We start from the raw sequence: 144,005 nt of genomic DNA on the forward strand, positions 1-144,005 counted from the left end.
GCTCTTAATGTAAGAAACTTCACAAACACACAATAACAAGGAAAACATGTGCACTATTTTTTCTGGATGAAGACGTCTTTGTCTTTGATCAATAAATTGAATACTACATTCAGAAATATACTGACTAGGATGTCCACAAGTAATCTTATGTATTAAATATGATTTTATCTTCTTTATATTAAATTACAATGAAATGCTAATATGATTTATAATCATGTATTTATTGGTGTCCTCTTTCCAACACATTTTCTTTTTAATATCATATTTTAAATTTCAGGGGATTGGGATCAGATTCAAAATTTTGGAAACTGCAAATGCCTCAGAATGCTACACTCTATTATAAAAAGAGCTATAAAGATATAAAGCTATATAGCTTTTATTAGTGACATTGCTAATAACAAATCACTTGTTGAAATACCCAGACAGAAAATTTCCTCAAGTACAGAAGTAATTTGTGTAGGGATAAGAGACAGGCGAAAGTTGCGAGCAGAAAACTGTCCTACCAACACTTGTGCCTTTGTTTATGCATCTTCTTCTTCCCCCCCCCCACATCACCATGGTGACGTGACGCAGGTCTATCTGACCTTGCCAATTTGATAAGGCTAAATTGGTGAACAACAAGTTTTCCTGTTTATGGCCTCTAACTTTTTACTCTTGAGGATTGGTAAAGGATTTTAGCCAATGAAATGCTTTTGCCATGCTGTATCTATTGCTATTTGAAAAACTCTATAAAAACAATAAACGGCTGCGTAGTAGGTGGCCATTTCTTTGCACCCTTCAATGACTAAGGAGTGATTACTACAGCTGGTGCCCTCAGCAGGGACATTTTGTTTTGGGACCCCTATGGGAAGAAGCAGCTGCCAACATACTTACCATCGTCTGGAACAGACCCCTAGGTGCACTTTCGTCTTACGAGACCTCTCAGTGAGTAAGTATGGGCTGTAAATTATCTCACCCTCAGCAAAAGCATGTACAGGAGTTCAGACTCCTGCTACAGAAATCAGGCTTGGCAACGCTTGAAACGAACATAAGGAAGCTGATTGGGGAGATAAGAAAACAGTGTTCTTCGAATCTTAAGCATCTGACGCTTAGGCTAAAAGATAGAGCATAAATTACATCTTGAACCTTGGGCTTCAGTACTATAGTGTTCACTCCTGTCAAAAGGAAAAAAAAATGGACCCAAATACTTCAGAACGGCAATTAACTATCAGCCCGCTTCTGCTTGCAACTAAGTAAAATTTATTCCTTCTAAAAACATCTTTAATTGGATTTTCAGCTTCTTCTGAAGAGGCTAATTCTTTGCTTATTAGTTGAGACATAAATCAAAATTTACTCCCTCAGAACAAAGTCTTTTGAGCAATCGGAATGCTCTGCAATATATTAAGTTAGCCGTCAGACAAATGTCTGGTTGTGTTTTGTTTTGTGTTATGTGTGTGTGTGTGGCCACTCAGAACATTATGCTTGGGCTTGGAATGGTGAGAAAAATGGGAGATTATTAGGGCCCTCAAAACCACTTTTGGTTGAAATCACCTTGTCATTTTTCTCGCTTCTTGCAGGACAAGTTATATGTCTAAATAAATGTTGCTGTAACAGTATCTGTGCATATACGTTTGTCTGTGTTGTTCTGTGTTATTCCAAGACTTGGAAGAGGCTCAAAGCCCTCTCTGATATGAACAGTACAAAAAGGCCTTGCTAAGAATATATGGTTTGCCTGGAGAAAGTATGAAATGAAATAATGGTATGTGGAATGGTTTTATGCAAACAGTCAGTATGAAACTGAATGAGTTAATTTGTTGAAGTGTGTGTGAGCTTTCAAAACCCACCCATTTTTTCCCTAACTGTGAAAATAATAATAAATATTTGTATGAGAAGAATTTCATGGAGAATGTATGAAAGAATTTATTGCAAAATGCATAGGAAGGAGGTGAAACTATTTTTTGGTGGTGAGATTTCTCCCCCCTGTCTCTTTCGGCTGGCTGCGTTGCTTAAAGAGCCAGAGACAGAAAGGAAGGGGGGGGAAACTGTTCGTTTAAAATTTTTTTTTTCCTCTGCTTGGAATTGTATCTGAAGAGTGATGAGAGGGAAGAAATGAGAGGAGAGAGAAAAGAGTAAAGGAGGGGAGAAGGAAGTAGGAAGGTTGGAGGAAGAGGAAAGGGGAGCAGAGTGATTAAGGAGAGGAGAGGAAGAAGAGGGAAGTAGGAAGAGAAGAAAAGGAGAAAGAAGGTAGAGAAGAGTGAGTGTGGAGGGAATGTATCTTAATATCTGATAAGTATTACCGTATATGTATGGGGGAGAGTTTGGAAAAATAAAAAATAATTGTAATCTGAGAAGAGTGGAGTGAATCTGAAACTTGACATTCACCTATGCAGTTTCGGCAAATAAATTTTTTTTACTCAAAAGAGAAACAGCAATGTTGGACAATATTTTTTATATCCAACAACCAAAAGAACTAACTGAATTACATTGTTATAGATTTATAAATGTTTAACCTATTTATATACAAATTGTTTCCATCTGAATGGACTTTGCTTAAATTGAAGCACCAAAGATACAATTTAATTGGCTTTCAGAAAATATAAAATGAGTTAGGATTGCAATAAGTCCCAGAAAAAATATAGTTGCACAAATTGATGACATCATGAATACTCAATTTGTGGACAGAATTTCACACTTTTGATTTTTTCCTACTAGTAAATTACCTAATGGAGCATTAACTGTAATAAAAGTGCAGAAAGTATATTGAATTGAATAATATTTACTTATCCCATATCCCATCCCAAAATGTTTTATTTTTTATCCAGGTGGTTGTTAAAATGATAACCTTAGGACGCACAAGAGCTTGCCCTCGAAAAGGAACTGATTAATTAATATTGTTTTCAAAAATAACTTATCTCTTTAATGTGCTTTAACTGACTTTCATATCATTTGCCTAATGATCTTTGACTTGCTTGTTTCCTTTCCAGTCCAGCCACTATTTTCTTTCTCTTTCTCCCTTGCCACAAGTTATTGCTTTTTCTGATGGAGGGTGAATGAGAGGAGCAATTGCTTACAAGGATGATACCTGGAAAGTGTCCTACACTGCAATGCAACCCTTATCACAATGCTCAGAATTATTTTAGCTTTTCAAACCTTTTCTGAACAGTCTTTTAACTTAATTTCTGACTCTCATTAAGTGTGCCAACTTACTTTTATTTTTTCAGGTGCTTACATCATGCCCAGGATTGGCCCCAATCTTATGACCTTGTTTTTAACTTTGCAGCAGCTGCTCCATAACTGAAAGCATTTATAATTTTGTTTCTCATAAACACAATCACTCCTCCCTTCCTGGGCCTATTTTTTTTTGTATGTCTTTTATGTGGTTTTGCCTCTAATCAACTATGACAAATGGACGTTATCCATGTTCTCTCTTTTTGGCTTCTTACAAATGTATATTCATAAATAGGTATTTAGGAACAATTTCCCCCACCTCTATGAGGGGAAACAGGTTCACATGTTATTTTTTATCTTTTTTTGGACAATTTTATACAACCTGAAATATTGTTTTTTACTCATGGTCTTCTCTATAATTCCACGGGTCAAGCTATCATGCTAATTGGTCTTTCAAAGACTGCCTTCACAAACAAATAAAAAAGGACGGATTATCTAGGATACCCAATTTGTCGTGGGTAATACAACAGGTTCAAAAAGTATTATTTACATTACACCAATTGAATATTTCTATTCCAAATTTGACTGCTTATCAGAGGCACTTTCAACAGAAAACAAGCTTGCCTCCACCTCTGGCATATCGGGCATTACCAGACAAAGCATGGTTGGGACCACTCCCTCTGATCACTTGGGGGTGGGGCTACGCTGCTGTGCTTGCTCCAACAGGACCTTTGCGGATTCCAGCGCGTTGTGATCACCCAGCCAGGGATGTCGTGGCACCAGTCCCTGGACCCAGTCCCAGAAATGGCAAGGGTGACTCTACAGATGGCACAGCAAGTAATCCAATCCTGACATGCCAGGCAGCCAGTGACGTGGGGAGATGTAAAGAACTTGATCCCCAAGAACCTGTGTGCTGCCATTTTTGCGGTTTTAACTGCAAATTTCTTATCCATCATTTGTTTATGTCTGATCGTTAACATCTGCCCTTTGACAACTGCAACTGTCATCCCACTCAAACAATCATTCGAACAACAAATGAAGCAAAAACTAACATCACACAAAATGACTTCTTTTGTTTATCTGAAATGTATTACATGTAATTTGCTTTCTATATGTTTAGTCTTTGTTTGCACCATTCTGCAGTAATTCAAAACTTTACTGATTCTGGGAGGTTATTGCTTAAAAAACCTCACTGTCATCGCATTGACTCACCTGCCTTAAATTGCACAGCTTCAATAGAGACTTCCTTTCTTTTTGGACATGCTTGGCTACTGCAAGGAGGGTTTTTTTACGTGTGGTCAAGAAACTTTAAATTATATTCCTGCTAATATTAGTGAAGCGCAATGTGGCCTCAGCCAGCTGATTCCTGTTTTGCTTTCCAAACAACAAGTTCACATGAACCATTCTCCACGTGATGTCACACTAGACAACACTTGTGACTCTGAGACAACCTTACTTTGTAGCATTGGCTATATCTCCAGTGGGCGTGCCAGGACTTGCTGTTCGTGCCCACCTCAACATTAATGCTATTATATGAAATTTGGCAAAGACAATTAATACTACTTCTTCAACTATTTCAGCGATCAACCATGAACTGAAAAATTTGAGAACTATTTTGCAAAATCACGCTGCAATTGATTATTTGCTTCTGCACCAGCATTTGGGTTGTAAACGTTTTGAGGAAATGTATTGTTTCAATATTTCTGATAATTCATGAACCATCCAGCACCAGATTTAAATTTTACACAATTTGGCCTTTGATTTGAAAATTGGTACTTTAGGATTTTTATAGATGCTGTTTATGTAATGTATTTCTTTCATTTTGCAATATATGTATTAGAGCTTTAAATCCCAGTAGATCCTCTCTCACATTGCCTCAGGGTCAAGTTTTGGCCCTATATTAACAACTGCAAGGATGCTCCTCTCCTGATTATAATCTTTTTATTAACCCCGCTTATGGCAATATTTCGTCTAACAAAACAAAAAGGAGTGAGATGTAGGGATAAGAGACAGGCGAAAGTTGCGAGCAGAAAACTGTCCTACCAACGCTTGTGCCTTTGTTTATGCATCTTCTTCTCCCCCCCCCACATCACCATGGTGACGTGACGCAGGTCTATCTGACCTTGCCAATTTGATAAGGCTAAATTGGTGAACAACAAGTTTTCCTGTTTATGACCTCTAACTTTTTACTCTTGAGGATTGGTAAAGGATTTTAGCCAATGAAATGCTGTTGCCATGCTGTATCTATTGCTATTTGAAAAACTCTATAAAAACAATAAACGGCTGCGTAGTAGGTGGCCATTTCTTTGCACCTTCAATGACTAAGGAGTGATTACTACAAATTTGGATGGCCTGACTTTATGGCTTCATAGCTTGATAGCTATATTTTATTCAGGAATAGATGTCTTCTTCCATTTTTGAACGCAACAACATTTAAACTTGTATACAGCTCCATAGCAATTTCAGCACTCTCTGCACAGTTTACCATGTAAGCATTACTTGCATATTGCCCCCAATAATCTGGGTCTCCATTTGCCACTAATTTGAGACTCCTTGAGTTTCACTACAAATATAAACATGAAGCTGGAGAAAAAACATCTTAAAATCAGTTAATATATTTTTCCTCTATATCAGCAATGTCAAACTCACAACATCACGTGATGTGTCATGACATATTGTGACTTTTTTTCCATTGCCGGCAATGGGGTGGGTGTGGTTTTGCAAGGATGCATCTGGCCCGGGGGCCAGAAGTCTGACATCCCTGCTCTATATAATGACATTACCTAATTTTTTTTAACAACTTTGCAATCCCTTGCATCACTGTGGAGTTGGGGCAACTGAATGGAGCTCAAGTGTTTACTGGCCAGATGCCCTTCCTGATGTATATGCAGAGTTCGCAGCAGACAATTACTCATTGTGCCCAGAGAGAGAAATATCTGCCACTACACATAGGATCAAACCCACAGCCTCCTGATTATGAGAAGAGAGCTCTACCTCTAGATCACTTCACCCCTCAATGACATTAGCTATTTAGTTGTAGAACATCTAAAATTGTACAACATCTTTATATCTCTCTCCTGTGCTTCTACTTTATCTTTTAGTAAGATCTGAAATCTTCCATTCTAACATGTTAAAGACAAAATGAGTGTTTAAGTGATAAAGTGACAAAGTGGAAATATGTGTCAGTATAGTTGCATTCTCCAAAAATGAAAAGAACAGAAGAAGAGATAATTATTCTTTATACTTCTTCAAAAAAAATCAAACTAACAACTGACAAATACAGTGGTACCCTAGAACTCATTGTTAATTTGTTCAGGGAAGCATGATGAGGACTAAAAACGATGAGTACCAAATATTTTTTTCTCATAAGGAATAATGGCAGCCAATGCCAAGAAGTTCAAGCTTGTGCATAAAACAAACAATGAATACCAGCACAAAATTTTCATGTTGAAATGTATTCACTACCAAATTTGATGAGTTTGAAAGTAGTTGAGTACCAAGGTACCACTATATACTTTACTTCATTCATGGATACTAATTCCTAAGAGAAGGGTGTGGTCAAGCTAGCACTTTGCTGCTATGCAAAAAATTATACAACTATATCTGCATGGTCACTAAGCTTTTGAGTGATAAAACTATGCTGTGTTATTTTAATGTTATTATTTCTATTGTATTTAATGCATGATTTATTACATATATGCCATTTTTTAAAGCCTCTGAAATTTCTGGGTTTCTTTTTTCAATTAAAGCAATGTAAGAGTTTGGAATAATAAAAAGCAAGGTGCCCACCTAATATATCTCTTTGGTTGCCATTTTAAGAAGTTTTTTTTTTTTTTAGAAAAGCAAAAACAATAAGACCAACCTGATAGACCTATTGAAATATGGTTTAGTCATAGTGAACCTAATTTCAAGAATTAGGTTCACTATGAAGAATTGCCGTTCCTCATCCTTCACAGAGGATGGTGAGTTTTGATAGAGGGCCAAGCCTCTTCTTTTCCACTGCTTCAGGCAGCGATGCATGAGATCCCTCTCTCAAAACTCACCACCTCTTTCAAAGTGCATCAAGATCAAAGCCCTCCAGACAACTATTCAGCCACCATGATAGAGCAGTAGTCAGCAGCTGTATCTGTCTCTTGCAGCAATGAACAGGAAAAAATGGAGACAGGAAGTGCCCAGGAGTCCAGGGGGAGGGAACATCCACAACCAATTTTAATGAGTTAAGTAGCTGGTGCCTACAAAGTCATCTCCATTCTCCATAGTTCATCCAATTGGCCTTTTATTAGAAGAGTTTTCTAATAAAACTACAGAGTTTCTTTTTCCAATATGACCATTTCAGCAAAGCGATGGGCAGAAGAAATAAGTATTTGTTATGAATTAGGAGGTTGTGATAGGAGAAGGGAGAATTCATCTGGCTATTAAACTATTTCTTCCTCCTTTTAACCAGCATTGCTTTATTTGGATACGGAAAGCAAGACTCGGTTCCCCAAATCTGTTATGATCCCAAGATCATTTCTTTCTTCCTTGATGAGCAGTAGCCAAGAGATGGATTTGGACCATACAATTTCTTCAACTGGAAAAATACTTGAGTAGCTTTGGGAAAGGGTTTGCCTACCTCATAATTGTCAGAATTAATTAATTAAACTTCTTTTTTGGGGAAAGCACAGAACACTTAAACACTTAACAATTTAATTTTACTATTTACAACAACTTCATGAGGCTCAGTAGGTTGCATTATGAATCACTCAGATGATAATTATTGTAATCTACAACTTTAGTTATGCATAAAACCAACAGAGACTCTCTTTCATTGTTGCAGGCAAAGTGCTGTGATGAAGATGTGCCTGCACTGCTGTGATTGGAGCCAAATTCCTTTGGCATTCAAAAGGACTCAGATACTTTGCCATGTGTTTCTACTCTCTGTCCTTTTCCTCCAGGCTTCTTTCAGCAAGATCTTTAACCCCATGTGTGGTGACAAAGGACATTTTAAGCTTAATTTCCCTGCCCTCTCCAATGATATAATCATTGGAGAATTTGTGTCTACTATATATCCTGAATTGCCTTTACTCCACTTTATGGAACACCCGGAAGGATCCTTGCGTGGAAAGCAAGTACTCTTTTGAAAGAAACCTTTCAATTTTTTTTTAATGTGATTGAATTCAAGAGATTCACATTAAAAATTTTCCACTGTAGATGAGAATCAAAACCGGTTTAGGCATGATTCTTATTTATACATCTCTCTTAGTCAGGTGCTGGAATATAGTTGTTGAATGTAGCCTTGTAGATTCCTGGTTTTTCATGTGGCTGTTGCTACACAAAAATTAATCTGATCATAAAAAAAACTCCTAAGTTTAATTTTAACAATATTGTTCCTCTATCTTTTTATTTTGTATGCAAAAAGAGAAAGAATCCTTGTTAAAAATATCTAGCATGATATTTTAATAAAATTTATAAATATATATCTATGATTCTCATAATATATAATGACGTCATTAGGATTTTATCATTTATTCCTTATTTGCAAACACTTCTATATACCAAGATTTTTATTTTAAATAGATTATGGTTGCTTGAGATTTCTATTTATCATGCTGTATGTCTCCTTAGTACTTTAAGGCATAGAAAGGAGGGTCATTTTTAAATATATGAGTGTGATCAAATGTTACAGTACATTTTAAGTATTTGGATTGTCTTAACAGTTGGCACAATTCATCAGTTTCTGCCCTCCAATTTCATTGCTATGCTACACATAAGAAATAATCCTTTCAATTGCATTAAAGCCCTGTTTCAAACTTCTCAAAGTATGATGCATAGATGACCACATGATCCTCAAGTGACACTCAGACATTCCACCTCATTCCATGCTTTCCTCAGCTCTGGAATATCTTAACTACTGAAATTTAAGAATGAAGGTTTTATTTTTTTTCAAAGAAATCCTTCAGAATATGAGTGCACTCTTCACTTCTCTAATACTCATTAAAGCAGACAAATACATCATTTTGGGCAAAGAGAAAAGCATTATCAAAGAAGTCTATCTAAATCCAATCTTGGTCACATTCTAAGATTGTAGAACTAACTGAAACTCTTCTTGCAGGCCGTTGCCTAAAAACCTACAGCATATCCTAGCCTTCAGTTTTGCCATTCAGGAGATCAACATGAATGAGAACTTGTTACCCAACATCACTTTGGTCTCCAAGGTCTATGACAATGGTTTTCAAGCACTGAAAGCCTCTGAGAACCTTTTGACTCTTTTCTTTGTTCAAGGCCATTGTCCCCTCAATTACAGGAGGGGAAAGGAGCAAAACATCATGGCTATCATTGGTGATCTCCCTTCCCAGAACACCATACAGATGGCCAACATATTAAATGCCTACAAAATTCCACAGGTAGGTATCTGGGCTCACATCAATGCACAAGAAAGGAAAGAGTGGTGGTTAAAAGTGGAGAGAACCCCTCAAAAACAGCTGCAATATTGGGGAACTGATTTGGGGTAGTTTTTATTTATTTATTTATCTTTCCAGAGAAATGTAATGCATCAATTACTATTACAACCACAGTAATTCTTAATAAACACAGACATCATATTTAGTTTGTAAGAAATGGTGTAGGTATCATTGTTTCTGTCTTCTTCTTCTTCTTCGGGTTTTGAGAGAGATACAAAATTCTGGTTCTTGCTCTTCTGGTGGACTCAACCATTGCTAATTGATGCTGTAATAATGTGTCTGATGTTGTCTCTCCATCTTCTGGGTATGCCTCAACTTCTTTGACTTTCTCCTCTTTCTATAAATGCCACAACAATGTTAAATACATTTATCAGTAAAGCACTAGTTATCGTATTCTTATAATATAAAATGCCAGATGAATACTCTCAGATACTGTCAGGTCCATAATGAATAAGGCTCCTCTCTTGTTACTCATTCCTCTCTCCTCTCTATTTCTGGTTAGCACAATCAAAGACTGAGATGATTTTTGTCTAAAAAGTGTTGAATGGAATGCTAATGATGGTCTGGTTGCAAAAGCTCTGAGGAAAGATTTGTTGAGCCCCAGGTCTAGTATTTGTCTTTCCCATCAAGATTTTCTATGGAAAAACAGTATCCAAAAGAAATGTACTTACTTTCATTTTTGGATGTGTCTGCAAAAGCAATACTTAGTCTAAAAGTACATCATTATTATTCCCTCTCTGCAGCTCAGTTATGGCTCTTTTGACCTTGCATTGAGTGATAAAATGCAGTTTCCTTCTTTCTTCTGGATGACTCCTAACGAAAACCTTCACTATGTTGGGATTATTCAGCTCTTGAAACATTTTGGATGGAATTGGATTGGCCTTCTCATCCCAGAAGACACCACTGGAGAGAGATTTTTCAGAATTCTGAGGCCAAAATTAATTCAGAGAGATATTTGCATTTCTTTCATTCAATTTATTCCAAGACTGATAAATCATGAGCCCAGTACCTTCCGGAAGAATAATCTAAATAACATAGCATTTTTCCTATGGTATAGTAAAACCAATGTAATAGTTGTTTATGGGACATGCAATCTATTGAAGGCTTACGAGTAATTCTTGAATGCTATGAAATTAATAGCAGGCTCCCCACAGAGAGGGTTTGGATCATAAGTGCTCTGTGGGATGTGACTTCCACCTTTGAGCCCCAGAAATTCAGACCATTGTCCTTCAATGGCAGTTTGTCTTTTGTCCTGCACACAAATATGGTACCAGGTTTTCAAGAGTTCATTGAGAACCTAAATCCATTTCACTCTGAAATATATTTTCTACATCAGTTCTGGGGTGCTGCATTTACCTGTTCATTTCCAATGTACAAAATGTATGCATCAGGCAAAGGAAACCGCACTGGGAAAGAGGATCTGCGGAGTCTCCCTGGAACTGTCTTTGAAATGGAGATGTCTGGCCAGAGCTACAATATTTACAATGCTGTGTATGCTGTAGCACATAGTCTCCATGCTATGTATTCATCCAGAGCCAGGCAGAAGAGAACGGGAAATGGTGAGAAGTGCAATTTGCTGAAAGTCCAACCTTGGCAAGTGAGTTATAGTGCCTTCTATTTTAATGGGAATGTAGCCATAACAACATATTAATTTCAATTTTTACAAAATTCACTTATATTTTTACTCCAATCCCATCTGCATTTACCTGAAAGTGTCTTTATTGAACAAAACATGGTTTCGTTTAGTTAATCTAGGAGATTACCAGGCTGAGCCTGAGGGTAGATCAAATGCTTCATGAGTCTGGCATCAGTCTACCCCTATAAGAGACCTAAGTCCAGCCCTCTTTAAAATCCATTCACTCTTGTCTGGCACCAATTCATGTTGGCCATTAATAGTTCAGAGTCTCGTGTATAGATAGCAGGAAATAAAATTGTAGTACTGTTCTGGTTGCTGATCGCTTGCATCTCACAGGTAGGCATACAACAAGTAACATTATCAGGTTCTTCATTAAGCTATTCCTCTAGAGTAGAAGAATTACATATCTAAAAATTTAAAATTGCTGTTTATAATTTTTAGTTGTCTAGACCCTTGGTGGTAATCTCTGAAATTGCTTATTGCTTATTTCTTGTTGTCACATTGTTATATTTTTAGGTATTGTTCTATATTTTAGGTATCACATTAGATATATGGAAGTAATTTTTCTCCCACGGGCCTTCTGCTCCCTTTCCAATCTTCAGTTCCCAAAATTCTCAAATCCAGAAAAAGACTACCTATTTTGTAGCACTTTCTGGTTGAGTAGCAGAAGAAATATTCATTAAAGTAGAGAGAAGGAGGAATTTCTATATAATAATAATAATAATAATAATAATAATAATAATAATAATAATAATAATAATAGTAATAATAATAATAATCCCCCAGTGAGGCACTACCTTGACGTGGTTGTGGGGCTTGTGTACTCTGAGGAAGATGAGAGCTATGCCAGAGGTTCAACCATACTGGACAGGTCTCATCAGAGGAGTCAGACAAAGAGTGTCTCTCCCATAAAAAATATGGTGAGACGTAAATTTCAGAATGCTATACCGACTCTGATGTTGCCCGGGTTAACAAGGTCCGCGCTAGATATTGGAGTTCTTGGATATCTGGTGAAAAATCGGTTACAGGACTCAAGATTGTTGGCTGAGCAACCAGGGCCAGCAGCTGCAGAACTACTGGAAGAAAAGATGTTTACCCGTCGCAGATACACAGTGATTGAAAACAAAGAAATAATGATCTGTTACTACAGATCAAGTCCAACAAGAAGAGGATATCTAAAACAAATGCACCAGTTCTGGAAAGAACAACATCCAGAATCAGAAATAACAGAACAGAGACTAGCAGATCAATGCCGATTTATAATACGAAATAAAGTATTCACAGAAACAGAATTGGACGAATTGCAAAGGTTTACCCAGGGCAAAGAAATCAAAGCCTTACCAGAAGTAATTCAGAATGTAGAGGCAAACCAGGGGGAGTTGGCAGTGAAGGAATCCAGCAGAGATATACAACTGTTCTCATTTGGAAACCAGGCACCTCTTCCTCAGGAAGAACAAAACCCTCTAACTAAAGAAATAAAAGAATTGAAACAAAGAATAACTGAGCATCTAGAACAGCACAAAAACAACAGAATAAGGCTACCTGCACTGAAGCTTGTTCCAAAGAAACAGCTAGCACAAGCATTAAAAGATGCAAATACTGCAATATCAAGTATAAGCACCAATTCACTGCAAGAAACAAACCAACTAATGTACAGCACAGCTGCAGTTATAACAGAATACCTGGGATGCAAAATCAACAAAGAAGAAAAACAAACAAACAGTGCACCAGAAAAATGGAAGGTTAGACTAGAAAATAAGATCAGCAAGTTAAGATCACATGCAAGCAAGCTAGAACAGATGAAAGAAAAGAAGCTGAAGAACAAGAAGACCAAAGAATACCTAATCAAGAAATACCACTTAGAAACAAGGAAGATCAAGGAAGCACTGGAAATAATAAAGCAACAAATAACAGCTATAGCCAGGAAAATCAGTAGATATGAAGCTCGAATTGCAAACTATAGGCAGAACCTCCAATTTCAATCCAATCAGAAACGTTTCTACCAATCCATCAATGGAGAAACTGCAAGGAATCAGTCAGTACCTGACAAGGAAGAAACAGTGCAGTTCTGGAAGCAGATATGGGATAACCCAAAGAAATACAACAAGGATGCGGCTTGGTTAAAAGAGGTGGATGCAAATAAAACAGAAGTTGAAATGAAAGAACTAGTAATAACAACAAAAATGGTAGAAAAAAGAGCAAAGAAAATCAAAAATTGGTCAGCACCAGGTGAAGATGAACTGCATGGGTTTTGGTTGAAACATCTAACTGTTATACACCCACTCATTGCCAAACAGTTCAACAATATACTACAAGGAGGAGAAATTGAAAAGTGGCTAACAACTGGGAAAACCTACCTAATAATGAAAAATCCAGCAAAAGGGGCAACACCAGGTAACTACAGGCCAATTACCTGCTTACCAACAACTTTCAAATTACTAACTGGTGTGGTAGCTGATGCAGTACAACAGCATCTAGTTGAAAACAATCTCTTTCCACCTGAGCAGAAAGGAAACCGCCCCAATAGCAGAGGAACAAAAGATCAACTCCTAATAGACAAAATGATCTTGGAAAACTGCAAGAGAAGGAAGACCAACCTGAATGTGGCATGGATTGACTACAAAAAGGCATTTGACTCTCTGCCACATGATTGGATAATAAAGTGCCTAGAAATAACAGGAGTCAGTAGAAACATCAGAAAATTTGTGCAAAGATCGATGGCACAATGGAAGACACAGTTGCAGATCAATGGTGAGAGGCTGGGAGAGGTTAATATCAAGAGAGGAATATTTCAAGGAGATTCATTATCACCATTACTATTTGTTATTGCACTGTTTCCTCTGTCAACAATACTGAATAACTCAGGACATGGCTATCAAACATCAAAAACATCTGCCAGACTATCCCACCTCCTTTATATGGATGATCTGAAGCTGTATGGAAAAACATCATCTGAAATAGAATCGCTGCTCAACACTGTCCGTATATATAGCCAAGATATTGTAATGGAGTTTGGCTTGGACAAATGTGCCACACTTACTATCAAACAAGGAAAAATAGTGAAAACTGAAGGAATCAAGATGCCCCACGAAAATAACATTAAGAGTCTGGATGAGGAAGAGTACTACAAATACTTGGGTATCCTTCAAGCTGACAACATCAAGCACACTGAAGTCAAGAAAAAGATTAGAGGTGAATACATCAAGAGACCCCTTTATGGATTACTGCCTTGTCGTGGCGAAGGGGCTTGCGTAACTCAATGAAGCTATAAGCTATGCCGTGCAGGGCCACCCAAGACAGACAGGTTATAGCAGAGAGTTCTGACAAAATGTGATCCACTGGAGAAGGAAATGGCAAACCACTCCAGTATCTTTGCCATGAAAACCCCATGGACAGTACTAAAAGGAAAAAAGATATGACGCTGGAAGATGAGCCCCTCAGGTCGGAAGGTGTCCAATATGCTACTGGGGAAGAGCAGAGGGCTAGTACTAGTAGCGCCAGAAAGAATGAAGCGACTGGGCCAAAGCCGAAAGGACGCTCAGCTGTGGATATATCTGGTGGTGAAAGGAAAGTCCGATGCTGTAAAGATTTTTTCTCCATAGGAACCTGGAATGTAAGATCCATGAATCAAGGCAAGCTAGACGTAGTCAAAAAAGAGATGACAAGACTGAACATCGACATCTTAGGAATCAGCGAACTAAAATGGACAGGAATGGGTGAATTTAACTCAGATGACCATCAGGTATACTACTGTGGGCAAGAATCCCTCAGAAGAAATGGAGTAGCCTTCATAGTCAATAAAAGAATAGGAAAAGCAATACTGGGATACAATCCCCAAAATGACAGAATGATCTCAATTCGAATCCAAGGCAAACCATTCAATATCACAGTAGTCCAAATCTATGCCCCAACCACTGGTGCTGAAGAGGATGAAATTGACCGGTTCTATGAAGCCCTACAGCACCTTATAGAATTAACACCAAAAAATGATGTCCTTATCATCATGGGGGATTGGAATGCTAAGGTAGGAAGCCAAAAGATAACCGGAATAACAGGCAAGTTTGGCCTTGGAGTACAAAATGAAGCAGGGCACAGGCTAATAGAATTTTGTCAAGAGAATACGATGGTCATAACAAACACTCTTTTCCAACAACCCAAGAGACGCTCTACACATGGACATCACCAGACGGTCAATATAGAAATCAGATTGACTATGTGCTCTGCAGCCAAAGATGGAGAAGCTCTATACAGTCAGTAAAAACAAGACCAGGAGCTGACTGTGGCTCAGATCATGAGCTTCTCGTTGCAAAATTTAGGCTTAAATTGAAAAAAGTAGGGAAAAGCACTAGGCCACTCAGGTATGAACTAAATCATATTCCTGATGAATATACAGTAGAGGTGACAAATAGATTTAAGGAACTGGATCTGATAGACAGAGTGCCTGAAGAACTATGGATGGAAGTTCGCAACATTGTACAAGAGGTAGCAACTAAAACCATCCCAAAGAAAAAGAAATGCAAGAAAGCAAAATGGCTGTCTGAGGAAGCTTTGCAAATAGCTGAGGAAAGAAGGGAAGCAAAAGGCAAAGGAGAAAGAGAAAGATACACCCAATTGAATGCAGAATTCCAGAGAGTAGCTAGAAGAGATAAGAATGCCTTCTTAAATGAACAGTGCAAAGAAATAGAAGAAAACAACAGAATAGGGAGGACCAGAGATCTCTTCAAGAAAATTGGAGATATGAAGGGAACGTTTCATGCAAAGATGGGCATGATAAAGGACCAAAATGGCAGAGACCTAACAGAGGCAGAAGAGATTAAGAAGAGATGGCAAAACTACACAGAAGAACTATACAAGAATGAGCTTAACATCCCAGATAACCACAATGAGATGGTCACTGACCTCGAACCAGACATCCTAGAATGTGAAGTGAAATGGGCCTTAGAAAATCTGAGCAACAACAAAGCTAGTGGAGGTGACAGTATTCCAGCTGAGCTATTCAAAATCTTAAAAGACGATGCAGTAAAAGTGCTACACTCAATTTGCCAGCAAATTTGGAAAACTCAACAGTGGCCACAGGATTGGAAAAGGTCAGTTTACATTCCAATTCCAAAGAAAGGCAATGCCAAAGAATGTTCAAACTATCGCACCATTGCACTCATTTCACATGCTAGTAAAGTTATGCTTAAAATCCTACAAGCTAGACTCCAGCAGTATGTGGATCGAGAACTACCAGAAGTACAGGCAGGATTTCGAAGAGGCAGAGGAACTAGAGATCAAATTGCCAACATACGCTGGATCATGGAGAAAGCTAGGGAGTTCCAGAAAAACATCTACTTCTGCTTCATTGACTATGCAAAAGCCTTTGATTGTGTGGATCACAACAAATTGTGGCAAGTTCTTAAAGAGATGGGAGTACCAGACCATCTCATTTGTCTCTTGAGAAACCTATATGCGGGTCAAGAAGCAACAGTGAGAACCGAACACGGAACCACTGATTGGTTCAAAATTGGAAAAGGAGTCCGGCAAGGCTGTATACTGTCGCCCTGCCTATTTAACTTATATGCAGAGCACATCATGAGAAAGGCAGGGCTAGATGAATCAAAAGTTGGAATTAAGATTGCCGGGAGAAATATCAACAACCTAAGATATGCAGATGATACCACTCTAATGGCAGAAAGTGAAGAGGAACTAAAGAGCCTCTTGATGCGGGTGAAGAAGGAGAGTGCAAAAGTTGGCTTGAAACTCAACATTAAGAAAACCAAAATCATGGCATCCGGCCCTCTCAATTCCTGGCAAATAGATGGGGAAGAAATGGAGGTAGTGACAGATTTTATTTTTCTGGGCTCCAAGATCACCTCAGATGGGGACTGCAGCCAAGAAATTAAAAGACGCTTGCTCCTGGGGAGGAAAGCTATGGCAAATCTAGACAGCATACTAAAAAGCAGAGATATCACCCTGCCAACAAAAGTGCGTATAGTCCAGGCCATGGTTTTCCCAGTTGCAATGTATGGCTGTGAAAGTTGGACCATAAGAAAGGCTGAGCGCCAAAGAATTGAGGCCTTTGAACTATGGTGCTGGAGAAGACTCCTGCGAGTCCCTTGGACTGCAAGGCGTTCAAACCGGTCAGTCCTAGAAGAGATCAACCCCGACTGCTCTTTAGAAGGCCAGATCCTGAAGTTGAAACTCAAGTACTTTGGCCACCTAATGAGAAGGAAGGACTCACTGGAGAAGGGCCTAATGCTGGGAAAGATTGAGGGCAATAGAAGAAGGGGACGACAGAGAATGAGATGGCTGGATGGAGTCACTGAAGCAGTAGGTGTGAATTTGAATGGACTCCAGAAGATGGTAGAGGACAGGAAGACTTGGAGGAATGTTGTCCATGGGGTCACGATGGGTCGGACACGACTTCGCAAGTAACAACAACAACATCAAGAGAGTGAAGAAGATCTTAAAATCCAAACTCAATGGAGGAAATACCATAAAGGCAATCAACACCTGGGCAATCCCAGTTATTAGGTACACAGCTGGAATAGTGGACTGGACTCAAGCAGAACTAAAAGCAATGGATAGGCAGACCAGAAAAATAATGACAATGAATCATGCCCTTCATCCACGCAGTGACATTGATAGACTTTATCTACCAAGGCAAATAGGTGGGCGTGGAATGCTACAAGTACATCAGATGGTTGAAGAAGAAAAAATGGCTTTGGAAGAATATCTGAAGAACAATGATGAAGATGCACTGAAATTAGTATATCAGGAAGGCTTACTAACTACTGGAGAGACCAAACTGGCCTACAAGAAAGACCAAATGAAGAACAGAATAGAGGCATGGGAAGACAAAGCACTACATGGCCAATACATGAAAAAAATAGCTGGGAAAGCAGATAATAATAAAACCTGGCAATGGCTAAGAGCAGGAAAATTGAAGAAAGAGACCGAGGGACTAATTCTGGCTGCACAAGACCAAGCCTTAAGGACAAATGCATACAAAGTCAAAATTGAGAAGACAGCAACAGACAGTAAGTGCCGCCTATGCAAAGAAGCTGAAGAAACAGTGGACCACTTGGTAAGCTGTTGCAAGAAGATTGCACAGACTGATTACAAGCAGCGGCATGACAAAGTAGCAACAATGGTGCATTGGAAGATCTGCAAAAAATATCATTTGCCTGTAAGCAAAAACTGGTGGGATCATAAAATAGAGAAAGTCATAGAAAATGATAAAATTAAACTGCTCTGGGACTTCAGAATTCAAACAGACAAGCACCTGCAACATAACACCCCAGACTTAACAATTGTCGATAAGAAAGACAAAAAAGTCTGGATAGTGGACGTGGCAGTGCCTGGAGATAGCAGAATAGAAGAAAAAGAACTGGAGAAGATAACAAAATACAAAGACCTACAAATAGAAATAGAAAACTGTGGCAAAAGCAAGCAAGGGTAGTACCAATAGTAATAGGCTCCTTGGGTGCAATCCCAAAACAACTGGAGCACCACTTGAATACCATTGGCATTGACAAATTCGCTATTAGTCAATTGCAAAAGGCGGCCTTATTAGGAACTGCTTCCATCCTGCGACGATACCTGTAATACCATCAAACATCCACATCTGCCTATCCCAGGTCCTGGGTAAGTACTCGATAGGTAGACAAAATGCCAAATCCAGTCTGAACATCTGGCTGACTGTGCGATGATCGATAATAATAATAATAATAATAATAATAATAATAATAATAATAACATCCACATCTGCACCATCAAACATCCACATCTGCACCATCAAACATCCACATCTGCCTATCCCAGGTCCTGGGTAAGGACTCGATAGGTAGACAAAATGCCAAATCCAGTCTGAACATCTGGCTGACTGTGCGATGATCGATAATAATAATAATAATAGAATAAAGTTGGAGTCAGGGGTAGGATAGGATGACAATATTTGTCTTTCTCTAAGATATGCTTGGTGTAGATATTTTCAGTCCCACAATGGAACTTCTTCTTTTATTATTATTAAAAGTTTTTTATTTTTTCCATGTAAACATTATAAAAAAGAGTACAATACAATTTTGAAATAAAATAAATTCATAACCATTGGTACGACCTGCCCACTCCCTTCAGGCCGCGTCCACCCTCTCTTAAAACATTCCCTACTTCCCTCCGCTTTCTCACCTCCCATCCTACTCTCTTCCCCTCCCCCTCTCCTCTCACTGCCCTACTTCCTCTCTACACTTTCTCACCTCTCATCCATATCAAACCCATGAACGCAGCATAAGGGGAGTGCCCAGGCCACACCCCTATAAGCAACCATTATCTATATTACACTTACCCCCCCACACATTTCCTCCCTCCCATCCCCAACCCCCCTCCCTTCACTTCCCAGAGCAGAATACAGGTTTAATAATAAGAAAATTTATAATAATAAGAAAAAAGAAAAAAAAAGAAAATATCATACTTAACCTTTAACTCCAATAACCTATAAGACAATTCTCTATAATATTTACTATAATATTCATTCATAAAATAAATGAAACTTTTTAGTTCCATACTTTTTCTGAATATAATCTATCCATCTTCTCCATACAGTAATGTATCTTTCTTGTGTATGATCCTTTAAATAAGCAGAAATTTTTGCCATTTCTGCAAAACTAGATACTTTAAATACCCATTCTTCTAAAGTAGGCAAAGAATCTTTCTTCCAATATAAACCTATTAATAACCTTGCCGTAGTTAATAAATTCAACATCAAAATAGTTTCTTTATCATTTAAGTCCACAAAAATACCCAATAAAAATAGGTGAGGAGTGAGCTTTATCTTCCTTCTAAAAATCTTTTGAATGTTCCACCAAATCATAATCCAAAAAGCCTTTACCTTTTTACAATTCCACCAAACATGGAAATATGTCGCATCTTTATTGCCACATCTCCAACATTTGGGCTGTATATTAGGATACATACAAGATAATTTTTTAGGATCTAAATGCCATCTATAAAACATTTTATAAAAATTTTCTCTCAAATTTTGAGCTTGTGTAAATTTAACATTTCTAGTCCAAATTATCTTCCATAAATCCAATGAAATCGGTTCCTATATATTTTGAGCCCATTTAATCATACAGTTTTTAACCAATTCTGTTTCCGAGTCTAACTCTAGTAAAACATTATAAATTCTTTTTATATGAGCCTGACTCTGATTTTTAATCTGGATAACCAATTGTTTGTCTTCTAATGTTATTCCCTCTTTCTTATCTACAGTCCATCTATTCACTATTTGTAAATATTGAAACCATGACTGTAGGATATTTTCCTGCCTTAATACATCTAGGGAATTCAAATGCCAATTCGAACCAGACCAAATTAACAATTCTTTATACGAGATTTTATCAAAATTTGTCCCCTTAGAAGTTCCCTCAATTGCATGTCTGGGAATCCCCCAGATAGGTATTTTATAATTTAATTTGTAATAATACTTTTTCCAAACACGAAGTAGGGCATTCCTCAAAATATGTGATTTAAAAGTCCGATCAACTTTCTTATTGAAAATCAGGTATGCATGCCAACCATATATTAAGTCCCAACCTTCCAAAGAAAGAATATCCTTATTTGTTAAATTAAGCCAATCACTTAACCAAGTTAAGGCGGCTGCATCATAATATAATTTCAAGTTAGGTGCCCTAAGCCCTCCTCTTTCTCGAGCATCCTGTAAAATCTTAAACTTAACCCTTGGTTTCTTTCCGGCCCATATAAAATTGTTGATGCCCTTTTGCCATTCATCCAAATTTGCCTCTTTTTTAAAAAATAGGTATCACCTGAAACAAAAAAAAGGAACTTTGGTAGAACATTCATTTTTACAGCTGAAATTCTCCCCAACAATGACAATTGCAATTTTTCCAGTCTTTTAAGTCCTTTTGTACTTTTACCCATAATGGTTCATAATTATTCTTATACAGTTTTCCATTTGAAGCAGTTAAATATACTCCCAAATATTTAACCTTTTTTACCATCTGGAAACCTGTAGCTTTGACCAAACTTTCCCTATCCTTAACTGACATATTCTTAAATAATATCTTAGTCTTATAATTGTTGACTTTAAAACCAGAAACATTCCCATACTGTGTTATAAGTTCTAATAAACAATCAATCGCTTGATTCGGTTGTTCCAAAATTAAAACCAAATCATCCGCAAAAGCCCGCAATTTGTACTCATTCTTCCTTATCTTTACGCCCTTGACTACCTTTCATTCTCGAATCTGAATCAATAAAATTTCCAACGTTAAAACAAATAACAATGGGGATAATGGGCATCCTTGTCTTGTCCCTTTTTCAATATTAAAATTCTCAGTCAGTCCCCCATTTACAACAATTTGTGCAGATTGTTGCTGATATATAGCTTTAAGTGCATGTAAGAAATTATCCCCCAAATTCATTTTCTCTACCAATGAGAATAAAAATTGCCATTCTAATTGATCAAAGGCTTTTTCAGCGTCCAAAAAAATAAAAGCCACAGGAATCTGATTATTCTTATCCAAATACTCAATTAAATTTATAATTTGTCTAACATTATATTTCATGTATCGCCCTGTTATAAATCCTGCTTGGTCACTATGAATCAAGTCCTTCATAACCTGCATTAATCTGTTTGCCAAAATTTTTGTAAAAATCTTATAATCAACATTTAATAATGAAATTGGCCTATAATTCTTAGGCTCTGTAAGATCCTGATCTTCCTCTGGAATCAGTGATATAAAAGCTCTTTTCCCAGAAGGAGGAACTTGTGTACCCAACAAAATACTATTAAAAAGTTCCTTTAATGGCTCCATCATTTCTTCAGATAAAGTCTTATAATACCTCGAGGTCAGTCCATCTGTTCCCGGAGACTTTCCAACCTTTAACTGCTTAATAGCTAAACCAATTTCCTCCACAGTAATTAATCTATTCATCCCATTTTGTTGTTCCTCTGAAAGTTTAGGAAAATGCACTGATTGTAGATATTTATTTATATCCACACCCTTTATGTTATCACTTGAATATAATTTTGTATAAAAATCTAAAAAACTCTTTTTGATCAAATTTTGCTGAAAAACCTCAGTACCTTTATATTTTACTTTCTCTATAATTCTAGCTTTCTGTTTCTTTCATAACTGGTAAGCCAACCACCTCCCAGGCTTATTCACATTACAGAAAGTATTATGTCTCATATACGACAGATTGGTAGCCACCTGATCTGCCATCAGCATATTAAATTGTTCCTTAAGCATCTTTATAGATACCTTTAAATTATTATCAGTTGGATTAAGAACAAACTCTTGTTCTTTTAATTTAATCTCTTCTTCTATTTCTCTACGTTTTTGTAACCCTTTTTCCCTAAAAATTTTATTCAATTGAATCAAAATTCCCCTCATATATGCCTTACTGCCATCCCAAACCATGGACATCGATGTTCCCTTATTCATATTTATAGCAAAAAAGTCCTTTAAATGCTCTTTACATTTTTGTACAAACTCTTCCCGAGTAAACAAATTCTCATTCAATCTCCAGGGTCTTCTATTCCCATCTTCCAGATGTAGTTCCATCCACACCGGACTGTGATCTTACAAAGTTCTGGGGAAAATTTTCACCTTCCTCACTCTAGAGAGGAAGTCACTAGTAATAAAAAAAAAGTCAATTCTTGAAAATGACTGATGTCTATCCGAATAGAAAGTGAAATCTCTATCACTTATATTCCTTTCTCGCCAAATGTCAATGAGCTCCAATTCTTCTTTCAAATCAAAAAAAGTTTTAGGTAACCTAGTTTGGGTAAAAGTTTTAGAGGAGCTCCTTTTGTCTATAGTTGAATCTAAAACCCCATTCCAATCGCCCATCAAAATTACAGATTTATAATCCAACTGAGATATCTTCCCATGCAAAAACTTATAAAATTGTTTCTGTTGCTGATTAGGAGCATATAATCCAACAATAAGAACTTTTTTACCTTGTAATGATAATTCCACAAAAAGATATCTTCCTTCAGAATCAGTCTCAATTAATTTAGATGAAAAATTTTTCTTCACATAAATTACCACTCCCCCTTTTTTCCCTGGAGCTGGAGCAATAAAATGTGAACCCAAACGAGGATTCATCAAAAGTTTGGAGTCCTTTAAAGTTATATGAGTCTCTTGCAAACATATCAAATCATTGTTATGTTGTTTCAAACAGTGAAAAAACTTTCTTTGTTTCTGTGGCACATTTAAGCCATTAACATTCCAGGTCAGGAACCTGGCCATCTCCACCGGCCTGAAGCCTCTGGAGCATGGCCTGCAGATCCACTGTCAAAGATCTTTTTGGTCTTGCCCCTCCCATAGGCTCTGTAATAACCATGCCTTCAACTTTATCATCACTCTTCTGCTGCTGCTCTTTTTCTTTATGTTTATGGGCAGCTCGTGTCATCCTTTGCTCTTTTATCTCAAGATTCTGTACAGCTTGTTCCATGACCATCATTGATGAGGCTCCTGCCATAACAGGCTCTTCCATTATCCTTGTTTGTGGGGGTGAGGACGATCTTGCCTTTAAGATAGAGTGATAAAAATCTCTTGCCTTCGAGACTGTAGTTAATCTGTGATGTATCCCCTCATAATTCACTATTATTCCTCTTGGAATTTCCCATCTAAACTGAATTTGACGATGCTTTAACTCATCAGACAGAAAAGCAAAATCTTTTCTGCCTCTTAAAATTTTGGGAGGTATTTCTTTTAAAATTATCACATCTTGATCTGCAATTTGAAACTTTTGTTTATAAAAAGCCTGTATAATTTCATTACGAGTAAATCTTCTGGAGAAATAAATGACCACGTCTCTTGGTAAGTTTCTCTGTCTAGCAACCCATGAGTTGACTCTAAAAAATTTTTCTATCTCATTCCCAATTATTTCAGGCCTCCAACCCAGATTACGAGCAATATCTTTCACAATAAGCATCTTTAAATCCTCCTGAAGATTTTCTCTCAACTCCCTGATTCGCAATGCATATTCCATCTCTCTATATTGTGAAATAATTTGTTCATCCTGTGTAATTTCTATCTTATTCTCTACCTCCTCCATCCTAGATTCCATTCTTGTTGCATTTTCAGTAATCACCTCGATTCTGTCGTCAATTCTCTCTATATGCAGAGCAAGGCCCTGGAAAGCAAAAAGTATGTCCTTCCTTACTTGCTTATTTTTTTTCTCCAATAGTTCTTCTGTGACAGCCCTCTCTGTAATTATAAGATCTTTTACTTCCTCCTTAATATCCAAAGCATGCTTTTTTAAAGCTTCTTGTAAATCTTTAAGAGAAATTGCAGGAGGAGGAGAGGGTGGGGGTGATTTTGGTTTCTGAGAAACAGGCTGGGTCATTGGGGAAGAGATAGTGGCTTTAGGAGGAGGAGGCAAGCGTTTTGAAGCCATTTTCTTAAGTTCCAAGAAAAAAGATTCTTGTTTGAAAAAAAAATCACAGTTCTTTTGAATATCCTTTAAAAAAAATTACAGAGAAAAAAGAAAGGAAAAAGAATAAAAAGACAAATTCTTGCTTCTATATTTAAAACATTAATCTGTATCCAGATTTTAGCTTTATAATGCAAATCAAGCAAGAAAGACAATCGCCAGTTTGCCTTTCACTTTCACTTTCTTCAAAACTTAACCATCAAACTCAAGCGCAATTTCTCCTGGTCTGCTCCATCTGCTTTTAAGTACTCACAAGCGGCTAAAAGAAGCAGATGTGGAAGCAGCAGCTTCCTTCATCCCAGAACTTCGGGACGAAGGCTCCCTGGAACGCGGAGATTACTCAGGCTCCGAGGGAGCTCTACCCTCTGATCCCCAAAATTATACGGATCCAGGGGAGCTCTTACCTCTACGTGAGAGCTCTCCTCCTCCCTTTTGCCCAGGGAGGAGATTCAAGCCATGGGACAGCTGATTGTCAAAGTCCCGCGGCTTTTACATGGACCAGGAACGGGCGGCTTTATAAAAAGCCGCCATCGTCGTCGCTGAAACCACTGGAAGCCCCCACAATGGAACTTCTTAATCATGTTTTCTGGGACAGAATTCCCAAAAATGTGGTGACGTCCATTATATATAAAGGGCTGCCACAAACCTATTCTCCAAAGCATCTGAAGGCAGAATAAGAAGTAATGGATATAAACTAATCAAGGAGAAAAGTAACCTAAAACTAAAGAGTAATTTCCTGACATTTAGAACAATTAATCAGTGAAATGATTTGCTTCCAGAGGTTGTGGATGCTCCAACATTGGAGGTTTTTAAAAAGATATTGGACAACTATTTATCTGAAATAGTATAGGGCAGGGGTCTCCAACTTGTGGTCCGTGGCCCGGTACTGGCCTGTGGTCTGTGAGTCACCAAACTGCAGGAATGGTTGGTGAGTGTGGGAGCGCTATGATGCTGCCGGTGTCACGCAGGTGCTAGTGGCCTTTAGTGCATGCATACAAGAGTTAGCCACCCATTTGTGCATGTACATGGTCACTAGCAGCACATTTGCAGGCGCTAGCAGCCTTCTTGCACAGGCATGCAGGCGGCATGCACCAGCAAAGCCGCAGGTGTGTGGGTCCTAGTGCCACTGTCATGCACGCACTTGTTTGCCCATGCCTACGCGCATTGCACATTTCCCTGCTCCTCCCTTTCCCTCTTGGCTGCCAACCCGGAAAGGTTTGGGAGCTCTGGTATAGGACAGGCATTTGTCTGAAATGATCTAGGGCAGTGCTGACGAACCTATGGCACATGTGCCAGAGTTGGCACTCAGAACCCTCTTGGTTGGCAAGCACGCTGCCACTACCACCAGCAGGTTGATCAGACCGCCACCACTGCCCAGAGCAGAAGCCCTGCCCAGCACAAAGGAGGAGAAGAAGCCGACTAGCAAGCTGAAGTAGAAGTGGTAGAACAGAGGTCACCAACCATTGTCAATTGGTGGACTGGAAGAAAAGGGAGGGGGAAGTATTTTACATGCATGTGTGCACGCATGGGGCCACGAGCATGCATCTGTTACAAATGGGTGAGGCTAGTGCCTGCATGATATTCATTAGCCCTGCCCCATTCTTGCATGGTGCAGCGCCTTGTATCTCTACCCCATGGTGCAGCAGAAGCCATTTTTGCACCTTGCACCACGGTGACCCATTTTTGCGCCCCTGGTTTTTGCATCCCAGAAGCGACACTCAGAGGCATCTCCCTGCCCCCCCCAAGGGCACCACAATGCTGATGCGCCCCTGGCACTTTGCAATAAATAAGTGGGCTTGGGGTTGCGGTTTGGCCACTTGGTCTCTAAAAGATTCGCCATCATTGATCTAGGGTCTCCTGCTTGAGCAAGGGATCGGAGAAGAAGACCTCCAAGATCCTTTCCAATTCTGTTATTCTAATATTCTGTTTTTCTCTTATATTTCTTAGCAATAATTTTATCTCTCATGAAATGTAAAATTTGCAACAGCAATCTTTCTGACAAAATCTGTATTAATTACTTAAACTTAAAAAATATGAACATATTCCTGCAAAGTAGAATTATGCCTTTCAACATAAAAAAATATTAACTCAAATCTTTGGAAGTTCATTAAAAATCAAGCTCAGTACCCTTTGGTAAATCACAGCATGGAACTGTAAATCCTATTGCCTACTATTAGCATTAATTTCTCACTTATCTCTCTTATCTTTTAGCTTCGTTTATTTCTGAAAAACCTCCTTTTCAACAATAGTGCTGGGGAAGAAATAGCTTTCAATGAGAATGGAAACCTGGCAGAAGCATACGATATCATCAACTTCATTACTTTCCCCAAACGATCCTTTCAGAAGGTCCAAGTTGGACATATTGAACCTCAGAGTTCTCAGAAGGAAGACCTCACCATTAATACAATTGCTATTGTATGGAACCCCAAATTTAAGCAGGTGAATTTTAAAAAACCAACTAAAATGCTGATATTTTCTCAATTTCTGGAATTTTAAACAAGTAAACTCAGAGTGGTTCCAAGGTCATTTGAAATCTACCTAATGATGTTAGAACAATTTTGTATTCTGGAAAAATAAAACAATTCTCAATTCTACATTATAAATTCAGATTGTGGGGAAAGAGAGCTTTGCTGGCTGGGGTTATGGACCATCTGGGTCCAGAGGACTTTCCCACTAATGGATTTATCTGACTGTTTTCACAACCAAAGCATGAAAACGGTCAGCACATCTATTTACCACTTCAGCCTAACCTACACATCCCATCTCCCTGGCGTTTTGCAGGGCATGTTTCTCTTGCCACTCACAGTTTTTGCTTCCCATAGCCAGTTCAAAAATCTGGGGACAGCTGCTGGTCATTTTGATATAGTGGTTTTTTCAAGTGATGTGCTTTGAAAAAGTATAGTAAATTTACTACTTTAGAGAAGAGAAGTGAATAGCTTTTCAGCAGGCACTGATGCTTATGCATTTTGAAATACAGACAAGATGAAACTAATGTGCTATCCCATTGTATTGCTCATCACAGAATAGGAGAAATTAATTGGACATATACTAAAGCTGACCATCATCCCAAGACTTGTGCTCACCAGACCTGCATTTGCTTCCTTGATTGGCATAATTTGTTCTTGTATGTTAGCCTCTGCGATGGGAATGCCCCCTTGCACATCTCAGAAGCTGCATTCTACTGCTTGTGAAATGCTTTGGATATATGTCAGGATGTGCCATGTGGTTGGTCTTATACCTTCTTTCTTCCTTTCTCTCCCCACCATGTTGCATAGACATCTTATGACAAATGATTGTGGGCACCCATTCTGCTTGAATTGTTCATGTAGGTATCTGCTCTCCAGCTGTTTGTCTTGCTGGGTACTCCAGTGGCTTTTCACCTTGCCTTATAGTGTTATGATGCAACTCTTTTTGTGTGACAGTGGATGGTTGCTGTTGAAATTCAGAATTATGGAACGTTAGTGGCCTTGTGATAAACTGTGGTTTCTAGGTATCCCAAAGTTGCTTTTTCATGCAGCAACTGGACTTTCTTGTTTTTCTTTGAAGACATTTCACTTCTCATCCAAGAGCTGAAGAAGCTTCTTGGGTGAGAAATGAAACATCTTCAAAGAAAAATAGCAAAGTCCAGTTGCCTTGTAAAAAAGCATCTTTGGGATAACCATGACCTGGATAACTGAGAATCTCCATAGACATTTAACTGTGTTTTCTAGGTTTCCATCTTGTGTGTTTACAAGTACATCTAAAAATTGTAATTGCCTAGCTGTTTTTCCTTCATTGTGAACTGTATATTAGGGAGGATGGAGTTCAGTATGGTATGAAAATCTGTAAGTGTATTTCTCTTGACGATGACAAATATCTCATCCACATAGCGGCACCAGAATTTAGGTGTGTAGTTCTGAAATGAATGGTGTTCTAATTCACCCAGGACTGTTTCTGTAATGATTCTGTCATGGTTCTAACAGACAGAGACAAATAAAGCAGAACTTCAAGGCTTGAAACTTCCTCAAAGAACATGTTTATTAGTTCCAAAGTGTCAGCATGGTCAAGAGTGAAACCAAGTCTCATACATACATAACAATTCTCCAATAAAAAGTTAGAAATCCCACCCATAAAGCTATGCAAGCAACCATTGCTTTTTCTTGGATGAGAAGCAAAAGTTCTTCAAAGAAAAACAACAAATTCCTATTGTCTCATAAAAAAGTATTTGCGATAACAATGACCTGGATGACTGAGAATCTCCATAGATATTTAGCTGTGGTTTCTAGGCTTCCATCTTCTGTGTTTACAAATGGTAATTGCCTATCTGTTTCTTCCTCCATTGTGAACTGTATGTTGGGGAAGATGGAGTTCAGAATGGCACAAAAATCTTTAAGTGCATTTCTCTTGATGATGACAAAAATCTCACCCACATAGCGGCAACAGAACTTAGATATGTAGTTATGAAATATATGGTGTTCCAGTTCATGCAGGACTGTTTCTCCTGCATGAATTCCTGACATTCATTAGATTAGGAGCCCCAAACTCATTGATAGCCTCATACTGCAATAGACAAGGATACACATTCAATTTTCAACTTTTAAGATTTTTGGACAAACAGGCACAAAAACAGCCAGGGAAATGATTGAAGCCTGGTCCCCTGGTCAGTCATTAGGAATGATGATTTACATTTAGCCTAGTGCTTAAAAGGTGAGGGCTGGGCAGCACACGCTAATGACTTAAAAGCCAGCCATCAACATCTAAAAAGCCACTTACCACAGGCACTATAAATGCAACACACAGAACAGCACATACTGTGTTAGAGAGAAGTTCCTAGAAGATGGGCTCCAACACAAGTCCAAAAGCTTGGAATACAACCTCGGGTCCCAGAGACCGACCCAGATTGGATCCTGCAATATTATCCTGGGACACAAATATTGGCCTTCATTTGTGACTAAATTTATTATACATGGAGAATCAGGACACCATTCTCCAATGGCAGTTCAACACAGAGATAATTGAAAAAGGACAGCAAATGCTAGGCAGGAATATATTTGCCATCAGCTCAAGGAAGTGAGGAAGACTAAATATGGATTTCATTCCCAACCAAAATTCTTAGAAATTCATCATTTCTCATATACGTTTATTTCTTATTATTTGTCAAATTAAGACAGCTCATTAAGTTTATTATTTATTTATTTATTTATTAATAAAATTTATGTGCCGCCCAATCCCTAGGGACTCAGGGCGGCATACAAAATTAAAACAATAAATATAACAATAAAATCAGTGCATTCATACAGCATGTCCCAGTCGTGTCCCAGCCCCCCCAGGGACACCAACCCCAGGCCTGCCGGAATAGGAGAGTTTTAATGGCTTTCTTGAAGGCCGGCAACGTGGGAGTAGTTCGAATCTCGGAGGGAAGTTGATTCCACCACGTCGGAGCCACCACAGAAAAGGCCCTTCACCGAGGGTCCACCAGCTGACATTGTCTGGCCGACGGGACTTAAAGGAGGCCCAATCTGTGAGACCTCACCGGTCTCTGGGAAATATGCGGCAGTATGTAAGTAACCTGGTCCTAAGCCATGAAGGGCTTTAAAGGTGATAACCAACACCTTGAATTGCGTTCGGAGGCCCACAGAAAGCCAGTGCAGCTCGAGGAGGATAGTTGACACGTCAGTGTACCTTGGTGCACCGACAATCGCTCTCATGGCTGCATTGTGAACCAACTGCAGCCTCCGAACGCTCTTCAAGGGTAGCCACATATAGAGCGCATTATAATAATCCAGTCTTGAGGTGACAAGGGCATGAGTAACTGTGAGTAGAGCCTCCCGGTCCAAATCAGGCCGCAACCGGTGCACCAGGCGAACCTGGCCACAGCAGAGAGATGTTGTTCCAAATTTAGCTGTGAGTCCAGGAGGACACCCAAGTTGCGTGCCTGCACTGAGGGAGGTAAGTTTACCCCTCCCCCCAGGACCAATGATGGACCATCAGGATGACCCTTGGGGGGCAAGACCCAGAGCCACTCGGTCTTGTCAGGGTTGAGTCTAAGCCTGTTCACCCCCATCCAGACACTCACATCTTCCAGGCACCGGCACATCACGTTGACTGCTTCACTGAAAGGACACGGGGTGGAGATATACAATTGGATATCATCAGCATACTGATGATACCTCACCCCGTGTCGCCGAATGATCTCACCCAGCGGTTTCATGTAGATGTTAAAAAGGAGGGGGGACAGGACTGAGCCCTGAGGCACCCCGTAATCGAGAGAGATTGTGAGAGATTCTTCCATGACCCTCTTCAGGACATTTCAAATTGTTTTATGTATGATGTAAGAATTGTGAAGGGATTTTTATCCAAATTTTCAATAGCACTTAGAACACTCTTCAGATGTTTACCTCTATTCTGACTGAATCTAGCAATAAGTTCTCGGAATTCAAAATTTTGCATTAAAGAACTTACAAGAAAATGACTGCTTTCGCATTTATTTACAGAGAATGACTGCTGACAGATTGAGTAAAAACCAGATTATAATTCTTCTTAATTATTTCTTCTTTCCATTCCCATTAGACACCACCTTCTGCCACCTGTGTAGGCAGTTGTTATCCTGGGTACCGGAAATTAATTAAGGAGGGGAAACAGGTTTGCTGCTATGACTGTGTCCAATGTTCAGAGGGAAGCATTTCCATCATGGTTGGTAAGAAAAAGAGATCTACGGTAATACTGTATCTCTTTAAAAATACATTATTCTCTAATCAAGTTTGGGTTTTTTAATATAATTTTAAACACAAGAATAGATTGATTGGGATCTCTCACCTGCCTTGTTTTTTTCTTCTTTTTTTAAATAGAAGCTTTTCTTTATTTAGGGGTGTAATCTCTTCTTCAAGAAACATGGCATATTAAATAAACTTTTAAAAAGATTTTCCTAAGGCAAAATTTTTGAAACAGGTTTATTTTTTTTATATGAAGCCAATTCTACTTATCAGATTCAAGTGGTAATATGGAAACTTGCTCAGAATTGTTGTTGTTGTTAATTGTGAAGTCGTGTCCGACCCATCGCGACCCCATGGACAATGTTCCTCCAGGTCTTCCTGTCCTCTACCATTTTCTGGAGTCCATTTAAGTTCACACCTACTGCTTCAGTGACTCCATCCAGCCATCTCATTCTCTGTCGTCCCCTTCTTCTATTGGCCTCAATCTTTCCCAGCATTAGGCACTTCTCCAGTGAGTCCTTCCTTCTCATTAGGTGGCTAAAGTATTTGAGTTTCAACTTCAGGATTTGGCCTTCTAAAGAGCAGTCGGGGTTGATCTCTTCTAGGACTGATTGGTTTGAATGCCTTGCAGTCCAAGGGACTCGCAAGAGTCTTCTCCAGCACCATAGTTCAAAGGCCTCAATTCTTTGGTGCTCAGCCTTTCTTATGCTCCAAATTTCACAGCCATACATTGCAACTGGGAAAACTATGGCCTGGACTATACGCACTTTTGCTGACAGGGTTATGTCTCTGCTTTTTAGTATGCTGTCTAGATTTGCTCAGAATACAACCATACTTTTATGTGTGAAGATTCCAAAAACTGTTTCAGCAAAGAATAATTGTTAAAACCTAATATCAATTCAATGTGTAGAATTTTTAAAGATCTTATTTATGGTTTTTAGATTCCAAGCAATGTGAGAGGTGCCCAGAAGAACAATATCCAAATAAGAAGCACCACCAATGTATTCCCAAAATTATCGCCTACTTATCCTATGAAGAATTACTGGGAGAAATCCTGACTAGCTTTGCTATTTGTTTTGCTGTAATCACAATTGTAGTGATGGGGACATTTATCCGCTACCAAAACACTCCCATTGTCAAAGCCAACAATTGGGATATCACCTGCACTTTGCTTTTCTCACTCCTGCTGTGTTTTCTCTGCTCTTTCTTCTTCCTCGGATGCCCAGGGATAGTCACATGTCTCCTCCGGCAAGCAGTTTTTGGAGTTGTCTTCTCCATCACGGTATCTTGTGTGTTAGCCAAAACCATCACTGTGGTTGTGGCCTTCATAGCCACAAAGCCAGGGAACCGCATAAGGTGTTGGGTAGGGAAAAGGCTGTTTGTCTCAGTCATTGTTTTTTGCTCACTTATTCAAACAAGCATCTGTGCTGTGTGGTTGATCATTTCTCCTCCTTTCCCAGAGTTGGACATGCAGTCCCAATTGAATGAGATCTTAGCGCAATGCAACAAAGGCTCAGAGATCATGTTTTATGTTGTGCTGGGCTACATGTGGCTTTTGGCCCTCATCAGCTTCATAGTGGCCTTCTTTGCCCGGAAGTTGCCCGACAGTTTCAATGAAGCCAAACTCATCACCTTCAGCATGCTGGTCTTTTGCAGTGTTTGGGTCTCCTACTTTTGCCCACCTACTTAAGCACTAAGGGGAAATCCATGGTGGCTGTGGAGGTCTTCTCTATCTTGGCCTCAAGTGGTGGCTTATTAGGTTGCATTTTTATGCCCAAGTGCTATATTATCATGCTGAGACCAGAGCTGAATACCAGAGAGCAGCTAGTTAGGAAAAAGACTAGTGTGGTTTCAAGTGCAGTGTAAATGCTGCCCTAATTCCTAATTTGGCTGAAGAAAACATAACAGATGATTGGTCAAAGAATTTTATTCAGGAATAGATGTCTTCTTCCATTTTTGAAAGGAATAACATTTAGACTTGTATACAGCTCCATAGCAATTTCAGCACTCTCGGCATGGTTTATCATGTAAGCATTACTTGCATATTGCCCCCAACAATCTGGGTCCTCATTTACCAACCTCGGAAGGTTGGAAAGCTGAGCGAACCTGGAGCCTCATCAAGATCAAACTCCAGGCTGTAGGCAGACTTTGTATGTAATACTGTCTTCTAACACTATGCCATCAGGGCTCTTAATGTAAGAAACTTCACAAACACACAATAACAAGGAAAAAATGTGCACTATTTTTTCTGGATGAAGGCGTCTTTTTCTTTGATCCATAAATTGAAAACTACATTCAGAAATATAGTGGTTAGGATATCCACAATTAATCTTATTTATTAAATAAGATTTTGTCTTCTTTATATTGAATTACAATAAAATGCTAATATGATTTATAGTCATGTATTTATGTATCTTTCCAACACATTTTCATTTTAATATCATAATTTAAATTTCAGGGTATGGGGATCAGATTCAAAATTTTGGAAAATGCCAACACCTCAGAATGTTATGCTCTGCTATAAAACATGATGAGTCAGACCATCCAAATTACTTCTCTACTGGTGGAAACATTTTCTGCCTGGGTATTTCAACAAAATAGTGATTTGTTATTAGCAATTTTACTTCAGCTTACAATATTTACGCAATTTTATTATATTGTCAACACACTTTCTTTGCCATCTTGTCCCTTATTTTATTTATTTTTTATTGAATTTATAAAGCTACCCACCACACATGGAAGGGAAATCTCAATGATGCACAACAAAGAGGTAAAACCACAGATTAAAAACCACAGGTATAAATATATATACAAATCATATGAACAGTAAATATAAAAACAGAAATGCAAATCCTAGGTGAAGGGAGAGTAAAACTAGCCATCTCAGCAATAGAACCATCTACACATGTCTCCCATTCCCTGAGAGCCCCAGGTCCGATGACATAATCAACTCTTGAGGGCCTTCAGGAATTAAACAGGATAGAGCTCATCTAATTTTAGGGATGAAGAATGTTCCATAAGCCGGATAACACAGCAGAGAAGTTACATTTCATAGAAACCACTAAATACATGTCCCTATCTGATGGTCCCCACAGCATGCATCCTCTAGCACATCTGATGAGGTGATCTGATGTAATCAGGGAGAGGCGGTCCATAAAGTAGCCTGGCCCCATGTCATGAAGGAGTCATGTTTGTTGCTTATTCTTTTTTTTTATTGTATTCCTCCTAGCGTTACATTGTTTGAGTTGGGTGGCCTTATAAATCTAATAAACAAATACATCAACAAAGAAAAGATGCTGATAGAATCCTCACAGAGGATGTGGCTTTCTTTCATTTCAATAGAAAAATAGATATTGAGAATCAAAAGTACAATATGCTTCATGAGGAAAAAAGTGATAATTAAAACAAAAATACACCATTTGCACATCTCATCTTGAGGTAAGTAAATGAGGGATAAGGCCAACTGTGATTTCTCTATAATAGCCCTACATAGCACAGAAACTTACAAAGGTAGATTTCAGATGCCCAAATAAATGAGGTTCTGAATGTACACAATTGATTATGTGCCAACCTCACTGAAAAGAAAAGGAAATATAAGTCTATTGTTAAGTATATAATGGAAGGGGGAAGGGTTTTCCATTCACAGATTGGCATAACTTAACTTTATCAGGCAATGTCCATGCCAAGAAAGCCACCATGACATTGATGATCCCAATTAGACACTTCATCCCAGTATAATGATCTCTGAGACATCTCTTACCTAGTCGTATGAGCTATCTATCTGGGCATGGATATCAGTTGTGGAAAAGAGTGCAAGTTGACTCTTCAAAGCACAATTGTTGATGTGAAGGAATGAACAGATCATGAAGACTAAAATAGTTTTCTACTGACCTACTTCATTTGTGACCAAGGAAAAAGAAAGACTTAAGGAAGCCAAAAATGCACTCAAAAGGTCTTCAGAGGACAATCTTACCATTTCTTTGAAAATACAACAAACGCTGGCAGTTTTATTGAAGAAAAAAACTGACATGCTTCATTGCTCATCCTATCAGGTTACTCCAGAGGAACGGAAGTTGACTGGCAATTCTTGGCTACTTGACTAAATGCTTGTTTCAAACCCCAGGCCTCTGAGTCAATCTCCAATTCAAGAAATGTGTTAAGCCTATGTTCAAAAGCAGTTCCATCAGCAGAGGACTTGTGAGAAGGCAGGTGCATATGACAGTGCAGGATAAAGAGATCTGGCTTGTATAATCGCACCAATACCATACCTGTCCATTGTTTAGACAGTATGGATTTATCTGTGTCCTCCTCCATACTGGGGGAATGGTATGCAGGTTCAGAGATGGGAAGAGAGCACTTTCACTGAGCTGAGAAGGAGCATTCTCGGACCCTGTCACCACTGCACGCAAACAGGGATCTTGAACTTTCTACCAAAATATCCATCATTCTCCAGATTGTCCCATCCTGCTCTAAAAAATCTTTGCCCAACTTCAGGAGTCTTCCCTTGAAAAGTAGTAACCAAACACTCAATATAATTCTTAATGCTTTGTCACATGAATAGAACAAGGTATCTAATCTTGTTAGTATTTAAATCTGTATTCATTTAGCAAACTTATATAGCTTCCCATCCATACACAAATATATCTGAGCAGCTAATAAAGTATATATAAAAGAAAAATATAAACACCATTGGAAACATCATTTAAAGGTCAATTGAGTCTCTTACAAGACATATAAGAATTAAACAACTCCATTAAAGGACTCCACCAATATTCTAACCCCAATGACTGAAGAAGGAACCAAGTCTTCAAGATTTGGTTGGGACCATCTGAATTTTGGAAAGAAGCTTCACAGTACAGAAGACATATGTCCAGGATCCCACTCGGTATCATTCTTTCACAAAATGGATCCAGAATTTCCCAACCTGCCAGAACTGTGACACCACTGAAAACAGGCAGACCTACACATTACTATGTATCATGTAGCACTTTAAAAATGACAACCAACATTTGATCAAGAGCATCCTGTCACATTGCATTACAGTCTGGTTTGGAAGCATTACTGCTTCAGACTGGAAAGCTGTGCAGAGAATGGTGAAGATGGCAGAAAAGATTATTGGCAGTTCCCTTCCTTCAATCCAGGACATAGCATATAAGCATTGCTTGAGCAGGGTCCACAATATTGTCTGAGACACTACATATCCACTTCATAACCTGTTTTCCTTGTTACCTTCTGGGAGGAGGATTCTAGGTATCCAAAACAGAACATCCAGATTCAGTCTCACTTTTGTTCCATATAGTATCAACCTTGTGAACTCTCAATCTTCCTCCTTCCGCTATATGGGGAAAAAAGTGGGGCAAAAAAGTATTTAGTCAGCCACCAATTGTGCAAGTTCTCCCACTTAAAAAGATGAGAGAGGCCTGTAATTGTCATCATAGGTAGACCGCAAATATGAGAGACAAAATGAGAAAACAAATCCAGACAATCACATTATCTGATTTGGAAAGAATTTATTTGCAAATTATAGTGGAAAATAAGTATTTGGTCACCTACAAACAAGCAAGATTTCTGGCTGTCACAGACCTGTAACTTCTTCTTTAAAGAGGCTCCTCTGTCCTCTACTCATTACCTGTATTAATGGCACCTGTTTGAACTTGTTATCAGTATAAAAGACATCTGTCCACAACCTCAAATGGTCACACTCCAAACTCCACTATGGTGAAGACCGTCGAAGGACACCAGAAACAAAATTATAAAACTGCACCAGGCTGGGAAGACTGAACCTGAAATAGGCAAGCAGCTTGGTGTGAAGAAATCAACTGTGGGAGCAATAATTATAAAATGGAAGACATACAATACCACCGATAATCTCCCTCCCACGCAAGATCTCACCCCATGGGGTCAAGATGATCACAAGAACGGTGAGCAAAAATCCCAGAACCACACGGGGGGACCTAGTGAATGAGCTGCAGAGAGCTGGGACCAACGTAACAAAGGCAACCATCAGTAACACACTATGCCGCCAGGGACTCAGATTCTGCAGTGCCAGACGTGTCCCCCTGCTTAAGCCAGTACATGTCCGGGCCCTTGTGAAGTTTGCTAGAGAGCATTTGGATGATCCAGAAGAGGATTGGGAAAATGTCCTATGGTTCTCTGCAAAGGGACTAGGACGACTGATCCATGTACAGGAAAGAATGAATGGGGCCATGTATCGTGAGATTTTGAGTGCAAACCTCCTTCCATCAGCAAGGGCATTGAAGATGAAACATGTCTGGGTCTTTCATCATGACAATGATCCCAAACACACTGCCCGAGCAATGAAGGAGTGGCTTCATAAGAAGTATTTCAAGGTCCTGGAGTGGCCTAGCCAGTCTCCAGATCTCAACCCCATAGAAAACCTTTGGAGGGAGTTGAAAGTCTGTGTTGTCCAGCGACAGCCCCAAAACATCACTGCTCTAGAGGAGATCTGCATGAAGGAATGGGCCAAAAAACCAGCAACAGTGTGTGCCAAACTTGTGAAGACTTACAGAAAACGTTTGACCTCTGTCATTGCCAACAAAGGATATATAACAAAGTATTGAGATGAATTTTTGATATTGACCAAATACTTATTTTCCACCATAATTTGCAAATAAATTCTTTCCAAATCAGACAATGTGATTTGTCTGGATTTGTTTGCTCATTTTGTCTCATAGTTGATGTTATGCCCTGAGCCTGTGAAAGCAGGCTCGGGGCATTGCAAACGGTCCCGGGCAGGTGCAAGCTGCCCAGGACCAGACAGGCTGTCGCCAGTACTTGTGCGCATGCGCAGGTGCTGGCGTGCCAAAAGTTGCAGATTGACCCGGGAATGGCCTATAAAAGAGGCCGGGAATTTTGGGTGTTGTCGGCGTCTTGTAACCAGTATGCTGAACTGAAATAAAGAAGTTCCTGAGAACTACAACTGCTTCTCGTGTCATTGCCATTTCGCGAAGGACGCAACACTGGCGACGAAGGTGGGATACCTTACATCGAAAGAAGACAGGTGTAAGCTTACCCGAGTGAGTCTTGAGCGGCAGGAACGGCGTTGACTCGGCAGCTACCCGCCAATCCAGCAAGCATCGGGGGTAGGCTGGCTGATAGACCCTTCCTTTCTACAAAATGGCAAAAATTGGAAGGCTTTCGGAATTCGACGTCTCACATCTGGAGAGATGGGAGTCCTACGTAGCCAGGGTGGAAAACTATCTCAAAGTAAATCAAGTAAGAGAAGATAGTTTAAAAGCTGCCACCCTGCTGTGCGTTTGCGGTCAAGACGCATTCGAAATCGCTGAGAACATAGCAGCACCTGTACCTCTAGAAGCTGTCGGCTACGCAGATCTCAAAAAGCTACTAAAGGAGCACTTTCAGCCCAAGTTGTCCATCATCGCGTGGCGCCACACCTTCGAACAGAGGGATCAACGACCTGGAGAATCAGCCAAAGAATACATTGCCGCGCTGAGAAAAGCCACTAAACACTGCGAGTTCAAGGATCTCGAAGAACGGCTGAGAGATAGATTTGTATGCAGACTGAAGCATAGAGAGTTACAGCAGAGACTTTTTGCCAAAGAAGACTTATCATTCCAAGATGCCTTGAGAGAGGTTACTGCAGAAGAGGCAGCGGGCGGCGCCATCAAGAACATGCGGCCGATCAGAAGCACTCCAGATGCTGCGTCCGTGCACCAGGAAGGAGTCCAAAGGAACTCAGAGGAGGATCCTGACGATGAAGTAGACCGTCTCTACCCCACGAAGGAAGGGAAACAGAAAGGAAGCTCTTCAGCTCTCCCCAAGTGCCTCGGTTGTGGAGGTCGCCACAAGAGAACCGACTGTAGATTCTGCTCCGCTATCAGCAGGGCATGCGGAAAAAAAGGACACATTGCAGCTGTGTGTCTGGGCCATCAGAAGGTACAACCTCAGGAAGAATTGCGCCTGAAAGGTACCAGGGTTCCCAGCCAAAATAGGGTGGGGTTTTGCGCTTCGCGAAGAAGCATCTATAGGACAGGCACACACAAGCCCATTAAGAAAAAGCTGTCACTTAAGGTGAAGCTACAAGGGGTTCCATTGGCTATGAAACTGGATACGGGGTCTGCACTTTCGATCATTTCCATGCATACATTTAGGAAGATTTGGTCTGGCAGCGAAATTCAGGCCAAGCTGAGGCCTTCCGACATTGTGTTAACAGACTTTCAAAACTCCAAAGTGTGTGTTAAGGGGGAGGCCACCCTTAATGTACAGAATAAGGATTTTGAAGGTCCACTAGATGTAATAGTAGTAGGGGTGAACGAAGGAGTCTCATAGGACTTGATTGGTTTGAGGCCTTGGGAATACACGTCACAGGGCTCAATAGTCTGCAAACACTCGACCTACAAGAAGTCTGCAAAGAATTTGCAGATGCTTTCAGCCCCCAGCTGGGCACATACAAAGGACCCCCTGTGTCACTGAAGTTAGACCCCACTGTCACCCCTATTAGAATTAAAGCAAGAAGGGTCCCTTTTGCTTTAAAAGGTAAAATTGACACTGAGTTGGACAAATTGATTCAGCAAGGAGTTCTAGAACCTGTCGACTCCAGTCCCTGGGAAATCCCCATTGTCACGCCTCTCAAGGCAAAAGGGGACATTCACATCTGTGCTGATTACAAATGCACTCTGAATAAGGCATTGCAGCAACATGCCTATCCTGTTCCTGTGGTCAGTCATATTCTGACCTCCCTCAAGGGGGGGGGCGCGTTTTTGCAAAGCTTGACCTAGCTCAGGCGTATCAAGAGCTGCCTGTTGATGATGATGCTGCTGTAGCTCAGACCATTGTGACCCATAGGGGAGCATTCAAGGTAAAGTGGTTACAATTTGGAGTAAATGTCGCTCCTGGAATTTTCCAAAGCGTAATGGATAACACACTACGGGGTATACCGGGGGTTTGCCCCTATTTTGATGATTTCTTAATTGCAGGAGACTCTACACACAATTTTGCTGAGAGATTAAGGGCTGTTCTGCTAAGGTTCAGGAAAACGGGCCTCAAACTTAAGAAGGACAAATGTAAAATTGGGGTGCCTTCTATTGATTTTCTGGGATTCAAAATCGATGCTACTGGGATTCACCCTGCTGAATCCAAACTGAAAGCTATTATGCATGCCCCTAGGCCGAAGTCTAAGGCCGAACTACAGGCTTTTCTGGGCCTTCTGAATTTCTATAATTCCTTTCTCCCACATAAGGCTAGTGTAGCTGAGCCTCTTCACAGGCTCTTGGACAAACAGGCAGTCTGGCAGTGGTCACAAAAACACGAAGCAAGTTTCAATGAGGTCAAGGCCTTACTCACTTCTAACAGTGTACTTGCACATTTCAATGAATCCCTTCCTGTGTGCATCGCTTGTGATGCTTCTCCTTATGGGGTGGGAGCCGAACTAAGCCACCTCAGATCAGATGGAACTCAGGTTCCTGTTGCATATTACTCCAGAACCTTGTCTTCTGCTGAGCGAAATTATGCTCAAATAGACAAGGAGACTTTAGCTGTTGTTGCTGGAATTAAAAAAAATCAATGATTTTTTATATGGCAGGCATTTCACTGTCTTCACTGACCATAAGCCTTTGTTGGGACTGTTTACCACACGTAAGCAAACTCCCCAAATCATCTCCCCCAGAATGCTAAGATGGTCTATCTTTCTGTCTGCCTATGATTTCTCCTTACTTCACAAACCTGGGAAGGAAATGTGCCATGCTGATGGCCTCAGTAGGTTACCCCTGCCGGTAATAGAAGCTGACCCTGCACCAACTATCATTCTTCTCTCCATTCAGGCCTTGCCTGAGTCTCCTTTAGATTCCAGGGATGTGGCCGCTTAATCAGCCACAGATCTCACATTTTCACGTGTCTTTTCTTGGGTTTTATCTGGATGGCCAGAGAACTGTCCTGGCACTGAGTTTCAGAGTTTCTGGTCCAAAAGGAACGAGTTGTCCACCTTCCAGGGTTGTCTGCTTTGGGGAAGCAGAGTTGTCATTCTTACCTCAATGAGGACTAGGGTCTTAGGTTCCCTCCACGAGGGTCATCCTGGCATTGTACGCATGAAGGCGCTTGCGCGCAGCCATTTGTGGTGGCCTGGGTTAGATAGAGACATTGAAGCTAAGGTGCATGCATGCCACCTTTGTCAACACTCGCGCCCCGAAATGCCCCAAGCTCCTGTACATAGATGGGAGGAAACACAGTCTCCATGGTCTAGGGTTCACATTGACTACGCTGGGCCCTTTCAGGGTCAATTCTTCTTGGTCCTAGTTGATAGCCATTCAAAATGGCTTGAGGTTGTACTATCTCTTCCACCACCACTGCAAAGACTATTCAAGTACTGAAGGGGATTTTTGCTGCACACGGGCTTCCAGACGTCCTCGTGTCTGACAACGGCCCTCAATTCACTTCTTCCGAATTCCAAGCTTTCTTACAGGCTAACATGATTCGTCATGCCACCTCTGCACCTTTCCACCCGTCCACCAACGGTATGGCTGAACGCATGGTTCGCATCACCAAGGACGCCTTGAAGAAAATTACCTATGGAGACTGGCATCATAGGTTGGCTGACTTCCTCCTTTCTTATCGCACTACACCATCCACTTCTATGGGGAGGAGCCCAGCTGAACTTCGTTGGGGGTGCAAACTGACTACCAAGCTTGACCGGTTGCATCCGGACAGACTGCCTCCTTCTCTCACATACCCCAGGGCACCTAGACAACTGCTTGTGGGTGCCCCAGTTTGGACTCGTAATTATGGGTCCCCACTGCTGTATCCAGGGTCACAGGTCCTCTGTCTTACGAGGTGTCCCTGGACGATGGTCGTGTCCTGCGTAGACACATCGACCAACTTCGCCCTAGACGGGACCTTCCCGCTGAGACTCCTGGGTCTTTTCCAGTGGGGAGGGGGACCCCTTTGGGCAAAGGGAAGGGTATGGGCTGCTGCCCATCATTAATGAGGAAGCTACAGACAGCTCATCCCAAAATTCCACGAGTGCTCCAAACAGGAATTCATGGAGCTCAACTAGAAATCAGGCATCAATGCCTACTCCAGCCAGGGAGTCACCCCGGGGGCATAATCACTACTCACCCGCATCACTCAGTACTCCAGTCAGGGAGGATACCCGGGAGCATCCCAACAAACCATACCCTGCAAGAGAGCTGGCACACACTCCTTCTAGTTGGCCCGAAACTACCTCTGTCCCTAGAAGGGGGCAAACATACAGGGAAGTGGTCGAGGAACCAAATCCCGAATACAACACCTCTGATTTCACTCAGGGGACAACTGAGTTTTGGGACAGCACTGAAACCCCCACAAGCCGGGGGACAGAACAAGAACAAGGGGACAGACGACCTCCTGACAGGTCTTGGACAGACCTAGGAGGTTCTACAGAATCGCCCAACAGTGACAGTCACTTAGAGGGGCCAGAGAGCCTACAGCTAGGCAGGACAACCAGGTCAATCAGAGAAAGAAGCCCTGACCTGACGAGCCCGGTGGGCAAGCAAGCAGGCCAGGCATTGGAGCACAGTCCTTGGGAAACACCAGGGTGAAACAGGGGGGACAGGTATGCATCACCCCTCAGTCAAGGGGTACTTGGCAGATACCCAGAAGTTAGGAGGTCACAGAGAGCCAGAAGATCTCCTAAGTATTTAGAGGATTTTGTAACACTACTGGCAAAACAGAGTTAACAGAGAACATTCCTGTATACAGAGGAAATAGAACACTGAGACTGTTAGAAACAAGGGAAATACCTGGCATTAGGTAGTATGGCACTACGCTCGCAATGGGTTATGTGTTATTATTGCATGATCAATATTCTTAGCCGGGGGAGAAGGGGTGTTATGTCCTGAGCCTGTGAAAGCAGGCTCGGTGCATTCAAATGGTCCTGGGCAGGTGCAAGCTGCCCGGGACCAGACAGGCTGTCGCCAGTACTTGTGTGCATGCGCAGGTGCTGGCGTGCCAAAAGTTGCAGATTGACCTGGGAATGGCCTATAAAAGAGGCCGGGAGTTTGGGGTGTTGTCGGTGTCTTGTAACCAGTATGCTGAACTGAAATAAAGAAGTTCCTGAGAACTACAACTGCTTCTCGTGTCATTGCCATTTCACGAAGGACGCAACAGTTGAGGTCTACCTATGATGACAATTACAGGCCTCTCTCATCTTTTTAAGTGGGAGAACTTGCACAACTGCCCCACTGTATATCATGTGTATATATGATATACAGTAGGGCAATACATTTTTGCCCCACTGTATATCATGTGTATATATGTGTTATGCATATGTATGAATAGATATATACTTTCCTTTGAGAGCAGGCAACAGAATTTCAGTTTTAATGTGGGCCAGTATACTCATACTAAAAAATGACAAATACAATTGCACTCCAAACAAGACACAGCTTCCAAACGCTTTTGAAGGGCAGTTCCAAGTAAGTCCGTTGCAATAGACCAACTGATAATGGGCATTGGATCCCAAATCAGCAATAAGTATAAATGGCACACTAGAAATCTTTATGCAAAATTCTCCTGCCTCACCCGCCTTTTTCTCAAAAAGAAGACCTAAACCATATAAGCAACAGCCTCTTATCTTTCTGGAGTTTCTTTTATTTTTGTGGGATTAGATTAATTTTAATAGAAGTCACCTCTTAGTGTCATAGAAAGCAAAATATCTCAGTCAATAAACTTCCTGTACACAAGACTGAACTTATTTTTTTTAATAGAGCTACTAACTATCTGCTTTGCAAAGAATCTTGGCCAATTTCCATTATTATTAATTTGATCAATAATTTTCATTTAATCATTGAAAAAAAAAACTTGAAGCTCCTTTTTTAATTTATTTTTATTTTTTGTTTCTGCACTATTGTATTTTCTTTTCTTTTTTCTTAATGTTAGTTTTTATGTTAGTTTAAAGCTTTTAATAATATATGTATTAAACAAAATGAAGAACGTATCTTTATTCAGCAAAAAGCACACAATTAGCCTTCAACCATTCTCAATTTTTCAGCTAACAAATGAGCCAATCTCACCTTAGAATCTTTCAGAGATTGTCTGCATTACGTCTACCCTGGCATTGTGCCTTTATTTTGAAGTTACGAATCTTAGCTTCTTCTTATGCAGTATCAATCATTCCTTTTCCTTACCATTTGCTCCTTTTTATTTAATTCAGGATGTATTATAATAAAATAGCATTTGGGAAGGAAAATACAACTCAATAAACCAAAAGCAGAGGTTAAGATGGAGAAAATCTCCACGGCTACCATCAATTTGCCCTTGGTGCTCAAGTAGGTGGGGATGAAGGAAATCCAAACACTGCAAAACACCAACATGCTGAAAGTGATGAACTTGGCTTCATTGAAACTGTCAGGCAATTTCCTGGCAAAGAAAGCCACTGTGAAGCTGACAATGGCCAGAAGACCCATGTAGCCCAACACAATGTAAAACATCATCTCTGAGCCTTCGTTGCATTTCACTAAGATCTCACCCACTTGGGAATGCTTCTCTAATTCTGGAAAAGAGGGCTTGTTCACTAACCAAACAGCACAGATGGCAATCTGAATCAAAGAACAAGGCACAATAACCAAGATTGCTAGCCTCTTTCCCATCCATTTCCTCATCTTGTTCCCTGGTTTTGTAGCCACAAAAGCCAGAACCACAGTGATCGTTTTGGCCAGTACACAGGAAACAGCAACAGAGAAGGTGATACCAAACACAGCCTGCCTTAAAAGGCAGGTTTCCTTGCTAGGTCTTCCTATGAAGAAGAGGGAGCAAAGAAAACATAGCAGCAGAGAGGTGAGCAGGATACATGTGATGCTCCAATTGTTGGCTTTCACAATGGGAGTGTTCGAGTGTAACCTGAAGATTGCCATCACAATAAGTGTGGTCAGAGAAAGAAAAAGTGCCAAAGATGTCAGAGCTGTTCCCAGGCCATCTTTATAGGACAGGTAAGTCATTACTTTGGGAATGCATTCTTGTTGATTTGTGTTAGGATACTGTTCTTCTTGGCAAGACTCACATTCATCTGCATCTGAAGATCACAAGCATAAATTCATTATTTGAACTTTGTGCTAATATTTTTCATATTTCCTGCTCTTTATATATTATTTGATGTAAAAAAAGTTAGTACTGAACTCTACAAAAGTCTTTTAAAATGATGGTTCCCAATCTTTTCAGCTTTCTGGAACAGTAACAGCACCGGCAGTGGTGGGGAGAGGGAATAGTTTTGCACAAGCAATGGGTGAGCACACACAGCTCCATTTGCATGAGCAGCAGGTGCACAAAGCTCACACAAATTGAGCTTCACGTGTTCATACATTTATTTATTTATTTATTTTTAAAATTTATAAGCCGCCCCACTCCCAAAGGACTCTGGGTGGCTAACAATAAAAAACACATAAAACATAACAAACAACAATACAAAAACAATTATCCAGGGGTAAGGTTTTATAAACCCCAGGCCTGCTGGAAAAGCCAGGTCTTAAGTAGTTTACAGAGGACCAACAGGGTGGGAGCAGTCCTAATCTCCGGGGGGAGCTGATTCCAAAGCATGGGCGCCATCAAAGAGAAGGACCTCCTCCACGGCCCTGCCAAATGGCACTGCTTGGCCGATGAGGCCTGAAGGAGGCCCAGCCTGTGGGATCTAACCGGACGTAGGGAACTATGAGGTAGTAGGCGGTCTCGCAAATAGCCTGGCCCTGAGCCATATAGGGCTTTAAAGGTAATGACCAACATCTTGAATTGGACCCGGAGACCAATAGGCAACCAGTGCAGCTCACGGAGGATAGGTGTAACGTGGGTGTATCGAGGAGCAACCACTATCACTTGCGCGGCTGCATTCTGGACCAACTCTAGTCTCCGAATACTTTTCAAAGGTAGCCCCATGTAGAGCGCGTTGCAGTAGTCGAAACGTGAGGTGACAAGGGCGTGAGTGACTGTAAGGAGAGCCTCCCAGTCCAGTTAGAGTCGCAACTGGTGCAACAGACGAACTTGTGCAAAGGTCCTCCCAGCCACAGCCGTCAATTGATGTTCCAAATTCAGCTGTGGATCAAGGAGGACATCCAAGTTGCGAACCTGCTCTGAAGGGGGTATATTTTCCCCCGCAAGAGTCAACACTGGACAGTCAATATGATCTTTGGGAGGCAACATCCAAAGCCACTTGGTCTTGTCAGGATTGAGTCTGAGTCTGTTAACCCCCATCCAGACCCTCACGGCTTCAAGGCATCATCCCATCACATCGGCCGCTTCACTGAGAGAGCTCAGGGAGGAGATATATAACTGGGTATCATCAACATACTGATGAAACCTCACCCTGTGCTGTCTGATGATCTCACCCAGCGGCTTCATATAAATGTAAAATAGGAGGGGAGAGAGGACCGACCCCTGTGGCTTGCCGCATTCAAGGGGCCTCTGGGTTGACCTCTGCCCTCCCACCAATACCGATTGCGACCGGCCAGAGAGGTAGGAGGAGAACCACCGTAAAACGGTGTCTCCCACTCCCACCCCTTCGAGTCGTCGCAAAAGGATACCATGATCGATGGTATCAAAGGCCGCTGAGAGGTCAAGTAGCACCAAGACAGAGGAATAACCTCTGTCTCGGGCCTGCCAGAGATCATCCATCAGCGTGACCAAAGCGGTTTCTGTGCTGAAGCCGGGCCTGAAGCCAGATTGAAAAGGGTCTAGATAATACGCTTCATCCAGAGACCATCAGAGCTGGAGCGCCACCACTCTCTCTACAACCTTCCCTACAAAGGGGAGATTGGAGACTGGACGGAAGTTATTTAAATCAGCCGGGTCCAGGGTAGGCTTCTTGAGCAGGGGCCTCACAACCGCCTCCTTCAGGGATTGTGGAAAAGACCCCTCCCTCAACGAAGCGTTGATCAACACCTGGAGCCAGCTGCGTGTCACCTCCTTGGCAGCCGAGACCAACAAGGAAGGACACGGGTCCAATAAACAAATGGAGGCGCCCATTGCTCCCACCGCTCTGTCAACATCCTCAGCGGTCACAGACTCAAATTCATCCCATAAAACTGAGCTAAGACCTGCCCCAGTCATCTCGAAAGGCCCTGCCCAATCGGAGTCTAGGTCTGTCCGAATCCGACCGATTTTGTCTGATAAGAATTGCACAAATTCCTCTGCTCTACCCTGTAAGGGCTCCCCAGCTTCCCGAACATTAAGTAGGGAACGGGTCACCCTAAACAGGGCGGCAGGGCGAGATTCTGCAGACGCAATAAGTGTGGGAAAATGCGAACATTTTGCCACTCGTATCACCACTAAATAAGTCCTAATATAGGCTCTTAGAAGTGTCCGGTCAGATTCGGAGTTACTAGCCCTCCAGCGTCACTCTAGATGTCTCTTCTGCCTGCACACCACTTGCATGGCCCAGTTCTGAATAGGCACACCTTGGGGTTGGGGTCCCTGATTTAAAAGCACAAATCAATATAAGAATAGCCTTTGAATACACTATTGGAGATCATAAACCATAATAAAGTCATTAGATGTATGTGAGAGAGAAAGCACAAAATAGAAAATTTCTGGATGTTTTCCTAGATAGATCTGAATTCTACACTTACCCATTTGAGTTGAGATCCTCCCTGAAGGACACGGAATGCAATCATAACAACAGATTTGTTTCCCCTGCTGAATTAGTTTGCTTTGTCCAGGATGGCAGCTCTCAACACAGGTAGATTTTGGCACCATCTGTTCATATTGTTCAGAAAAAAAGAGTCTATAGAACAAGAAATAGTTTTCTCCTCTCGCTGATAATTCTGAATTACATATATTTGAAACAGATAGATTTTAAAAATTATGAATCAGGTTATTAAAATCTTAGAAAGATTCCTAATTTCACAACTATCTGACATTGGTAACTTTTTCTGCATTTTTCTTTTTCCCCAATATATTTTCTAAATTCAGCTCTCTCAAAAATTTCCTTGCTGTTCTCCAGATTACCACTCAAATGATACTGATATTAAGCGTAAGAAAATATAACAGTTCCAACCTGATGAAACGTGGGATTCCACATAACGGCACTTGCATTAATGATGAATTCTTTTCCAAGTTGAAAACTGGGATCGATTCTTCCAACTTGGACTCTCTGGAAAGATTCATTGGGGAATGTCACCAAATTGATGAGGTCATAGCCTATCGCTAAATCCCTCTCTTCATCAAGAAATATTTCATCTCCAACGTTATTGTTAAAGTGGACTTGTCTCAAAAATGAATTAAGCTAGAGGGAAGGAAAAATAGGTTACTGCTGTAAGGAAAAGTAATGGTCACTTGGAACATCAGTGATATGACATTTAAATTGAGATATGATGCAGTACTGAAAATTAGTGTACATCAAGAATCGAAAAGGTTTTATCCAGCCAGAACATGGATGGTTAAGCATAACAGCAATATTTTTCATCTGAATCTGAAACCAGGGACTCATTCCATTCCGTCTAAACTATGTAAGATGACAGGAAGGATTTTTTTTCCTTTTCCCTGAGAAACTACAAGTCTGCCTATCAAATTCATTCTCCAGAAACTCACTTCTCCCATTTTTGAATGACGTGGATAAATATTTTGTTTCAAAGAAATTAGGCTACAGTCCGTTCATCACTTTTTTATTTCTACCTAAATCATAACTAACTTACACCTTTTCTGGAGCACTCCAGCTACAAGCAATTTAGGCCTTTTTACTCATTTGGGAGAAGTAGCCAGTCCTTACTGTTTATTCCTCTTCTGATAATGGGATTAAATATCTGGTTGTTTTTGCTAATTTGAGAAGGAGCCAACCCAGAATGGATTAAATCAGGGCTTTTCAACCTTTTCACCCATTGTACCACTTTTAGGATATGTCAACATCCGAGTAGCACAAGTTGCCTAGCAAGGTGTCAAAAACTTGATGACCAAAAAAAAGGAAAAAAGTAATAAAGTACAGGTAGTCCTTGACTTACAACAGTTCACTTAGTGACTGTTCAAAGTTACAATGGCACTGAAAAAGTGCCCCCCAAGCCACAGCCAAGAAAGACACCTACCTGCCCGCCCGGTGGTGCTCTTCCTCCTGTCTGAGGTTTTCATTGTTGGGAGTATTTCTGTTGAGGATTGGCAGTGGAGGTGGGGGGGTGTTTGGTTTTTATTTCCCTGCCCCCTCTGCTGGGACACTGTGACTGCCATAAATATGAATCAGTTGCCAAACATCTGAATGTAAATCATAAGACCCTGGAGATGCTGCAACATTTCAGCTGATCAGTGCTTCTTCTGGGCTCAGCAGAAGTGCCAGGATCAGTGCTGCTTTCCAACTGATTGGTGCTTCTTCAGGGATCAATAGAAGCACCTGGATCAGCGCTGAGCTCCAGCTGGAGCCTGGCGCTGATCCTGTTGCTTCCACTGAGCCCTGACAGCCCCAAAGAAGTGTCAATCAGTTGGAAAGCGGCACTGATCCTGGCGCTTCCGCTGAGCCCTGACAGCCCTGTATCTCCAGCCATCTCTCACTTAGGCTTGTGCGGTGCTGCCACCGATTCAGCTCATTTCCCTCCCCCGTTATCACTTTTATAGGATGGTCATGTACCACCTGCCAGGTGCCAATTTATGACAGGTGGTACCCATATCACTGGTTGAAAAGCCCTGGATTAAATTATCCACTTTCCCCATGGTGTTAAATTTAGCATTAATTTTAAATCAGCATCTCATTGGTGCATCTGGACTCTCAATTTCTAATTCACTTTAAATATTTTATAAGGTATCTCCATTCTCTCAACATTCTTCTAAAAACATTCACTTGCTTTTCTTTGCAGTTTCAAATTCTGGTTGTGTTTACTAGTTTATCTCTGTTGTTACATCAGGTATGCTTCTGTTTTAGTTCTCTTTTGGTTTTCTAAATTATTTTGGTTTTAATGAATTGACCAATTTACTTGTGAGTACCTGCCAGGGAGGAACATTTTGGAGATTCCATTGGCCTTGATTCCTGCTTCCCCTCCTTTTGTTCCTCCAGGAACACAAAGCATGGAGAGAATGTGCCACAAGATAAACAGCATTGTAGATGCTATAACTCCAACCAGACATCCCCATTTCAAAGACAAAATCAGGAAGGCTCTCCAGCTTCTCTTCCCCAGTGCAATTCTTCATTTTCTGTCCACAAATTATATGGATGTTGAGTGAGCAGAAGAATGTTGATGTCCAGAATTCAGACAGGAAATAAAATGTAGACTTCAGAGGATTTATTTTCTCAAGAAAATTCTGAAATCCTGGCACATCTTTGGTATGGAGTGAGAACGATAGGGTTCCATTGAAGGATTTTTTGCTAAATTGTCTGGCAGGGTTCTGAGCAGTGAAATCCCATTCACATGTTGTGATCCACACCTTCTCCAGAGGCTTGTTACGGCCAATTTCCATTGAGTATAAAACCATCTGTAATCCTTCCAGAGACTGGCCATTTCCATATACAAGGAACACATTGATTTTACTTTGGGAGATAACAGATTGAATTTGAAGGATTTTTTTCTCAAGTATCTCTCTTAATAAAAATAGTGACATAATTGGGATCATCTGTATCCCAGCTATGCAAATATTATTCTGTAGAAGCTTGGGTCTCAAAGTTCGAAGAAAGTTTTCACCACTTTCATCATCTGAAACAATTAGACTAACCCAATTCCATCCAAAATATTTCAGAAGTTGAACTATCCCCATGTATTGCAAAGCTTCATTGGGAATCATTCGGTAGAAAGAAGAAAAACCAATTTTCTTTCTTAATATGGGGGCAGAGGAGCCATAACTAACCTGGGGAAAAACATTTTAAATCACAGAAAAACATTCAATTTTGTATACACTCTTTTTAAATGACTGCTAATATTAGATACAAATTTACTGGACATTCTTAAAAATCCACTTTAGTATATTGTTTGGTGAGTGGATGGAATCACTTACATTGCCCATGGGTGGTCCTTTTGAAGATGAGAAATACCAGTTAAGTAGCTTTCATATTTATGTGGTCACTAAGAATCAACATCAACTTGATGGCACATAGTCAGACAATCAATCAATCAATCAGTGTATTTAGTTTGAAATTCGTGAAAAGGATATGAAAGAAATTTGATTTCTCTAGTTTACATTTCAAGCTTGCAGTAAGCCAGGTCCTCAATTAGAAATAGATGTAAAATGACAGTTCAAACAATAGAAGAATTTACCTTTACCACTGAGACTTAACAGTTATTCTCCTTTTTCTTCTATATACCTATTTCCAAACATTTACCTGAGGAATCTTGTAAGTACTTAAGATGTTGGCCATGTGAATAGAATTTTCAGAGGTGAGTCCCCCAATGTTGGCCATGACTTCCTCTTCAGTGATACAGTAATAATTGAGTGGATCCCCTTTTCTTAGAAAGAGAAGATCCAAAGTGGTCCAAGTGGTTCTCCATGAATTGTACGCATTGTCATAAATCTGGGACCGTAATGTGTTGTTGGGTAATAGTGCGGGATTCTTATTGATTTCTTTGATGGCAAAAATAAAAGCAAGGACATGCTGGTAGTTTTTAGGGATTAGACTGCCAAGAGAATTTTGAATGTTAGATCTTAAGGGCTAATAATTAAGTGACTTGCAGCTTAGATCATCGCTTGCCCATAGAGCTCAACTGAATATCGTTCTCTATATGATGGGAAACTCTTTCTGAAATAAATGCTTCAGATATTCCCCTAAAGCAAAGTGAATAAGTTTCTTTCCTCTGTCATTAATGCACACAATATATATCTGTCTATATATTTTAGGTTTCTTTTTTAATATTGATACTCTTTTCTTTTGTACTTTATTATATATCTCAATGGTGTAATTCATACAAGTTATAGATGTCATAAAGAAACTACCGTATTTTCCGGCGTATAAGACGACTGGGCGTATAAGATGACCCCCAACTTTTCCAGTTAAAATATAGAGTTTGGGCTATACTCACCGTATAAGACTACCCCTCTTCCAACGCACACCAAATAAAAATTTAAAAACATCAGATTTGATTTCAATATGGTAATTTTAATTCAAATGCTTATGACATGCAGGTACTTAGCAGAAAAACTGTCATTTATAAACATAAGGCTGTCATCAAACATATAAACATAAAACAGTGCAAGTGGATTAAACTTTTCCTAATTCACTCTAAAGCTGAAAGGAAGGATAAGATAATAAAACCATGGGAGCTGCCATGCTGTTTGTTTTTTAAGCTGTCAACCAAACTGAACTGATGATGATAGGAGGAAGATAAAAAACAATAGAAAGAGCAAGTGCCGGGCACACACACACATGCCTCCTTTCCCTCCTCCCTCTCCCTCCAATCCTTCCCAGCTCAGAAAGCAGCGAGGAGAACACACACACACAACACACACACACACACGCATGCACACACGCCTCCTTTCTCCCTCCAATCCTTCCTTCCCACCCCGATTTCCAGCTCGGAAAATGCAATCCTTCCCAGCTCAGAAAGCAGCGAGGAGAAGCGTGCGCACACACACACACACACACACACACACACACATGCACACACGCCTCCTTTCTCCCTCCAATCCTTCCTTCCCACCCCGATTTCCAGCTCGGAAAATGCAATCCTTCCCAGCTCAGAAAGCAGCGAGGAGAAGCGTGCGCACACACACACACACACAACACACACACACACATGCACACACGCCTCCTTTCTCCCTCCAATCCTTCCTTCCCACCCGATTTCCAGCTCGGAAAATGCAATCCTTCCCAGCTCAGAAAGCAGTGAGGAGAAGCAGCTGCGTGCGCACACACACACAACACACACACGCCTCCTTTCCCTCCTCCCTCTCCCTCCAATCCTTCCCTCCCACCCTGATCTCCAGCTCGGAAAGATTGAGACCCACAGGCATTTACCAGCCTGTGACTTCAAGTTAGCAAAAAGCAGCTGCAAACCACAAGCCTGCTAGAGGTGAGCCGCGGGGACGGATTGCTGAAACAAACAGCTTAGAGTTTAATTGCTCTCCCCACTGCCACTCTACCAATCAAGGACTCTTTTTGAGTGAGGGGGGGGGAGAGAAAACTTGATGAGTAATATACCAAATCACATGTGTAAAGGAATAAAATAGAATACCCGTATTTTCCGGCGTATAAGACGACTCGGCGTATAAGATGACCCCCAACTTTTAAGAAGGTTTTTGTGGCCTAGAAAGTCGTCTTATACGCCGGGAAATACGGTATGCTCTTAAATCAGAGAGATGGGGGAGACAGACAGAGAGACAGAGAGGATCTAATTTTCCAGGTAAAGTATATAAGGATACACAAAATTTTGGATGTATACTTTGGATATACAAAATTGCTTCTCTCTTTACTCATCCAAAGTACATTATTAAATATAATATAGCCATAGACAAACTTTGTCAGGGTTTCTAATGAGAATTCTTAAAAGGAATTAGGGATGTAAGAATTCCTAATTACTCTCATTTAACTTTCCCAAGGTACTATACCCTACAAATGAAACAATATCTTAGAATTAACATTTTTTTAATTTATTATTTACTCCTTATCGTCTACCAGGGGATCTAAATTGTACAGAGAGAACTATTAGGGCTCTGAGCAAATCCATCTTCACACACAGGCTAGCTATGTGTTTTCAGTTAATAGCTGAAACCTGCCTCCCACCTCAATTTCTGCTATAAGTGTGCTTGGCATACAAAATGTCAAAACATGGAGAAAATTAGAAGACAGAATAAGAGATCTATCATTATTTAGAAATAGTCATTTAAGTGGGGAAAGTAAGAATGATCATCAGACCCAAACAGAATCTTCCAAGAATGAAAAACCACTGAAGGTTTTTTAAGGAAAGTATGTTATGGGGTCAGAGACACCTTAGATAAAAATGAAGAATTACTTACTAAGCTTGTGCTGGTGAAGAAATTGGATCTTCCCTAAACTTCTGTTCCCTATAATTACCAAGTATCATGGATACAAATTCTCCAATTATAATTTCATCTGAAAGATCTGAAGGATGTGTGGAAACGTTTCGCTGATAAGGATCTTTTATGTTCAAATGTTTTCTGAAGGAATGGTTGAGCTTAGAAGATTAGAAGATTAGAAAAGAAGATTAGAAAAAGAGCTAGGAGCTCTTGAGGGAAGCCCCACCCCAATCTTACCACCATGATAAACAAGCACCCAGCACCTTGATCAAAAATTCAGGAAATAAAAGTGAATAATTGTGCTGTTGTCAGATGCGGATCAAAGAGTGATATTAAAAAAAACCTTTTGGCAGGGCTTTTATGCAGTAAGCACAACTTGTCAGAGCTGAAGTGGCTTTGCAGTCATCAATATTCTACCTCTCACAATTTCCTTCAATTAATCACTATCATTATGGCAGTTGTAGGGCATCAAATCCCTGTTGACAAAGAAAATGATCTCAGCAGAAATTCTGTATTATATACCACCCAAAGTCACTTTGTTTGAGTTAGGTGATATTTATTTATTTGCACCACATATTTATAACTTTTCTCATAAACAGCTCAAGGGGCAAACATATACAACCTATCTTCCTCCTCCTATTTTCCCTAAACAGCAACCCTGTGAGGTGACAGGCTGATAGAGAGCAACTGCCCAAGATCATCCAGCTGGCTTTAATGGACTAGAACTCATGGTATCCTGATTTCTAGCCTGATGCCTTAACCACTAGACCAGGGGTCTTCAAACGTGGCCCTTTTATGACTTGTGGACTTCAACTCCCAGAATTCCTCAGCCAGGCACACTGACTGAGGAATTCTGGGAGTTGAAGTCCACAAGTCATAAAAGGGCCAAGTTTGAAGACCCCTAGATCATACTGGCTCTTATAAATTGAGTAAGTAAACAAATCAGCAATAAAATGCTTCTCTTCCCTCATTCTTCCACTGTGGGAATTGACAAGCCTTTCCTTTTTTGCCCATATAGGATTCTTATTGCTGTCAACATATGTAATAAATTTCCATTTTTTTTCCAAATTCTTCATCCAATAGTTCTAAAAGAAAATCTTCTGGTTTTAATTTTATACAGTGGTACCTTGGTATTTATTCTTAATTGGTTCCAGTGAATACCAAACAATGAGTACCAAACAAATTTGGAATAATATAGTGAGTCACAAAGGAGCTGACACCAACAAGTTTTACCTCAATGAGTACTGAGACAAGATTCTCACATCAAAATGTGTTGAGTATCAAATTCAATGAATTTCAAAGCAGTTGAGCTGGGTGCGGTTTTGATAGGATGCATCTGGCCCGGGGGCTGGCAGTTTGACATCCCTGCTCTATATAATGACATTAGCTAATTTTTTCTTTTAACAACCTTGCAATCCCTTGCATCAGGGTGGAGTTGGGGCAGCTGAATGGAGCTCAAGTTTTTACTGGCCAGATGCCCTTCCTGATGCCTATGCAGAGTTTGCAACAGACAATTACTCATTGTTCCCAGAGAGTGAAATATCTGCCACTACACATAGGATCAAACCCACAGCCTCCTGATTATGAGAAGAGAGCTCTACCTCTAGGTCACTTCACCCCTCAATGACATTAGCTATTTAGTTGTAGAACATCTAAAATTGTACAACATCTTTACATCTCTCCTGTGCTTCTACTTTATCTTTTAGTAAGATGCTGAAATCTTCCATTCTAACATGTTAAAGACAAAATGAGTGTTTAAGTGACAAAGTGGAAATATGTGTCAGTATAGTTGCATTCTCCAAATATGAAAAGAACAGAAGAAGATATAACTATTCCTTATACTTCTTCAAAAAAAATCAAACTAAAAACTGACAAATACAGTGGTACCCTAGTACTCATTGTTAATTTGTTCAGGGAAGCATGATGAGGACTCAAAACGATGAGTACCAAACAATGTTTTCTCATAAGAAATAATGGCAGCCAATGCCAAGAAGTTCAAGCTTATGCATCAAAAAAACAATGAATAGCAGCACAAAATTTTCATGTTGAAATGTATTGACTACCAAATTTGATGAGTTTGAAAGTAGTTGAGTACCAAGGTACCACTATATACTTTACTTCATTCATTCATTCATGGAAACTAATTCCTAAGAGAAGGGAGTGGTCAAACTAGCACTTTGCTGCTACCCCAAAAATTATACAACTATATATGCATGGTCAGTAAGCTTTTGAGTGATAAAATTATGCTGGTTTATTTTATTGTTATTATTTCTATTGTATTTAATGCATGATTTATTATGTATATGCCATTTTTAAAGCCACTGAAATTTCTGGGTTTCTTTTTTCAATTAAAGCAATGTAAGAGTTTGGAATAATATAAAGCAATGTGCCTACCTAATATACCTCTTTGGTTGCCATTTTAAGAAGTTTTTTTTGTGTTTTGTTTTAGAAAAGCAATGACTATAAGACCAACCTGATGGACCTATAGAAATATGGTTTAGTCATAGTGAACCTAATTTCAAGCTGAAAGAAGAATTGCCATTCCTCATCCTTCACAGAGGATGGTGAGTTTTGATAGAGGACCAAGCCTCTTCTTTTCCACTGCTTCAGGCAACGATGCATGAGATCCCTCTCTCAAAACTCACCACCTCTTTCAAAGTGCATCAAGATCAAAGCCTTCCAGACAACTGTTCAGCCACCATGATAGAGCAGTAGTCAGCAGCTCTATCTGTCTCTTTCAGCAATGAACAGGGAAAAAATGGAGACAGGAAGTTGCCCAGGAGTCCAGGGGGAGGGAACATCCACAACCAATTTTAATGAGTCAAGTAGCTGGTGCCTAAAAAGTGGTCTCCATTCTCCACAGTTCATCCAATTGCCCTTCTAATAAAACTACAGAGTTTCTTTTTCCAATATGACCATTTCAGCAAAGTGATGGGCAGAAGAAATAAGTATTCTTCTGAATTAGGAGGTTGTGAGATGAGAAGGGAGAATTTATCTGGCTATTAAATTATCTCTTCCTCCTTTTAACCAGCATTGCTTTCTTTGGATAGGGAAAGCAAGACTCGGTTCTCCAAATCTGTTATGATCCCAAGATCATTTCTTTCTTGCTTGATGAGGAGTAGCCAAGAGATAGGTTTGGACCATAAAATTTCTTCAACTGGAAAAATAGTTGAGTAGCTCTGGGAAAGGGGTTTGCCTACCTCATAATTGTCAGAGTTAATTAATTGATTTCTTTTTGGGGGAAACCACAGAACACTTAAACACTTAATAGTTTACCTTTACTATTAACAACAACTTCATGAGGCTCAGTAGGTTGCATTATGAATCACTCAGATGATAATTATTGTAATCTACAACTTTAGTTATGCATAAAACCAACAGATACTCTCGTTCATTGTTCCAGGCAAAGTGCTATGATGAAGATGTGGCTGCACTGCTGTAATTGGAGCCAAATTCCTTTGGCATTCAAAAGAGCTCACATACTTTGCCATGTGTTTCTACTCTCTCTCCTTGTCCTCCAGGCTTCTTTCAGCAAGACCTTTAACCCCATGTGTGGTGACAAACAACATTTTAAGCTTAATTTCCCTACCCTCTCCAGTGATATAATCATTGGAGAATTTGTGTCTACTATATATCCTGAATTGCCTTTACTCCACTTTGTGGAACACCCAGAAGAATTCTTGCGTGGATGGCAAGTACTCTTTTGAAAGAAACCATGACCTACCTTTCATGTTTTTGATTATATTCAATAGATTCTGGTTAAATTTGTTCACACTGTAGATGAGAATTAGAACTGGTTTAGGCATGATTCTTATTTAATATATCTCTTGTGGTTAATGATATTTCAGGTGCTGGAATGTAGCTGTTGAATGTACCCTTGTAGACATGATTTTTCATATGGCTACTGTTACACATGAATTAATCTTCTCATCAGAAAAACTCCCTGGGGTGATTTTAATAGCACTGGTCCTCTATTCTTTTATTTAGTATATAAAATGAAAAAAAAACCTGTCAAAAATATTTAGCATGTATATTTTAATACAATTTATATATATATGGTTCTCATACTATATCACACTGTATGACATTTGACCAATTATTCCTTATTTGCAAACCCTTCTATATACTAAGACTTTTATTTCAAATAGATTGTGGTGGCTTGAGATTTCTACTTATTATGCAGAACTTATTATGAGACATATTTAAATATATCAATGTGATAAAATTTTACATCTTGAGTATATGGATTCTCCTAACATTTGGCACAATCCATCAGTTTCTGCCCTCCAGTTGCTTTGCTGCCCTACATATATGAAATAATCCTTTTAATGGCATTAAAACCTTCTCAAAATGTGATGCACAGATGCCCACCTGATCCACAAGTGACATTCAGACACTCCACCTCAGCTCTTCATTCTATGCTTTCCTCACCTCTAGAATATCTTAACTAGTGAATTTTACAAATCATTTTTTTTCTTTTTCAAAGAACTGCTTCAGAACATAGGTGCACTGTTCACTTCTCTAATACACATTAAAGCAGACAAATACATCATTTTAGGCAAAGAGAAAAGCACTATCAAAGAAGTCTACCTAAATCTAATCCTTGTCACATTCTAAGATTGTAGAACTAACTGAAACTCTTCTTGCAGGCCATTGCCTAAAAACCTACAGCATATCCTAGCCTTCAGTTTTGCCATTCAGGAGATCAACAGGAATGAGAACTTGTTACCCAACATCACTTTGGTCTCCAAGGTCTATGACAATGGTTTTCAAGCACTGAAAGCCTCTGAGAACCTTTTGACACTTTTCTTTGTTGAAGGCCATTGTCCCCTCAATTATAGGAGGGGAAAGGAGCAAAACATCATGGCTGTCATTGGTGATCTCCCTTCCCAGAACACCATACAGTTGGCCAACATATTAAATGCTTACAAAATTCCACAGGTAGGTATCCGGGCTCACATAAATGCATAAGAATGGAAAGAGTGGTAGTTAAAAGTGGAGAGAACCCCTCAAAACAGCTGCAATATTGGGGAATTGATTTGGGGTAGTTTTTATTTATTTATTTATCTTTCCAGAGAAATGTAATGCATCAATTACTATTACAACCACAGTAATTCTTAATAAGCACAAACATCATATTTAGTTTGTAAGAAATTTTCTAGGTATCATTGTTTCTGTCTTCTTCTTCTTTTTCATCTTCTTCTTCTTTCTTCTTTGGGTGTTGAGATTCTGGTTCTTGCTCTTTTGTGGACTCAACCATTGCTAATTGATGCTGTAATAGTGTGTCTGATGTTGTCTCTCCATCTTCTGGGTGTGCCTCAAGTTCTTTGACTTTCTCCTCTTTCTGTAAATGCCACAACAATGTTAAATACATTTATCAGTAAAGCACTAGTTATCTTAACCTTATAATATAAAATGCCAGATGAATACTCTCAGATACTGTCAGGTCCTTAATGAATAAATCTCTCTTGTTACTCATTCCTCTCTCCTCTCTATTTCTGGTTAGCACAATCAAAGATTGAGATTATTTTTGTCTAAATGGAATGCTAATGATGGTCTGGTTGCAAAAGCTCTGAGGAAAGACTTGTTGAGCCCCAGGTTTAGTATTTGTCTTGCCCATCAAGATTTTCTATGGAAAAACTGTATCCAAAAGAAATGTACTTACTTCCATTTTTTGATGTGTCTGCAGAAGCAATACCTAGTCTAAAAGTACATCATTATTATTCCCTCCCTGCAGCTCAGTTATGGCTCTTTTGACCTTGCATTGAGTGATAAAATGCAGTTTCCTTCTTTCTTCTGGATGACTCCTAATGAAAACCTTCACTATGTTGGGATTATTCAGCTCTTGAAACATTTTGGATGGAATTGGATCGGCCTTCTCATCCCAGAAGACACCACTGGAGAGAGATTTTTCAGAATTCTGAGGCCACAATTAATTCAGAGAGATATTTGCATTTCTTTCATTCAATTTATTCCAAGACTGATAAATTATGAGCCCAGTAGCATCTGGAACAATAATCTAAATAGCATAGGACGTTCCTTATGGAATAGTAAAACCAATGTAATAGTTGTTTATGGAGACATGCAATCTATAGAAGGCTTACGAGTAATTCTTGAATGCTATGAAATTAGTAACAGTCTCCCATTAGAGAGGGTTTGGATCATAAGTGCTTTGTGGGATGTCACTTCCGTGTTTGAGCCCCAGAAATTCACAGCATTGTCCTTCAATGGCAGCTTGTCTTTCGCCCTTCACACAAATATGGTACCAGGTTTTCAAGAGTTCCTTGAGAACCTAAATCCATTTCACTCTAAAATGTATTTCCTACCTCAGTTCTGGAGTGCTGCATTTATCTGTTCATTTCCAGTGTACAACATATATGCACAAGGCAAAGGAAGCTGCACTGGGAAGGAGGATCTGGGGAGTCTCCCTGGAACTGTCTTTGAAATGGAGATGTCTGGTCAGAGCTACAATATTTACAATGCTGTGTATGCTATAGCACAAGGTCTCCATACCATGTATTCACCCAGAACCAGGAAGAAGACAATGGACAAAGGAGAAAAGTGGAATTTTTTGAAAGTCCAACCTTGGCAGGTAAATTATGGTGCCTCCTAATGTAATGGAAATGTAACTTTAATCGCATATTGATTTCAATTTTTACAACATTTATTAACAGTATATTTTTACTCCAATCCCATCTGCATTTATCTGAAAGTGTCTGGTTGAACAAAACATGATTTTGTTTAGATTACAGGAGATTACTTGCTGAGCCTGAGGGTGGGGTCAAATGCATCATTAGGTTCGTGTCTCTTTACCCCCATAAAAGACCTAAGTCCCGCTCCCTTGACTTTTCTCTGGTACCAATTCGCCTTGACCATTAGTAGTTCATATTCCTATTTATAGGTATAATGAAATAAACTTGTACGACTTATGAACTCAATTCTGGTTCCTGATTTCTTGCACCTGACAGGTAGGCAAGAAATAATAATTCTTCTACTCTATTCCATTAGAGTAGAAGAATTATATATCTAATATATATTTTAAATTGCTCTTTATTATTTTTAGTTGTATAGACACTTGGTGGTAACCTCTGAAAGTCCTTATTCCTTGTTGCAATTTTGATTTTACAGATATTATTTTAGCTATATGGAAGTAATTTTTTCCCCAGAGGCCTTTTGCTCTCTTTCCAATTTTCAATCCAAAAAATTCTCAAATCCAGTAAAAGATTACCTTTTTTGCAGCATTTTGTGGCTGAGTATAGAGAAAAAAATTTACTACAGTAGAGAGAAGAAAGAATTTCTGCAAAATAATAATAATAGAAAGAAGTTGGAGGCAGGGTTATGATAGAATGAGAATACTTACGTTTCTCTAAGATATGTTTCGTGTAAGCTGATTTAATCTGCAAAGGCCATAAAGGAACTTCTTAATCATGTTTTCTGGGACAGGATTCCAATAAATATGTTCTGTTATGATATCCATTAGATATAATGGGCAGCCACAAAGAGTCAAGCCATTTTCGAAAGCCCATGAAAGCAGAACAAAAAGCAATGGTTGGAAATTAATCAAAGAGAAAACCAACTAAACTTAAGGAGAAATTTCCTGACAGTTAGAATAATTGATCAGTGGAACGGCTTTCCTTCAGAAGTTGTGGGTGCTCCGACACTGGAGGTTTTTAAGAGATTGGACAGGCATTTGTCTGAACTGATCTAAGGTCTCCTGCTTGAGGAAGAGGTTGGACTAGAAGACCTTCAAGGTCCTTTCCAATTCTGTTATTCTAATATTCTGTTTTTCTGTTATATTTCTTAGCAATAATTTTTGTCTCTCATGAAATGCAAAATTTGGAAGAGCAGTCTATCTGACAAAATCTGTATTAATTACTTAAACTTAAAAAAATATGAACATATTCCTGTAGAATTATGCCTTTCAACATAAAAAATATTAACTCAAATGTTTGGAAGTTCATTAAAAATCAACTCAGCAACATTTGGTAAATCACAGCATGGAACTGTAAATCCTATTGCCTACTATCAGCACTAATTTCTCACTTACCTCTCTTATCTTTTAGCTTCGTTTATTTCTGAAAAAAGTCCATTTCAACAATAGTGCTGGGGAAGAAATAGCTTTCAATGAGAATGGAAACCTGGCAGCAGCATACGATATCATCAACTTGATTACTTTCCCCAATCGATCCTATCAGAAGGTCCAAGTTGGACATATTGAACCTCAGAGTTCTCAGAAGGAAGACCTCACCATTGATACAACTGCCATTGTATGGAATCCCAAATTTAAGCAGGTGGAATTTAAAAAAAACAACTAAAATGGTGATATTTTCTCAATTTCTGGAATTTTAAACAAGTAAACTCAGAGTGGTTCCAAGGTCATTTGAAATCTTCCTAATGATGTTAGAACAATTTTGTATCCTGGAAAAATGAAACAATTCTCAATTCTACATTATACTTTCAGATGGTGGGGAAAGAGAGCTTTGCTGGCTGGGGTTATGGACCTTCTGGGTCCAGAGAACCTTCCCACTAATGGGTTTATCTGACTGTTTAGTCGATGGTTGAATCAGTTTGAGAAACAAAGCATGAAAACGGTCAGCATATCTATTTACCACTTCAGCCTAACATACACATCCCATCTCCCTGGAGTTTTGCAGGGCATGTTTCTCTTCCCACTCACAGTTTTTCCTTCCCATAGCCAATTCAAAAATCTGGGGACAGCTGCTGGCCATTTTGATATAGTGGTTTTTTCAAGTGATGTGCTTTGAAAAACTATAGTAAATTTCCTGCTTTAGAGAAGTGAATAGCTTTTCAGCAGGCACTGATGCTTATGCATTTTGAAATACAGGCAAGATTGGACTAATGTGCTATCCCATTTTATTGCTCATCACAGAATAGGAGAAATTAATTGGACATCTACTAAAACTGACCATCACCCCAAGTCTTGCGCTCACCACACCTGCATTTACTTTCCTGATTGGCATAATTTGTTCTCATATGGTAGCCTCTGCGGTAGGAATGCCCCCTTGTACATCTCAGAATCTGCATTCTACTGCTTGTGAAATGCTTTGGATATATGTCAGCTTGTGCCATGTGGTTGGTCTTATATCTTCTTTCTTACCTTCTCTCCCCACCGTGTTGAACAGACATCTTATGACAAATGATTGTGGGCACCCATTCTGCTTGAATTGTTCATGTAGCTACCTGCTCTACAGCTGTTTGTCATGCTGGTTACTCCAGTGACTTTTCACCTTGCTTATAGTGTTATGATGCAACTCTTTTTGTGTGACAGTGGATGGTTGATGTTGAAATTCAGAATTGTGGAACGTTGGTGGCCTTGTGATAAAATGTGGTTTCTAGGTATCCCAAAGATGCTTTTTCATGCAGCAACTGGACTTTCTTGTTTTTCTTTGAAGATATTTCACTTCTCATCCAAGAGCTGAAGAAGCTTCTTGGATGAGAAGTGAAACGTCTTCAAAGAAAAATAGCAAAGTCCAGTTGCCTTGTATAAAAGCATATTTGGGATAACCATGACCTGGATAACTGAGAATCTCCATAGACATTTAGCTCTGGTTTCTAGGTTTCCATCTTCTGTGTTTACAAGTACATCTAAAAATTTAATTGCCTAGCTGTTTTTCCTTCATTACAAAATGTATATTAGGGAGGATGGAGTTCAGTATGGTATGAAAATCTGTAAGTGTATTTCTCTTGACGATGACAAATATCTCATCCACATAGCGGCACCAGAATTTAGGTGTGTAGTTCTGAAATGAATGGTTTTCTAGTTCACCAAGGACTGTTTCTGTAATGATTCTGTCATGGTTCCGACAGACAGAGACAAATAAAGCAGAACTCCAAGGCTTGAAACTTCTTCAAAGAACATGTTTATTAGTTACAAAGTGTCAGCATGGTCAAGAGTGAAACCAAGTCTGGATACATACAAAACAATTCCCCAATAAAAAGTTAGAAATCCCACCCATAAAGCTATGCAAGTAACTATTGCTTTTTCTTGGATGAGAAGCAAAACGTCTTCAAAGAAAAACAACAAAGTCCTATTGACTCATAAAAAAGCATTTGGGATAATAATGACCTGGATGACTGAGAATCTCCATAGCCATTTAGCTGTGGTTTCTAGGCTTCCACCTTCTGTGTTTACAGATGGTAATTGCCTAGCTGTTTCTTCCTCCATTGTGAATTGTATGTTGGGGAAGATGGAGTTCAGAATGGCACGAAAATCTTTAAGTGCTTTTCTCTTGATGATGACAAAAATCTCATCCACATAGCAGCACCAGAATTTAGATATGTAGTTATGAAATATATGGTGTTCTAGTTCATGCAGGACTGTTTCTCCTGCATGAAATCCTGACATTCATCAGATGAGGAGTCCCAAACTCATTGGTAGCCTCACACTGCAATGGACAAGGATACACATTCAATTTTCAACTTTTAAGATTGTTGGACAAGCAGACACAAAAACAGCCAGGGAAGTGATTGAAGCCTGGTGCCCTGGTCAGTCATTAGGAGTGATGATTTACATTTAGCCTAGTACTTAAAAGGTGAGGGCTGGGCAGCACACGCTAATGACTTAAAAGCCAGCCATCAACATCTAAAAAGCCACTTACCACAGGCACTATAAATGCAACACACAGAACAGCACATACTGTGTTAGAGAGAAGTTCCTAGAAGATGGGCTCCAACACAAGTCCAAAAGCTTGGATTACAACGTCGGGTCCCAGAGACCGACCTAGATTGGATCCTGCAATATTATCCTGGGACACACATTTTGGCCTTCATTTGTGACTACATTTATTATACATGGAGAATCAGGACACCATTCTCCAATGGCAATGCAACACAGAGATAATTGAAAAAGGACGGCAAATGCTAGGCAGGAATATATTTGCTATCAGCTCAAGGAAGTGAGGAAGACTAAATATGGATGTCATTCCCAACCAAAATTCTTAGAAATTCAACATTTCTCATAAAAGTTTATTTCTTATTATTTGTAAAATTAAGACAGCTCATTAAGTTTGTGAGAGATTCTTCTATGACCATCTTCAGGACTTTTCAAATTCTCTTATGTATGATGTAGGAATTGTGAAGGGACTGTTATACAAATTTTCAATAGCAGTTAGAAGATTGTTCAGATGTTTACCTCTATTCCGACTGAATCTAGCAATCAGTTCTAGGAATTCAAGAATTAAAGAACTTACAAGAACATGATTGCTTTAGGATTTATTTACAGAGAATGACTGCTGACTGATTGAGTAAAAACCAGATTATAATTCTTCTTAATTATTTATTCTTCCCTTTCCCATTAGACACCACCTTCTGCCACTTGTGTAGACAGTTGTTATCCTGGGTACCGGAAATTAATTAAGGAGGGGAAACAGGTTTGCTGCTATGACTGTGTCCAATGTTCAGAGGGAAGCATTTCCACCATGGTTGGTAAGAAAAAGAGATCTACGGTAATACTGTATCTCATTAAAAATACATTATTCTCTAATCAAGTTTGGGTTTTTTAATATAATTTTAAACACAAGAATAGATTGATTGGGATCTCTCACCTGCCTTGTTTTCTTTCTTCTTTTTTTAAATAGAAGCTTTTCTTTATTTAGGTGTGTAATCTCTTCTTCAAGAAACATGGCATATTAAATAAACTTTTAAAAAGATTTTCCTAAGGCACAATTTTTGAAAGAGGTTTATTTTCTTTATGTGAAGCCAATTCTACTTATCAGATTCAAGTGGTAATATGGAAACTTGCTCAGAATACAACCATACCTTTATGTGTGAAGATTCCAAAAACTGTTTCAGCAAGGAATAATTGTTAAAACCTAATATCAATTCAATGTGTAGAATTTTTAAAAATCTTATTTATGGTTCTTAGATTCCAAGCAATGTGAGAGGTGCCCAGAAGAACAATATGCAAATGAGAAGCATCATCACTGCATTCCGAAAATTATCACCTACTTATCCTACAAAGAATTCCTGGGAGAAATCCTGACTAGCTTTGCTGTTTCTTTTGCTGTAATCACAATTTTAGTGATAGGGACATTTATCTGCTACCAAAACACTCCCATTGTCAAAGCCAACAATTGGGATATCACCTGCACTTTGCTTTTCTCACTCCTGCTGTGTTTTCTCTGCTCTTTCTTCTTCCTCGGATGCCCAGGGATAGTCACATGTCTCCTCCGGCAAGCAGTTTTTGGAGTTGTCTTCTCCATCGCGGTATCTTGTGTGTTAGCCAAAACCATCACTGTGGTTCTAGCCTTCATAGCCACAAAGCCAGGGAACCGCATGAGGTGGTGGGTAGGGAAAAGGCTGTCTGTCTCAGTCATTGTTTTTTGCTCACTTATTCAAACAAGCATCTGTGTTGTGTGGTTGACCATTTCTCCTCCTTTCCCAGAGTGGGACATGCATTCCCAATTGGATGAGATCTTAGTGCAATGCAACGAAGGCTCAGAGATCATGTTTTATGTTGTGCTGGGCTACATGTGGCTTTTGGCCCTCATCAGCTTCATGGTGGCCTTCTTTGCCCGGAAGTTGCCCGACAGTTTCAATGAAGCCAAACTCATCACCTTCAGCATGCTGGTCTTTTGCAGTGTTTGGGTCTCCTTTGTGCCCACCTACTTAAGCACTAAGGGGAAATCCATGGTGGCTGTGGAGGTCTTCTCTATCTTGGCCTCAAGTGGTGGCTTATTAGGTTGCATTTTTATGCCCAAGTGCTATATTATCATGCTGAGACCAGAGCTGAATACCAGAGAGCAGCTAGTTAGGAAAAAGACTAGTGTGGTTTCAAGTGCAGCGTAAATAATGCCCTAATTCCTAATTTAGCTGAAGACAACATTACAGATGATTGGTCAAAGAATTTTATTCAGGAATAGATGTCTTCTTCCATTTTTGAAAGCAATAACATTTAGACTTGTATACAGCTCCATAGCAATTTCAGCACTCTCGGCACAGTTTACCATGTAAGCATTACTTGCATATTGCCCCCAACAATCTGGGTCCTAATTTACCAACCTCAGAAGGTTGGAAAGCTGAGCAAACCTGGAGCCTCATCAAGATCAAACTCAAGGCTGTAGGCAGACTTTGTACACAATACTGTCTTCTAACACTACGCCATCAGTGCTCTTAATGTAAGAAACTTCACAAAGACACAATAACAAGGAAAAATGTGCACTCTTTTTTCTGGATGAAGACGTCTTTGTCTTTGATCCATAAATTGAAAACTACATTCAGAAATATAGTGGCTAGGATGTCCACAACTAATCTTATTTATTAAATAAGATTTTATCTTCTTTATATTAAATTAAAATAAAATGCTAATATGATTTATAGTCGTGTATTTATTGGTGTCCTCTTTCCAACACATTTTCTTTTTTTATCACATTTTAAATTTCAGGGGATGGGGATCAGATTCAAGAGCTATAAAGTTATAAAGCTATATAGCTTTTATTACTGACATTGCTAATAACAAATCACTATTTTGTTGAAATACCCAGGCAGAAAATCTCCTCAAGTACAGAAGTAATTTGGATGGCCTGACTATATAGCTTCATAGCTTGATAGCTATATTTTATTCAGGAATCGATGTCTTCTTCCATTTTTGAATACAACAACTTGTATACAGCTCCATAGCAATTTCAGCACTCTCTGCACAGTTTGCCATGTAAGCATTACTTGCATATTGCCCCCAATAATCTGGGTCCGCATTTGCCACTAATTTGTGACTCCTTGAGTTTCAGTACAAATATAAACATGAAGCTGGAGAACAAACATCTTAAAATCAGTTAATATATTTTTCCTCTATATCAGCAGTGTCAAACTCGAAACATCTCATGACGTGTCATGACATATTGTGACTTTTTTTCCATTGCTGGCAATGGGGTGGGTGCGGTTTTGCTAGGATGCATCTGGCCCGGGGGCCGGCAGTTTGACATCCCTGCTCTATATAATGACATTAGCTAATTTTTTTCTTTTAACAACCTTGCAATCCCTTGCATCAGGGTGGAGTTGGGGCAACTGAATGGAGCTCAAGTGTTTACTGGCCAGATGCCCTTCCTGATGTCTATGCAGAGTTCGCAGCAGACAATTACTCATTGTGCCCAGAGAGAGAAATATCTGCCACTACACATAGGATCAAACCCACAGCCTCCTTATTATGAGAAGGGAACTCTACCTCTAGGTCACTTCACCCCTCAATGACATTAGCTATTTAGTTGTAGAACATCTAAAATTGTAGAACATCTTTACATCTCTCCTGTGCTTCTACTTTCAGATGCTGAAATCTTCCATTCTAACATGTTAAAGACAAAATGAGTGTTTAAGTGACAAAGTGGAAATATGTGTCAGTATAGTTGTATTCTACAAAAATGAAAAGAACAGAAGAAGAGATAATTATTCTTTATACTTCTTCAAAAAAAATCAAACTAACAGCTGACAAATACAGTGGTACCCTAGTACTCATTGTTAATTTGTTCAGGGAAACATGATGAGGACTAAAAACGATGAGTACCAAACAATTTTTTCTCATAAGGTATAATGGCAGCCAATGCCAAGAAGTTCCAGCTTGTACATCAAACAAACAATGAATACCAGCACAAACTTTTCATGTCGAAATGTATTGACTACCAAATTTGATGAGTTTGAAAACAGTTGAGTACCAAGGTACCACTATATACTTTACTTCATTCATTCGTTCATGGAAACTAATTCCTAAGAGAAGGGAGTGGTCAAACTAGAACTTTGCTTCTATGCAAAAAATTATACAATTATATCTGTATGGTCACTAAGCTTTTGAGTGATAAAATTATGCTGGTTTATTTTAATGTTATTATTTCTATTGTATTTAATGCAGGATTTATTACATATATGCCATTTTTAAAGCCACTGAAATTTCTGGGTTTCTTTTTTCAATAAAAGCAATGTAAGAGTTTGGAATAATATAAATCAAGGTGCCTACCTAATATATCTCTTTGCCATTTTAAGAAGGTTTTTTTTTTAGAAAAACAATGACTATAAGACCAACCTTATAGACCTATAGAAATATGGTTTAGTAATAGTGAACCTAATTTGAAGCTGAAAGAAGAATTGCTGTTCCTCATCCTTCACAGAGGATGGCGAGTTTTGATAGAGGACCAAGCCTCTTCTTTTCCACTGCTTCAGGCAATGATGCAGGAGATCCCTCTCTCAAAACTCACCACCTCTTTCAAAGTGCATCAAGATCAAAGCCTTCCAGACAACTATTCAGCCACCATGATAGAGCAGTAGTCAGCAGCTGTATCTGTCTCTTTCAGCAATGAACAGGAAAAAAATGGATTGTCTTAACAGTTGGCACAATTCATCAGTTTCTGCCCTCCAATTTCATTGCTATGCTACACATAAGAAATAATCCTTTCAATTGCATTAAAACCCTGTTTTAAACTTCTCAAAGTATGACCACATGATCCTCAAGTGACACTCAGACATTCCACCTCAGCTCCTCATTCCATGCTTTCTGCACATCTGACATTAGCTATTTAGTTGTGGCCAAATTGTAGAACATCTTTATATCTCTCCTGTGCTTCTACTTATCTTTTGGTAAGATGCTGAAATCTTCCATTCTAACATGTTAAAGATAAAATGAGTGTTTAAGTGACAAAGTGGAAATATGTGTCAGTATAGTGGCATTCTCCAAAAATGAAAAGAATAGAAGAAGAGCTAATTATTCTTTATACTTCTTCAAAAAAAATCAAACTAACAACTGACAAATACAGTGGTACCCTAGTAGTCGTTGTTAATTTGTTCAGCGAAGCATGATGAGGACTAAAAACAACGAGTACCAAACAATTTTTTCTCATAAGGAATAACGGCAGCCAATGCCAAGAAGTTCAAGCTTGTGCATCAAACAAACAATGAATACCAGCACAAAATGTTCATGTCGAAAGGTATTGACTACCAAATTTGATGAGTTTGAAAGCAGTTGAGTACCAAGGTACCACTATATACTTTACTTCATTCATTCATTCATGGAAACTAATTCCTAAGAGAAGGGAGTGGTCAATCTAGCACTTTGCTGCTATGCAAAAAATTATACAATTATATCTGTATGGTCACTAAGCTTTTGAGTGATAAAATTATGCTGGTTTATTTTAATGTTATTATTTCTATTGTATTTAATGCAGGATTTATTACATATATGCCATTTTTAAAGCCACTGAAATTTCTGGGGTTCTTTTTTCAATAAAAGCAATGTAAGAGTTTGGAATAATATAAATCAAGGTGCCTACCTAATATATCTCTTTGCCATTTTAAGAAGGTTTTTTTTTTAGAAAAACAATGACTATAAGACCAACCTTATAGACCTATAGAAATATGGTTTAGTAATAGTGAACCTAATTTGAAGCTGAAAGAAGAATTGCTGTTCCTCATCCTTCACAGAGGATGGTGAGTTTTGATAGAGGACCAAGCCTCTTCTTTTCCACTGCTTCAGGCAATGATGCAGGAGATCCCTCTCTCAAAACTCACCACCTCTTTCAAAGTGCATCAAGATCAAAGCCTTCCAGACAACTATTCAGCCACCATGATAGAGCAGTAGTCAGCAGCTCTATCTGTCTCTTTCAGCAATGAACAGGAAAAAATGGTGACAGGAAGTTGCCCAGGAGTCCAGGGGGAGGGAACATCCACAACCAATTTTAATGAGTTAAGTAGCTGGTGCCTACAAAGTAGTCTCCATTCTCCATAGTTCATCCAATTGCCCTTTTATTAGTACAGAGTTCTAATAAAACTACAGAGTTTCTTTTTCCAATATGACCATTTCAGCAAAGCGATGGGTAGAAGAAATAAGTATTTTTTATGAATTAGGAGGTTGTGAGAGGAGAAGGGAGAATTTATCTGGCTATTAAACTATCTCTTTCTCCTTTTAACCAGCATTGCTTTCTTTGGAAGGGGAAAGCAAGACTCGGTTCCCCAAATCTGTTATGATCCCAAGATCACTTTTTCTTGCTTGATGAGGAGTAGCCAAGAGATGGGCTTGGACCAAACAATTTCTTCAACTGGAAAAATAGTTGAGTAGCTTTGGGAAAGGGGTTTACCTACCTCATAATTGTCAGAATTAATTAATTAAACTTCTTTTTTTGGGAAAGCACAGAACACTTAAACACTTAACAATTTAATTTTACTATTAACAACAACTTCATGAGGCTCAGTAGGTTGCATTATTAATCACTCCAATGATAATTATTGTAATCTACAACTTTAGTTATGCATAAAACCAACAGAGACTCTCTTTCTTTGTTGCAGGCAAAGAGCTGTGATGAAGATGTGCCTGCACTGCTCTGATTGGAGCCAAATTCCTTTGGCATTCAAAAGGACTCAGATACTTTGCCATGTGTTTCTACTCTCTGTCCTTTTCCTCAAGGCTTCTTTCAGCAAGACCTTTAACCCCATGTGTGGTGACAAACGACATTTTAAGATTAATTTCCCTGCCCTCTCCAATGATATAATCATTGGAGAATTTGTGTCTACTATATATCCTGAATTGCCTTTACTCCACTTTATGGAATGCCCAGAAGGATCCTTGCGTGGAAGGCAAGTACTCTTTTGAAATAAACCTTTCAAGTTTTTTTTAATGTGATTGAATTCCTGAGATTCCCATTAAAATTTTTCCACTGTAGATGAGAATCAAAACTGGTTTAGGCATGATTCTTATTTATAAATCTCTCTTAGTCAGGTGCTGGAATATAGCTGTTGAATGTAGCCTTGTAGTTTCCTGTTTTTTCATGTGGTTGTTGCTACACAAGAATTAATCTGATCATAAAAAAACTCCTAAGTTTAATTTTAACAATATTGTTCCTCTATTTTCTTTATGTTGTATGCAAACAGAAAAAGAATCCCTGTCAAAAATATCTAGAATGATATTTTAATAAAAGTTATAAATATATATCTATGATTCTCATAATATATAATGACATCATTAGGATTTTATCATTTATTCCTTATTTGCAAACACTTCTATATACCAAGACTTTTATTTTAAATAGATTATGGTTGCTTGAGATTTCTAATTATCATGCAGTATGTCTTCTTAGTACTTTAAGGCATAGAAAGGAGGGTCATTTTTATATATATGAGCGTGATCAAATGTTACAGTACATTTTGAGTATTTGGATTGTCTTAACAGCTGGCACAATTCATCAGTTTCTGCCCTCCAATTTCATTGCTATGCTACACATAAGAAATAATCCTTTCAATTGCATTAAAACCCTGTTTTAAACTTCTCAAAGTATGATGCATAGATGACCACATGATCCTCAAATTACATTCAGACATTCCACCTCAGCTCCTCATTCCATGCTTTCCTCACCTCTGGAATATCTTAACTACTGAAATTTAAGAATGAAGGTTTTATTCTTGTTCAAAGAAATACTTCAGAATATGGGGGCACTCTTCACTTCTCTAATACACATTAAAGCAGACAAATACATCATTTTCGGCAAAGAGAAAAGCATTATCAAGAAGTCTATCTAAATCCAATCCTTGTCACATTCTAAGATTGTAGAACTAACTGAAACTCTTCTTGCAGGCCATTGCCTAAAAACCTACAGCATATCCTAGCCTTCAGTTTTGCCATTCAGGAGATCAACGTAAATGAGAACTTGTTACCCAACATCACCTTGGTCTCCAAGGTCTATGACAATGGTTTTCAAGCACTGAAAGCCTCTGAGAACCTTTTGACTCTTTTCTTTGTTGAAGGCCGTTGTCCCCTCAATTACAGGAGGGGAAAGGAGCAAAACATCATGGCTGTCATTGGTGATCTCCCTTCCCAGAACACCATACAGATGGCCAACATATTAAATGCCTACAAAATTCCACAGGTAGGTATCCGGGCTCACATAAATGCACAAGAAAGGAAAGAGTGGTGGTTAAAAGTGGAGAGAACCCCTCAAAAACAGCTGCAATATTGGGGAGCTGATTTGGGGTAGTTTTATTTATTTATTTATTTTCCCAGAGAAATGTAATGTATCAATTAATTCTTAATAAGCACAAACATCATATTTAGTTTGTAAGAAATGGTGTAGGTATCATTGTTTCTGTCTTCTTCTTCTTCTTTTTGGGGTGTTGAGAGAGATAAAAAATTCTGGTTCTTGCTCTTCTGGTGGACTCAACCATTTCTAATTGATGCTGTAATAGTGTGTCTGATGTTGTCTCTCCATCTTCTGGCTGTGCCTCAAGTTCTTTGACTTTCTCCTCTTTCTGTAATGTCACAACATACATTTATCAGTAAAGCACTAGTTATCTTAGCCTTATAATATAAAATGCCAGATCAATACTCTCATATACTGTCAGGTCCTTAATGAATAAGGCTCCTCTCTTGTTACTCATTCCTCTCTCCTCTCTATTTCTGGTTAGCACAATCAAAGACTGAGATGATTTTTGTCTAAAAGGTGTTGAATGTAATGCTAATGATGGTCTGGTTGCAAAAGCTCTGAGGAAAGACTTGTTGAGCCCCAGGTTTAGTATTTGTCTTTCCCATCAAGATTTTCTATGGAAAAACAGTATCCAAAAGAAATGTACTTACTTTCATTTTTGGATGTGTCTGCAAAAGCAATACTTAGTCTAAAAGTACATCATTATTATTCCCTCTCTGCAGCTCAGTTATGGCTCTTTTGACCTTGCATTGAGTGATAAAATGCAGTTTCCTTCTTTCTTCTGGATGACTCCTAATGAAAACCTTCACTATGTTGGGATTATTCAGCTCTTGAAACATTTTGGATGGAATTGGATCGGCCTTCTCATCCCAGAAGACACCACTGGAGAGAGATTTTTCAGAATTCTGAGGCCAAAATTAATTCAGAGAGATATTTGCATTTCTTTCATTCAATTTATTCCAAGACTGATAAATTATGAGCACAGTACATTCCGGAAGAATAATCTAAATAACATAGCACTTTTCCTATGGTATAGTAAAACCAATGTAATAGTTGTTTATGGGGACATGCAATCTATAGAAGGCTTACGAGTAATTCTTGAATGGTATGAAATTAGTAGCAGGCTCCCCATAGAGAGGGTTTGGATCATAAGTGCTCTATGGGATGTGACGTCCGTCTTTGAGCCCCAGAAATTCACAGCATTGTCCTTCAATGGCAGTTTGTCTTTTGCCCTACACACAAATATGGTACCAGGTTTTCAAAAGTTCCTTGAGGACCTAAATCCATTTCACTCTAAAATGTATTTCCTACCTCAGTTCTGGGGTGCTGCATTTACCTGTTAATTTCCAATGTACAAAATGTATGCATCAGGCAAAGGAAACTGCACTGGGAAAGAGGATCTGCAGAGTCTCCCTGGAACTGTCTTTGAAATGGAGATGTCTGGCCAGAGCTACAATATTTACAATGCTGTGTATGCTGTAGCACATAGTCTCCATGCTATGTATTCATCCAGAGCCAGGCAGAAGAGAACGGGCAATGGAGAGAAGTGGAATTTTCTGAAAGTCCAACCTTGGCAAGTGAGTTATAGTGCTTTCTACTTTAATGGGAATGGAGCCATAATAACATATTAATTTCAATTTTTACAAAATTCACCTTGGCCATTAGTAGTTCATAGTCTCGTGTATAGATAGCAGGAAATAAATTTGTAGTACTATTCTGATTCCTGATCGCTTACATCTCACAGGTAGGCATACAACAAGTAACATTATCAGGTTCTTCATTAAACTATTCCTCTAGAGTAGAAGAATTACATATCTAAAAATTTAAAATTGCTGTTTATAATTTTTAGTTGTCTAGACGCTTGGTGGTAATCTCTGAAATTGCTTATTCCTTATTTCTTGTCGCCATATTGTTATATTTTTAGGTATTGTTGTATATTTTAGGTATCACATTAGATATATGGAAGTAATTTTTCTCCCAGGGGCTTTCTGCTCCCTTTCCAATCTTCAATTCCCAAAATTCTCAAATCCAGAAAAAACTACCTTTTTTGTAGCACTTTCTGGTTGAGTAGCAGAAGAAAAATTCACTAAAGTAGAGAGAAGGAGGAATTTCTAAATAATAATAATAATAAAAATAAAAATAATAATAACAACAACAATAATAACAAATGCATACAAAGTCAAAATTGAGAAGACAGCAACAGACAGTAAGTGCCGCCTATGCAAAGAAGCTGAAGAAACAGTGGACCACTTGGTAAGCTGTTGCAAGAAGATTGCACAGACAGATTACAAGCAGCGGCATGACAAAGTAGCAACAATGGTGCATTGGAAGATCTGCAAAAAATATCATTGCCTGTAAGCAAAAACTGGTGGGATCATAAAATAGAGAAAGTCATAGAAAATGATAAAATTAAACTGCTCTGGGACTTCAGAATTCAAACAGACAAGCACCTGCAACATAACACCCCAGATTTAACAATTTCGATAAGAAAGACAAAAAAGTCTGGATAGTGGATGTGGCAGTGCCTGGAGATAGCAGAATAGAAGAGAAAGAACTGGAGAAGATAACAAAATACAAAGACCTACAAATAGAAATAGAAAGACTGTGGCAAAAGCAAGCAAGGGTAGTACCAATAGTAATAGGCTCCTTGGGTGCAATCCCAAAACAACTGGAGCACTACTTGAACACTATTGGCGTTGACAAATTTGCTATTAGTCAATTGCAAAAGGCAGCCTTATTAGGAACTGCTTCCATCCTGCGACGATACCTGTAATACCATCAAACATCCACATCTGCCTATCCCAGGTCCTGGGTAAGGACTCGATAGGTAGACAAAATGCCAAATCCAGTCTGAACATCTGGCTGACTGGGCGATGATTGATAATAATAATAACAATAATAATAATAATATGAAATAAAGTATTCACAGAAACAGAATTGGACGAACTGCAAATATTTACCCAGGGCAAAGAAATCAAAGCCTTACCAGAAGTAGTTCATAATGTACAGGCAAACCAGGGGGATTTGGCAGTGAAGGGATCCAGCAGAGATATACAACTGTTCTCATTTGGAAACCAGGCACCTCTTCCTCAGGAAGAACAAAACCCTCTAACTAAAGAAATTAAAGAATTGAAACAAAGAATAATTGAGCATCTAGAACAGCACAAAAACAACAGAAGAAGCTTGTTCCAAGGAAACAGCTAGCACAAGCATTAAAAGATGTAAATACTGCAATATCAAGTATAAGCACCAATTCACTGCAAGAAACAAACCAACTAATGTACAGCACAGCTGCAGTTATAACAAAAAGGTATTTGACTCTCTGCCACATGACTGGATAATCAAGTGCCTAGAAATAACAGTTGTCAGTAGAAACATCAGAAAGTTTGTGCAAAAATCGATGGCACAATGGAAGACACAGTTGCAGATCAATGGTGAGAGACTGGGAGAGGTTAATAGCAAGAGAGGAATATTTCAAGGGGATTCTTTGTCACCATTACTATTTGTTATTGCACTGTTTCCTCTGTCAACAATATTAAATAACTCAGGACATGGCTATCAAACATCAAAAACATCTACCAGACTATCCCATCTCCTTTACAGGGATGATCTGAAGCTGTATGGAAAAACATCATCTGAAATAGAATCACTGCTCAACACTGTCCGTATATATAGCCAAGATATTGTTATGGAGTTTGGTTTGGACAAATGTGCCACACTTACTATCAAAGAAGGAAAAGTAGTGAAAACTGAAGGAATCAAGATGCCCCACGAAAATAACATTAAGAATCAGGATGAGGAAGATTACTACAAATTCTTGGGTATCCGTCAAGCTGACAACATCAAGCATACTGAAGTCAAAAAAAAGATTAGCTATGAATACATCAAGAGAGTAAAGAAGATCTTAAAGTCCAAATTCAATGGAGGAAATACCATAAAGGCAATCAACACCTGGGCAATTCCAGTCATTAGGTACACAGCTGGAATTGTGGACTGGACTCAAGCAGAACTAAAAGCAATGGATAGGAAGGCCAGAAAAATAATGACAATGAATCATGCCCTTCATCCACGCAGTGACATTGACAGACTTTATCTACCAAGACAAATAGGTGGGCGTGGAATGCTAAAAGTACATCAGATGGTTGAAAGAAAAAATGGCTTTGGAAGAATATCTGAAGAACAATGATGAAGATGCACTGAAATTAGTATATCAGGAAAGCTTACTGACTACTGGAGAGATCAAACTGGCCTACAAGAAAGACCAAATGAAGAACAGAATAGAGGCATGGGAAGACAAAGCACTACATGGCCAATACATTTTAAAAATAGCTGGGAAAGCAGATAATAACAAGACCTGGCAATGGCTAAGAGCAGGAAAATTGAAGAAAGAGACTGAGGGACTAATTCTGGCTGCACAAGACCAAGACTTAAGGACAAATGCATACAAAGTCAAAATTGAGAAGACAGCAACAGACAGTAAGTGCCGCCTATGCAAAGAAGCTGAAGAAACAGTGGACCACTTGGTAAGCTGTTGCAAGAAGATTGCACAAACTGATTACAAGCAGCGGCATGACAAAGTAGCAACAATGGTGCATTGGAATATCTGCAAAAAATATCATTTGCCTGTAAGCAAAAACTGGTGGGATCATAAAATAGAGAAAGTCATAGAAAATGATAAAATTAAACTGCTATGGGACTTCAGAATTCAAACAGACAAGCACCTGCAACATAACACCCCAGACTTAACAATTGTCGATAGGAAAGACAAAAAAGTCTGGATAGTGGACGTGGCAGTGCCTGGAGATAGCAGAATAGAAGAGAAAGAACTGGAGAAGATAACAAAATACAAAGACCTACAAATAGAAATAGAAAGACTGTGGCAAAAGCAAGCAAGGGTAGTACCGATAGTAATAGGTGCCTTGGGTACAATCCCAAAACAACTGGAGCACCACTTGAACACCATTGGCATTGACAAATTCGCTATTAGTCAGTTGCAAAAGGCGGCCTTACTAGGAACTGCTTCCATCCTGCAACGATACCTGTAATACCATCAAACATCCACATCTGCCTATCTCAGGTCCTGGGTAAGGACTCGATAGGTAGACAAAATGCCAAATCCAGTCTGAACATCTGGCTGACTGTGCGATGATCCATAATAATAATAATAATAATAATAATAATAATAATGGAATAAAGTTGGAGACAGGGATAGGATAGGATGAAAATATTTGTCTTTCTCTAAGATATGCTTGGTGTAGATATTTTCAGTCCCACAATGGAACTTCTTAATCATGTTTTCTGGGACAGAATTCCCAAAAATGTGGTGACATCCATTATATATAATGGGCTGCCACAAACCTATTCTCCAAAGCATCTGAAGGCAGAATAAGAAGTAATGGATGGAAACTAAACAAGGAGAGAAGCAACCTAAAACTAAGGAGTAGTTTCCTGACATTTAGAACAATTAATCAGTGAAATGATTTGCTTCCAGAAGTTGTGGATGCTTCAACATTGGAGGTTTTTAAAAAGATATTAGACAACCATTTGTCTGAAATGGTATAGGGCAGGGGTCTCCAACCTGTGGTCCATAGCCCGGTACTGGCCTGCGGTCTGTGAGTCACCAAACTGCCGGAATGGTTGGCGAGTGTGGGAGCACTAGGGCTGCTGCCATTGTCACGCAGGTGCTAGTTGCCTTTTGTGCATGTATACAAGTGTTAGCCACCCATTTGTGCACGCGCATGGGCACTAGCAGCCCATTTGCAGGACTATCAGCCTGCTTGCACAGGCGTGCAGGCGGCATGCATCAGCATGGCCGCAGGTATGTGGGTCCTACTGCAGCTGTCATTCACATGCTTGTTTGCCCATGCCTATGTGCACTTGAAAATTTCCCTGCTCCTCCCTTTCCCTCTGGGCTGCCAACCTGGAAAGGATGGGGAGCTCTGGTATAGGACAGGCATTTGTTTGAAATGATCTAGGGCTTCCTACTTGAACTAGGGATTGGAGTAGGAGACCTCCAAGATCCTTTCCAATTCTGTTATTCTAATATTCTGTTTTTCTATTATATTTCTTAGCAATAATTTTTATCTCTCATGAAATGCAAAATTTGCAAGAGCAATCTATCTGACAAAACCTGTATTAATTACTTAAATTTAAAAAATATGAACATATTCCTGCAAAGCAGAATTATGCCTTTGAACATAAAAAAATTATTAACTCAGATGTTTGGAAGTTCATTAAAAATCAAGCTCAGCACCATTTGGTAAATCACAGCATAGAACTGTAAATCCTATTGCCTCCTATCAGCATTAATTTCTCACTTACCTCTCTTATCTTTTAGCTTTGTTTATTTCTGAAAAAACTCCATTTCAACAATAGTGCTGGGGAAGAAATAGCTTTCAATGAGAATGGAAACCTGGCAGCAGCATACGATATCATCAACTTGATTACTTTCCCCAATCAATCCTTTCAGAAGGTCCAAGTTGGACATATTGAACATCAGAGTTCTCAGAAGGAAGACCTCACCATTAATACAACTGCCATTGTATGGAATCCCAAATTTAAGCAGGTGGAATTTAAAAAAAACAACTAAAATGGTGATATTTTCACAATTTCTGTAATTTTAAACAAGTAAACTCAGAGTGGTTCCAAGGTCATTTGAAATCTTCCTAATGATGTTAGAACAATTTTGTATCCTGGAAAAATGAAGCAATTCTCAATTCTACATTATACTTTCAGATTGTGGGGAAAGAGAGCTTTGCTGACTGGGGTTATGGACCATCTGGGTCCAGAGGACTTTCCCACTAATGGGTTTATTTGACTGTTTAGTCGATGGTTGAATCAGATTCAGAACCAAAGCATGAAAAAGGTCAGCACATCTATTTACCACTTCAGCCTAACCTACACATCCCATCTCCCTGGAGATTTGCAGGGCATCTTTCTCTTCCCACTCAGAGTTTTTGCTTCCGATAGCCAATTCAAATATCTGGGGACAGGGGCTGGCCATTTTGATATAGTGGTTTTTTCAAGTGATGTGCTTTGGAAAAGTATAGTAAATTTACTGCTTTAGAGAAGTGAATAGCTTTTCAGCAGGCACTGATACTATGCATTTTGAAATACAGGCAAAATTGGACTAATGTGCTATCCTGTTTTATTGCTCATCACAGAATAGGAGAGATTAATTGGACATCTACCAAAGCTGACTATCGCCCCAAGTCTTGCGCTCACCTCACCTGCATTTACTTCCCTGATTTGGATAATTTGTTCTCGTATGGTAGCATCTGCATTGGGAATGCCCCCTTGTACATCTCAGACGCTGCATTCTACTGCTTGTGAAATGCTTTGGACATATGTCAGGCTGTTACATGTGGTTGGTCTTATACCTTCCCTTCTCTCCCCACCGTGTTCCACAGACATCTTATGACAAATGATTGTGGGCACCCATTCTGCTTGAATTGATCTCCAGCTGTTTGTCTTGCTGGTTACTCCAGTGGCTTTTCACCTTGCCTTATAGTGTTCTGATGCAACTCTTTTTGTGTGACAGTGGATGGTTGCTGTTGAAATTCAGAATTGTGGAGTGTTGGTGGCCTTGTGATAAAATGTGGTTTCTAGGTATCCCAAAGATGCTTTTTCATGCAGCAACTGGACTTTCTTGTTTTTCTTTGAAGATATTTCACTTCTCATCCAAGAGCTGAAGAAGCTTCTTGGATGAGAAGTGAAACATCTTCAAAGAAAAATAGCAAAGTCCAGTTGCCTTGTAAAAAAGAATCTTTGGGATAACCATGACCTGGATAACTGAGAATGCCATAGACATTTAGCTCTAGTTTCTAGGCTTCCATCTTCTGTGTTTACAAGTACATCAAAAAATCGTAATTGCCTAGCTGTTTTTTCTTCATTGTGAAATGTATATTAGGGAGGATGGAGTTCAGTATGGTATGAAAATCTGTAAGTGTATTTCTCTTGACGATGACAAATATCTCATCCACATAGCGGCACCAGAATTTAGGTGTGTAGTTCTGAAATGAATGGTGTTCTAGTTCACCCAGGACTGTTTCTGTAATGATTCTGTCATGGTTCCGACAGACAGAGACAAATAAAGCAGAACTCCAAGGCTTGAAACTTCCTCAAAGAACATGTTTATTAGTTACAAAGTGTCAGCATGGTCAAGAGTGAAACCAAGTCTGGATACATACATAACAATTCCCCAATAAAAAGTTAGAAATCCCACCCATAAAGCTATGCAAGCAACTATTGCTTTTTCTTGGATGAGAAGCAAAACGTCTTCAAAGAAAAACAACAAAGTCCTATTGTCTCATAAAAAAGCATTTGGGATAACAATGACCTGGATGACTGAGAATCTCCATAGACATTTAGCTGTGGTTTCTAGGCTTCCATCTTCTGTGTTTACAAATGATAAACTTTGAGATAACTATGAACTGGATAACTGAGAATCTCCATAGACATTCACCTGTGGTTTCTAGGCTTCCATCTTCTGTGTTTATAAATGGTAATTGCCTAGCTGTTTCTTCCTCCATTGTGAACTGTATGTTGGGGAAGATGGAGTTCAATATGGCATGAAAATCTTTAACTGCATTTCTCTTGATGATGACAAAAATCTCATCCACATAGCAGCACCAGAATTTAGATATGTAATTATGAAATAGATGGTGTTCTAGTTCATGCAGGACTGTTTCTCCTGCAAGAACTCCTGACATTCATCAGATGAGGAGCCCCGAACTCATTTTTAGCCTCACACTGCAATGGACAAGGATACACATTCAATTTTCAGCTTTTAAGATTGTTGGATCAGCAGGGACAAAAACAGCCAGGGAAGTGATTGAAGCCTGGGAACGGTCTCCTGGTCAGTCATTAGGAATGATGATTTACATTTAGCCTAGTACTTAAAAGGTGAGGGCTAGGCAGCATAAGTTAATGACTTAAAATCCAGCCATCAACATCTAAAAAGCCACTTACCACAGGCACTATAAATACCACACACAGAACAGCACATACTATGTTAGAGAGAAGTTCCTAGAAGATGGGCTCAGCACAAGTCCAAAAGCTTGGAATAAAAAAAACCTCAGGTCCCAGAGACCGACCCAGATTGGATCCTGCAACATTATCCTGAGACACACATATCGGCCTTCATTTGTGAGTACATTTATTATACATGGAGAATCAGGACACCACTCTTCAATGGCAATAGGAGATAATAGGAAAAGGATAGCAAATGATAGGTAGAAATATTTTTGCCATCAGCTCAAGGAAGTGAGGAAGACTGAATATGGAAGTCTTTACCAACCAAAATTCTTAGAAATTCAACATTTCCCATATAAGCTTATTTCTTATTATTAATCATATTAAGACATCTCATTAGGTTTGTGATAGATTCTTTCACGACCCTCTTCAGGACATTTGAAATTCTCTTATGTATGATGTACGAGTTGTGAAGGAATTTCTATCCAAATTTTCAATAGCAGTTACAACACTCTTCAGATGTTTACCTCTATTCTGACTGAATCTAGCAATAAATTCTAGGAATTCAAAATTTTGCATTAAAGAACTTACAAGAAAATGACTGCTTTAGCATTTATTTACAGAGAATGACTGCTGACAGATTGAGTAAAAACCAGATTATAATTCTTCTTAATTATTTCTTCTTTCCATTCCCATTAGACACCACCTTCTGCCACTTGTGTAGACAGTTGTTATCCTGGGTACCGGAAATTAATTAAGGAGGGGAAACAGGTTTGCTACTATGACTGTGTCCAATGTTCAGAGGGAAGCATTTCCACCATGGTTGGTAAGAAAAAGAGATCTACGGTAATACTGTATCTCTTTAAAAATACATTATTCTCTAATCAAGTTTGGGTTTTTTAATATAATTTTAAACACAAGAATAGATTGATTGGGATCTCTCACCTGCCTTGTTTTCTTTCTTCTTTTTTTAAATAGAAGCTTTTCTTTTTTTAGGTGTGTAATCTCTTCTTCAAGAAACATGGCATATTAAATAAACTTTTAAAAAGATTTTCCTAAGGCACAATTTTTGAAAGAGGTTTATTTTCTTTATATGAAGCCAATTCTACTTATCAGAGTCAAGTGGTAATATGGAAACTTGCTCAGAATACAACCATACTTTTATGTGTGAAGATTCCAAAAACTGTTTCAGCAAGGAATAATTGTTAAAACCTAATATCAATTCAATGTATAGAATTTTTAAAGATCTTATTTATGGTTTTTAGATTCCAAGCAATGTGAGAGGTGCCCAGAAGAACAATATCCAAATGAGAAGCATCATCAATGCATTCCCAAAATTATCCCCTACTTATCCTACAAAGAATCCCTGGGAGAAATCCTGACTAGCTTTGCTATTTCTTTTGCTGTAATCACAATTGTAGTGATGGGGACATTTATCCGCCACCAAAACACTCCCATTGTCAAAGCCAACAATTGGGATATCACCTGCACTTTGCTTTTCTCACTCCTGCTGTGTTTTCTCTGCTCTTTCTTCTTCCTCGGATGCCCAGGGATAGTCACATGTCTCCTCCGGCAAGCAGTTTTTGGAGTTGTCTTCTCCATCGCGGTATCTTGTGTGTTAGCCAAAACCATCACTGTGGTTCTGGCCTTCATAGCCACAAAGCCAGGGAACCGCATGAGGTGGTGGGTAGGGAAAAGGCTGTCTGTCTCAGTCATTGTTTTTTGCTCACTTATTCAAACAAGCATCTGTGCTGTGTGGTTACCATTTCTCCTCCTTTCCCAGAGTTGGACATGCATTCCCAATTGGATGAGATCTTAGTGCAATGCAACGAAGGCTCAGAGATCATGTTTTATGTTGTGCTGGGCTACATGTGGCTTTTGGCCCTCATCAGCTTCATGGTGGCCTTCTTTGCCCGGAAGTTGCCCGACAGTTTCAATGAAGCCAAACTCATCACCTTCAGCATGCTGGTCTTTTGCAGTGTTTGGGTCTCCTTTGTGCCCACTTACTTAAGCACTAAGGGGAAATCCATGGTGGCTGTGGAGGTCTTCTCTATCTTGGCCTCAAGTGGTGGCTTATTAGGTTGCATTTTTATGCCCAAGTGCTATATTATCATGCTGAGACCAGAGCTGAATACCAGAGAGCAGCTAGTTAGGAAAAAGACTAGTGTGGTTTCAAGTGCAGCGTAAATGCTGCCCTAATTCCTAATTTGGCTGAAGACAACATAACAGATGATTGGTCAAAGAATTTTATTCAGGAATAGATGTCTTCTTCCATTTTTGAAAGCAATAACATTTAGACTTGTATACAGCTCCATAGCAATATCAGCACTCTCTGCACAATTTACCATATAAGCTTTACTTGAATATTGCCCCCAACAATCTGGGTCCTCATTTACCAAGCTCAGAAGGTTGGAAAGCTGAGCCAACCTGGAGCCTCGTCAAGATCAAACTCCAGGCTGTAGGCAGACTTTGTATGCAATACTGTCTTCTAACACTATGCCACCAGAGCTCTTAATGTAAGAAACTTCACAAACACGCAATAACAAGGAAAAATGTGCACTCTTATTTCTGGATGAAGACGTCTTTGTCTTTGATCCATAAATTGAAAACTACATTCAGAAATATAGTGGCTAGGATGGAAACTGCAAATGCCTCAGAATGCTACACTCTATTATAAAAAGATCTATAAAGATATAAAGCTATATAGCTTTTATGAGTGACATTGCTAATAACAAATCACTATTTTGTTGAAATACCCAGGCAGAAAATCTCCTCAAGTACAGAAGTAATTTGGATGGCCTGACTTTATAGCTTCATAGCTTGATAGCTATATTTTATTCAGGAATCGATGTCTTCTTCCATTTTTGAATGCAACAACTTGTATAAAGCTCCATAGCAATTTCAGCACTCTCTGCACAGTTTACCATGTAAGCATTACTTGCATATTGCCCCAAATAATCTAGGTGCTCATTTGCCACTAATTTGTGGCTCCTTGAGTTTCAGTACAAATATAAACATGAAGCTGGAGAACAAACATCTTAAAATCAGTTAATATATTTTTCCTCTATATCAGCAGTGTCAAACTCACAACATCACATGACGGGTCATGACATATTGTGACTTTTTTTCCATTGCTGGCAATGGGGTGGATGCTGTTTTGCTAGGATGCATCTGGCCCGGGGGCCGGCAGTTTGACATCCCTGCTCTATATAATGAAATTAGCTAATTTTTTTCTTTTAACAACCTTGCAATCCCTTGCATCAGGGTGGAGTTGGGGCAACTGAATGGAACTCAAGTTTTTACTGGCCAGATGCCCTTCCTGATGTCTATGCAGAGTTCGCAGCAGACAATTATTCATTGTGCCCAGAGAGAGAAATATCTGCCACTACACATAGGATCAAACCCAAAGCCTCCTGATTATGAGAAGGGAACTCTACCTCTAGGTCACTTCACCCCTCAATGACATTAGCTATTTAGTTGTAGAACATCTAAAATTGTAGAACATCTTTAAATCTCTCCTGTGCTTCTACTTTATCTTTTAGTAAGATGGTGAAATCTTCCATTCTAACATGTTAAAGACAAAATGAGTGTTTAAGGGACAAAGTGGAAATATGTGTCAGTATAGTTGTATTCTCCAAAAATGAAAAGAACAGAAGAAGAGATAATTATTCTTTATACTTCTTCAAAAAAAATCAAACTAACAACTGACAAATACAGTGGTACCCTAGTACTCATTGTTAATTTGTTCAGGGAAGCATGATGAGGACTCAAAACGATGAGTACGAAACAATTTTTTCTCATAAAGAATAATGGCAGCCAATGCCAAGAAGTTCAAGCTTGTGCATCAAACAAACAATGAATACCAGCACAAAATGTTCATGTCGAAATGTATTGACTACCAAATTTGATGAGTTTGAAACCAGTTGAGTACCAAGGTACCACTATATACTTTACTTCATTCATTCATTCATGGAAACTAATTCCTAAGAGAAGGGAGTCGTCAAACTAGCACTTTGCTGCTATGCAAAAAATTATAGAACTATATCTGTATGGTCACTAAGCTTTTGAGTGAAAAAATTATGCTAGTTTATTTTAATGTTATTATTTCTATTGTATTTAATGCATGATTTATTACATATATGCCATTTTTAAAATCACTGAAATTTCTGTATTTCTTTTTTCAATAAAAGTGATGTAAGAGTTTGGAATAATATAAAGCAAGGTGTCTACCTAATATATCTCTTTGCCGTTTTAAGAAGTTTTTTTTTAGAAAAACAATGACTATAAGACCAACCTGATGGACCTATAGAAATATGGTTTAGTCATAGTGAACCTAATTTCAAGCTGAAAGAAGAATTGCCGTTCCTCATCCTTCACAGAGGATGGTGAGTTTTGACAGAGGAACAAGCCTCTTCTTTTCCACTGCTTCAGGCAACGATGCATGAGATCCCTCTCTCAAAACTCACCACCTCTTTCAAAGTGAATCAAGATCAAAGCCTTCCAGACAACTATTCAACCACCATGATAGAGCAGAACTCAGCAGCTCTATCTGTCTCTTTCAGCAATGAACAGGAAGAAATGGTGACAGGAAGTTGCCCAGGAGTCCAGGGGGAGGTAACATCCACACCCAATTTTAATGAGTTAAGTAACAGGTGTCTAAAAAGTGGTCCCCATTCTCCACAGTTCATCCAATTGCCCTTTTATTAGAACAGAGTTCTAATAAAACTACAGAGTTTCTTTTTCCAATATGACCATTTCAGCAAAGCGATGGGCAGAAGAAATAAGTATTTTTTATGATTAGGAAGTTGTGAGAGGAGAAGGGAGAATTTATCTCTTCCTCCTTTTAACCAGCATTGCTTTCTTTGGATAGGGAAAGCAAGACTAGGTTCCCCAAATATGTTATGATCCCAAGATCATTTCTTTCTTGCTTGATGAGGAGTAGCCAAGAGATGGGTTTGGACCATAACATTTTCCTAAATTAACAGAAGATCAGGAAAAAGAGATTAATAGTTTAATTACTAAGGAAGAAATTGTTACAGCTATTAAACAATTGAAATTGGGCAAAGCGCCGGGTACAGATGGGTTGACATCTATTTATTATAAAACTCTAGTAGAAGAGATGACTCAACCGTTGTGTGAATTGTTTAATAACTTATTACAGGGGTTAGAGATCCCTCCATCTTGGCGTAATGCATTTATATCACTGATTCCAAAAGACGATCAAGATCTTACATTGCCTAAAAATTATAGGCCTATATCTCTTTTAAATGTGGATTATAAAATTTTTGCAAAAATTTTAGCTAATAGGTTTATGGGGATTTTGCAGCAGATTATACATAAGGATCAATCGGGTTTTATAACTGGAAGGTATATGAAAAATAATGTTAGACAAATTATTAACTTATTAGAGTATTTAGAAAAGAATAACCAAGTCTCTGCAGGCTTGATATTTTTGGATGCTGAAAAAGCCTTTGACCAAGTGAACTGGCAGTTTATGTTATGTTTAATTAAGGAGATGAATTTTGGACAAAATATATTACAAGTACTATCTAATATATATCAAAAACAGACTGCTCAACTTATTGTAAATGGGGGTTTGTCAGAGGCTTTTGTAATAGAAAAAGGTACAAGACAGGGATGCCCGTTATCCCCGTTATTGTTTGTTTTAACATTGGAAATATTGTTGATTAAAATTCGGGAGTCTCAAGAAATAAAAGGAATAGAAATTAATAAAAAAGAATATAAATTAAGAGCCTTTGCAGATGACTTGGTTGTTACTTTGTCTCAACCTATTTGTTCGGTGGTAAAATTATTACAATTGATCCAACAATATGGACGTGTTTCTGGTTTTAAAATTAATAATAACAAGACCAAAATATTAGTTAAAAATATGACTAATGGTGATAAACAAGTTTTAGTTAAGTTAACAGACTTTGAAATTGTTGATAAGGTAAAATATTTGGGGGTTACATTATCTGCTTCCAATGCAAAACTGTATAAAAATAATTATGAAAAGTTGTGGACGGAGATACAGAAGGATTTAAAAAATTGGAACAATTTACAGTTATCCCTTATGGGTAGAATTGCAGTTATTAAAATGAATGTCCTGCCAAAGTTTATTTTTCTGTTTCAAATGTTACCTATTTTAAAGAGTGATCGTAATTTAGATGAATGGCAAAAAGGTATTAATAAATTTGTTTGGGCAGGGAAAAAACCAAGGGTGAAACTTAAAATAATGCAAGATTTTCGTGAGAGAGGTGGACTCAAGGTACCAAATACGAAATTGTATTATGATGCTGTAGTACTAACATTGATCAGCGATTGGGTGAATTTAACAAATATAGAAATACTTCATTTGGAAGGTTGGGATTTACTTTTTGGATGGCATGCCTATTTAATATTTAATAAAAAAGTGGATTGGGTTTTTAAGTCTCATATTATAAGAATCTCTTTGCTTAGAGTGTGGAGGAAGTATTATAAATTTGATTTTAAAATACCATTATGGGCTATACCTCGGCATGCCATAGAAGGTATAAGGAAAGGGGTTAATATGGATATGGTTTCTTATGCACAGTTACTTAGATGGGATGGCCAAGACTGGCAGTTAAAATCTTTGGAAGAACTAATACATGAAAATCTAACTTATTCATGGTTCCAATATAGACAAATAGTGGACAGATGGAAGATGGATTGTAAAATGGGCTGGCTTAGAGAAGATGAAACTCTCCTAAAACAAGGAAGAGATCAAAGGCCAACCCATATTAAGAGAGTTTATGGGGTTTTAGTGGAATTGGATTCAGAATCTGAATTAGTTAAAGATTGTATGATTAAATGGGCACAGAATATTGGTGAATCGATTTCAATGGATACTTGGGAACTTATTTGGATAAGAAATGTTAAATTCACACAAGCGCAAAATTTAAGAGAGAATTTTTATAAGATGTTTTATAGATGGCACCTTGATCCAAAGAAAATGTCCATTATGTACTCTAATCTACAGCCGAAATGCTGGAGATGTGGACACTTGGATGCTACTTATTATCATATCTGGTGGACGTGTAAGCATATAAAAGCTTTTTGGATTAAGATATGGTGGAATATTCAGAGAATTTTTAGAAGGAGGGTAAAATTTACTCCGCAATTATTTTTATTAGGTATTGTTACTGATTGTGATGCTAGGGAGGTTATATTGATGCTAAATTTGATTACAGCCGCTAGGCTGTTAATAGGACAATATTGGAAGAAGGAATCCTTGCCTATTTTACAAGAGTGGTTTTATAAAGTTTCGTATTTGGCAGAAATGGCAAAGATTTCGGCTTTTTTAAAGGAGCAATCTCAAGAGAAATTTTTTGCGGTATGGGAAAAATGGATAAATTTTATACAACATAATTTAGATATGGAAAAATATTATTTAGCCTTTTTATAACTTGTAATGATTGTTCTTTTTTCTTTCTTTCTTCTTCTGTATTATTATTTATATACTTTTCTATATATGTTTTATTTTTCGCCTACCTCTTTCTTTTTTCTTTCTCTCTCTCTTTTCTTTTTCCCTTTTTTCTTCTTCCTTTTTTTTTACGTATATTATTATTATATATATTATTATTATGATTTTTATTATTATTATTAATTATCTTATAAATTGTATACGTTATTTTTTAAAATTTGTTAAATAATCCTATATTCAGTTCTGGGAAGTCGGAGGGGGAGGGTGGGGTGGTTTGGGAGGGGGGGTGGATGTTTATTTGTAAAATTTTTGAAAAAAATTCAATAAAAAAAAAAACATTTCATCAACTGGAAAAATAGTTGAGTAGCTTTGGGAAAGGGATCTGCCTACCTCATAATTGTCAAAATTAAATAATTAAACTTCTTTTTTGGGGAAAGCACAGAACACTTAAACACTTAACAGTTTACCTTTACTGTTAACAACAACTTCATGAGGCTCAGTAGGTTGCATTATGAATCACTCAGATGATAATTATTGTAATCTACAACCTTAGTTATGCATAAAAGCAACAGAGACTCTCTTTCATTGTTGCAGACAAAGTGCTGTGATGAAGATGTGCCTGCACTGCTCTGATTGGAGCCAAATTCCTTTGGCATTCAAAAGGACTCAGATATTTTGCCATGTGTTTCTACTCTCTGTCCTTTTCCTCCAGGCTTCTTTCAGCAAGACCTTTAACCCCACGTGTGGTGACAAAGAACATTTTAAGCTTAATTTCCCTGCCCTCTCCAATGATATAATCATTGGAGAATTTGTGTCTACTGTATATCCTGAATTTCCTTTACTCCACTTTGTGGAACACCCAGAAGGATCCTTGCGTGGAAGGCAAGTACTCTTTTGAAAGAAACCTTTCAAGTTTTTTTTAATGTGATTGAATTCAAGAGATTCACATTAAACTTTTTCCACTGTAGATGAAAATCAAAACTGGTTTAGGCATGATTCTTATTTATAAATCTCTCTTAGTCAGGTGCTAGAATATAGCTGTTGAATGTAGCCTTGTAGATTCCTGGTTTTTCATGTGGCTGTTGCTACACAATAATTAATCTGATCATAAGTTTAATTTTAAAAATATTGTTCCTCTATTTTTTATTTTGTAAGCAAAAAGAAAAAGAATCCTTGTCAAAAATATCTAGCATGATATTTTAATAAAATTTATAAATATATATCTATGATTCTCATAATATATAACGATATCATTAGGATTTTATCATTTATTCCTTATTTGCAAACCAAATATATACCAAGACTTTTATTTTAAATAGATTATGGTTGTTTGAGATTTCTATTTATCATGCAGTATGTCTTCTTAGTACTTTAAGGCATAGAAAGGGGGGTCATTTTTAAATATATGAGTGTGATCAAATGTTACAGTACATTTTGAGTATTTGGATTGCCTTAACAGTTCGCACAATTCATCAGTTTCTGCCCTCCAATTTCATTGTTATGCTATACATAAGAAATAATCCTTTTAATTGCATTAAAACCCTGTTTTAAACTTCTCAAACTATGATCACAGATGACCACTTGATCCTCAAGTGACATTCAGACATTCTACCTCAGCTCCTCATTCCATGCTTTCCTCACCTCTGGAATATCTTAAAATTTAAGAATGAAGGTTTTATTCTTTTTCAAAGAAATCCTTCAGAATATGAGTGCACTCTTCACTTCTCTAATACTCATTAAAGCAGACAAATACATCATTTTAGGCAAAGAGAAAAGCACTATCAAAGAAATCTATCTAAATCCAATCCTTGCCACATTCTAAGATTGTAGAACTAACTGAAACTCTTCTTGCAGGCTGTTGCCTAAATACCTACAGCATATCCTAGCCTTCAATTTTGCCATTCAGGAGATCAATATGAATGAGAACTTGTTACCCAACATCACCTTGGTCTCCAAGGTCTATGACAATGGTTTTCAAGCACTGAAAGCCTCTGAGAACCTTTTGACTCTTTTCTTTGTTGAAGGCCGTTGTCCCCTCAATTACAGGAGGGGAAAGGAGCAAAACATCATGGCTGTCATTGGTGATCTCCCTTCCCAGAACACCATACAGATGGCCAACATATTAAATGCCTACAAAATTCCACAGGTAAGTAACCGGGCTCACATAAACGCACAAGGAAAGAAAGAGTGATGGTTAAAAGTGGAGAGAACCGCTCAAAAACAGCTGCAATATTGGGGAGCTGATTTGGGGTAGTTTTTTTTATTATTTATTTATTTATTTATTTATTTATTTATTTATTTATTTTTCCAGAGAAATGTAATGTATCATTTACTATTAAAACCACAGTAATTCTTAATAGGCACAAACATCATATTTAGTTTGTAAGAAATAGTGTATGTATCATTGTTTCTGTCTTCTTCATCTTCTTTTTTCTTCTTTGGGTGTTGAGAAAGATACAAAATTCTGGTTCTTGCACTTCTGGTGGGCTCAACCACTGTTAATTTATGCTGTAATAATATGACTGATAATGTATCTTCTGGGTGTGCCTCAACTTCTTTGACTTTCTCCTCTTTCTGTAAATGCTAAAACAATGTTAAATACATTTATCAGTAAAGCACTACTTATCTTAGCCTTATAATATAAAATGCCAGATGAATACTCTCAGATACTGTCAGGTCCTTAATGAATAAGACTCCTCTCTTGTTACTCATTCCTCTCTCCTCTCTATTTCTGGTTAGCACAATCAAAAACTGAGATGATTTTTGTCTAAAAAGTGTTGAATGGAATGCTAATGATGGTCTGGTTGCAAAAGCTCTGAGGAAAGATTTGTTGAGCCCCAGGTTTAGTGTTTGTCTCACCCATCAAGATTTTCTATGGAAAAACAGTGCCCCAAAGAAATGTACTTTTCCATTTTTTGATGCAATATTTAGTCTAAAAGTACACCATTATTATTCCTTCTCTGCAGCTCAGTTATGGCTCTTTTGACCTTGCATTGAGTGATAAAATGCAGTTTCCTTCTTTCTTCTGGATGACTCCTAATGAAAACCTCCATTATGTTGGGATTATTCAGCTCTTGAAACATTTTGGATGGAATTGGATTGGCCTTCTCATCCCAGAAGACACCACTGGAGAGAGATTTTTCAGAATTCTGAGGCCACAATTAATTCAGAGAGATATTTGCATTTCTTTCATTCAATTTATTCCAAGACTGATAAATTATGAGCCCAGTACATTCCGGAAGAATAATCTAAATAACATAGCACTTTTCCTCTGGTATAGTAAAATCAAGGTAATACTTGTTTATGGAGACATGCAATCTATAGAAGGCTTACGAGTAATTCTTGAATGGTATGAAATTAGTAACAGTCTCCCATTAGAGAGGGTTTGGATCATAAGTGCTTTGTGGGATGTCACTTCTGTCTTTGAGCCTCAGAAATTCACAGCATTGTCCTTCAATGGCAGCTTGTCTTTCGCCCTTCACACAAATATGATACCAGGTTTTCAAGAATTCCTTGAGAATCTAAATCCATTTCACTCTAAAATGTATTTCCTACCTCATTTCTGGAGTTCTGCATTTACCTGTTCATTTCCAACGTACAATATATATGGACAAGGCAAAGGAAGCTGCACTGGGAAGGAAGATCTGCGGAGTCTCCCTGGAACTGTCTTTGAAATGGAGATGTCTGGTCAGAGCTACAATATTTACAATGCTGTGTATTCTGTAGCCCAAGGTCTCCATACCATGTATTCACCCAGAACCAGGAAGAAGATAATGAACAAAGGAGAGAAGTGGAATTTTCTGAAAGTCCAACCTTGGCAGGTAAATTATGGTGCCTCCTATTCTAATGGAAATGTAGCTTTAATCGCGTATTGATTTCAATTTTTACAACATTCATTAACAGTATATTTTTACCATCTGCATTTATCTGAAAGTGTCTCGTTGAACAAAACATGATTTTGTTTAGATTACAGAAGATTACTTGCTGAGCCCGAGGGTGGAGTCAAATGCATTATCAGTTTTGTGTCTCTATACCCCCATAAAAGACCTAAGTCCTGCTCCCTTGACTTTTCTCTGGTACCAATTCACCTTGACCATTAGTAGTTCATATTCTTATTTATAGGTATAATGAAATAAACTTGTACGACTTATGAACTCAATTCTGGTTCCTGATTTCTTGCACCTGACAGGTCGGCATGCAACAATTAACAATACGAGGTTCTTCATTTAGCTATTCCATTAGAGTAGAAGAATTATATATCTAATATATATTTTAAATTGCTCTTTATAATTTTTAGTTATCTAGACACTTGGTGGTAACCTCTGAAAGTGCTTATTCCTTGTTGCAATTTTGATTTTTTTTTTACAGATATTATTTTAGCTATATGGAAGTAATTTTTCCCCTAGAGGCCTTTTGCTCTCTTTCCAATCTTCAATCCAAAAAATTCTCAAATCCAGTAAAAGATTACCTTTTTTGCAGCATTTTGTGGCTGAGTAGAGAAAACAATGTACTGCAGCAGAGAGAAGAAAGAATTTCTGCAAAATAATAATAATGGAATGAAGTTGGAGGCAGGGTTATGATAGACTAAGAATACTTACCTTTTTCTAAGATATATTTGGTGTAAGCTGATTTAATCTGCAAAGGCCACAAAGAAACTTCTTAATCATGTTTTCTGGGACAGGATTCCAATAAATATGTTTTGTTATGATATCCATTAGATCTAATGGGAAGCCACAAAGAGTCAAGCCATTTTCCAAAGAAATTGGAAATTAATCAAAGAGAAAACCAACTAAAACTAAGGAGAAATTTCCTGACAGTTAGAATAATTGATCAGTGGAACGGCTTTCCTTCAGAAGTTGTGGGTGCTCCGACACTAGAGGTTTTTAAGAGATTGGACAGGCATTTGTCTGAAATGATCTAAGGTCTCCTGCTTGAGCAATAGGTTGGAGTAGAAGACCTTCAAGGTCCTTTCCAATTCTGTTATTCCAATATTCTGTTTTTCTGTTATATTTCTTAGCAATAATTTTGTCTCTCATGAAATGCAAAATTTGGAAGAGCAGTCTATCTGACAATATCTGTATTAATTACTTAAACTTAAAAAATATGAACATATTCCTGCAAAGTAGAATTATGCCTTTCAACATAACAAAATATGTTAGGAAGTTCATTAAAAATCAAGCTCAGCACCATTTGGTAAATCACAGCATGGAACTATAAATCCTATTGCCTACTATCAGCACTAATTTCTCACTTATCTCTCTTATCTTTTAGCTTAGTTTATTTCTGAAAAACCTCCATTTCAACAATAGTGCTGGGGAAAAAATAGCTTTCAATGAGAATGGAAACCTGGCAGCAGCATACGATATCATCAACTTGATTACTTTCCCCAATCGATCCTTTCAGAAGGTCCAAGTTGGCCATATTGAACCTCAGAGTTCTCAGAAGGAAGACCTCACCATTAATACAACTGCCATTGTATGGAATCCCAAATTTAAGCAGGTGAATTTTAAAAAAACTAACTAAAATGGTGATATTTTCTCAATTTCTGGAATTTTAAACAAGTAAACTCAGAGTGGTTCCAAGGTCATTTGAAATCTTCCTAATGATGTTAGGAAAGATTTTGTATCCTGGAAAAATGAAACAATTCTCAATTCTACATTATACTTTCAGATTGTGGGAAAAGAGAGCTTTGCTGGCTGGGGTTATGGACCATCTGGGTCTAGAGGACTTTCCCACTAATAGATTTATCTGACTGTTTAGTCGATGGTTGAATCAGTTTGAGAACCAAAGCATGAAAAAGGTCTGCACATCTATTTACCACTTCAGCCTAACATACACATCCCATCTCCCTGGAGTTTTGCAGGGCGTGTTTCTCTTGCCACTCACAGTTTTTGCTTCCGATAGCCAATTCAAAAATCTGGGGACAGCGGCTGGCCATTTTGATACAGTGGTTTTTTCAAGTGCTGTACCTTGAAAAAGTATAGTAAATTTACTGCTTTAGAGAAGTGAATAGCTTTTCAGCAGGCACTGATGCTTATGCATTTTGAAATACAGGCAAGATTGGACTAATGTGCTATCCCATTTTATTTCTCATCACAGAATAGGAGAGATTAATTGGACATCTACTAAAGCTGACTATCACCCCAAGTCTTGCCCTCACCACACCTGCATTTTCTTTCCTGATTGGCATAATTTGTTCTCATATGGTAGCCTCTGTGATGGGAATGCCCCCTTGCACATCTCAGAAGCTGCATTCTACTGCTTGTGAAATGCTTTAGATATATGTCAGGCTGTGCCATGTGGTTGGTCTTATACCATCTTTCTTCCTTTTTCTCCCCACTGTGTTGCACAGACATCTTGTGACAAATGATTGTGGGCACCCATTCTGCTTAAATTGTTCATGTAGGTACCTGCTCTCCAGCTGTTTGTCTTCCTAATTACTACAGTGGCTTTTCACCTTGCCATACAGTTGTTTGTGTGACAGTGAATTTTTGCTTTGAAATTTAGAATCTGTGGAGTGTTGGTAGCCTTGTGATAAACTGTGATTTCTAGGTATCCCAAAGATGCTTTTTCATGCAGCAACTGGACTTTCCTGTTTTAATTTGAAGAAGTTTTGCTCCTCATCCAAGAACTGAAGAAATTTCTTGGATGAGAAGCAAAACATCTTCAAAGAAAAACAACAAGTCCTGTTGTCTCATAAAAAAGCATCTTTGGGATAAATATGAACTGGTGACTGAAAATCTCCATAGACATGTAGCTGTTGTTTCTAAGCATCCATCTTCTGTATTTACAAATGGAAATTGCCTAGCTGTTTCTTCCTCCATTGTGAACTGTACATTAAGGAAGATGGAGTGCATCTGTAAGTGCATTTCTCTTGATGATGACAAATATCACATCCATATAGTGGCACCAGAAATTAGCTGTGTATTTCTGAAATGAATGGTGTTTTAGTTCATGCTGGACTGTTTCTGTAATGACTCTGTCATGGTTCCGACAGACAGATAAATAAAGCAGAACTCCGAGGCTTGAAACTTCCTGTAAGTACATGTTTATTAGTTACAAAGTATTGGCATGCTCAAGTGTGAAACCAAGTCTGGATACATACATAACAATTCCCCAATAAAAAGTTAGCAATCCCACCCATAAAGCTATGCAAGCAACTACATTCCCCAATGCAGCTATTTGGTGGGCTTTTTCCACAATGCCTAGCCTGCAGGCTCGGGAACAACTGATGACCTTGGTTCCCACAGGACAAAAGATTATTATGACGAGAGAAGCACCTGGGCAACATCCTCCTCCCTCCATTCTATGTAGCAATGAGCAGGAAAATGGCTATAACCTTGCTCAGTTCCAGTGCTGATAGATTCCTGATATTGATCAGACAAGGAGACCAGAACTCATTGGTGGCCTCACACTGCAATGAACAAGGACACACATTCAATTTTCAGCTATTAAGATTGTTGGACAAGCAGGCACAAAAACAGCCAGGGAAGTGATTGAAACCTGGGAAACAGGCCCCTGGTCAGTCAATAGGAGTGCTGATTTACATCTAGCCTAGTAGTTAGAAAGTAAGGACTGGGCAGCACAAGCAAATGATAGCTAATAACTTAAAAGCCAGCCACCAACATCTAAAAAGCCACTTACCACAGGCACTATAAATACCACACACAGAACAGCACATACTATGCTAGAAAGAAGTTCCCTGAAGATGGGTTCCAGTACAAGTCCGAAAACTCACAATACAAACTCTCGGGTCCCAGTGACCAACAGCAGCATTATCCTGGGACACATATATTGGCCTTCGTTCGTGAGTAAATTTACTATACATAGAGAATCAGGACACCACTCTTGAATGGCAATGCAACACAGACAATTGAAAAGGGATAGCAAATGCTAGGCAGGAATATATTTGCCATCAGATCAATGAAGGGAGGAAGACTAAATATGGATGTCATTACCAAACAAAATTAATAGAAATTACAAGAATATGATTGCTTTAGCATTTATTTACAGAGAATGACTGCTGACTGATTGACTAAAAGATAGATTATAACCAATTTTAATTATTTTCTTTTGCAATTCCCATTAGACACCACCTTCTGCCACCTGTGTAGAAAGTTGCTATCCTGGGTACTGGAAATTAATTAAGGAGAGTAAACAGGTTTGCTGCTATGACTGTGTCCAATGTTCAGAGGGAAGCATTTCCACCATGGTTGGTAAGAAAAAGAGATCTACGGTAATATCTCTTTAAAAATACATTATTCTCTAATCAAGTTTGGGTTTTTTAATATAATTTTAAACACAAGAAAAGATTGATTGGGATCTCTCACCTTTTTTTTCTTTCTTCTTTTTTTAAATAGAAGCTTTTCTTTATTTAGGTGTGTAATCTCTTCTTCAAGAAACATGGCATATTAAATAAACTTTTAAAAAGATTTTCCTAAGGCACAATTTTTGAAAGAGATTTATTTTCTTTATATGAAGCCAATTCTACTTATCAGATTCAAGTGGTAATATGGAAACTTGCTCAGAATACAACCATACTTTTATTTGTGAAGATTCCAAAAACTGTTTCAGCAAAGAATAATTGTTAAAACCTAATATCAATTCAATGTGTAGAATTTTTAAAAATCTTATTTATGGTTTTTAGATTCCAAGCAATGTGAGAGGTGCCCAGAAGAACAATATCCAAATGAGAAGCACCATCAATGTATTCCCAAAATTATCGCCTACTTATCCTACAAAGAATTCCTGGGAGAAATCCTGACTAGCTTTGCTGTTTCTTTTGCTGTAATCACAATTGTAGTGATGGGGACATTTCTCCGCCACCAAAACACTCCCATTGTCAAAGCCAACAATTGGGATATCACCTGCACTTTGCTTTTTTCACTCCTGCTGTGTTTTCTCTGCTCTTTCTTCTTCCTCGGATGCCCAGGGATAGTCACATGTCTCCTCCAGCAAGCAGTTTTTGGAGTTGTCTTCTCCATCGCGGTATCTTGTGTGTTAGCCAAAACCATCACTGTGGTTCTGGCCTTCATAGCCACAAAGCCAGGGAATCGCATGAGGTGGTGGGTAGGGAAAAGGCTGTCTGTCTCAGTCATTGTTTTTTGCTCACTTATTCAAACAAGCATCTGTGCTGTGTGGTTGACCCTTTCTCCTCCTTTCCCAGAGTTGGACATGCATTCCCAATTGGATGAGATCTTAGTGCAATGCAACGAAGGCTCCGAGATCATGTTTTATGTTGTGCTGGGCTACATGTGGCTTTTGGCCCTCATCAGCTTCATAGTGGCCTTCTTTGCCCGGAAGTTGCCCGACAGTTTCAATGAAGCCAAACTCATCACCTTCAGCATGCTGGTCTTTTGCAGTGTTTGGGTCTCCTTTGTGCCCACCTACTTAAGCACTAAGGGGAAATCCATGGTGGCTGTGGAGGTCTTCTCTATCTTGGCCTCAAGTGGTGGCGTATTAGGTTGCATTTTTATGCCCAAGTGCTATATTATCATGCTGAGACCAGAGCTGAATACCAGAGAGCAGCTAGTTAGGAAAAAGACTAGTGTGGTTTCAAGTGCAGCGTAAATGCTGCCCTAATTCCTAATTTGGCTGAAGACAACATAATAAATGATTGGTCAAAGAATTTTATTTATGAATAGATGTCTTCTTCCATTTTTGAAAGCAATAACATTTAGACTTGTATACAGCTCCATAGCAATTTCAGCACTCTCGGCACGGTTTACCATGTAAGCATTACTTGCATATTGCCCCCAACAATCTGGGTCCTCATTTACCAACCTCAGAAGATTGGAAAGGTGAGTGAACCTTGAGCCCCATCAAGATCAAACTCCAGGCTGTAGGCAGACTTTGTATGCAGTACTGGCTTCTAACCCTATGCCACCAGGGCTCTTAATGTAAGAAACTTCACAAACACACAATAACAAGGAAAAAATGTGCACTATTTTTTCTGGATGAAGACGTCTTTTTCTTTGATCCATAAATGGAAAACTACATTCAGAAATATAGTGGCTAGGATATCCACAATTAATCTTATTTATTAAATAAGATTTTGTCTTCTTTATATTGAATTACAATAAAATGCTAATATGATTTATAGTCATGTATTTATGTATCTTTCCAACACATTTTCATTTTAATATCATAATTTAAATTTCAGGGTATGGGGATCAGATTCAAAATTTTTGAAAATGCCAACACCTCAGAATGTTATGCTCTGATATAAAACATGATGAGTCAGACCATCCAAATTACTTCTCTACTGGCGGAAACATTTTCTGCCTGGGTATTTCAACAAAATAGTGATTGTTATTAGCAATTTTACTTCAGCTTACAATATTTACACAATTTTATTATATTGTCAACACACTATCTTTGCTATCTTGTCCCTTATTTTATTTATTTTTTATTGAATTTATAAAGCTACCCACCACACATGGAAGGGAAATCTCAGTGATGCACAACAAAGAGGTAAAACCACAGATAAAAACCACAGGTATAAATATATCTACAAATCATATGAACAGTAAATATAAAAACAGAAATGCAAATCCTAGGTGAAGGGAGAGTAAAACTAGCCATATCAGCAATAGAGCCATCTACACATGTCTCCCATTCCCTGAGAGCCCCAGGTCTGATGACATAATCAACTCTTGAGGGCCTTCAGGAATTAAACAGGATAGAGCTCATCTAATTTTAGGGGTGAAGAATGTTCCATAAGCCGGATAACATATCAGAGAAGTTGTCAAGACTGCTAACATCGTATGTTCTTGCTTGCCATATATGAAGAAGCAAACCTGTTTTATTTAGCCGAGTAGCATTTCTAGAGTTAAGACAGATAGCACATTTCATAGGAACCACTAAATACATGTCCCTATCTGATGGTCCCCACAGCATGCATCCTCTAGAACAATGGTTCTTAACCTTTTTGAACGAATCGCCCCCTTGAGCCAATGATGAAATTGTCATCACCCCTCTCCCCCAACATAATCTCTCAATCACCACATAGGAAATAATTCTTCAATTTATGCAAACACTTGTTTTGTTTTCTTTAAAATTGTCATCAGGACATATCAATGCAAATAATTTATTTCCAATCTTTTTCTCATATCTCAACTGTATGAAAAATTTTGGTGCCACCCATCACTTTATTGCCAAACTCCGTGATATATGTATTTCATTATTATCTTATTTATTCAAGACACTTAAATGTAATGACCATTGAAAACAAAATTCAATTGCCAGAAAGTGAAATGCCCGAAAAGAAAAACAGTAATATTTAATGATTGAATTACAAGTGAAATTTAAGACGCAAAAAGAAATATAAAAAGGGTAGAGGCTGCTGCACAATGCACATGAAGATGAGCAATGCGTATTCACATAAGTACGGCATTCTGTAGTGAAGCTAGCTGGAGGAACATTTGAAAACACAATTCAATCCACTAATAGCAAGCGATCTGATGTTTTTGTACAACAGATATACAGCGATTCACTGTACGAAAAAGTCTCAAAAGTGTCTTGCTCCATTGTCCCCATATCGCCCCCTTTTCGTTCCTTTGCCATGTCGCCTCTTTTTGTTCCATCGCCCCCCTGAAAAATGAAATCGCCCCCTGAGGGGCGATATCGCCCAGGTTAAGAACCACTTTTCTAGCTCATCTGATGAGGTGACCTGATGTAATCAGGGAGAGGCGGTCCATAAAATAGCCTGGCCCCATGTCATGAAGGAGTCATGTTTATTGCTTATTCTTTTTTTATTGTATTCCTCCTAGTGTTACATTGTTTGAGTTGGTGGCCTTATAAATCTAATAAACAAATACATCAACAAAGAAAAGATGCTGATAGGATCCTCACAGAGGATGTGGCTTTCTTTCAATAGAAAAATAGATATTGAGAATCAAAAGTACAATATGCTTGATGAGGAAAAAAAGTGATAATTAAAACAAAAATAGACCATCTGCACATCTCATCTTGAGGCAGGTAAATGAGGGATAAGACCAACTATGATTTCTCTATAATAGCCCTACATAGCACAGAAACTTACAAAGGTAGATTTCAGATGCCCAAATAAATGAGATTCTGAATGTACGCAATTGATTATGTGCCAGTCTCAGTGAAAAGAAAAGGAAACATAACTCTATTTGTTGGAATATTCATGAACAGGAAGAGTCATGTGGTAACTGAGTCAGCCAACGTGAGGAAAGTGCTACTGAGTCTTTGCAAAAAGGTATTGAGTTAGGAGCTGGATTTCCAGTCTCTGGTTTTGACTCTGTAAGAAGTCTTCAATTAAGCTATGTTACTGTAAAGAAAAATGGTATTGTAAATATTTTTATATAAATATAAAGTTATTTGAATCAGCTAAATGCAGTCAACTGTGAGAGCTTCTGATTTATTTTTTTACCAATAGAGAAATTAAAATTCTCTAACAGGTTATGGGCCCAGAGCTTACTAAGGACTGCATTGTAATTTAAATCTGGAAGAAATTGCCTGTGTTTAGAAAGTATAAGAACAAGGCAGAATTAGCAGAATGGCTGCAATGGAATTTAAAGAAAGCTGTGTGCCTCGTTTGGGCCAGAAGAATTACATTGTTTGGGCTGCAAAAATAGAATGTTTGCTGAAAGCAAAAGAGCTGTGGTATATTATTGAAAATCCACCACAAGTGTTTGCAGCAGTTGATCAGAAAAATCATGATACAGCAATGGCTTATCTTATCTTCAATTTAGCTGATGATCAATTTCTAAATGTTGCAAATTTAAATACTGCAAAGGAGATTTGGTTGAAGTTGAGAGCTGTGCACGCAAATGTTTCTGCATGCAATATAGTGCAATTATCAAGAAAACTTTACAGAGCCTGTTTGCAACCAGGTGAATCTGTGGAACAGCATTTAATTAAAATGCAAAGTTTATTTTTGGATTTAGAACAACGTGGGATTTAATTCCCTGAGTCCCAGAAGGTTTTATTGGTGTTGAATAGTTTAGATAAATCCTGGGACACAGTTTCTGCAATATTTGAGTGCAAAGAAGAGCAAGACTTAAAGTTTGAGGCTTTAAAGGCATGTTTGCTTAATGAAGAAGAAAAACGCCATTTTAGAAGCAGCCACGAGGAGGAGAAATTCCTGAGGAGGGGGTCCAGACTGCAAGTCTCCAGAGGAGAAGAAACAAGCAGATCAGACCCGGACCAAATTGCAAAAAAGGAGAAATTTTGCAAGCAGAGAGCTTGCTACATTTGTGGAGAAAAGACACATTTGCAAAGGAACTGTTTGCAAAGGAACTGTTTGCAGCAAAGGACATTTGTGCATGCAAAAAAGACTAATTTGCAAAAGGAACATTTTGGTGTTGCAAAAGTCTGCAATAATAACAACAGAGACAAGTGGCTAATTGATAGTGGGGCAAGTCAAACAATTGTTAATGACTCTAAATTATTTTGCAGGTTTGTTCCAGTAGTACAAGAAGTTGTGGCTTTGGCAAATGGCCAGGAAGCAAAAGTCATTGGAAAAGGCAATGTAAAAATTCCATATTTGGAATCAAAGTTTACCAATGTGCTTTGTGTACCTAAGATGGAACATAATTTGTTAAGTGTGTCTAATTTAGACAAACAAGGTTTTGAGGTCATTTTTGTAAATGGGAAATGTCTCATCAAAAGGAATGGGAATATTTGTGCAGAAGGCATAAAGGAAGATAATCTATATGTATTGCAGGGACAAAAGGTTCAATGTTCCCATATATTTAAGAATGTTGCAGAGCATGATTCATGTGTTCATCTTCTGCATAGAAGACTTGGCCATGCAAGCTTTAAAGTTTTGCAGCAAATGCAAGATTGTAGCACAGAGGTGCTACAACAATTCAAACAGTGGGTAAGTTTTGTAGAGAGAAGGTACAGACAACAAGTGTGTCAGTTGCAAACTGACAGAGGTACTGAATTTATGTCAACTAAATTCCAACAATGGTTGGGGCAGTTGGGGATAAGACACAGATGTACAAATCCTTACACAGCAGCAGAGAATGATGTAGCTGAAAGAAGGAATGGTGTTTTGCAAACAATGAAAGATTCATTATTGGAGGATTCTGATATGAGCAGGTCATATTGGGGAGAAGCCATATTGACTGCTAATTATATAGTTAACAGACTGTGGAGTTCCTCCATTAATAATATTCCATATGCCATTCTATATGGGAGAAAGCCATCACTGGCACATTTGAGAATTTTTGGAAGTACTGCATGGGTACATATTCCGAAAGCAATCAGAAGAAAGGGACAGCAAAAGGCAAGAAAGCTCAGGTTTGTGGGCTATGAGCCAGGGTCAAAAGGATATTGCTTTAGCGATGGAAGTAAAAGAATTATAATTTCAAGATCTGCAAATTTTGCAGAACAAAATTGGGACAGAATTAATGCAAATTCTGGGTATGTCTCACTTAATGACGGTGATCTGTTTAGTGACAATAATTCATCTAATGATAAAAAATGATGATTGAAGATGTCCACGTTCAGGAGGAGATGCTGAACAAGACATGAAGCCAGAAAGACTTGAGACACAGAAGCAGTTAATACCACGTAGGTCAGAGTGATGTAATAAAGGAATTCCGCCTGACAGGTATTCTGCTAGCAAGGTAAAGGTTTGCAATGTGTGGTATGAGCCAAGAAGTTATAAAGAGGTATTGGCATTACCAAAAGCTGAACAAGAAAAATGGAAGGAGGCCATGGATAAAGAGATGAAATCCATGGGAGACCATGAAGTATTTAAATCAGTGACTTTGCCACAGGGAACCAAAGCTGTGGGTTGTAAGTGGGTATATAAAAAAAAGGTATTGCCAAATAATGATGTACAGTATAAGGCCAGGTTAGTGGCACAAGGTTTTTCACAATTAAAGAATGTGCACTACGATGAAGTATTTGCGCCAACTGTGAAAAGTGAGAGTATAAGATTAGCACTGGCATTGGCAGTGGCATATAAGCATAAAATCTGGCACTTTGATATCACAACTGCATTCCTCAATGCTGAGTTAGAGGAAGAAATTTATATGATCCAAGTACCAGGATATGAAATTGCAAAACCTAACATCGTATATAAATTAAACAAGGCTATTTATGGGCTGAAGCAGTCAGCCAGAAACTGGAATATCTGTTTAGATACTGCTTTAAAGGATCTTGGATTTAAAAGTTGCAAAGCTGATAATTGTATATATACTGGACAGTTACAAGGAGGGAATTGTCTACTGTTATCATTTGTGGATGATCTTTGCTTCATCGCAAAGGATGCATCACAAGTCAAAGAATTTGCTGATAAATTAGGAAAGAAATTTGAATTAAAGAATTTGGGAGAAATAAAAAATTATCTCAGTGTAGAGATACAGAAAAATGAAAAAGGTGGTTATATTCTCAGTCAAAGGAGAAAAATTGAGCAGAAATATAATATGAAAGATTGCAATACTGCTCCCACACCCATGAGTGCAGAATTTTATAATAGTTTAAGTGCGGACAAAGGTGAAACCTGTGATCAAGAGATATATCACTCAGCAAAAGGGAGTTTGTTATATCTGTCACAGTGGTCCAGACCAGACATGGCTTGCGCAGTAAGCATTTTGAGTGGTTTTACTGCTGCACCTACAAAGTTACATTGGATGGGTGTAAAAAGGGTTCTCAGATATTTAAAGGGAACTATAAATTTGGGTCTTCAAATACAGATTACTGAGGAATTGAAATTAAAGTGTTATGTCGATAGTGACTATACAAATGACATAAATACAAGGAAATCAAATTCTGGGATTATAATATTGTTTGGAGGGACTCTGATTGGATGAAAGTCTGGAAAACAAACAACTGTTGCTATTTCAACAGCGGAAGCAGAGTTTATTGCTTTATCTGAATTGTGTTCTGAAGTTACATGGCCAAAAATGCACTCAAAAGTTCTTCAGAGGACAATCTTACCGTTTCTTTGAAAATACAACAAACACTGGCAGTTTTATTGAAGAAAAAAAACTGACATGCTTCATCGCTCATCCCATCAGGTTACTCCAGAGGAACGGAAGCTGCCTGGCACTTCTTGGCTACTTGACTAAATGCTTGTTTCAAACCCCAGGCTTCTGAGTCAATCTCCAATTCAAGAAATGAGTTAAGCCTATGTTCAAAAGCAGTTCCATCAGCAGAGGACTTGTGAGAAGGCAGGTGCATATGACAGTGCAGGATAAAGAGATCTGGCTTGTATAATCCCACCAACACCATGCCTGTCCATTGTTTAGACAGTATGGATTTATCTGTGTCCTCCTCCATACTGGGGGAAAAGTATGCAGGTTCAGAGATGGGAAGAGAACACTTTCACTGAGCTGACAAGGAGCAATCTCGGACCCTGTCACCACTGCACGCAAACAGGGATCTTGAACTTTCTACCAAAAGTTCTCCAGATTGTCCCATCCTGCTCTAAAAAATCTTTGCCCAACTTCAGGAGTCTTCCCTTGAAAAGTAGTAACCAAACTCTCAATATAATTCTTAATGCTTTGTCACATGAATAGAACAAGGTATCTAATCCTGTTAGTATTTAAATCTGTATTCATTTAGCAAACTTATATAGCTTCCCATCCATACACAAATATATCTGAGCAGCTAATAAAGTATATATAAAAGCAAAATATAAACACCATTGGAAACATCATTTAAAAATCAATTGAGTCTCTTACAAGGCATGTAAGAATTAAACAACTTCCACCTCCATTAAAGGACTCCACCAATATTCTAGCCCCAATGACTGAAGAAGGAACCAAGTCTTCAAGATTTCTAGAAAGTCCAAATGGTTGGGACCATCTGAATTTTGGAAAGAAGCTTCACAGTACAGAAGACATATGTCCAGGATCCCACTCGGTATCATTGTTTCACAAAATGGATCCAGAATTTCCCAACCTGCCAGAACTGTGACACCACTGAAAACAGGCAGCCCTGCACATTACTATGTATCATGTAGAAGTTTAAAAATGACAACCAACATTTGATCAAGAGCATCCTATCATATTGCATTACAGTCTGGTTTGGAAGCATTACTGCTTCAGACTGGAAGGCTATGCAGAGAATGGTGAGGATGGCAGAAAAGATTATTGGCAGTTCCCTTCCTTCAATCCAGGACATAGCATATAAGCATTGCTTGAGCAGAGTCCGCAATATTATCTGGGACACTACACATCCACTTCATAACCTGTTTTCCTTGTTACCTTCTGGGAGGAGGCTTCTGGGTATCCAAAACAGAACGTCCAGATTCAGTCTCACTTTTGTTCCATCTAGTATCAACGTTGTGAACTCTCAACCTTCCTCTTTCCACTAAATGGGGAAAAAAGTGGGCAAAAAAGTATTTAGTCAGCCACCAATTGTGCAAGTTCTCCCACTTAAAAAGATGAGAGAGGCCTGTAATTGTGATCATAGGTAGACCTCAACTATGACACACAAAATGAGAAAACAAATCCAGACAATCACATTGTCTGATTTGGAAAGAATTTATTTGCAAATTATGGTGGAAAATAAGTATTTGGTCACCTACAAACAAGCAAGATTTCTGGCTCTCACAGACCTGTAACTTCTTATTTAAGAGGCTCCTCTGTCCTCCACTCATTATCTGTATTAATGGCACCTGTTTGTACTTGTTATCAGTATAAAAGACACCTGTCCACAACCTCAAACAGTCACACTCCAAGCTCCACTATGGTGAAGACCGTCGAAGGACACCAGAAACAAAATTGTAGACCTGCACCAGTCTGGGAAGACTGAATCTGCAATAGGCAAGCAGCTTGGTGTGAAGAAATCAACTGTGGGAGCAATAATTAGAAAATGGAAGACATACAAGACCACTGATAATCTCCCTCGATCGGGGGCTCCACGCAAGTTCTCACCCCGTGGGGTCAACATGATCACAAGAACGGTGAGAAAAAATCCCAGAACCATATGGGGGGACCTAGTGAATGACCTGCAGAGAGCTGCGACCAACGTAACAAAGGCAACCATCAGTAACACACTACGCCGCCAGGGACTCAGATCCTGCAGTACCAGACGTGTCCCCCTGCTTAAGCCAGTACATGTCCGGGCCCATGTGAAGTTTGCTAGAGAGCATTTAGATGATCCATAAGAGGATTGGGAAAATGTCCTATGGTCAGATGAAACCAAAGTAGAACTCTTTGGTAGAAACACAACTCGTCGTGTTCGGAGGAGAGGGAATGCTGAGTTGCATCCAAAGAACACCATACCTACTGTGAAGCATGGCGGTGGCAACATCATGCTTTGGGGCCATTTCTCTGCAAAGGGACTAGGACAACTGATCCATGTACAGGAAAGAATGAATGGGGTCATGTATCGTGAGATTTTGAATGCAAATCTCCTTCCATCAGCATTGAAGATGAAACATGGCTGGGTCTTTCAGCATGACAATGATCCCAAACACATCACCCAAGCAATGAAGGAGTGGCTTCGTAAGAAGCATTTCAAGGTCCTGGAGTGGCCTAGACAGTCTCCAGATCTCAACCCCATAGAAAACCTTTGGAGGGAGTTGAAAGTCTGTGTTGCCCAGCGACAGCCCCAAAACATCACTGCTCTAGAGGAGATCTGCATGGAGGAACGGGCCAAAATACCAGCAACAGTGTGTGCCAATCTTGTGAAGACTTACAGAAAACGTTTGACCTCTGTCATTGCCAACAAAGGATATATAACAAAGTATTGAGATGAATTTTTGTTATTGACCAAATACTTATTTTCCACCATAATTTGTAAATAAATTCTTTCCAAATCAGACAATGTGATTGTCTGGATTTTTTTTCTCATTTTGTCTCTCATAGTTGAGGTCTACCTATGATGATAATTACAGGTCTCTCTCATCTTTTTAAGTGGGAGAACTTGCACAATTGCCCCACTGTATATCATGTGTATATACGTATTATGCACGTGTATGGATAGATATATGCTTTCTTTGGAGAGCAGGCAACAGAATTTCAGTTTTAATGTGGGCCAGTATACTCATAATAAAAAATGACAAATACAATTGCACTGAAAACCAGACACAGCTTCCAAATGCTTTTGAAGGGCAGTTCCAAGTAAGTCCATTGCAATAGACCAACTGATAATGAGCATTGGATCCCAAATCAGCAATAAGTATAAATGGCACACCAGAAAAGTTTATGCAAAATTCTCCTGCCTCACCCGCCTTTTTCTCAAAAAGAAGACCTGAACCGTATAACCAACAGCCTCTTATCTTTCTGGATTTCCTTTATTTTTGTGGGATTAGATTAATTTTAATAGCAATCACCTCCTAGTGTCAACTGAAAGCAAAATATCTCAATTGATAAACTTCCTGTACACAAGACTGAACTATTTTCTTTAATAGAGCTACCAACTATCTGCTTTACAAAGAATCTTGGCCAATTTCCATCTTAATTTGATCAATAATTTTCATTTAATCATTGAAACAAAAAAAAACTTGAAGCTCCTTTTTAAATTTATTTTTATTTTTTGTTTCTGCACTATTGTATTTTCTTTTCTTTTTTCTTAATGTTAGTTTTTATGTTACTTTAAAGCTTTTAATAATATATATATTAAACAAAATGAAGAACGAATCTTACTCAGCAAAAAGCACACAATTAGCCTTCAACCATTCTCAATTTTTCAGCTAACAAATGAGCCAATCTCACTTTAGAATCTTTCAGAGATTGTCTGCATTACGTCTACCCTGGCATTGTGCCTTTATTTTGAAGCTACAAATCTTAGCTTCTTCTTATGCAGTATCAATCATTCCTTTTCCTTACCATTTGCTCCTTTTTATTTAATTCAGGATGTATTATAATAATATAGCATTTGGGAAGGAAAATACAATAAACCAAAAGCAGAGGTTAAGATGGAGAAAATCTCCACGGCTACCATCAATTTGCCCTTGGTGCTCAAGTAGGTGGGGATGAAGGAAATCCACCACTGCAAAACACCAACATGCTGAAAGTGATGAACTTGGCTTCATTGAAACTGTCAGGCAATTTCCTGGCAAAGAAAGCCACTGTGAAGCTGACAATGGCCAGAAGACCCATGTAGCCCAACACAATGTAAAATATCATCTCTGAGCCTTCGTTGCATTGCACTAAGATCTCACCCATTTGGGAATGCTTCTCTAATTCTGGAAAAGGGGGCTTGTTCACGAACCAAACAGCACAGATGGCAATCTGAATCAAAGAACAAGGCACAATAACCAAGATTGCTAGCCTCTTTCCCATCCATTTCCTCATCTTGTTCCCTGGTTTTGTAGCCACAAAAGCCAGAACCACAGTGATTGTTTTGGCCAGTACACAGGAAACAGCAACAGAGAAGGTGATACCAAACACAGCGTGCCTTAAAAGGCAGGTTTCCTTGCTAGGTCTTCCTATGAAGAAGAGGGAGCAAAGAAAACATAGCAGCAGAGAGGTGAGCAGGATACATGTGAGGCTCCAATTGTTGGCTTTCACAATGGGAGTGTTCGAGTGTAACCTGAAGATTGCAATCACAATAAGTGTGGTCAGAGAAAGAAAAAGTGCCAAAGATGTCAGAGCTGTTGCCAGGCCATCTTTATAGAACAGGTAAGTCATTACTTTGGGAATGCATTCTTGTTGATTTGTGTTAGGATACTGTTCTTCTTGGCAAGACTCACATTCATCTGCATCTGAAGATCACAAGCATAAATTCAGTATTTGAACTTTGTACTAATATTTTTCATACTTCCTGCTCTTTATATATTATTTGATGTAGAAAAGTTAGTATTGAACTCTACAAAAGTCTTTTAAATTGATGGTCCCCAATCTTTTCAGCTTTCTGGAACAGTAACAGCACCGGCAGTGGTGGGGAGAGGGAATAGTTTTGCACAAACAATGGGTGAGCACACACAGCTCCATTTGCATGAGCAGCAGGTGCACAAAGCTCACACAAATGGAGCTTCACGTGTTCATACATATGCCTGCACACTACTTGCATGGCCCAGTTCTGAATAGGCACACCTTGGGGGTTGGGGTCCCTGATTTAAAAGCACAAATCAATATAAGAATAGCCTTTGAATACACTACTGAAGATAATAAACCTTAATAAAGTCATTAGATGTATGTAAGGGAGAAAGCACAAAATAGAAAATTTCTGTATGTTTTCCTAGATAGATCTGAATTCTACACTTACCCATTTGTGTTGAGATCCTCCCTGAAGGACACTGAATGCAATCATAACAACAGATTTGTTTCCCCTGCTGAATTAGTTTGCTTTGTCCAGGATGGCAGCTCTCAACACAGGTGGATTTTGGCACCATCTGTTAATATTGTCCAGAAAAAAAGAGTCTATAGAACAAGAAATAGTTTTCTCCTCTCGCTGGTAATTCTGAATTACATACATTTGGAACAGATAGATTTTAGAAATTATGAATCAGGTTATTAATATCTTAGAAAGATTCCTAATTTCACAATTATCTGACGTTGGTAACTCTTTCTGCATTTTTCTTTTTCCCCAATATATTTTCTAAATTCAGCCCTCTCAACAAATTTCCTTGTTGTTCTCCAGATTACCACTCAAATGATACTGATATTAAGCGTAAGAAAATATAACAGTTCCAACCTGATGAAACGTGGGATTCCACATAACGGCACTTGCATTAATGATGAATTCTTTTCCAAGTTGAAAACTGGGATCGATTCTTCCAACTTGGACTCTCTGGAAAGATTCATTGGGAAATGTCACCAAATTGATGAGGTCATAGCCTATCGCTAAATCCCTCTCTTCATCGAGAAATATTTCATCTCCAACGTTATTGTTAAAGTGGACTTGTCTCAAAAATGAATTAAGCTAGAGGGAAGGAGAAATAGGTTACTGCTGTAACGAAAAGTAACGGTCACTTGGAACATCAGTGATATGACATTTAAATGGAGATATGATGCAGTACTGAAAATTAGTGTTTTCGAAGTACATCAAGAATCGAAAATGTTTTATCCAGCAAGAACATGGATGGTTAACCATAACAGCAATATTTTTCATCTGAATCTGAAACCAGGGACTCATTCCATTCCGTCTAAACTATGTAAGATGACAGAAAGGATTTTTTTTCCTTTTCCCTGAGAAACTACAAGTCTGCCTATCAAATTCATTCTCCAGAGACTCACTTCTCCCATTTTTGAATGACGTGCATAAATATTTTGTTTCAAAGAAATTAGGCTATAGTCCGTTCATCACTTTTTTATTTCTACCTAAATCATAACTAACTTACACCTTTTCTGGAGCACTCCAGCTACAAGCAATTTAGGCCTTTTTACTCATTTGGGAGAAGTAGTCAGTACTTACTGTTTATTCCTCTTCTGATAGTGGAATTAAATATCTGGTTCTTTTTGCTAATTTGAGAAGGAGCCAACCCAGAATGAATTAAATCAGGGCTTTTCAACCTTTTCACCCATTGTACCACTTTTAGGATATGTCAACATCCGAATAGCACCAGTCGCCTAGCAAGGTGTCAAAAACTTGATGACCCCCCCAAAAAAGGAAAAAAGTGATAAAGTACAGGTAGTCCTTGACTTACAACAGTTCACTTAGTGACTGTTCAAAGTTACAATGGCACTGAAAAAGTGCCCCCCAAGCCACAGCTGAGCAAGACACCTGCCTGCCCGCCCGATGGTGCTCTTCCTCCTGTCTGAGGTTTTCATTGTTGGGAGCATTTCTGTTGAGGATTGGCAGTGGGGGTGGGGGGGTGTTTGGTTTTTATTTCCATGCCCCCTCTGCTGGGACACTGTGACCATCATAAATATGAATCAGTTGCCAAACATCTGAATGTAAATCATAAGACCCTGGAGATGCTGCAACATTCCAGCTGATCAGTGCTTCTTCTGGGCTCAGCAGAAGTGCCAGCATCAATGCTGCTTTCCACCTGATTGGTGCTTCTTCAGAGGTCAGTAGAAGCACCAGCATCAGTGCTGAGCTTTAGCTGGAGCCTGGCGCTGATCCTGGCGCTTCCACTGAGCCCTGACAGCCCCAAAGAAGTGTCAATCAGTTGGAAAGCGGCACTGATCCTGGCGCTTCCGCTGAGCCCTGACAGCTCTGCATCTCCAGCCATCTCTCACTTAGGCTTGTGCGGTGCTGCCACCAATTCAGCTCATTCCCCTCCCCCGCTACCACATTTATAGGATGGTCATGTACCACCTGCCAGGTGCCAATGTACCACAGGTGGTACCCATACCACTGGTTGAAAAGCTCTGGATTAAATTATCCATTTTCCCCATGGTGTTAAATTTAGCATCAATTTTAAATCAGCATCTCATTGGTGCATCTGGACTCTCAATTTCTAATTCACTTTAAATATTTTATAAGGTATCTCCATTCTCTCAACATTCTTCTAAAAACATTCACTTGCTTTTCTTTGCAGTTTCAAATGTTGGTTGTGTTTACTAGTTTATCTCTGTTGTTACATCAGGTATTCTTCTGTTTTAGTTCTCTTTTGGTTTTCTAAATTATTTTGGTTTTAATGAATTGACCAATTAACTTGTGAGTACCTGCCAAGGAGGAACATTTGGGAGATTCCATTGGCCTTGATTTCTGCTTCCCCTCCGTTTGTTCCTCCAGGAATACAAAGCATGGAGAGAATGTGCCACAAGATAAACAGCAGTGTAGATGCTATAACTCCAACCAGACATCCCCATTTCAAAGACAAAATCAGGAAGGCTCTCCAGCTTCTCTTCCCCAGTGCAATTCTTCATTTTCTGTCCATAAAATATGTGGATGTTGAGTGAGCAGGAGAATGTTGATGTCCAGAATTCATACAGGAAATAAAATGTAGATTTCAGAGGATTTATTTTCTCAAGAAAATTCTGAAATCCTGGCACATCTTCAGTATGGAATGAGAATGATAGGGTTCCATTGAAGGATTTTTTGCTAAATTGTCTGGCAGGGTTCTGAGCAGTGAAATCCCATTCACATGTTGTGATCCACACCTTCTCCAGAGCCTTGTTAAGGCCAATTTCCATTGAGTATAAAACCATCTGTAATCCTTCCAGAGACTGGCCATTTCCATATACAAGGAACACATTGATTTTACTTTGGGAGATAACAGATTGAATTTGAAGGATTTTTTTCTCAAGTATCTCTCTTAATAAATATAGTGACATAATTGGGATCATCTGTATCCCAGCTATGCAAATATTATTTTGTAGAAGCTTGGGTCTCAAAGTTCGAAGAAAGTTTTCACTACTTTCATCGTCTGAAACAATTAGACTAACCCAATTCCATCCAAAATATTTCAGAAGTTGAACTATCCCCATATATTGAAAAGCTTCATTGGAAATCATTCGGTAGAAAGAAGAAAAACCAATTTTCTCTCTTAACATGGGGTCAAAGGAGCCATAACTAACCTGGGGAAAAACATTTTAAATCACAGAAAAACATTCAATTTTGTATACACTCTTTTTAAATGGCTGCTAATATTAGATACAAATTTACTGGACATTCTTAAAAATCCACTTTAGTATATTGTTTGGTGAGTGGATGGACTCACTTACATTGCCCATGGGTGGTCCTTTTGAAGATGAGAAATACCAGTTAAGTAGCTTTCATATTTATGTGGTCACTAAGAATCAACATCAACTTGATGGCATATAGTCAGACAATTAATCAATCAATCAGTGTATTTAGTTTGAAATTCGTGAAAAGGATATGAAAGAAATTTGATTTCTCTAGTTTACATTTCAAGCTTGCAGTAAGCCAGGTCCTCAATTAGAAGTAGATATAAAATGACATTTCAAACAATAGAAGAATTTACCTTTACCACTGAGACTTAACAGTTATTCTCCTTTTCCTTCTATATACCTATTTCCAAACTTTTACCTGAGGAATCTTGTAAGTACTTAAGATGTTGGCCATGTGAATAGAATTTTCAGAGGTGAGTCCCCGAATGTTGGCCATCACTTCCTCTTCAGTGATACAGTAATAATTGAGTGGATCCCCTTTTCTTAGAAAGAGAAGATCCAAAGTGGTCCAAGTGGTTCTCCATGAATTGTACGCATTGTCATAAATCTGGGACCGTAATGTGTTGTTGGGTAATAGATCAGGATTCTTATTGATTTCTTTGATGGCAAAAATATAAGCAAGGACATGCTGGTAGTTTTTAGGGATTAGACTGCCAAGAGAATTTTGAATGTTAGATCTTAAGGGCTAATAATTAAGTGACTTGCAGCTTAGATCATCGCTTGCCCATAAAGCTCAACTGAATATCGTTCTCTATATGATGGGAAACTCTTTCTGAAATAAATGCTTCAGATATTCCCCTAAAGCAAAGTGAATAAGTTTCTTTCTTCTGTCATTAATGCACACACTATATATCTGTCTATATATTTTAGGTTTCTTTTTTGAAATTGATACTCTTTTCTTTTGTACTTTATTATATATCTCAATGGTGTAATTCATACAAGTTATAGATGTCATAAAGAAACTATGCTCTTAAATCAGAGAGATGGGGGAGACAGACAGAGAGACAGAGAGGATCTAATCTTCCAGGTAAAGTATATAAGGATACACAAAATTTTGGATGTATACTTTGGATATACAAAATTGCTTCTCCCTTTACGCATCCAAAGTACATTATTAAATATAATATAGCCATAGACATACTTTGTCAGGGATTCTAATGAGAATTCTTAAAAGGAATTAGGGATGTAAGAATTCCTAATTACTCTCATTCAACTTGCCCAAGGTGCTCTACCCTACAAATGAAACAATATTTTAGAATTAACGTTTTTTAATCTTATTATTTATTCCTTATTGTCTACCAGGGGATCTAAATTGTACAGAGAGAACTATTAGGGCTCTGAACAAATCCATCTTCACACACAGGCTAGCTATGTGTTTTCAGTCAAAAGTTAATAGCTGAAACCTGCCCCCACCTCAATTTCTGCTATAAGTGTGCTTGGCATACAAAATGTCAAAACATGGAGAAAATTAGAAGGCAGAATAAGAGATCTATCATTATTTAGAAATAGTCATTTAGGTGGGGAAAGTAAGAATGATCATCAGACCCAAACAGAATCTTCCAAGAATGAAAAACCACTGAAGGTTTTTTAAGGAAAGAATGTTATGGGATCAGAGACACCTTAGATAAAAATGAAGAATTACTTACTAAGCTTGTGCTGGTGAAGAAATTGGATGTTCCCTAAACTTCTGTTCCCTATAATTACCAAGTATCATGGATACAAATTCTCCAATTATAATTTCATCTGAAAGATCTGAAAGGTGTGTGGAAACTTTTCGCTGATAAGGATCTTTTAGGTTCAAATGTTTTCTGAAGGAATCGTTGAGCTTTACAAGCAGGAAGATTAGAAAAAGAGCTAGGAGCTCTTGAGGCAAGCCCCACCCCAATCTTACCACCATGATAAACAAGCACCCAGCACCTTGATCAAAAATTCAGGAAATAAAAGAGAATAATTGTGCTGTTGTCAAATGGGAATCAAAGAGTGATATTAAAAAAAAAACCTTTTGGCAGGGCTTTTATGTAGTAAGCACAACTTGTCAGAGCTGAAGTGGCTTTGCAATCATCCATATTCTACCTCTCACAATTTCCTTCAATTAATCACTATCATTATGGCAGTTGTAGGGCATCAAATCCCTGTTGATAAAGAAAATGATCTCAGCAGAAACTCTGTATTATATACCACCCAAAGTCACTTTGTTTGAGTTAGGTGACATTTATTTATTTGCGCCACATATTTATACCTTTTCTCATAAACAACTCAAGGGGCAAATATATACAACCTATCTTCCTCCTCCTATTTTCCCTAAACAGCAACCCTGTGAGGTGACAGGCTGATAGAGAGCAACTTGCCCAAGATCATCCAGCTGGCTTTAATGGACTAGAACTCATGGTAGCCTGATTTCTAGCCTGATGCCTTAACCACTAGACCATGGGTCTTCAAACTTGGCCCTTTTATGACTTGTGGGCTTCAACTCCCCGAATTCCTCAGCCAGGCACACTGACTGAGGAATTCTGGGAGTTGAAGTCCACAAGTCATAAAAGGGCCAAGTTTGAAGACCCCTGCACTAGACCATACTGGCTCTTATAAATTGAGTAAGTAAACAAATCAGCAATAAAATGCTTCTCTTCCCTCATTCTTCCACTGTGGGAATTAACAAGCCTTTCCATTTTTGCCCATATAGGATTCTTACTGCTGTCAACATATGTAATAAATTTCCATTTTTTTTTCCAAATTCTTCATCCAATATTTCTAAAAGAAAATCTTCTGGTTTCAATTTTATACAGTGGTACCTTGGTACTTATCCTTAATTGGTTCTAGTGAACACCAAACAATGAGTCCCAAACAAATTTGGAATAATATAGTCAGTCACAAAGCAGCTGACACCAACAAGTTTTACCTCAATGAGTACTGAGACAAGATTTTCACATCAAAATGTGTTGAGTATCAAATTCAATGAATTTAAAAGCAGTTGAGTTTCATGGTACCACTGTATTTGTTTTAGGAATCATGTGAATTAAGACAAAGATCTGGTCCCAATATTTCTTTGCTTTAACACAAGTCCACCAAAGATGATAAAGAATACCATTTTTATTGTTACATTTTCAACAAACATTTGAAACATCTTTATACATCGTTGACAATTTACCCAGCATTATGTACCAATGATGCATCATTTTATAAAAGTTTCTTTCAGATTACAATTCAGTGTAAATTTCAATCCACATATATTCCCATTGTTCAAGCATTACATTATAACCAAAGTTTTTGACTCCTTGAATTTAACATATTCATTTTCCAGATTCCATTTCAATAACATTCTATAAACCTTTGAACTAATGTTTTCATCATCAGCATACAGTGAAATTTCAAATTCATTTTTTGTAAACTATAACTTTTCTTATCCAAGGTACTCCAAGACTTTTGTCTTAAAATTAAGTTTACTTTGAATAAAAGGTTATTTCACCAGAGGTTCACCAAACTGGCTTCACCATCCTTTCCTTTCTAAAAAAAAAAAAAAAGGTTCCTGTAGTGACAACCAAAGAAATATTTTAGGAATGAGCCTTATTTTACATTTACTTCAAATTCTTAGGATGGCATTCCTAACAAAATGATTCTTGAAATCTACATTTATTTTATTTTAGTTTATCACATATGGGTATGCCATTCAAATCTCAATTCATGGTCCTCCAAACCCTGTAATCCATTTTATCGGGGTGAGGTTGGGGTGACTGAATGGAGCTTAGCATTTACTACCCAGATGCCCTTCCTGATACCTATGTGGAAGTAGATATTTTCTGTTCACAATCTGATAGAGAAATACCTGTCACTGCCTAGGATTGAACTCTCAATCTTCCAAGTGGGAGGTGAGCATCTGCAGCCTATAATTTTTCATTGAAGTAATAACTTGATTTTCCTTTGTCCATAAGATAATATTGGCTTCTTTCTAAAACTGGGGTATCCTAGATCCCTGCTATATGGAATTCATTATATCTTTCAGTGACTTTAGAAGTTGGTCTCAAAACATTCATAATATTAAAAAGACCGTTTGGACTTGATGCTTTGCCTATTTTTATCATTTTATTTCAAAAGTAGCATACCAAACAGCGATTAAGTCCATACCTTTCTCCAAATTATTAACAAAGCATTCATTGAGCTTCTTTTCTTATCCTCTATAAATGTTTCCTTCTCATAAAATAGTCTTGTTTAATTTCCATCTGAAATTTGAAACTTCCTGACAGTTAGAACAATTAAGACAGTGGAACAACCTGCCTCCAGAAGTGGTGAATGCTCCAACACTGGAAGTTTTTAAGAAGAGACTGGACAGCCATCTGTCCAAAATGGTGTAGGGTTTCCTGCCTGAGCAGGGGGTTGGACTAGATCAGGGCTTTTCAACCTTTTCACCCATTGTACCACTTTTAGGATATGCCAATAACCGAGTACCACCAGTCGCCTAGCAAGGTGCCAAAAACCTGATGACCCCCCAAAAAAGGAGAAAAGTGATGAAGTACATATAGTCCTCGACTTACAACAGTTCGCTTAGTGACTGTTCGAAGTTACAATGGCACTGAAAAAAGTGCCCCCAAGTCACAGCCGAGCAAGACACCTATCTGCCCACCCAGCAGTGCTCTTCCTCCTGTCCAAGGTTTTCATTGTTGTGAGCATTTCTGTTGAGGATTGGCAGTGGGGGTGGGGTGGGGGTGTTTGGTTTTTATTCCCCCCCCCATCTGCAGGGTGGTTGCAGCAGGTTTTGGTCACTTCACATGACCCTGGGACACTGTGACTGTCATAAATATGAATCAGTTGCCAAGCATCTGAATGTAAATCACAAGACCCTGGAGATTCTGCAACATTCCAGCTGATCGGTGCTTCTTCTGGGCTCAGCAGAAGTGCCAGGATCAGTGCTACTTTCCAGCTGATTGGTGCTTCTTCAGAGCTCAGCAGAAGCACCAGGATCAGCGGCGAGCTCCAGCTGGAGCCTGGCGCTGATCCTGGTGCTTCCACAGAGCCCTGACAGAGCAGAGCCAGGAGCGGAAGCGTGAGAGTCCAGTCTCCAACGCAGTTGGTCTATGTGTCTGCACAGAACGCAGTTGTCTCCCAAGGCGACTTCATATGAAAGCGGCCCCGAGACCTTGCAGACCACAGCTGTGACCCAGAGATGACCAGGCCCATAGTTCCAGGCCCAGACCAGATCACCCACTTGGAGTCTCCTAGGTGCCCACGGTTGTGACATCTGTGAAGCCACCCAGTCTGGATGCAACCTGTCCAGTTTAGTGATAGGACGGCGACCCCAGCGAAGTTCAGCGGGGCTCTTCCTTGTAGCAGTGCAAGGTGTGGTGCGGTGTGCAAGAAGAAAATCTGCTAATCTGTGATGCCAGTTACCGTAAGTCAGTTTCTTGAGTGCATCTTTGGTGGTGTGCACCATTCTCTCAGCCAGTCCGTTGGAGGATGGGTGGAAGGGAGCCGATGTTGCATGCTGGATCAGATTGGTCTGAAGAAAAGCCTGGAACTCAGAAGAAGTAAATTGGGGGCCATTATCTGAAACCAGAACATCTGGAAGACCGTGTGATGCAAAAATTCCTCTCAACACCTAATGGTCCTGGCAGTAGTAGTGGAGGAAACAGGAACAACCTCCAGCCACTTGGAATGGCTATCAACAACAACCAGGAATAATTGCCCCTGAAAGGGCCCAGCGTAATCTATATGCACCCTAGACCATCGGGTTTGAGTGTCCTCCCAACTATGTACTGGTGCCTGAGGCATTTCAGGACAGGACTGTTGGCACAATTGGCACCCGTGCACCTGGGCCTCAATGGCTTTATCAAGGCCAGGCCACCAAAGATGGCTTTGCGGAAGTGCTTTTATCCTGACTATGCCAGGATGTCTCTTATGCAGAGAGATCAAGATTCTAGACCTCAATGAGGTTAGGATCACTACCTTGCTACCCCATAACAGGCAACCCTTGAAAGTGGAAAACTCATGCTTCTTGAGCCAGAAGCTTTGGAACTCAGTATCAGGGTGTTTGTCAGGCCATCCTGACAACACCCAGTTCAGCACATGTGTAAGCGTGTGATCAGTGGCTGTTTCTGCAGCCACATCCCTAGCATTGAGGGGAGACTCAGGTAACTCCTGAATAGACAGAATATGAATAGCTGGAGTTGGATCTGGCTCTACTTGGTTCAGGAGTAATCTGCTCAGGCCGTCTGCATGACCCATTTCTTTCCCAGGTTTGTGGACCAAAATATAGTCATATGCTGACAGGAAAATGGACCATCTCAGCATATGAGGAGAAATTATATGTGGGGTCTGTTTGTTAGTGGTAAACAACCCCAGCAGAAGCTTATGGTCAGTAAAGACCGTGAAATGGCGGCCATGTAAGAAATCATGAAATTTCTTAATGCCAGCCACTAAGGCCAAGGCTCCTCTGTCAATTTGAGCGTAATTTCGCTCAGCAGAAGACAGAGTCCTTGAATAATAGGTCACAGGGACCTGCGTCCCATCAGCCTTCAGGTGACTGAGTACAGCTCCAACCCCATAAGGAGATGCATCGCATGCAATGCAAACTGGCAGTTGTTCATTGAAATGCGCTAAAACAGCATTAGAAGTGAGCAAGGCTTTAACCTCATTGAAACTCTTTTTATGTACTTTGGTCCACTGCCAAGAAGCCTGCTTGTCTAAGAGCCGGTGTAAAGGCTCTGCTGCAGCAGCTTTATGTGGGAGAAAAGCATGGTAAAAATTTAATAGCCCCAAGAAGGCTTGCAGCTCACTTTTAGACTTAGGGCTTGGGGCCTGCTGGATAGCTTGCAATTTAGATTCAGCAGGGTGAATGCCTTGAGCATCTATCCTGAATCCTAAAAAATCAGTAGAAGTGACTCCAATCTTATACTTATCCTTCTTTAACTTAAGGCCTGCTTTTCAAAAACGAAGCAAGACAGCCCTTAATCTCTCTGCTAAATTTTGAGATGATTCCCCAGCAATGAGGACATCATCAAAGTAGGGACAGACCTCAGGAATACCTCGAAATGTGCTTTCCATGACACTTTGGAATATGCCAGGGGCTACATTTACCCCAAATTGTAGTCTCTTGACCTTGAAGGCACCCCTGTGAGTTACAATAGTCTGGGCCTCAGCAGCTGCCTCATCAACAGGTAGCTGTTGATAGGCCTGTGCCAGGTCAAGTTTCGCAAAAATGCGCCCCCCCCCTTGAAGAAGGCCAGGATGTGGTTTACAACAGGGACTGGTTAAGCGTGCTGTTGCAATGCCTTATTCAGTGTACACTTGTAGTCTGCACATATACGTATGTCCCCATTAGCCTTTAGAGGCATTACTATGGGGGTTTCCCATGGACTAGAATCTACAGGTTCTAAAATGCCCTGCTGGAGCAGTTTGTCCAGCTCAGCATCAGTCTTGCCTTTGAGGGCAAAAGGTACCCTCCTAGGCTTAACCCTGATGAGCGTGATGTTTGAGTCTAACCGTAGTGAAATTGGGGGCCCCTTGTAGGATTCTAACTCTGAACTAAACACATCTGCAAATTACTTGCAGACTTCTGCAAGGCCTAACGTTTGCAAATGGTGCAGCCCAGTGACCTGGATTCCCAGGGCCTCAAAACAATCGAGTCCAATAAGACTTGTGCATTCACCCCCAACAACCACCACCTCTAGGGGACCTTCAAAATCCTTATGTTGTACTCTAAGGGTGGCCTCCCCCTCAACACACACCATAGAATTCTGAAAATCTGTAAGTATTAGATTGGATGGCCTGAGTTTAACTCGAAGGCCACTGCTGCTGCATATCCTTTTGAATGTATTAATAGAAATAATGGAGAGAGCAGACCCATTGTCCAACTCCATCGATAAGGGAACCCTTTGCAGCCTTAAGTTTATGGACAGCTTCTTCTTAAGGGGCTTATGTGTCCCTGTCCTTAAAATACTCCTGCGCGATGCACAGAAACCCACCCTATGTTGGTTGGCGACCCTGGTACCTTTCAGACACAATTCTTCACGTGGTTGTACCTTCTGGCGACCGAAACAGATGGATGCGATGTGGCCTTGTCTGCCACACGCTCTGCAAATGGCGGAGTGGAATCTGCACTCAGCTCACTTGTGGCGTCCTCCACACCCGAGGCATTGAAGAGATGCTGGGGCCTTGTCTGGACATTCCTTCTGCCTCCTTCCAGCTGGCTGGTGAAGACTATCCACTTCAGGATCCGCTTCCAATTCTTCTCTAGCGTCCTCTTGATGGACGGTAGCTGACACTGGAGGCTCTTGGTGGGCCGTATGGTCTTCACAGCCCCGCCTGCTGCTTCCTCAGCTGTCACCTCTCATAGAGCATCTTGGAAAGAGACATCTCCTTTGGCAAAAATCTTCTGCTGTAAGTCTCTGTTCCTTAAACCGCATACGAAGCGATCTCGCAGCCTCTCTTCCAGATCTTTAAACTCACATGGTCTGGCTGCTTGCCTTAAGGCCACAATAAAATCTGTAGCAGATTCACCCGGCCTCTGGTCTCTCTGCTCAAACGTGTGTCTCTAAGCAATAACAGATAACTTTGGATGGAAGTGTTCCTTTAGCATTTTCTTCAAATCAGTATACGTTACTGACTCTAGAGGTGCAGGGGCCACCAGATTCTCTTCAATTTCGAAAGCTTCCTGTCCACAAACACACAAAAGCATTGCAGCTTTCAAGCCATCATATCTAATTTGATTTACTCTGAAGTAATTCTTCACCCTTGCAACGTAGGAGTTCCATTTCTCTGGGTGTGAGATATCAAAATCAGACAAACGACCAATCTTTGCCATCATACCTTTACTACTTTCACCACTCGCTCCTCTGCAAACTTTGGTTGGGGAAAGGGTCCTTTAGCTGAGCTCACCCTCCAGCGATACTGTACTGACAGGCTGGGACGCTGATTCAGATGCCGTCTTCCCTCTTCAGGACTTCCTTGATAAGTCTTTAAAACCTTCTAGTTAGTTTGCAAAGGATCCCACCTTCATCGCCAGTATTAAATACTCCGGTTGCGAATGATGACTAAACATGGCAAAGTTCAACAGCTCTTTATTCCTCTTTAATCAATACTCGAACAGAGAGCAATAGGCACGCAGGCCTCTTTAAGCGACCAAAGACCCAGACAAAAATGCAACAAAGTAGCAGGGCGTTTTCACGCCTTGCGCATGCACACAAGACCGGCGCCACTCAGTCTGGTCCCGGGCAGCTTTTGTAATGCCTGGGACCAATGCAGGCTCAGGACATAACAAGATGCAAGAGACAGTATATGTTCACTGATCAGCCATTATTAGAATTCATTGTAATTGTCCAACTGAGAAATGACTAAAGTAGGTGATCATGAGCACGCTTACCAAATCAACAATGACTGCAAATGTTGTTCAAGATACATTTATGCAAAGAGATTCTTGGCCATGGATTTTAAAAGCAAACAGCACAGTGTCAACATACAGTAAAGGACATCAATCAATACATTTCTTGGAGATATAAATTAATTAAACGTCTTTTATGGTACAAGAGGCTTCACCCATTGATTTTCTCAGGAATCCTGCAAAATTTCTATTGTTTGTAACTCAGTCAGTATTTATCATTTATTTCAACACTGTCTGAAACGTTATTCAAAAAGTAGCCTCTGTATGACACACATGTAAGCAGTTGTTTAGTTCTATTTAATCTTCATAAATGCTTGTCTAAAAAGTTACATTTTTTCTCTAGGAAGACTTTGTAGGTTTTTGCTGTTGTAATAGAAACTACTGAGTCAACAGCTCAGAAAGGTAGAATATATAATTCTGAAATTCTTCGGTTATGGGTAGATGGATAAGAATATTTATCCCCTGAATTTCAGAAAGAAGCAATGGACCACAACTCTGATGAATGGGACAACAGCAATTTTTTCCCTGAGTGAGCTTCTTTGAAGTTGTTGTCCTCCTGATGTGTTAGAAGAAACCATTGTCAAGAGGATTCCCCTTCCAGATTCTATCTGGAAGATCTTATCCCACTAAGTCAGGATGGCCCACCCTTCTCAATGTTTCTTTTCTAATAATTCTTTCAGGACAGAGGATGCCAGGTATATGAAGACTCTGTCCATTGGTGTCCCATTTTAAGCTGTGGGGAAGTTTTTGATGTTTGTGAATGGGATTGATTAATGGGAAATACTGCATGTTCATGGATATTTTTGACAGTCTTGTTTTGTGATGTGAGTCACCTGGAATCTCAGCTAGATGAGGCCTCTTTTCAAATTTAAATGAGTGTGTAGTATAAATTTGCTAATGCTAATTCAGGATCCTTTCTGAACATCTGACATGTAATAACATGATAAATTCATAAATGAATACGAGAGGGCAATCTAGATTTAGGGAAAATATTTCTTACCACAGAGTTAGCAACCACATTGGCCTCAGAAGATGGATATTTTTCACATCCAGTTTCCAGAATTCTCTGACCATTTGTCATGTTTGCTTATCTCATAGGAACTGGGGAGCCAGTTTGGTGCAGTGGTTAAGGCACCAGGCTAAAATGGGGAGACTGTGAGTTCTAGTCCCACTTTAGGCACAAGACCCTACCCCTGGCTTTTTAGAGAGGATTTAAAATCTGTCTCTTTGCCCAGGTTTTGAGATATGTTTGAGGTCAAAACCTGGTGGCATCAGGTTTTTCTGTTTTTATTTTTATTGCACTTGTGTTTTTGTATTGTCTTATATTATTTTATTGGTTGCAAGGTGCCTAGAGTTGTTTGATGATGGGTAGCTACATTGATGTTTATATAAATAAAAAGAATAAGGTCAGATGAATGGAGGCTGAGACCATACAGATTCCCTACAATAACAATATATAGATGTCAACCTCTCCTGCTGGGGAACAGAGGGGGTTGTGTCTTTATTTATTATTCACTTTATATGGCTACCCTTCCCAAACAAAGGGTGGCAAACAATCATAAAATCAAGTAAAACTAATTACTAACAGAATATAAAAGAATTTTTTTCCTCAGGAGCTGAGAAAAAAAATATAACCCATAGTTAATATGTAATAGCTAGGAAAAGTGGCCCTTAACAGAATCAGGACCCTGAGCCTGGGTACATAACCCAGGTCTTTAAGGTCTTATGAAAAGCCAACATGGTTAGGTCATCCTAATCTCCAGAAGGAGAATGTTTCAGAGGGCAGGCACTATGACAGAAAAGGCATCTCTCCTAGTCGCTGCCAGCTGACATACTTTGGCTGAGGGGAGTGATCATGCCAATCCTGCTGGACCAGATTGGACAGATAGAAACAAGTGGGAGAAGACAGTCCCTCAGGTGGGCCTAGGACAATTAACGACAGGCACATGTCTCCCACCACAGCTGACCCATTGTGGGCATTTATTATCAGCTGGCCCTCTGCCAGCGCTTCTTCCCCGCCAATGGTTTGCTAGCACTCCTCTAAAGCAGTCTTCTCCTGGGCAATTTGCCGAAGGATACTTGTTCTGGGCCAATCCACAGCATGGGACCACACATCCCTGCCCTGCCTTCCCATTGGACACAGTCCCTTTTTGGCTCGGTTTCCTGAAGTGGAAACTGGAAAGAGGGGGAGGGGGCAAACTCATTGCACTTTGTGTGCATGCAGGGGGCGGGGATGGTGAAGCCGCTTCCTTCCAGACATTCCACGCTGTTGCTGGGAGCTGCTTGGCAGAATGCTGCACACTAGTTTGGTGTAGTTTGTATGTGTATGTGGAGATCCTTGGTGCTTCTGAAAGGGAGAGATTGGCTAATAATAGAGTCCTTCCAAGCACATTCAGAAATCAGGAATTTGTTTTCAGTTTCAGGATCAGGCTCCCTGCCATCTGAAGAATATATCAAAAATGTTTGCGTAATGAAGCCACAAGGAACAGGCATGATAAATGTGAAGGATCACCTCTCAGAAAAGGAATTGTCAACCGCACCCTAAAAGCTTGTCTGATTGAGTACAGTCTGTAGTCAGCAAAAATAAAATGAAAACAAACTACACCCAATTGGCTGTCCAGTTGCTTTAACACAAGCAAACATGGCAAATGGTGACAGTATTGTGGAAATTGGATGTGAAAATATCCAGCTTCTGACACCAGTAGGGTTGTTAATTCTGTGGTGAGGAATGCTTTTCTCCAGATCTAGATTGCCCTCTAGCATTCATTTACCAAATCCCCAAAATGAATCATTGGGCTTCTGTCTTGTGATCTTGTTAAAGAAATAGTTCCCTAGTCTTGCTGGAGTTTCAATTCCTCAAGGAATCCAGAGGGTCCTCCAGAGATGAGAATGTTGGCTGATGTAATCAGCCTCAATACTATGAAATATATATATATATATATACTGCTCACAAAAATAAAGGGAACACAAACGTATAGGATGCTATACATTTCTGTTCCCTTTATATATATATTTTCAGAGGAGAGATTGCATAAAGTATGGCAGAAGAATCTTTAAAAAACCTCAAATTGCCAATGAATACTGTAGCACTTTTAGTTTTCTGTAAGAAGAAATATCTCATCAATTTGACATCATCAAAAAGCCATTCACAAAGTAAGATCAATATGTCATAATTTTCCAAAGGTAATGCTTCGTGGTTGGATTCCTAACCTTGTGCATATTGAAGACAGGTAATTTATTTTTTAAATGATGTTGCATGGAATGCTATCAGAGTTTTATTTTCAATTTTTTCACATGCATTAGCGTTTAATTCTTTTGATCTTAGGAGAGATGATATATGAAATTTTGATGTCCTCTTTAGATGGAAAGGGACATTCTACATGTAATAGGAATAGATGATAATTGATGATGAGCAATAAAAAACAAATTGAGTTTAATGGGAAATTGAACTACTTTCATCTTAAATCATTCTTTTAGCTCTGCAATCTACCAGCCACCTGATGATTTTCAAACTGGCAGTCAGAGTCTCAGGGTAAATTATGAAAATTGTTTAATTTAAAGGAAACCAGTAACAAGAGAGATAATTATCACTGAATTCTTACAAGGAATAGATTCTCTGAAATAGTAAACAGACAAATAAGAAATAAAATACATGTTCTAAACATAAGAGGACCATATATAAATACTAAATAATAATAAATAATAATAAATAAATAACAAACAAACATTGAAAGTTTAGAGTAGTGAGATAGTTTTCTTGAATAGTTGATTAATATGACATAGTCAAGTGCAAAATGCATAGGACACTAAATTAAAATTGAAGTCTTCCTGCCCCTTTTCCAAATATTTGATCCAATTGACTACTTCTCAGTAAACATGCAGAACATACAGTAAGTCTGTAGTGTGGGAAGTCTTGTTTAATAATCATGAATAATTCTTTAATTCTTTATTTAACATTCCTCTTTTGTTCCCAGGTTTCAGTATGGATAATACTGTGAAAATAGACAACCACTCCTGTCTCAGTGAAATTGTCCTGTTGGGCTTCTCAGATTTCAAGACTAGACAGGAACTTCTGTTTTCCCTCATTCTAATATTCTACCTCATAGCCTTAATAGGCAACAGTTTGGTTTTACTGCTCACCATTGTCAGTCCCACACTTCACACCCCAATGTACTTCTTCCTCTGGAACTTGTCCTTTTTGGAAATTGGCTACACCTCCTCCATCAGCCCAAAGATGCTAGTGAACTTATTATCAGAGAAGCAGACTATATCCTTTTGGGGCTGTGGATGTCAGATGTACTTCTTCCTTCTCTTTAGTGTCACTGAATGTTGTCTTCTTTGTGTCATGGCCTATGACCGCTATGTTGCCATTTGCAAACCTTTGCAATACCCATATATCATGAACTACAGGAAATGTGCTATGCTTGCCGCTGCGTCATGGGCCTGGGGTGTTTTTGTGGGTTTGGGGCTCTCTGTTTTAATCTTCACCCTTCCCTTCTGTGGGTCAAAGGCAATCAGCCATTTCTTCTGTGATCTTATTCCAGTTCTCAGGCTAGCATCTACCAATACCTATGAAATTGAAATGGCCATTTCTACATTAACAGTGTTGGCTGACTTGATACTGTTCTTGCTCATCCTTTATTCCTACATCCTCATCATCTCCACTATTCTCCTGATGCCAGTGGCCAAGAGTAGGCACAAAGCATTTTCCACTTGTTCTTCACATCTCATTGTTGTTTGCATTTTCTACGGAACTATCATTTTTACTTATATTCGTCCAAACTGGGCATATTCTGAGGACAGTGACAGGATCCTTGCTCTGCTCTACACAGTGGTGACCCCAAGCCTGAACCCCATCATTTACAGCTTGAGGAATAAAGAGATAAAAGCTGCTTTCATGAAATCAGTAAGAAAGAAACAGATCTTCCGGAGGTAATAAATGAATTGTATCAATTGGTTTTATCACCTCATCAGATTATGATTGTCCAATGTTTATGGATAGAATAAATCTTAGAAGATACCAGAGCTGGTGTTCTTCTTAATTCTGGAGCTAGGAATAGATTTATTTAAAATAAGGAGAGGACCCTGACAGGAAATTTAAGTTTATTATTCTGGCAGTATGCAAATAAAGGATTCATTATCCTTTTCTTTAGAACAGGGGTGTCAAACTCGTGACATCACGTGACGTCATGCAACGTATCGGGCCGATTTTGCCATTGCCGGCAATGGGATGGGCCCGGCTTCCGGATGATGCATCCAGCCCATGGGCTGGCAGTTTGAAACCCCTGCTTTAGAAGGAAGGCTGCCAGACAGCTCAAGGAATGTAGAGAAAAGGAGGGTGAAAGGAAAAAGGAGGTAGTGTTTAAGTCAGAAGGACTGCAAGACGTTTGAGACCATACAGGTCCATTGCAAGAACCATCCATTGATGCTGAGATCCTCTCTGATTCTGCCATTCAGAGATTTTTAAAAGGAGAAGCAATGATTAGATAATGAATTCCCTATTGCAAGAATAAGAAATAGCTAGATGGAGGCATCTCTAATATCTGTATATTCTTTACTCTTTGGGGACTGTTGCTTTTAGGAGAGTGCTTGGATGAATTTTGATTCAATAGGAGAAATCTGTGAAGCTTAATTTTATGTAATTGAAACGAGTGTTTTACCTGTGTTATCATAAATTATCACTCATTAAAGCAACTGTAGGTTAAAAAGGCCAGAAAGAGCTATATAGATAAAGAAGGACTTACTGCTCCATCCTAATCTGTTTCTTGAATTGATAGCAAAGACGGAAATATTTGCTGCAGTAGAGAAATACTGTAGTTATGAACAGCATAAGATTGGGGTATCAGAAATCTCTCTAAGATGTTAATACCCTGATTCATAATTCATAATTTCTAAGCTATATCAGTTTCAAACATATGTAATGCAATGTAATTCAGCAGTGAGAAAAGAATAGAGAGAACAAAGCAGTTTCTTATTCTACAGACTCTTTTTTTCTGGGCAATATTAACAGATGGTGCCAAAATCTGCCATCCTGGACAGAACAAGTATATACAACAGGGGGAACAAATTGGTTGTTATGATTGTATGAGAGAGGATCTCAACACAAACGGGTAAGTGTAGGAACTCAGATATACAGTAGTGGCCAAAATTGTGGAAACCTTTTGGGAAAAGTGTATTTTTGAGGTTTGATGGCTAATAACACCACTTTTTTGGAGTAGTACCATAAAATTATATATCAATGGAAAGATAATTTAATCAAGAATGTAATGCAACAAAGTTTGTTCAACTATCTGTACTGTATTCTATGAAAAGTTACAGCCAAATAATCAGAAAAAGGAAGCACAACTTGCTTAGGTTGATATCAGGTAGCTTTCCTTCATCTGATTGTAGCCAATGAGCACGAGTGTTTAGAGAGCCAATCAGGTATCATCTTGTTTTGGCAATTAGCCAATCAGATCACAGTACAATAGGATTCAGTTATTGAAGTCATGTATTGAGGCTGAGAGGAGGACATTTGTCAGTGTGTTATGTGATCGCTATCAAGTTGGTTGGGTTTTTTTGTGTTCTTTCATTTAATGAGCTTGTAAAACATAATAAAATTAAAGTAATGGTGCAAAGAGTTGACTGGTTGCCCAGTAAGCAATGTAAAATAGTATTATTAAGTGAACAAGGCTACAGTTATAAAGAAATTAGAAGAAAAATTGGTGGAAACTTAACCAAAGGTGGCATTTCTACTGTACACTTTCCCTAAAAGGTTTCCACAAATGTGGCCACTACTGTACCTAGAAGAACATCCAGAGTTTTTCAATATTGTTCTTGTGGAGATTCTTTCTCCCTTACTTACATCTATTCACTTTATTACCATTTATAAATGGTATACTCTAATGCTTTTCCAACAGTACTATCAACTATAGATAAAATAATCTACCAAATACAGTAACCAGTAGATAAAATATTTTACCAAATATTCAATCAACTGGAGATTCCTTCAGGTTCTATAATCTCCTAGAATTTGAAATGGACAACTAACACTAGAACCATCATTAAAAAGGCCGAGGTGGCGCAGCAGTTAGAGTGCAGTACTGCAGGCCACTTTAGCTGACTGTTCAGCAGGTCAGCGGTTCAAATCTCACCGGCTCAAGGTTGACTCAGCCTTCCATCCTTCCGGGGTAGGTAAAATGAGGACCCAGATTGTTGGGGGCAATGTAAATATATATATACATTGCTTACTGGTGTACACCGCTTAGAGAGTGCTTGCACTTAAAGCGGTATATAAGTCTCATAAATAAATAAATAAATAACAAAGAATGTTCTTCCTGCATCAGAACAGAAAGTTCAGAATGCTCAAGGAGCTGCACATACAATTCTACAATTATTGAGTCTGTGATTTGTTCATCTATAACTGTTAGGTTTGGTACAGCAACCAAATGAGACAGGTAGAGACTTCTACAGATAGTTAGGTCTACAGAAAAATACTTTTACAATTAGTCTGCCTTCCATTGGGGATGTGTATAGTGCACGGGTCAGAGAGAGGGCTGAGAACTTTCCAAATCAACATCCTAACTGCCCTTTTGCTGTTTATTTCAAAATATATTTTTTAGACCTTAAACTTCTGTTTAAAACTTTTTTCACTGATTTCCGATTGAACATGACCTGGTGGAGAACTCTGGAGGCCTGTATTTCAAGCTACTTTGCCTAGTAGGACTTTCCTCGATCCAGGAGAGACTAAATTATGGATTCAGTCAGGATTATGATCTGAAAAAGATTTAGGCAAAATATCCAGCTCTGAAATTTGATTTGCAAAGTTCTTTGAAATCAAATCAATTCTTTTAAATGATTAAAAGCAATATTTAATAATAATAATCATAATAATCATAATAGTAATAAAGTTGGAAAGGACCTTGGAGGTCATCTAATCCAAGGCTTTTCAACCTGTGGTATGGGTACCACCTGTGGTACATTGGCACCTGGCAGGAGGTACGCGACCATCCTAGAAATGTGGTAGTGGGGGACAGGAATGAGCTGAACTGGTGGCAGCACCACACAAGCCTGAGCGAGAGACAGCTGGAGCTGCAGGGCTGTCAGGGTTCAGCAGAAGCGCCACGATCAGCGCCAGGCTCCAGCTGGAAAGCAGCACTGACCCTGGAGCTTCTGCGGAGCTCCAGGGTCAGTGGGGGTGAACGCACGAATCTTATTGGACTCGATTGGTTCGAGGCCCTGGGAATCCAGGTCACTGGGCTGCACCATTTGCAAACGTTAGGCCTTGCAGAAGTCTGCAAATAATTTGCAGACGTGTTTAGTTCAGAGTTAGAATCCTACAAGGGGCCCCCAATTTCACTACGGTTAGACCCAAACATCACGCTCATCAGGGTTAAGCCTAGGAGGGTACCTTTTGCCCTCAAAGGCAAGATTGATGCTGAGCTGGACAAACTGCTCCAGCAGGGCATTTTAGAACCTGTAGATTCTAGTCCATGGGAAACCCCCATAGTAATGCCTCTAAAGGCTAATGGGGACATACGTATATGTGCAGACTACAAGTGTACACTGAATAAGGCATTGCAACAGCACGCTTAATCAGTCCCTGTTGTAAACCACATCCTGGCCTTCTTCAAGGGGGGGGGGCAATTTTTTGCGAAACTTGACCTGGCACAGGCCTATCAACAGCTACCTGTTGATGAGGCAGCTGCTGAGGCCCAGACTATTGTAACTCACAGGGGTGCCTTCAAGGTCAAGAGACTACAATTTGGGGTAAATGTAGCCCCTGGCATATTCCAAAGTGTCATGGAAAGCACATTTCGAGGTATTCCTGAGGTCTGTCCCTACTTTGATGATGTCCTCATTGCTGGGGAATCATCTCAAAATTTAGCAGAGAGATTAAGGGCTGTCTTGCTTCGTTTTTGAAAAGCAGGCCTTAAGTTAAAGAAGGATAAGTATAAGATTGGAGTCACTTCTACTGATTTTTTAGGATTCAGGATAGATGCTCAAGGCATTCACCCTGCTGAATCTAAATTGCAAGCTATCCAGCAGGCCCCAAGCCCTAAGTCTAAAAGTGAGCTGCAAGCCTTCTTGGGGCTATTAAATTTTTACCATGCTTTTCTCCCACATAAAGCTGCTGCAGCAGAGCCTTTACACCGGCTCTTAGACAAGCAGGCTTCTTGGCAGTGGATCAAAGTACATAAAAAGAGTTTCAATGAGGTTAAAGCCTTGCTCACTTCTAATGCTGTTTTAGCGCATTTCAATGAACAACTGCCAGTTTGCATTGCATGCGATGCATCTCCTTATGGGGTTGGAGCTGTACTCAGTCACCTGAAGGCTGATGGGACGCAGGTCCCTGTGACCTATTATTCAAGGACTCTGTCTTCTGCTGAGCGAAATTATGCTCAAATTGACAAAGAAGCCTTGGCCTTAGTGGCTGGCATTAAGAAATTTCATGATTTCTTATATGGCCGCCATTTCACAGTCTTTACTGACCATAATCCTCTGCTGGGGTTGTTTACCACTAACAAACAAACCCCACATATAATTTCTCCTCATATGCTGAGATGGTCTGTTATGTCCTGAGCCTGTGAAGGCAGGCTCGGGGCATTGCAACAGTCCTGGTCAGGTGCAAGCTGCCTGGGACCAGACTAGCTGTCGCCAGCACTCGCGCGCATGCGCAGAGTGCAAGCGCGCCAATGGTGCAGTTTGGCCCGGGGATCGCCTATAAAAGGGGCAGGGAGACTTGGGTGTTGTCGGCGTCTTGTAACCAGTATGCTGAACAGAAATAAAGAGGTTTCTGAGAACTACAACTGCTTCTCGCGTCATTGCCATTTCGCTGAGGACTTAACACTGGCGACGAAGGTGGGATGCCTTACAACGGCTGCAGACAAGTTGTAAGCTTACCCTAGAGTCCTGAGCAGTAGGAAACGGCGTTAAACTCAGCAGCTGCCCACCAATTCAGCAAGCATCGGGGGTAAGCTGGCTGATAGACCCTTCCTGTTCTACAAAAATGGCAAAAGTTGGAAGACTTTCAGAATTCGACGTCTCGCATCCGGAAAGATGGGAGTCCTACGTAGCCAGGGTAGAAAACTATCTTAAAGTCAATCAAGTAAGAGAAGATAGTCTAAAAGCCGCCACCCTGCTGTGCATTTGCGGTCAAGACGCATTCGAGATCACTGAAAACATAGCAGCACCTGCACCTCTAGAATCTGTTAACTACACAGATCTCAAAAAACTACTAAAGGAACACTTCCAGCCCAAGTTGTCTGTCATTGCTTGGCACCACACCTTCGAACAGAGGGATCAGCGGCCCGGAGAATCAGCCAAAGAGTACATTGCTGCGCTGAGAAAAGCCGCTAAACACTGCAAGTTCAAAGATCTAGAAGAACGGCTGAGAGACAGATTTGTATGCAGACTGAGACATAGAGAATTGCAGCAGAGACTTTTCGCTAAAGAAGACTTATCATTCCAAGATGCCTTGAGAGAGGTTACTGCAGAAGAGGCAGCAGGTGGCGCCATCAAGAACATGAGGCCGATCAGAAGTACTCCAGAAGCTGTGTCCGTGCACCAGGAAGGAGTCCAAAGGAACCCAGAGGAGGATCCTGACGATGAAGTAGACCGTCTCTACCCCACAAAAGAAGGGAAGCAGAAGGAAGGCTCTTCAGCTGTCCCCAAGTGCCTCGGTTGTGGAGGTCGTCATAAGAGGACCGACTGCAGATTTCGCTCCGCTATCTGTAGAGCATGCGGAAAACAGGGCCACATTGCAGCTGTGTGTCTGGGCCGTCAGAAGGTACAACCTCGAGAAGAATTGCGCCTGAAAGGTACCAGGGTCCCCAGCCAAAACAGGGTGGGTTTCTGTGCTTCGCGAAGAAGCATTCATAGGACAGGCACACACAAGCCCATTAAGAAAAAGCTGTCACTTAAAGTGAAGTTACAAGGGGTTCCATTGGCTATGGAACTGGATACGGGGTCTGCACTTTCAATCATTTCCATGCACACGTTCAGGAAGATTTGTTCTGGCAGCGGATTTCAGGCCAAACTGAGGCCTTCCGACATTGTGTTAACAGACTTTCAAAACTCCAGAGTGTGTGTTAAGGGGGAGGCCACCCTTAACATGCAGTACAAGGATTTTGAAGGTCCATTAGATGTAATAGTAGTAGAGGGTGAGCGAACGAGTCTCATAGGACTCGATTGGTTTGAGGCCTTGGGAATACACGTCACAGGGCTCAATAGCTTGCAAACAGTAGACCTACAGGAAGTTTGCAAAGAATTTGCAGATGTTTTCAGCCCACAGCTGGGCACGTACAAAGGACCCCCTGTGTCATTAAAACTAGACCCCACTGTCACCCCTATTAGAGTTAAAGCAAGAAGGGTTCCTTTTGCTTTGAAAGGTAAAATTGACACCGAATTGGACAAATTGATTCAGCAAGGAGTTTTAGAACCTGTCGACTCCAGTCCTTGGGAGACCCCCATTGTCACGCCTCTTAAGGCAAATGGGGACATTCGCATCTGTGCAGATTACAAATGCACTCTGAATAAGGCATTGCAGCAACATGCCTATCCTGTCCCCATGGTCAGTCATATTCTGGCCTCCCTCAAGGGGGGGCGTGTTTTTGCAAAGCTTGACCTAGTTCAGGCGTATCAACAGTTGCCTGTTGATGATGCTGCTGCTGTAGCTCAAACCATTGTAACCCACAGGGGGGCATTCAAGGTAAAGAGGTTACAATTTGGAGTAAATGTTGCTCCTGGAATTTTCCAAAGCATAATGGAAAACACACTACGGGGTATACCAGGGGTTTGCCCCTATTTTGATGATGTCTTAATTGCTGGAGACTCTACACACAACTTAGCTGAGAGACTAAGGGCTGTCCTGCTGAGGTTCAGGGAAACGGGCCTCAAACTCAAGAAGGACAAATGTAAAATTGGGGTGCCTTCTACAGATTTTCTGGGATTCAAAATTGATGCTACTGGGATTCACCCTGCTGAGTCCAAATTAAAAGCTATTATGCATGCTCCTAGGCCAAAGTCCAAGGCCGAACTACAGGCCTTTCTGGGCCTTCTGAACTTCTACAACTCCTTCCTTCCAAACAAGGCTAGTGTAGCCGAACCTCTTCATAGGCTCCTGGACAAACAGGCAGTGTGGCAGTGGTCACAAAAACATGAAGCAAGTTTCAATGAAGTTAAGGCCTTACTCACTTCTAACAGTGTGCTTGCACATTTCAATGAATCCCTTCCTGTGTGCATCGCTTGTGATGCTTCTCCTTATGGGGTGGGAGCCGTACTAAGCCACCTCAGACCTGATGGAACTCAAGTTCCTGTTGCATATTACTCCAGGACCTTGTCTTCTGCAGAGCGAAATTATGCTCAAATTGACAGGGAGGCTTTAGCTGTTGTTGCTGGAATCAAAAAATTCCATGATTTCCTATATGGCAGGCATTTCACGGTCTTCACTGACCATAAGCCTTTGTTGGGGCTGTTTACCACACATAAACAAACCCCCCAAATCATCTCCCCCAGAATGCTGAGATGGTCTATCTTTCTGTCTGCCTATGATTTTTCCTTAATTCACAAACCTGGGAAAGAAATGGGCCATGCTGATGGCCTCGGTAGATTACCCCTGCCAGTAGTAGAGGCTGACCCTGCACCAACAATCAATATTCTCTCAATTCAAGCCTTGCCTGAGTCCCCTTTAGATGACAGGGATGTGGCTGCTGAATCAGCCACAGATCTCACACTTTCTCGTGTCTTTTCTTGGGTTTTATCTGGATGGCCAGAGAGCTGCCCAGGCACTGAGTTTCAGAGTTTCTGGTAAAAAAGGAACGAGTTATCCACTTTCCAGGGTTGTCTGCTTTGGGGGAGCAGAGTTGTCATTCCTACCTCAATGAGGACTAGGGTCTTAGGTTCCCTCCACAAGGGTCATCCTGGCATTGTACATATGAAGGCGCTTGCGCGCAGCCATTTGTGGTGGCCTGGGTTAGACAGAGACATTGAAGCTAAGGTGCATGCATGCCACCTTTGTCAATGCTCACGCTCTGAAATGCCCCAAGCTCCTGTACATAGATGGGAGGAAACACAGTCGCCATGGTCTAGGGTGCACATTGACTATGCTGGGCCCTTTCATGGTCAATTGTTCTTGGTCTTGGTTGATAGCCATTCAAAATGGCTTGAGGTTGTACCTGTCTCTTCCACCACCACTGCAAAGACTATTCAAGTACTGAGGGGAATTTTTGCTGCACACGGGCTTCCTGATGTCCTCGTATCTGACAATTGCCCTCAATTCACTTCTTCTGAATTCCAAGCTTTCTTACAGGCCAACATGATTCGTCATGCCACCTCTGCGCCCTTCCACCCATCCACCAACGGTATGGCTGAACGCATGGTTCGCATCACCAAGGATGCTTTGAAGAAACTAACCTATGGAGACTGGCATCACTGGTTGGCTGACTTCCTCCTTTCTTATCTCACTACACCTTCCACTTCTACCGGGAGGAGCCCAGCTGAACTTCGTTGGGGGCGCAGACTGACTACCAAGCTTGACCGGTTGCACCCAGACAGACTACCTTCTACAATCACACACCCCAGGGCACCTAGACAACTGCTAGTGGGTGCCCCGGTTTGGACTCGTAACTATGGGCCTGGTCATTTATGTGTCCCTGCCACTGTGTCCAGGGTCACAGGTCCTTTGTCCTATGAGGTTTCCCTGAACGACGGTCGTGTCCTGCGACGACACATCGATCAGCTACGCACAAGACGGGACCTTCCCACTGAGACTCCCGGTTTTTTTCCAGGGGAGGAGGGGGACCCCTATGAGCAAAGGGAAGGGTGTGGGCTGCAGCCTATCATTAACGAGGGAACCACAGACAGCTCATTCTGAAACCCTAGTAAGCCCGGTTACAGAACGGGAACATGAGGGAAGACAGCCTCTTGATAGGTCTAGGACAGACCTGGGAGGTTCTACAGAGTTGCCCAACAGTGGCAGTCACTTAGGAGGGCCAGAGAGCCTGCAACCAGGCAGGACAACCAGGTCAAACAGAGAAAGAAGCCCTGGCCTGACGAGCCCATTGGGCAAGCAAGCAGGCCAGGCATGGGAGCACAGTCCTTGGGAATCACTAGGGCCAAGCAAGGGGAACAAGCATACAGCACCCCTCAGTCAAGGGGTACTTGGAGGGTACCCAGAAATCAGGAGGTCACAGAGAGTTAAAAGATCTCCTAAGTATTTGGAAGATTTTGTAACCCTACTGGCAAAACAGAGTTAACAGAAAGTATTCCTGTACATGAAGGAAAAGAATGGAACACTGGGGAACAATAGAAGCAAAAGAGATAACTGGTACGAAAGCTAGTTTGGGTATCACACTCGTATTGGGTTGTATATTATTATTTGTATGATTATAGTCTTAGCCAGGAGGGAAGGGGTGTTATGTCCTGAGCCTGTGAAGGCAGGCTCGGGGCATTGCAATGGTCCCGGGCAGGTGCAAGCTGCCCGGGACCAGACTGGCTGTCACCAGCACTCGCGTGCATGCGCAGAGTGCAAGCGCGCCAATGTTGCAGTTTGGCCCGGGGATCACCTATAAAAGGGGCAGGGAGGCTTGGGCGTTGTCGGCGTCTTGTAACCAGTATGCTGAACAGAAGTAAAGAGGTTCCTGAGAACTACAACTGCTTCTCACGTCATTGCCATTTCGCTGAGGACTTAACATGGTCCATTTTCCTGTCAGCGTATGACTATATTTTGGTCCACAAACCTGGGAAATGGCCTGAGCAGATTACTCCTGAACCAAGTAGAGCCAGATCCAGATCCAGCTATTAATATTCTGTCTATTCAGGAGTTACCTGAGTCTCCCCTCAATGCTAGGGATGTGGCTGCAGAAACTGCCACTGATCACATGCTTACACGTGTGCTGACATGGGTGTTGTCAGGATGGCCTGACAAGCGCCCTGATACTGAGTTCCAAAGCTTCTGCCTCAAGAAGCATGAATTTTCCACTTTCAAGGGTTGCCTGTTGTGGGGTAGCAGGGTAGTGATCCTAACCTCATTGAGGTCTAGAATCTTGATCTCTCTGCATGAGAGACATCCTGGCATAGTCAGGATGAAAGCGCTTGCACACAGCCATCTTTGGTGGCCTGGCCTTGATAAAGCCATTGAGGAGGAAACTCAGACCCCATGGTCTAGGGTGCATATAGATTATGCTGGGCCCTTTCAGGGGCAATTCTTCCTGGTTGTTGTTGATAGCCATTCCAAGTGGCTAGAGGTTGTTCCTGTTTCCTCCACTACTACTGCCAGGATCATTAGATGTTGAGAGGAATTTTTGCATCACACGGTCTTCCAGATGTTCTGGTTTCAGATAATGGCCCCCAATTTACCTCTTCTGAGTTCCAGGCTTTTCTTCAGACCAATCTGATCCAGCATGCAACATCGGCTCCCTTCCACCCATCCTCCAACGGACTGGCTGAGAGAATGGTGCACACCACCAAAGATGCACTCAAGAAACTGACTTACGGTAACTGGCATCACAGATTAGCAGACTTTCTTCTTGCACACTGCACCAAACCTTGCACTGCTACAGGGAAGAGCCCCGCTGAACTTCGCTGGGGTCGCCGTCTTATCACTAAACTGGACAGGTTGCATCCAGACTGGGTGGCTTCACAGATGTCACAACCGTGGGCACCTAGGAGACTCCAAGTGGGTGATCTGGTCTGGGCCTGGAACTATGGGCCTGGTCATCTCTGGGTCACAGCTGTGGTCTGCAAGGTCTCGGGGCCGCTTTCATACGAAGTCGCCTCGGGAGACACCTTGCGTTCTGTGCCGACACATAGACCAACTGCGTTGGAGACTGGACTCTCACCCTTCCGCTCCTGGCTCTGCTCTGTCAGGGCTCTGTGGAAGCACCAGGATCAGCGCCAGGCTCCAGCTGGAGCTCGCCGCTGATCCTGGTGCTTCTGCTGAGCCCTGAAGAAGCACCAATCAGCTGGAAAGTAGCACTGATCCTGGCACTTCTGCTGAGCCCAGAAGAAGCACCGATCAGCTGGAATGTTGCAGAATCTCCAGGGTCTTGTGATTTACATTCAGATGCTTGGCAACTGATTCATATTTATGATAGTCACAGTGTCCCAGGGTCATGTGAAGTGACCAAAACCTGCTGTAACCACCCTGCAGATGGGGGGGGGGTTAATAAAAACCAAACACCCCCACCCCACCCCCACTGCCAATCCTCAACGGAAATGCTCACAACAATGAAAACCTTGGACAGGAGGAAGAACACTGCTGGGTGGGCAGATAGGTGTCTTGCTCGGCTGTGGCTTGGGGGCACTTTTTTCAGTGCCATTGTAACTTCGAACAGTCACTAAGCGAACTGTTGTAAGTCGAGGACTATATGTACTTCATCACTTTTCTCCTTTTTTGGGGGGTCATCAGGTTTTTGACACCTTGCTAGGCGACTGGTGGTACTCGGTTATTGCTATATCCTAAAAGTGGTACAATGAGTGAAAAGGTTGAAAAGCCCTGATCTAGTCCAACCCCCTACATCATTTCGGACAGATGGCTGTCCAGTCTCTTCTTAAAAACTTCCAATGTTGGAGCATTCACCACTTCTGGAGGCAGGTTGTTCCACTGGTTAATTTTTCTAACTGTCAGGAAGTTTCAAATTTCAGATGGAAATTAAACAAGACTATTTTATGAGAAGGAAACATTTAAGAGGATAAGAAAAGAAGCTCAATGAATGCTTTGTTAATAATTTGGAGAAAGGTATGGACTTAATCGCTGTTTGGTATGCTCCCTTTGAAATAAAATGATAAAAATAGGCAAAGCATCAAGTCCAAACGGTCTTTTTAATATTATGAATGCTTTGAGACCAACTTCTAAAGTCACTGAAAGATATAATGAATTCCATATAGCAGGGATCTAGGATACCCCAGTTTTAGAAAGAAGCCAATATTGTCTTATGGACCAAGGAAAATCAAGTTATTACTTCAATGAAAAATTATAGGCTGCAGATGCTCACCTCCCACTTGGAAGATTGAGAGTTCAATCCTAGGCAGTGACAGGTATTTCTCTATCAGATTGTGAACAGAAAATATCTACTTCCACATAGGTATCAGGAAGGGCATCTGGGTAGTAAATGCTAAGCTCCATTCACTCACCCCAACCTCACCCCGATAAAATGGATTACAGGGTTTGGAGGACCATGAATTGAGATTTGAATGGCATACCCATATGTGATAAACTAAAATAAAATAAATGTAGATTTCAAGAATCATTTTGTTAGGAATGCCATCCTAAGAATTTGAAGTAAATGTAAAATAAGGCTCATTCCTAAAATATTTCTTTGGTTGTCACTACAGGAATCTTTTTTTTTTTTTTTAGAAAGGAAAGGATGGTGAAGCCAGTTTGGTGAACCTCTGGTGAAATAACCTTTTATTCAAAGTAAACTTAATTTTAAGACAAAAGTCTTGGAGTACCTTGGATAAGAAAAGTTATAGTTTACAAAAAATGAATTTGAAATTTCACTGTATGCTGATGATGAAAACATTAGTTCAAAGGTTTATAGAATGTTATTGAAATGGAATCTGGAAAATGAATATGTTAAATTCAAGGAGTCAAAAACTTTGGTTATAATGTAATGCTTGAACAATGGGAATATATGTGGATTGAAATTTACACTGAATTGTAATCTGAAAGAAACTTTTATAAAATGATGCATCATTGGTACATAATGCTGGGTAAATTGTCAACGATGTATAAAGATGTTTCAAATGTTTGTTGAAAATGTAACAATAAAAATGGTATTCTTTATCATCTTTGGTGGACTTGTGTTAAAGCAAAGAAATATTGGGACCAGATCTTTGTCTTAATTCACATGATTCCTAAAACAAATACAGTGGTACCATGAAACTCAACTGCTTTTAAATTCATTGAATTTGATACTCAACACATTTTGATGTGAAAATCTTGTCTCAGTACTCATTGAGGTAAAACTTGTTGGTGTCAGCTGCTTTGTGACTGACTATATTATTCCAAATTTGTTTGGGACTCATTGTTTGGTGTTCACTAGAACCAATTAAGGATAAGTACCAAGGTACCACTGTATAAAATTGAAACCAGAAGATTTTCTTTTAGAAATATTGGATGAAGAATTTGGAAAAAAAAATGGAAATTTATTACATATGTTGACAGCAGTAAGAATCCTATATGGGCAAAAATGGAAAGGCTTGTTAATTCCCACAGTGGAAGAATGAGGGAAGAGAAGCATTTTATTGCTGATTTGTTTACTTACTCAATTTATAAGAGCCAGTATGGTCTAGTGCAGGGGTCTTCAAACTTGGCCCTTTTATGACTTGTGGACTTCAACTCCCAGAATTCCTCAGTCAGTGTGCCTGGCTGAGGAATTCGGGGAGTTGAAGCCCACAAGTCATAAAAGGGCCAAGTTTGAAGACCCATGGTCTAGTGGTTAAGGCATCAGGCTAGAAATCAGGCTACCATGAGTTCTAGTCCATTAAAGCCAGCTGGATGATCTTGGGCAAGTTGCTCTCTCAGTTCACTTGCATCTTAAGAAGACAGAACTCTTGGAATAAGTTTCTTCCACATGAAATCCTTTATTACGATAAAATGGTTGCAGGCATGCTAGACAGGACTTGGTCCAACTGGGTCCAAGCTCTCCCATTCAAGGTTTTAAGGGGTTCCCCAGTAGTCCCACCCAATCAACCCCCCTTCCAGTGATAGTTTCAAGTATCACAATTCCACCCGTTTCTTCTTTCTTCCGTCTGGATGGAGACTTCAGATAACTACATGAAAGGCAAATACTCTTCTTTGTTAATGCTAATGTTCTCTGGATGCTAACGCTTTGAGGTTACAATAGGTTACAATAAACACACATTCAGCATTCAGCTCTTTGAAGTCTACTGAAGGAAGTGAGGGCCATAAAGCCCCTTTGTTCTCCCCCTTCTCTCCCTCTTATGGCAGAATCCAAAGAAGGCAGAATTGGGAGTTTCTATATTGGATAATTAAAGATGAAATATGATTGGATTCTGACATCCGGCCCCTCTTAAAAATAAGAGAGATCCACCTGAAAGAAAACACAAGTATAAAATTTAGTCAGGCTTGGTAGGATACTCTGTGTGAAACTTCTTCAATAGCTTCGGGGCTCTGACATGACGTTTATGGACCCACTCAGTTTGTGAGGGAGGGAGGTGTTTCCAGGCAACTAGGTACTGAGTTGCTCCATGATATCTCCTAGAGTCAAGGATTTCCTTTATTTCGAAGTGTTGTTCACCTCCACCATGATTGGAGGTGGTGGGGGGGGGATTTTTCGGCCGTAGAGGTGACTGATGCTCTCTTTTTAAGAATAGCTGCAATGAAAAATTGGGTGTATTTGCCTGAGATTTTTGGGTAACTCTAATTCTACTGTTACTGGAATTATGATTCTTTTAATTGGAAAAGGTCCTATGTATTTTGGTCCAAGTTTTTTACAGGGCTGTAGGGACTTTAGGTATTTTGTAGATAAGTACACCATCTCTCCTATAATGAATGGTGTAGGCTCAACCCTTTTTTATCGGCTTGTGTTTTGTAAGCCTGCCTAGCTTCATCTAGTGCTTTTCTGACTATTGGCCAGGTGTTTTGTAATTTTTTCATCCATTCTTTCAGCGAGGGGATCGTTGGTTCGTTTGGGGTTAATTCTGGCATGGGGTTGAAACTTTGAACGGTGGCTATTTGAAAAGGAGTGTAACCTGTGCTGGAGTGGACTGCATTATTGTAGGCAACTTCTGCAAAAGGGAGTAAGTCCGCCCACTCGGTCTGCTGGAAACTAAGAAAACATCTTAAATATTGCTTAAGTACTGAGTTCATTTTTTCAGCCCCCCCCTTTCCTTGAGGGTGGTGGCTAGATGTCAGTCCCTGAGTGGTTCCTAAGAGGGATAAAAATTCCTTCCAAAATGCAGACGTAAATTGCCCCCCCCTGTCAGAGATGATGCGTTGGGGTGCCCCATGCAATCTGTAAATGTGTTGGATGAAAAGTTTTGCTAAGGCTTTTGCAGTGGGAATCTTTTGGCAAGGGATAAAGTGCAACTGTTTGGAAAACAAGTCCGTGACCGTCCAGACCACAGTATTCCCATTGCTTTCTGGCAATTCCACTATAAAATCCATGGCTATTTCTCTCCAGGGGGCTGAGGGACTTGCCACTGTTTGCAATAGTCCTGGCACTTTCCCTTGCAACCTCTTTGACGTGGCACATTTTGGACAACTGGCTATATAACTTTCAATGTCCTTTTTCATGGATGGCCACCAAAATTGCCGTTTAATTAAATGTAAAGTTTTTACAAATCCAAAATGCCCTGCTGATTTTGTGTAATGGCAAAGGTGCATGAAAGTTACTCTTTGAGTTGTTGGTATATATAACTTTTCCCCTATCCAAGGCAACCCGTCTTTCATTGTGCACACATTTTTGTTTTTCTGGAACCAATCATCTGTTTCCAAACTGTTTCTGAATTCAATTCCAGTTTGGCTGTCCAGTTGTGGTTTTAATTTGGCTTGGGTTCTTGTGGTTACTGGTGCTGCCAGTTGTGACTCTGCCATTATTGGTCTAGAGTCTGTGGTTCGTGCGATGTTATATTGAGGCATGCGAGATAGAGCATCTGCCAGGAAGT

General features: G+C 39.5%; 3 protein-coding genes and 2 pseudogenes across 3 annotated transcripts; 4 read left to right on the forward strand and 1 right to left on the reverse strand.

The window, feature by feature from the left end:
* Positions 1-25,697: 25,697 nt before the first annotated feature.
* On the forward strand, positions 25,698-33,179 carry LOC120303876 (annotated as a pseudogene).
* Positions 33,180-35,723: 2,544 nt separating this feature from the next.
* LOC120303877 (vomeronasal type-2 receptor 26-like) lies at positions 35,724-58,045 on the reverse strand. The gene is made up of 8 exons (XM_039333757.1): positions 57,964-58,045; positions 54,219-54,324; positions 51,592-51,883; positions 50,988-51,119; positions 48,358-48,585; positions 47,922-48,056; positions 44,504-45,376; positions 35,724-35,867 (listed from the first exon to the last, which is right to left on the reverse strand). Exons 1-8 carry the CDS (start codon positions 58,043-58,045, stop codon positions 35,724-35,726), a joined length of 1,992 nt encoding a protein of 663 aa, XP_039189691.1.
* Positions 58,046-59,102: 1,057 nt separating this feature from the next.
* On the forward strand, positions 59,103-67,046 carry LOC120303878 (vomeronasal type-2 receptor 26-like). The gene is made up of 4 exons (XM_039333758.1): positions 59,103-59,180; positions 62,303-62,530; positions 65,558-65,684; positions 66,124-67,046. Exons 1-4 carry the CDS (start codon positions 59,103-59,105, stop codon positions 67,044-67,046), a joined length of 1,356 nt encoding a protein of 451 aa, XP_039189692.1.
* Positions 67,047-72,847: 5,801 nt separating this feature from the next.
* Positions 72,848-84,271, forward strand: LOC120303872 (annotated as a pseudogene).
* Positions 84,272-126,582: 42,311 nt separating this feature from the next.
* On the forward strand, positions 126,583-128,331 carry LOC120303879 (olfactory receptor 10A4-like). The gene is made up of 2 exons (XM_039333759.1): positions 126,583-126,625; positions 127,370-128,331. Exon 2 carries the CDS (start codon positions 127,378-127,380, stop codon positions 128,329-128,331), a length of 954 nt encoding a protein of 317 aa, XP_039189693.1. The 5' UTR covers positions 126,583-126,625; positions 127,370-127,377.
* The last annotated feature ends 15,674 nt before the right edge of the window (positions 128,332-144,005 follow it).

This window comes from Crotalus tigris, unplaced genomic scaffold (assembly GCF_016545835.1).
Source record: "Crotalus tigris isolate CLP2741 ecotype Arizona unplaced genomic scaffold, ASM1654583v1 scf7180000024507.143522434:302558, whole genome shotgun sequence".
NCBI lineage: Eukaryota > Metazoa > Chordata > Lepidosauria > Squamata > Viperidae > Crotalus > Crotalus tigris.

Excerpts from the sequence above, each read along its gene's own strand:
- LOC120303879 (XM_039333759.1), top strand. The coding sequence starts at position 127,378 with ATGGATAATACTGTGAAAATAGACAACCACTCCTGTCTCAGTGAAATT.
- LOC120303877 (XM_039333757.1), bottom strand. The coding sequence starts at position 58,045 with ATGCCTAAACCAGTTCTAATTCTCATCTACAGTGTGAACAAATTTAAC. Across the intron at positions 51,884-54,218 it reads TCTTCACCAGCACAAGCTTA|TCTAATCCCTAAAAACTACC; the intron begins GTAAGTAATTCT and ends TTCTCTTGGCAG. Across the intron at positions 35,868-44,503 it reads TAAATAAAAAGGAGCAAATG|GGAAGACTCCTGAAGTTGGG; the intron begins GTAAGGAAAAGG and ends CTACTTTTCAAG.
- LOC120303878 (XM_039333758.1), top strand. The coding sequence starts at position 59,103 with ATGGCTGTCATTGGTGATCTCCCTTCCCAGAACACCATACAGTTGGCC. Across the intron at positions 59,181-62,302 it reads ATGCTTACAAAATTCCACAG|CTTCGTTTATTTCTGAAAAA; the intron begins GTAGGTATCCGG and ends CTTATCTTTTAG. Across the intron at positions 65,685-66,123 it reads AAGCATTTCCACCATGGTTG|ATTCCAAGCAATGTGAGAGG; the intron begins GTAAGAAAAAGA and ends TATGGTTCTTAG.